At 43.9% G+C, this 119030-nt stretch overlaps 1 protein-coding gene across 5 annotated transcripts; it reads left to right on the top strand.

The window, feature by feature from the left end:
- The first annotated feature begins 1413 nt into the window (after positions 1-1413).
- On the top strand, positions 1414-113263 carry LOC143770429 (Fc receptor-like protein 3). 5 transcript variants are annotated; one of them, XM_077260054.1, is made up of 19 exons: positions 1414-1547; positions 2278-2598; positions 3687-3713; positions 13880-14197; positions 14546-19835; positions 21617-21637; positions 86737-87000; positions 89665-89895; positions 90093-90374; positions 91083-91358; positions 91484-91531; positions 107018-107299; positions 107809-108126; positions 108517-108648; positions 108737-108758; positions 109574-109644; positions 110642-110713; positions 110996-111021; positions 112810-113263. In XM_077260054.1, the coding sequence occupies exons 5-19, from the start codon at positions 19559-19561 to the stop codon at positions 112924-112926; spliced, it is 2439 nt and encodes an 812-aa protein (XP_077116169.1). In that variant the 5' UTR covers positions 1414-1547; positions 2278-2598; positions 3687-3713; positions 13880-14197; positions 14546-19558; the 3' UTR covers positions 112927-113263. The 5 variants fall into 5 exon arrangements, with proteins under 5 accessions (XP_077116169.1, XP_077116201.1, XP_077116177.1 ...); XM_077260062.1 differs by lacking the exon at positions 1414-1547 and adding an exon at positions 1592-1718; XM_077260069.1 differs by lacking the exon at positions 1414-1547 and adding an exon at positions 1974-2041.
- The last annotated feature ends 5767 nt before the right edge of the window (positions 113264-119030 follow it).

The following is a 119030-nucleotide window of genomic DNA, read 5'->3' as shown; positions in this document are numbered from 1 at the left end:
GCACAAAGTGTGAGATCTGGTTTGGCTGTGTGAGAGGCATCTGACCGAGATCCAAGAAGTATCAGTTCTCCTTGCGGAGAGTGACATAAGCATGCCGAGATGGAAACCCCAGTGTAAGCGTTCATCGCAGAGCGCAGCATAAATGTGCGCCGAGCCTTACTGCGATCTTCGGGAGGCAGAATGAAAAAATCAACAGCAAGGGAAGAATTGGTTTTATTTATTTTTTACAACGTTCTTTGTGCGGTATATGTAATTAGACAACTTTATTCTTTGGGTCGGTGCAATTACAGCAATACCAGATTTAAATCAGGTTTTTATGTTTGGCTGCTGTCACACACTAAAATGCGTTTTTTTCAAAAAGTAGTTTTTGCATCACCATATTCTGAGAGCTATAATTTTTCTATATTTTGGCTGACAGATTCACGTGAGTGCTTGTTTTTTGTGAGACGAGTTGACGTTTTTATTGGTACCATTTTCGGGTTCATGACGTTTTTAATCGCTTTCTATTCCGTTTTTTGGGACGCACAATAAGCAAAAATCAACAATGCAGGAATTTTTTTCTTTTATGCCGTTCCATGTGTGGTAAATTTGATAAGGCAGCTTCATTCAGTATGATTACAGAAATACCCTTTTAGAAAAAGTAATTGTTTTTGCATCTTTTTTTCTGAGAACTATATTTTTTTTATTTTTGGGCTGATGGCTTGTTTTTTGCTGGACAAGATGACATTTTCAGCTATACCATTTTTATTCATATTCCTTTTTTTATCGCGTTTTATTCCACATTTTGATCTAATTAACTTTGCAGTGCCTGGTGACCGGGATGTCATCATGATGACATCGGGTCACCATGGTAACAATCGGACCCCGATGATGACGTACCGAGGGCAGAGGGGCTTTTTTTCCTCTGCTCACTAAATCTCATCATCACAACTTCAAATTATGGGCTATTCTATAACTATGGAGCAGTCTTTTTGAAATTAGGGTACCTATGCTCTACTCCCCGAAGGTTTAGTTTCTGGTTTTGGGCTAAACAAAAGACAACACAGTAGCACATTGTCCATACTTGTCCAAAAACAACACAAATGGAAGTTACGGAAATATGTGAGACACTATTCATAGGTTTCTATCTCTTGTATGGCCATCTTTTTTATGAAGGTTGTGACTTTCTAAATTTTGATACATGGATATTTAGAAAGACAACCCTAGCAATCCACTGTGTCCGGTTGTAAAATCAGATCCCTGTACAGGTGTTAAAGGGTATTGTGCCAAGTCTGTCTGAGCCAGCTTTTGAACTGGTGGTCTCAGACAGACATTACACTTCCCTAATCGTTTACTAACAACATTTGGTTGGTTTACCTTAGCGACAGTGGGCGTTGAAACTGGATATACAGAAAAGGGGGATGTTGTGTTAGTGTTTAGTTGTGGAATATATGTAAGAGGGAAGTAAACCTTTCTCAATCGTTCCTGAAAGTCAGAGATGTCACATGAAAGATTAACGAGAGTCTTCTTGGTCTTCTGTTGGATTCCTTTTGTTTTTACACAGTTAAGTGAGTTTCCATTTGTTTAGTATTTACTTTTTTGTGTCTCATTTTGTTTCTCTGTGTTTAGTAGTCTCCACTGTGAAGTCTTTCACAGGTCAACCAAGGATTTGTAAGATTGGGCAATGTAAACAACCAGCTCCTTGAAATTTCAGCACATATGTTGTTTTAGAGAAAAAGGTTGGTGGTGTGACTTCCACATGTCACATGTATATTTGAGTAACATATTCTGGAAGTAAATTGGCACTTGTTTTTTTCATTTTGCACGCTGCTGCCCGCTTAACGTAATTATCTCCATTGAGTAATTAGTCTGGAAGTAGAAACATTAAAAGATTGTCTAATTTAGAAAACAAATTTGGAAACATTATGTTACGAAATCCTTACATTTACTAAAGAAAAATCCCTCTTTCATAACCCACAACTAATATAGCCATGAGCAAAGCATCTGAATCTGAAGGAATAGGCTAGTCCGTATATTAGACGAACATCGCATCACTCCAAAGGTACTTTGTGTTATGCTTTGTTTACCCTGGGTGGGGGGCACAACACTTGCCTGGTTTCGCCTCAGGTCACTGTTGCCCTTTGCTGGTTTCAGAGTGTCACTTTTAACAATAAGTGATTGTCCAAAGTGGACTACCCTTCTTACTATACATGTTTTAGAACAGAACTGTAGACTATTGGTGCAATTTCTGATAAATTTAAAGAGTACCCGTAGGTCTTATTACCTTTTTTATCCTAGATGTTACCTGTGATGGGCCTACAGAGTTGCTTACTTTTGATGAAGGGGAAGACGCCATACTACAAGTTAGTCGGAATCATGGTCAATTGTCTAATATCAATTGGAACTTTGAACAGCATATCATTGCGACCACAAGACCTGGACAACCATTAAAGCTGGAGAAGTATAGCTACAAATATGCTGGAAGACTCTCAAGCTCCAGTGAAGGCTCTTTAGTAATTTCAAGGTTGACAGCCACAGATAGACAGATCTACAGAGCTGAGATATTTGATGGGAACCAGAGGTATCTGTGCGTACAACTTTATGATGTCACAACTGATGGTAAGTTATAAATTTATATGACGTGACAATGTCTAATTGCTATGGGACAAAACAACATCTTTTCTGGAACATTTCCATAAGATGATGTGTATAAGGTGTGAATTTTGCATTGACTTGATCATGCATTAAATGGTCAGTCATTGACATCAATAAACATTCTGAATTATATAATATGACCCAATTGACAACTACCAAATGAATGTCAAAAGAAGGATGGACAGCCTGGGTATAAGGGTGCTTCATCATGTACCAATAATGAGCAAGGAAGAAAAAAAGGAAAGAAATACAATAGTGATATGCACACCTAGGAATGTATAATAAAAGTAATTTTATTAACACTGCATACTTAAAATCATTAAAACAAATACAAAATCTTAAACTCATAATAAAATGCAAAATATGGGTGACAGTTATGGTCACTATGGGTTACAGCATAAGCACATATATAACACAACTCTAATGATGGGCCACCAATACAATTATGCTTCAAGGTATAGAAAATGTAGACCTATAATGCGGCACCCAAATATAATATAATTGGCACCGGTGTCTGACACCATAAAGAATATCATGCAAAAGTAAATACAGTACAATATAGAAATATATTCAATAAGGCGCACATTGTTGTCAGTAGATAAAAAAGATGGAAAGCAATGATGCCACAAAATAGAGGTGTCACCGTAAACACTGGTGCCAAAATTGGGCCATAACAAAAAATTGCAGAATAGGAGTAAAAAGTAACCCTCAAAGGAAGTCAAATATCTGAAAATAGATAAAAATCAACCTTAAGAGAACATAATGTAGATCAGCCCAGACACCCCATGGGTATCGCGAACACAACTTCATCAGGAAAAGTGTTTGGAAACAGAGGTATCCGAAAAGTATATATACACAACTAATTAAGGAAAATTACCAGACCTCAGGTAATTTTTCAGGATAGTCTTGACAGGGTCTTATGGTAATGGGACAACTTTGAAAAATAAGGAAATTTAGTGTATGCTGATTCATCCAAACTTTTGTTATATATGATAAACACTTTTTGATTTCAGATCAAAAACAATTCTAACCTTTGTTTCTTCTGCTTCTAGCACCTGGTGGAAATTTTCCGAGTCTTGGTAAGTAATTATTTATTTATATCACCAACATCTACCAATGTGTAGAGATAGTCATCATGTCTGTCTCTGTCCCCAGTGGGACTCAAAATTTCATTTTCTGAAAACATGAACATATTTGGTCCCACTTATAGTTGTGTGAAAAAGTGCTTGCTCCCTTCCTGATTTCCTATTCTTTTGTATGTTTGTTACACTTAAATGTTTCAGATCACCAAACAAATTTAAATATTAGACAAAGATAACACAAGTAACCACCAAGTGCAGTTTATAAATGAAGGACTTTATTATTAAAGGAAAAAGAAATTCAAACCTACAGGTGAAAAAGTGATTGCCGCTTAAACCTAATAACTGGTTGGTCCACCCTTAGCAGCAACAACTGCAATAAAGCATTTCTGATAACTGGCAATGAGTCTTTTACAACGCACTGGAGGAATTTTAGCCACTTATGTTTGCAGAATTGTTGTAATTCAGCCACACTGGAGGGTTTCTGAGCATAAATTATCTTTGGGTCATACCACAGCATCTCAATTTTATTAAGGTCAGGACTTTGACTAGGCCACACCAAAGTCTAAATTTTGTTTTTCTTAAGCCATTTAGAGGTAGACTTGTTTTTGTGTTTAGGATCACTGTCCTGCTGCATATCCAAAGTGCGCTTCAGCTTGAAGTCATGAACAGATGGCCAGACATTCTTCTTCAGCATTTTTTAGAAGACAGCAGAATTCATGGTTCCATTTACCACTGCATGTCGTCCAGGACCTGAAGCAGCAAAACAGCCCCAGACCATCACACTAGAAACACCATATTTTACTGGTGGTATGATGTTCCTTTTTTGAAAGTCTGTGTTACTTCTACATCAGGTGCAATGGGACATGCACCTTCCAAAAAGTTCAACTTTTCTCTCGTTAGTCCAAAGAGTTTTCTCCCAAAAGTCTTGGTGATCATCAACATGTTTTCTGGCAAAACTGAGATGAGCCTTTACGTTCTTATTGCTCAGCAGTGGCTTTTGTCTTGGATTGCTCTCATGCAGGCCATTTTTACCCAGTCTCTTTCTTATGGTGGAGTCATGAATACTGATCTTAACTGAGGCCTGCACTTCTTTGGATGTTGTTGTGGGGTCTTTTGTGACCTCTTAGATGAGTCATCGTTGCTCTCTTGGAGTAACTTTGGTAGGCCGGCCACTCCTGGGAAGGTTCACCACTGTTTCTTGTTTTCACCATTTGTGGATAATAGCTCTCACTGTGGTTCGCTGGAGTCCCAAAGCTTTAGAAATGTCTTTATAATCATTTCCAGGCGATAGATCTCAATGACTTTGTCTCTCATTTGTTCCAGAATTTCTTTGGACTACAGCATGATGTCTAGCTTTTGAGGATCTTTTGGTCTACTTCATTTTGTAGTGCAGGTCCTATTTAAGTGATTTCTTGATTGAGAACAGGTGTGGCAGTACCAAGTCTGGGTGTGGCTAGAGAAATTGAACACAGTTTCCCATAAATGTGATAAACCACAGTTAATTTATGTTTTCAGGGGGGCAATCACTTTTTCACACAGGGTCCTGGAGGTTTGGATTTCTTTTTCTCTTAATATTAAAGACTCCTATTTAAAAACTGCATCTTGTGATTACTTGTATTTTTGTCTAATATTTAAATTTGTTTGGTGATCCGAAACATGAGAGTGACAAACATGCAAAAGAATAGGAATCAGGCAAACAATTTTTCACACAGTTGTACATGGAAGCTTAATATGTTTTCAGTATGTTTTTGAAATGGTGGAAAAAATGGAGGACATAGAAAAAAAACCAAAGATCATGGGAAGAATATGAAAACTCCATACAGGTCTTATTCTTGGTTAGTTTTGTGTCATGATCTCTGCAGGCAGAGATCATAGCAAGCCTATAGAGGGACAAGCTCTCGGAAGATGGAACTATACTGACCATGAACTAAGCCTGCCGCGCAACTAGAAATAGCCAGGTAGCATTTCCTATTTATAGCTAGATGCCCAGCTCTGGCCTAAGACCTAAATAGCTAGCAGAGGGAAATATAAGACCTGGCTCACCTCTAGAGAAATATTCCAAAGAAGACAGTAGCCCCCCACATATAATGACGGTGAGTTCAGATGAAACAACAAACGCAGCAGGAAAATAGTCTTAGCAAATTTGAGGTCCGCTTACTAGATAGCAGAAGACAGATAGTATACTTTCATGGTCAGCAGAAAAATACTAACAAAACACCATCCAGAGATTACCTTAAACTCTGGCATTAACTCATAACGCCAGAGTAGCAATCCCTGATCGACGAGAGCTTTCCAGACACAGTAACAAAACTTCAGCTGCGAACTGGAACAAATAGGCAAAACAAAACATGGACAAAAGTCCAACTTATCAGTAGTTGTCTAGAAGCAGGAACAAGCACTGAGAGGCATCAGATAACATTGTTGACCGGCAAGAAACCACCAGAGAAATGAGCTTAAATAGCGACACCCACTACTGATGGAATCAGGTGAAACAGGAAAGAGGATGACAAGTCCAATTCCACAAGCGGCCACCGGGGGAGCCCAGAATCCAAATTCACAACAGTACCCCCCCCTCAAGGAGGGGGCACCGAACCCTCACCAGATCCACCAGGGCGACCAGGATGAGCCCTATGGAAGGCACGAACAAGATCAGAAGCATGAACATCAGATGCATTGACCCAAGAATTATCCTCCTGGCCGTAACCCTTCCAGTTGACCAGATACTGGAGTTTCCGTCTGGAAACACGAGAGTCCAAAATTTTCTCCACAACGTACTCCAACTCACCCTCAACCAACACCGGAGCAGGAGGCTCAAGAGAAGGTACAACAGGTACCTCATACCTGCGCAATAACGACCGATGAAAAACGTTATGAATGGAAAAGGACGCAGGGAGGTCCAAACGGAAAGAAACAGGATTAAGAATCTCCAATATTCTATAAGGGCCGATGAACCGAGGTTTAAACTTAGGAGAAGAGACCCTCATAGGGACAAAACGAGAAGACAACCACACTAAATCTCCAACACAAAGCCGAGAACCAACACGACGATGACGGTTGGCAAAACGCTGAGTCTTCTCCTGTGACAACTTCAAATTGTCCATAACCTGCCCCCAGATGTGATGCAATCTCTCCACCACCGCATCCACTCCAGGACAATCCGAGGATTCCACCTGACCGGAGGAAAATCGAGGGTGAAACCCCGAATTACAGAAAAACGGGGACACCAAGGTGGAAGAACTGGCCCGATTATTGAGGGCGAACTCTGCCAATGGCAAAAAAGCAACCCAATCATCCTGGTCAGCAGAGACAAAACACCTCAGATATGTCTCAAGGGTCTGATTAGTCCGCTCGGTCTGGCCATTAGTCTGAGGGTGAAAAGCAGATGAAAAAGACAAATCTATGCCCATCCTAGCACAGAATGCCCGCCAAAATCTAGACACAAATTGGGTACCTCTGTCAGAAACAATATTCTCAGGAATACCGTGCAATCGGACAACATTCTGAAAAAACAGAGGAACCAACTCAGAAGAAGAAGGCAACTTGGGCAGAGGAACCAAATGGACCATTTTAGAGAAACGGTCACAGACCACCCAGATGACAGACATCTTCTGGGAAACAGGCAGATCTGAAATAAAATCCATCGAGATGTGTGTCCAAGGCCTCTTAGGAATAGGCAAGGGCAACAGCAGTCCGCTAGCCCGAGAACTACAAGACTTGGCCCGAGCACAAACGTCACATGACTGCACAAAGACTCGCACATCTCGTGACAGAGAAGGCCACCAGAAGGATCTTGCCACCAAATCCCTGGTACCAAAAATTCCGGGATGACCTGCCAATGCAGAAGAATGTACCTCAGAGATGACTCTGCTGGTCCAATCATCCGGAACAAACAGTCTATCAGGCGGACAACGATCCGGTCTATCCGCCTGAAACTCTTGCAAGGACCGCCGCAGATCAGGAGAAACGGCCGACAAAATTACTCCCTCCCTAAGGATACCTGTGGGTTCAGAATTACCAGGAGAGTCCGGGTCAAAACTCCTAGAAAGGGCATCTGCCTTAACATTCTTAGAACCCGGTAGGTATGACACCACAAAATTAAAGCGAGAAAAAAATAAAGACCAGCGCGCCTGTCTAGGATTCAGGCGTCTGGCAGTCTCAAGATAAATCAAATTTTTGTGGTCAGTCAATACCACCACCTGATGCCTAGCCCCCTCGAGCCAATGGCGCCACTCCTCAAACGCCCACTTCATGGCCAAAAGCTCCCGATTCCCAACATCATAATTCCGCTCTGCGGGCGAAAATTTGCGAGAAAAGAAGGCACAAGGCCTAATGACGGAGCAGTCGGAACCTTTCTGCGACAACACTGCCCCAGCTCCGATCTCCGAAGCGTCAACCTCAACCTGAAAAGGCAGATTCACATCAGGCTGACGCAACACAGGGGCAGAGGCAAAACGGCGCTTAAGCTCCTGAAAGGCCTCTACAGCATGAGGGGACCAATTAGCAACATCAGCGCCTTGTCTGGTCAAATCAGTCAGTGGTTTAACGACATCCGAAAAACCAGCAATAAATCGGCGGTAAAAGTTGGCAAAGCCCAAAAATCTCTGAAGACCCTTAAGAGAGGAGGGCTGAGTCCAGTCACAAATAGCTTGCACCTTGACGGGATCCATCTCAATGGAAGAGGGAGAAAAAATATACCCCAAAAAGGAAATTTTCTGGACCCCAAAAACGCACTTAGACCCCTTCACACATAAAGAATTAGACCGCAGAACCTGAAAAACTCTCCTGACCTGCTGGACATGAGAGTCCCAGTCATCAGAAAAAATCAGAATATCATCCAGATATATTATCATAAATTTATCCAGAAAATCGCGGAAAATATCATGCATAAAAGACTGGAAAACTGAAGGGGCATTAGAAAGACCAAAAGGCATGACCAAATACTCAAAGTGGCCCTCGGGCGTATTAAATGCGGTCTTCCACTCATCCCCCTGCCTGATCCGCACCAAATTATACGCCCCACGAAGATCAATTTTAGAGAACCACTTAGCACCCTCTATACGAGCAAACAAATCAGTAAGCAATGGCAATGGGTATTGATACTTAACAGTGATCTTATTCAGAAGCCGATAATCAATACATGGTCTCAAAGAGCCGTCTTTTTTTGAGACAAAGAAAAACCCAGCTCCCAAGGGAGAAGAAGATGGACGAATATGTCCCTTTTCCAAAGACTCCTTTATATATTCCCGCATAGCAGCATGTTCCGGCACAGACAAATTAAACAAACGACCCTTTGGATATTTACAACCCGGTATCAAATCTATGGCACAATCGCACTCACGGTGCGGAGGTAACGACCCAAGCTTGGGTTCGTCAAAGACGTCTTGATAATCAGAGAGGAACTCAGGGACTTCAGAGGGAATGGACGACGAAATAGAAACCAAAGGTACGTCCCCATGAATACCCTTACATCCCCAGCTCAACACAGACATAGCTCTCCAGTCCAAGACTGGGTTGTGAGACTGCAACCATGGCAATCCCAGTACCAAATCGTCATGTAAATTATACAGCACCAGGAAACGAATAATCTCCTGGTGATCCGGATTGATACGCATGGTTACTTGTGTCCAGTATTGTGGTTTATTATTAGCCAATGGGGTGGAGTCAATCCCCTTCAGAGGAATAAGAGTCTCCAAAGGCTCTAAATCAAAACCACAACGATTGGCAAAGGACCAATCCATAAGACTCAGAGCGGCGCCAGAGTCAATATAGGCGTCCGTGGCAATGGATGACAAAGAGCAAATCAGGGTTACAGACAAAATAAACTTAGACTGAATGGTGCCAATGGAAACAGACTTATCAAGCTTCTTTGTACGCCTAGAGCATGCCGATATAACATGAGTAGAATCCCCACAATAGAAACACAATCCATTCTTCCGTCTAAAACTCTGTCGCTCACTCCTGGACAGAATTCTATCACACTGCATACTTTCTGGCGTCTTTTCCATAGACACCGCCAGATGGTGCATCGGTTTGCGCTCCCGCAGACGCCTATCAATCTGAATAGCCATTGTCATGGACTCATTCAGACCTGCAGGCAAAGGGAACCCCACCATAACATCCTTAACGGCATCAGAGAGACCTTCTCTGAAAGTTGCCGCCAAGGCGCACTCATTCCACTGAGTAAGCACAGACCATTTACGGAATTTTTGGCAGAAAACTTCAGCTTCGTCTTGCCCCTGAGATAGTGCCATCAAAGTTTTTTCTGCCTGAAGTTCCAAATGAGGTTCCTCATAAAGCAAGCCCAAGGCCAGAAAAAACGCATCCACATCGCGTAACGCAGGATCCCCTGCTGGCAATGAGAAGGCCCAATCTTGAGGGTCACCCCTGAGCAAGGAAATCACAATCCTAACCTGCTGAGCAGGGTCTCCAGCTGAACGAGACTTCAGGGACAAATAAAGCTTACAATTATTTCGGAAATTCTGGAAGCTAGCTCTATTCCCTGTGAAGAACTCCGGCAAAGGAATTCTCGGCTCAGATACCGGAGCATGTACTACAAAATCTTGTAAATTTTGTACTTTCGTGATGAGATTATTCAAACCCGCAGTTACACTCTGGAGATCCATTATTGTCAGGTGCACACAGAGCATACAGAGATTAGGAGGAGAGAGAGAAAAAAGACTGCAGCAAGGCAGACTGGAGGAAAAAAAAAAAAAAAAAAAAAAAACATTCCAGCAGACTTCTTATAACTCTCCTTTCTCAACCTGGGTCTTTAACACTTTAGTGGCCGGTCAAACTGTCATGATCTCTGCAGGCAGAGATCATAGCAAGCCTATAGAGGGACAAGCTCTCGGAAGATGGAACTATACTGACCATGAACTAAGCCTGCCGCGCAACTAGAAATAGCCAGGTAGCATTTCCTATTTATAGCTAGATGCCCAGCTCTGGCCTAAGACCTAAATAGCTAGCAGAGGGAAATATAAGACCTGGCTCACCTCTAGAGAAATATTCCAAAGAAGACAGTAGCCCCCCACATATAATGACGGTGAGTTCAGATGAAACAACAAACGCAGCAGGAAAATAGTCTTAGCAAATTTGAGGTCCGCTTACTAGATAGCAGAAGACAGATAGTATACTTTCATGGTCAGCAGAAAAATACTAACAAAACACCATCCAGAGATTACCTTAAACTCTGGCATTAACTCATAACGCCAGAGTAGCAATCCCTGATCGACGAGAGCTTTCCAGACACAGTAACAAAACTTCAGCTGCGAACTGGAACAAATAGGCAAAACAAAACATGGACAAAAGTCCAACTTATCAGTAGTTGTCTAGAAGCAGGAACAAGCACTGAGAGGCATCAGATAACATTGTTGACCGGCAAGAAACCACCAGAGAAATGAGCTTAAATAGCGACACCCACTACTGATGGAATCAGGTGAAACAGGAAAGAGGATGACAAGTCCAATTCCACAAGCGGCCACCGGGGGAGCCCAGAATCCAAATTCACAACAGTTTTGACTTTAGGAGCTGCTGACTTGCACTTCACAAGCCACTGATGACTTTTGACCATTGAGTAGTTTTAAGAGAGTATGTGTCCTGGAGAAAAAAGTATGTTTCACATGTTTGTGGTTACCTTAAGTTAAAAAATAGTTGCACCGAGTTTCAGGCTGCAGTCTAGATTGCTTGCATTTTTTTGCGATAACCTAATAGACTTTTCTTATGTGGACAGATCCCAACCATTAAAACATGCTAAATGTGAGATTGATGCCTCCACAGCTCTCTCTGCTGCTGCCTTCACTTTCTCTCATGTCCTAACACGGCTTAATCTCTGTACCGTTTTCCTCAACTACTATCCACAAGGAATCTCTTTGTCTTTATATTGTCAGACACTGATGCCAAAAACACCCAGACACATCAGACTAAAGGTACCTTCACACTAGACGATCACACTAGACGATATCGCTAGCGATCCGTGACGTTGCAGCGTCCTGGCTAGCGATAACGTTTAGTTTGACACGCAGCAGCGATCAGGATCCTGCTGTGATATCGCTGGTCGCTAAAGAAAGTTCAGAACTTTATTTGGTCGTCAGACCGGCCTTTATCGTCAGGTTTGACACCAAAAGCAACGATACCAGCGATGTTTTACTCTGGTAACCAGGGTAAACATCGGGTTGCTAAGCGCAGGGCCGCGCTTAGTAACCCGATGTTTACCCTGGTTACCAGCGTAAAAGTAAAAAAAACAAACAGTACATACTCACCTGCGTGACGGCAGACGGCGCCTGGCGCCAAGAAGATTTGAGTGACGGCTGTGTGGCGTCTGCTGCAGGGGGGAAACGCCTGCCTCCTTGACTGAAGACAAGGTATTTCTGACAAATTAAAAAACGGATTATTTTTCTAGTTACAGCACCCAGAACTAAAAGAGCCACCTTGTCAGAATGCAGCATTACTGCTGCACAAGGTGGCTCTTTTAGTTTGAAACGACTGGAGGGGGGTGACAGGTTCCCTTTAACAAGCAGGTATGTCCCAGCAGTCTTTATATAGAGCTCTACAATTATGTGCAGGTGTTTGGGCATTCTCTGCGTATGTGTCTCATCCATCGCACCAGTGCGTCACACTCTGCAGCCCATGGTGGTGCGGGCCACGGGGAAGTCCCTGATGATATCATTGTTTTCTTCACTGTTTAAACCCCCTTTTTTTTACCTTTAGTGTCCATAATTGTATCTTAGCATAGAATCAACAGAGAAGTATAATACCCTTTTGTGTGCCCACACCTAATATGGCGTTTATGTAAGCAGCGGTGCCTCTGACAGGAAGTGGGAGGTGCGCATGTCTCCCATCTCCTGATGGCTGGAGCGTCGCACTCGGCGCCTGATAGTGACATGTGCGCGTCAATAACGTTTTCGGGGACTTCCCCGTGACCCGCACCACCATGGGCTGCAGAGTGTGATGCATCCCCAGTGCGACTGATGAGACACATGCGCCGAGAATGCCCAAACACCTGCACATAATTGTAGAGCTCTATATAAAGACTGATGGGACATACCTCAAACATGGCCCCCCAAAGAAGCCATCGCAAAACACGTGTTGGGCTACGTTTGTGGTGTCTTAAAGAAGTGGTATGGGTAAGAGCACTCTTGCATTTATGAGATAGGTAGTAGTAATTTAACATATCGGCACATGGCACTTTATGGATCCTGTTTGTTAAGGATTGCACATAACAAGTATTGAGCCATGTTGTTTACCTGATAATGCATTTGCCATCTTAGCACTAGCACTTTATATACTGTATGTTTTGATGAATGCTATACCCACCTCATTATATGTTCTTTGAGACCAACATTTTTTGTTATCGATCCTTCTCTCTATAAACTATTTTTGTCATGATACAATTTTGTAAATTCATGTGCCTTTTTGTGATGTAATAAAGATAAAACTTTTTTAGTACATTTTTTCTTTGGATTATTTACTCCAGGTTTTTCATATTGATGAGGAGTGTCCATATGGGTATTACCCAAGTCCCAATTATTCAGGCAAGCGACTATATATAAGATGTTATAGCAATGTATTCTGTTCTGATTCTCTTGTTTCCTATATCTACACTTTGCTAAACTTGTGTTATCTGCCCTCCATGAAGACTTGGGTGCTGTTGGCCCTCTCTGCTTTCTGTGATCAGCCATGCACAATTTCCTGCTCTTCCTTTCTGGTATATTTGACAGTTAGAGAAGAGACTGCGAGAGCTGATACAGACTGGAGTATTCTGCTGTCCAAAGCAACAGTACAGTCATCTAGGTGAAGGAGTTACACAGACTATACAGCAGCAAAAATGCAGGGAATTTCTAATCTATACTATTTAGAAAATTGCAAATGAACCATAAAAAATGTAAGTGTAATGGTGTCCATTGCTTTTTAATGCATTAGTACATATTATGAAGAGTCCTTAGGACTCCAGGTACCACTCACAATGTATGGTGAGAACTGATCCTAGGTCATTGGCTTGGAGGAATCACATGACATGCATGCATATTTGTGGAGTGTCATTATCATAACCAGCTGATTGACTGAAAGTTAGCTGTTGACTTTTGTTTAGAGCTGTGAATTTGCGTAAATGTTCTATGTAAAAAATTCAGAAAATAAACTGTCCTTTCATCTCAATATTTTCCTAGCTCTGTCGGAGGCCTGCAGTAACACTATACAAGTCTTTTATAGTGTTGGAGAAAATGTCACTCTGAAGCTTCCAAATAATTCCAGAATTGCAAGCGTATACTGGGACATTAATAACATTGATCATATAGCTACTACACAACCTGGTAGCATTATCTATCGCAAGAATTCCAGTTATAATGGTAAATTGTCTGTGACTACTGATGGATCGATAAAGATATTTAATCTGACCACCAAAGATCAGCATGTCTACAGAGCAGACCATTTCACCGGTGACTGGGTTCACCTATGTACCCAACATTATGACGTTAGGGTGAAAAGTAAGTAATCGAAAATCTACATTTTCCCTTATAATGACAACTGACAAGGTTTATCTGGGCTCTCAATGTCATGGGTGCATTACAGAGAATTCTTGTGTTTTGTGGTTATTTCCCAATGATATCTGTGTTGACATCCTAATGTACATTGTGTGGTTACCTTCCAGTGACCTGTGGGCCTCATGGTTATGGTGATTACTTATTTTCCTACTTTCCTTCATCTCAGATTAAAATTTCTTGTGGGAGACAAGAAAACTGACACCATTGGAGATATCCTTCAATATTCTGAATCATTATGATCAATAAACAAATCAACTAAGCACATTTTCATATTTTTTCTTTTTCCTTCAGAAATCTATGAAGAATTTTCCATTAGTTATGGATTTCAGAAACCACTCCGCCTGGCTCTGTCAGCCTGTATACTTATTGCTACATTCTCTATACTGATTTATCACATCAAAACAGAAAGTTGCAGGAAACCTCAGTGAATTCAGACTCAAGCAGTTCTTGGACAACCAACCTGCTATATGTGACGATAACCACAAAAGGATGAAAAGGATGTCAAGATGCAACTGAACATTGGGTTATATCGGTGACCGAACATTTCCTGTTCACTATTGGTGATAGTAAATATTATGTTTAGGGGTTATGGGTGTCACATAATTCAATGTATATACTGTAGGAAAAAAGTAATGGGGAACATGTCATAACTCATAATCATTAAATTCAGGTTTTTCATTCAGTCCCATTGCCCCTGGTGTATAATGTTCCGTCCTTTGCCATGAAATCTGCCTTTACTAACATGTGAGAATGGTTGGTGGTAAAGAGTTCTCTGATAAAGATGAGCGAACTTGTTCGGAAAACGTTTGCCAAATAGCACATTCAGGCTCGTGTTCGGTTTCACATGCATTTTTCCTCAAAGTTCTGTAAATCATTGTTTCCACTAATGCTTTTGTTATCACTTTGGCTAGGATAGTGGTGCTGTATTATTAGCGGAGGTGAGTGGAGGACGTGTTTGATGAAGGAAAGGGTGTGCCTAGGTCAGAGGAGCTGAGGAGTGTAATTTTTTTTATAATTATTAATCACTTAATGTGTGTACATTCCATCAGCCAATCAGGGTGCAGAAACCATCCACAACATAATGACACAAGGTCTTCTGTGATTGACTGCCAAAGTCACATGTCCCTGGCCATATAAAAAGTAGCAAGGCCTACAAGAAGCAAAATGAGCAAAAACCCTGCTGTAACTAAATAATTAAAAAGCAAAATGCATTTAAACAACACAGAGTTCTTAGTAATGCTGTTTTTGATCAAAAATAGCATAAAAGCCATCCTACCGCGACAAGATGACTCTGATTGTGAGGTCCTACACTATCTAATATTAAAAACTTTACCATGTGTCAAAGCTGACCTCAGTGTTTGCATAAGGGCAGACAAAAGGACCACTCAAAAATCATTAGGCCTAATATTGGGGTGCAGCCAGGAGGCCCAATTTGCTAATCCAAATCATTTGGGATAAAACTGTGTTGCAGTGAGGAATCAGAAGGCCACATTTCCTCTTAAAAATCGTCAGGTATAACAGTATTGTTCATGCACACTATCTAAGAAAATAAATAGTGATTGTTCATTTAGTGACAGGTGACTGACAAGTGTGGGCCTAAGGTTGTGAAACAGCAGGATACAAGAGCTTGTGCATAATGTGTTGTTTGTTTGCTCTCCGTGCTTTTTCTGGTCTATTTGATCCTCTCTGCTTCCCTGCTTTGGGTACCTCGTTTGTCCCCTGGTTATTGACCTCGGCATGTTTGACTACTCTCCAGCGCCGTTTGCCTCCTTTGTGCCTCGGTGCCTGGCTCTGCCCCTGGCCACTCCCCCTCTGTCACATGGTTCAGGTCCTGCTTGTTACCCACTGACTTCTCCACCATTCGGGTCTGGGCTCCCTTACTGCAGCGAGTATCCTCCCGGCAGTAGTTACACCCTGGAGCCTTGACACATGTCCAGTCTGAGTAATGTGTATGCATTGCCAGTCACTCACTTGTGAAATTGAGTTTTCCTCAGGTTGCTGCAAACCAGAGTTCTTCAGCACCACACAATGAAGGTACGAGTCCAAGCTAATTTTTAATAAAATAGCTTTACTGAGCTCGTCCAGTTTTTTCACAAACATGGCACCATAATCTTCATACTTCAAGGACATTTCCTTTCCTGAATTGTCCTTGGTCTTTCCTGCCATTTCTCATTCCCACACCATATCCTCTGGTACCGCAGCTCCGTGAGTAGCCTTGCTAGCTTCATCCTGATGCTCCCCATCCACTTTCCCCATCCTGGGCGAAACTAAAGGATGCCACTGCCAATCCTTTTCAGACTGTAGGTCTTGGACGTTCCGGGATTTATCATTAAGCCTAGCCGCTGACTCTCTCATGCTGCGCTGATCCTCTCCACCTCTTGTCTCATACTGCTCGTAGGGCCTGGACTTTTGAGCTTCTCTTCACAGACTTGTTCCTGATGGCTCTGCTCAACTCTTCTGAATACCTCAGGGAGACACTCTTCCTGCCACAACATGGCCCCGGCCCCTATCTCGACTGTCACTACTCTGACTGAAACCAGTTCTGAACCTAACTCAATCTGTTCTCCTACTCTACAGTTCCCCCAGTGTTCTAACTCCTAAATGACCCTTTATTAATACTAAGCCTTACTCTATCGTTATATCTCCCTATCTCTATCCCCAACCCATAAATATATATATAACTCACTCAGTACATATACATAAGTACGCTGTTTTACATGTTAATACACAATAAAACAATATCACATAGCACATCACTTTATATGTGAAATGTACCTGCTTCATCAGGAAAGTGTGAAAAGGCATGCAGGGCATAAGCTAGCCTTCCATACACCCCTTACAGCATAAGAAATTTCTATGAGTCGTGTGCCACATTTTTTAGACCAGCCCATGCACCAGCAGAACAGAGTAAAAGTCTGACACATTGTGAAAGACTGGAGAGGATGATGTAGGAGTATCTGGAGCTCAATATCAATGCCACCGGGGGGGGTGGTTTGAACCCTTTCACATTTTGGTCTTCAAAAATGGAAGAATAGCCTGACATTGCCTGTCAAGCCTTTGAGGTTTTGTCATGCTCGGCAGCCACCGTTCTCTCAGAACATGTCTTTAGCGCAGCTGGTGGTGTCCTAACAGATAAGTACATCCGGCTGTCCCCTGAATGACTTTTTTACCCAAGTCGCAGACTGGGCAGACTAGGTGATGTGTCAATTTTAGTGTCATTCATTGATCTCACGTTATTGAAGTCAAGTCTGTAACACTTTTGTTGTGGCTTCTGTGCCTGCTATTGCTACTGCTGCTGATGTTACAAACAATTTTTAGAAATGTAGACTCCAAGATGTGTCTCCATCTGGTAGGATGCCTGTGGTGGAAGGTGTGTCAGAGGCCTATTATAATATCTCTTCTCTATGGAAATTGATACCACTTTAGTGGTGTGTGACATTAATTTTTTGAAATGTGGAGACTCGAAGTTGGGACTCCATCTGATGGGTTGCCTGTAGTGGAAGATGTGTCAGAGGTCTATTATACTATTTCTACTCTGTGGAAATTTGTGCCACTTTAGTGGTATGCAGCAATAATTTTTTGAAATGTGGAGACTTCAAGTTGGGTTTCCATCTGGTGGGTTGCCTGTGTAGGTAGGGCTCCCAGACAGGCCAGCGTGCACTTACTTTCAGTCAACTATCTGTGTTAATTTCCTTATATTTTTCTACCAATAGTACTCTATTAAACTGATATTTCTGCCGTCTGAATGTGGCTGGAAAAAAAAAATTGGAGGTATTGCATGAGGTATCAGGTCTCCCAGCTAAGAAGGCTACACCGCTCCCTTAACCACCAGGTCCTCATTGAAACTTCAATTCAAAGCTCTAAATGCTTACCCAGACCCTGATACCTCGTGCATGGGCCATGGTTGACTGCTGCTGTGACATTATCAAATTTCTACTGTGGGTCAATTGATGCCACTTTTCATGGTGTCTGTCCCATATTTTAGCTGTTTGTGACGCTTTTTGTGACCCCTTAGGTTTTGTGTATATGTTTGATTTTGGCCTCCCATTGAATTTGATGGTATTCTGGTATGTTCGTCAAACTGTTTGGCGAAGGTCTAAACGTTCGGCAAATCGAACCAAACAGTACCTTCAAAGGTTCGCTCATCTCTACTCTTTGATACCAGTGCGGTTCTGTAATAGAAGCCACCAGTGTAACAAGTCCATCTATGACCTGTCTTCCCTCTTGAATCTGCCCTCATCACCTGTGATTGACATTATTGAAAAGTGGAAGGAACTGCAACACAGCCATGAAATAGAGATCCTGTAATGTTACATAGCGAGGTCACTAGTTGCTGAGGAGCAGTGGGCAAAAAGTCACCAACACTCTCCGGCTCCAAAACTGCCGTGTCCAAACCTCCTCTGGAATTAATATCAGCACAAAACCTGTTTCCTCACTGAGAGCTTCATGGCATGGGTTTTCATGATTACTCTTCTAGCAAAATACCAAGCATTGGATGGAGTGCGTAAAGCTGCCATTACTGGACCCTGGAGAAAACGTGTTCTATGGAGTGATGGATCACGATCTTACTATGGTTATATAATCAAATCATTAATTTCCCTAATCCATTATCCCATTTTAATTGTCTGCAACTCCCTTTTTTCTCCCAAACCTTTAATCCCAAACTCAACAACATTGTGACATGATTCCAGTCATATATATATTTTTTATATTTCATTATTTTTAAGTTGCTTCTTTACAACCACCATATCACTTTCTTTCTAGACAATGTGTTGAAAAACTTGTTTGCATGATATTGTTTCTGGTATATTGGGGCAGCACCCATCACATGCTGTTTCACTTCTCCTAGTAGTAATAGACTTCACTCATATTTCCTGTGCTATAATTGTTTTCATTTCCTTTTTTTATGTGAGGTGAAAAGTTTGATAAAGACCCAAATACTCACATTACACTAGCACCATGTATTAAAAGAACATAGAATGGCAATTTCAGTGATCAATAGGTAGAAGTTGGTTATGGATGTCCTGGTATCAGTAATCATGATGCTGTATCTTGCACATCAGGTCCCTTCTAGCTCCTGTATAGCACAAATTCTGTCCCTGAGATCTCTTGTTCTGGACTTTGCTGAAGATGATTGGCCCAAGACATTTCAACTGTTTTATTGGTGATTCTAAGCTCCATAAAACATGTAGTACCTTATTAAAAAATATATAATAGGGTCTCTTTCATGTGTATCATATTTGGGGTCAAGGGTGCTCATCAATGCTTAGACAGTCACCAGTCTACTAATTCATTGTGGGAAAAATGGTTGGTGGACATCGTCTGCTCCTCTTGACTAGGAAATATTTTTTTCAACTTCTTTCCACCCACTTGGAAAACCTGTGCTGGGCTCCCTCTGCATTTGTCCTTATGTCTGGATCTGGGTATTTCTCACCAGTGTTACAGACTTCTATGTTCATTGTTTATTATCGAAAAGGGGAAGTGGGACTAGTAATGTGCACATCATTTCATGCAACAATTCTCATTATGTCTACACCGTACGACAACATCATGTCAGCTCTGCTGTGGATGGTCTCCATCTGTAAGTACCAAAAATATTTTTATTTCACCAACATACTATGATTCTAAAGGACACATTTTTGTGGTGAGATCTTTGATGCTAAAGAAGCCTTTCATTTTACAGATGTCTATCGTTGGTTACATTCATAGTGGCTAGGCTTTCTTTCACAAAGGGCTATGATACGACTTGTTCCGTAGCCCACTACCCTAACCAATTCATAGTGTTTAGTTCATGCCCATGAGGCCACATCAGGCTCCCATCTTGATTACATGAATTTGTTTTAGCTAAATTTCTACATAACAAACACATTCTGAATTTTTCGGTGGGTGTGGTTGATTTTATAATAAAAAAAACAAGAAAAACTTGTCCTGTCCTTGATTTAAAAAAAAGCCAAACAAATTAATTAATCTAAAAAATCCTAATTTTAATTAAAAGTACTTTTAACTGAATCAATTTTATAATCATTGCAAAGTTTCATATATTTTATATATTTTGCTGCTGTGTTTTAGTTTGCATAAAAATATTATTGTCCCGTACTCTTTGAAACAAAAAAAAAATAAATTAATTAATAATAAAAAAAAATACTAATTTGGATTTAATTTTCTTTGAAATTAATCAGTTTTGGAATCAATGCAAGATTTTTATATTTTTTACATATTTTTTTTTACCTTACATGGCCTTCTTTGAATTTGCCTACAAATATTTGTCCCGTGCTCTGTTTGAAATAATCATTACAAAAAATCTAAAAAACATTCCTAATTTTGATTTGAACTTTCTTTTAAATTTATACATTTCATATTCAATGCAGGTTTTTTGTTTAAATATGGTTTTATATTTTTAAGTTGAAATTGATGTGGTTGAATTTAAAAAAAAAAATCTATTTTAAATAAAAAACGTAGATTAGTGTAAAAAAAATCCTAATTTGGTAGAAAATGTATTTTAAATGAATAAAGTTTTAAATTAGTTTTTATACTTTTAATTTTAAACTGGTGTTGTTGAATTTTTAGAAAAAATATTTTAAATAAAATTAGATTAATCTAAAAAATTCTTGATTTTCATTGAAATTTCTTTTCAATAAGTCAATTTTGCATTCCATTCAAGGTTTTTATATTTTTTTAATATATGTTTTTTATTTTATTTTACATGAGTGATGTTGAATTTTAAGAAAACATACAGTACATGTCTCTTCCTCTATTTAGAATTAAAAATAATTAGATGAATCTCAGAAAATCCTAATTATTAATGCAACTTTTTTTTTATTGATTTTGTAATCAGTGTAAGTTTTTCTATATTTTATTATTTTTAAATATTTATGCTTGAAGTTGTAAACAAATGTATTTGTCCTGTGCTCTATTTTGATTGAAAAGTTATTAATTAAAAAAAAAAAAAATCAAAATTTTGCTTGAAGTACTTATCATCATTATAGATGAATTGATGTTGTAATCAATGTGAAATTTTTAAATTTTACAAATTATTTCTATTTTTTCTGTTTCCTGAGTCCTTTAAGAGTCATCAAGAACCTAAATCTTTGACTTTTTCTTTATTTTATTTCTAATTTTTAAGATTTGATTTTCAAAAACACACAAAAAAGTAGGAAATGTTCAGGCTTCTAAAGTTACACTAGTCTAGCTAAATGCTTTTTCATGTTTCTCTTGTCCTCCTGGAGCAAGTAAGGATTGGCTTGGTTTACGTAACTTTCAGTCATGTTTGATTGTATGAGTTGGATTCACAAATCCAAGGTGGTAAAACTCTAAGAAAAAGCTGTTTGTTGCACATCTGATACGTTTTCTGATTTATTTCAGTTTTCCTTTTGGATCCCTCCAGTGAGTATTATAAAAAATGAAGTGTGTTGGATAAGTTTACAACGGTTGAGGGCGGCCGCTGTGTGTTTGTCGATTTTTGGTCATTAACGTATATAAAATATATGTAGGAGTCAGCAAAGCATTTTAACGGGTTGCATGTGGTACAAATGACCTACCCAGAGGATAGCACATTAATAATAGATCGGTGGGCTACGACAGTGCCCCCACCACCCAGCATGCTTATATCCTGCCTACAGTTTAATAGTGTCACATAATGTGCAGATATATAGTATCACATATAGTCAAGATAATGTCACACTCTGCCATATAGTATCACACCACATCCAGATATTACTCGCACAGGGTGGACATAAATAGTGTCAATCAGCATCCAAATAACTAGGTTTAGACAACATGCAGATAGTGTTACATATAGTAAAGATAGTGTCACATAATGGCCAGATATAGTGTCACAGAGTTGAGATAGTGTACCAGAACCCCTAGATAGTCAGTGTCATAAAGTATCCAGAAAATGTTACATAATTACTAGATAAATATGGTCAAACTACATCCAGATAAATAGTATTATACACTATTCAAATAAATAGTATTGCACACTGCATTCCATGGTGTCACAATGTGCCCAGATAAATAGTGTTACACAACATCCAGATAGTATAACATAGTGCTCATATACAGTGTCACAGAGAGCTGAGATAGTATTACAAAGAACCCAGATACAAAATGACACGCCCACCAGGGCGGTGGGTTACACGGAACAGGTTGGAAAGTTCCTTGGGGAAGTCAGGGGGATGTGACCCGAATCCGTGGCCCTGGCTGTGCCGTAAAATGAGGAATATGTATATGGGATTTAACGTGACGCCACATGTGGTGTTCGGCAACAGATGGCCGACGCTGCTAAAGGAGACCGCTGGGGCTGATGGTGACGCAGCTGGGTTTGTTCTGCTTCCCACAGGTGGAGTCGGGCCCCAGGGCTACCGGTTCTGTTTATGTCAGGCTTCGTGTACCTTGTAGTGCAGGACTCAGGACGCAATAGATCACTGAATGACACAAGAACTGTAGTTTTCTTTTCCTTTACTTGATGGTTGATAGTACAGACCAGGGCACTGGTAACAGATTGTGATGCAGAGCCGGACGGCCTGGAAGCAATTTTGGATACACCTGGCCAGGTAGGTACGGAGCCCTTCCTTCTGCGCTGTCCTCTCTTTTTTCTTGCTGCCTCATCGTTCGTCCTCCTGCAGCTAACTGTCACTCTCTGTTTTTAAAAACAAACTGTTGCCCGCATGGCTGGCAGCTTGAGTCTATCACAGGTGCCGCTCCTTTGTGTCGGCTCCAGGCTCTGGTATGCTGCTGTGCCGCCGGGTATTAGATCGGGCCAGGAGACCTGCAGTCCCCTGCCCTCCGGATTTAGCTGCTGGGACTTCAGTACCCACGCAACCATGGATTCCGGTATCCGGTTCTTAGCTCTCAACTCTGGGGCGAGTTTAATCACAGCTCCACTCTCCAGGTTCTCCTCTACTTCTTTCCTACTGACACCTGGTAAGGGGACCCCTCCTTGCTTCCAGGCATGACATTACTCAATGTGAGGGAGGCAATGCCACTGTGGCAACCGGACTCCTGGGGGTACCACAATAGTGTCACTCTAGGTATAGATAAATAGCATTATACAACATGCAGATAAAGAGTGCTGCACAGTGTCAGATGAATAGTGTCACACTGCATCCAGGCTTAACAACTGATGAGTTAGCGAAGAGTGTTTCTCAGAAAGAAAATCCTGCTAAAACATAACATTATCAATCAGCCGATGGTATTATCCCAAAATTATATCATAAACTCGTATCGGATAAAATATAACTTTTACTTATATATTTAAAAATAGAAAAACCACAAACTCACATATAAAGTGCAAGGTGCATATAACAGATAAACACACAAATACTGTGAACAGAAATTAGCGCTATAAATCCTTAAAACGCTATGTCACTATAACCCTTATATTAATCTTCCGAAATAGGGTACAATAGCGCTTCAAACCTCTATGATCTCTAAGATCCTTCAATATTAACATAGAATATCATTAATACAGCAATAGGGACCTTTCAATAATTGGCATCCCAAAGAGGTTTTTTAAACCCCAGTATCGCAGAGAACATATACATCTATACACGATGCGCATGGACTAGCAGCGTCGGCTGGGCAAAAACACTAGATTAACCCCGATGTTATCCCCTGAAGAGTTTTAAACGAAACGCGTCGGGACAATGGGGAAGAACATCCACCGCCATCAGCAATAATACAAAGCGGGTGAGATTGTTCCTATTTATTTCTGCACAAACCAGTCAAAACTAAATGGATTCTTTTTAGTAGGACCTAATAAGAGTGTTGAATGGTCCTGGACAGACTAAATATTGGTATGGTTCCGGTAAAATAAGAATCCAGACCTGTATTCCCCGATCTGCAGTGTATAGATGTATATGTTCTCTGCGATACTGGGGTTTAAAAAACCTCTTTGGGATGCCAATTATTGAAAGGTCCCTATTGCTGTATTAATGATATTCTATGTTAATATTGAAGGATCTTAGAGATCATAGAGGTTTGAAGCGCTATTGTACCCTATTTCGGAAGATTAATATAAGGGTTATAGTGACATAGCGTTTTAAGGATTTATAGCGCTAATTTCTGTTCACAGTATTTGTGTGTTTATCTGTTATATGCACCTTGCACTTTATATGTGAGTTTGTGGTTTTTCTATTTTTAAATATATAAGTAAAAGTTATATTTTATCCGATACGAGTTTATAAAACATAACATTAAAATAGTTAAAAGACGAATTTGGAGCACTAGACTGTAGAGGTCAAACTAATAATGTTTATAATATAAAACTATTTACTGAAGGAGAGAAATATAAAGAAATATAAGTGCTTCTCACTAAATCAGAATATCATCAAAAAATTAATTTATTTCAGTTCTTGAATACAAAAAGTAAAACTCATATATTATATAGAGTCATAATCATCAACATTAACAGAAATAAACACTTGAAATAGATCACTCTGTTTGTAATGACTGTATATAATATATAAGATTCACTTTTTGTATTGAAGAACTGAAATAAATTAACTTTTTGATGATATTCTAATTTAGTGAGAAGCACTTGCATTTCCTATCTCACCTTAGAAGTGACCTCAAGGATGTCCTTTCCAACTGTAGAAGTTGTCACACCAATTTTCGATGCAAAATTGGCAACCCCGCCCTAACAGTTCTTATTGATTCTGAATCCATGATTTTTTCCACCATTAACAACATTTGAACATCAAAAAATCTACTAACGTTGTGGTGAGTCAAAAGAAAAACAGATTAGTTAAGTGGCTTAGAGATATTGAAAGAGCGACAGCATGGGCGAAATAGTCACAAAAAATTCCATATACCATCCATTGTATCTCACAAAACACTTTAAATCAGGTCTCAAGAATATTATCAATTGATTTTAAGCCTAAGTCCAAAAAACGCAACCTCTGCAAATGTTGCCACAACAGATAATCGATAAGGTTATTAAATGCCCGGAAGAGCAGAATATTTGGCTTAGATTACGTGAACAAGTCCCTAGTAGGTGTCCCTACCTTGCTGTGGGTGTTGGCACCCTATCTTGGACGCAAAGTGATGCCCTCACTCACCGAAGGCTCTCCCTTAATCTTCCTATTATTTGTCCTATGCTCAGTTACTTATGGAAAATATTCAATGGCAACCAATGATTCTTCAAACCAAATACGCAGGAAAAATGTTGCAGCTCAACGATAGGTATATTCAGATATACAGAGGTTGATATAGTCTATCTCCAATATACTGCGAAAAATGAAAACTGTAGTACAAGCAGATAATATTCACCCAAATGAACAAGATATTCAGGGCCGTGGGGTATTCGGTACCGGGTCCGGTACTTAAAGGGATGTGTCATGACGGCAGTGACCCGGTCCGTGGCTCTGGGTGCCCATGTAAAAAGGACGGTCTTTAAATGGGTGTGTGAAATAATAAAAGTTTGTGACGTCACCTGTGGTACTCGGTCAGGGATGACCGACGCTGCTTAAAGGGGTTCACTGGGGTGATGTTATGGCAGCAGGGATGGTATGACTTCCCACAGGTGAAGCTGGGTCCCCAGGGCTCCTGGTGTAGTAGGGACAGGTGGTAAGTGGTGTAGAAGAAAGAAACGGAGTACACAGGGTTGCAGTCTCTTTACATCTTTACCATACAGTAAATATGTAAAGAGACTGCAACCCTGTGTACTCCGTTTCTTTCTTCTACACCACTTACCACCTGTCCCTACTACACCAGGAGCCCTGGGGACCCAGCTTCACCTGTGGGAAGTCATACCATCCCTGCTGCCATAACATCACCCCAGTGAACCCCTTTAAGCAGCGTCGGTCATTCAGGCAGCCACAGCCAGGGTAACGGATCACAGGTGCTGCTAGTGATCCGGCTGGCTTGGAAGCATCTCAGGAATCCCCCTAACCAAATGCAGTTGGAAGCCTTCCTTCTAGCGCTGTGTTGTTGTAGTCCCTTGTTGCTTTAGGCCTCACAAAAGGTCCTCACGTTCTCTCTCTGTCCCACTTTAGGTAGGACACTACCCGTACGACAGGTAACTCAAGCCTTTTTACAGGCTCTCTATCACGACCTGGGCTCTATCTGTTACTGTGTCCTCAGGTGTTAATGGTGGACAGGTAACTTGAAATGTAGCTGTCTGCCGGTTTCTGCCATGGGGCATGAAGTTACCCCCACTACCTCGGTCTTCCTGCTACCGGTATATGCGCTCAGCGTGGAGGAAGCTCTGTCGCAGCTTCTCTCCAGCTCTTCACTCTCCTTTGCTCCTTCTTCCTTTCAGTCTCTTTATAAGTTGCTCTGCTCTCTTTTTCCTCCCCAGGAGCTGCAGAATCACTCATCTGCATGGCCCCAGCTTTCCTTCCTCACCCCTCACTCTCCTCTCACCAACTGCCTAACTCTCCCCAACTGCATAGCAACTGCCTAGCAACTAACTCCTCCCGACCAGAGAGAGCAGCTCCCCTAAAGTCAGGTGTAGAGCTCTCCCTTCTGGCCTGGAGTCAGGACGGTATTGTATGTGCTGAATACCAGTTAAAGGGATCCTTACTCGCTTCCAAGCATGACATTACTCTCCCCGTGAGGAAAGCAATGCCACTGTAACAACCGGTTACCTGGGGTGTTACAGTACAACCTTCAGGGTAAAGTAAATATTCAGGGAAAACACACTGTGAGTGATCATTCATAGAACAACAGGACCATTGAGTGAACCATAAGTAATTGATATTATCAAAGGGGGCATCAGAATGCATATGCCATAAAATCGCAGTAAAAAACAGGTAGCATTCACCTGAATGCACAGAATATTACACCCCTAGCGGAAAATAATGCATCTACAACTAACACAAACCCTGTGAGTAATCATTCATGGATAGTGTTGAGCATTCCGATACTGCAAGTATCGGGTATCGGCCGATACTTGCTGTATCGGAATTCCGATACCGAGATCCGATATTTTTGTGATATCGGGTATCGGTATCGAAACAACATTAATGTAAAAATGTGTAAAAGAGAGAATTAAAATAAAAAATATTGCTATACTCACCTCTCCGACGCAGCCTGCACCTTACCGAGGGAAGCGGCAGCGTTCTTTGTTTAAAATTCGCGCTTTTCTTTCCTTTACGTGAGTCCCGGCTTGTGATTGGTTGCGTGCCGCCCATGTGACCGGGACGCAACCAATCACAGCAAGCCGTGACGTAATTTCAGGTCCTTCAGGATTTTAAAATTACGTTCCGGCGTTGTGATTGGTTGCGTCGCAGTCACATGGGCGACGCAACCAATCACAGCAAGCCGTGACGTAATTTCAGGTCCTTAAGGATTTTAAAATTACGTCCCGGCTTTGTGATTGGTTGCGTCGCAGTCACATGGGAGACGCAACCAATCACAAGCCATGACGTCACGGGAGGCTGGACACGCGCGCATTTTAAAATGGGCGCGTTTCCAGCCTCCCGTGACGTCCCGGCTTGTGATTGGTTGCGCCGCGATCAACCAATCACAAGCCGGGAGGCTGGACACGCGCGCATTTTAAAATTTTAAAATGCACGCGTGTCCAGCCTCCCGGCTTGTGATTGGTTGACCGCGGCGCAACCAATCACAAGCCGGGACGTCACGGGAGGCTGGACACGCGCCCATTTTAAAAAGCGCGCGTGTCCAGCCTCCCGTGACGTCACGGCTTGTGATTGGTTAATGGCGGCCATGTTGCCGGGACGCGGACCAATCACAGCAAGCCGTGACGTAATTTCGTCACGGCTTGCTGTGATTGGTCCGCGTCCCGGCAACATGGCGCCGTGACCAATCATAAGCCGGGACGTCACTGGAGGCTGGACACGCGCGCTTTTTAAAATGGGCGCGTGTCCAGCCTCCCGTGACGTCCCGGCTTGTGATTGGTTAATGGCGGCCATGTTGCCGGGACGCGGACCAATCACAGCAAGCCGTGACGTAATTTCATCACGGCTTGCTGTGATTGGTCCGCGTCCCGGCAACATGGCCGCCCTGACCAATCACAAGCTGGGACTTCACGTAACCAAGTAAAAGCGCGAATTTTAAACAAACAACGCTGCCAGTTCCCTCGCTGAGGTCCAGGCTGCGTCGGACAGGTGAGTATAGCGATATTTTTTATTTTAATTCTTTCTTTTACACATTTATATGGATCCCAGGGCCTGAAGGAGAGTTTCCTCTCCTTCAGACCCTGGGAACCATCAGGAATACCGTCCGATACTTGAGTCCCATTGACTTGTATTGGTATCGGGTATCGGTATCGGATTGGATCCGATACTTTGCCGGTATCGGCCGATACTTTCCGATACCGATACTTTCAAGTATCGGACGGTATCGCTCAACACTATTCATGGAACAATAGGACCATTGATTGAAAATCCCAGAGGTCAACTGCTGGTAGAACAGCCAAATAAGCAGAATCCCAAAGGCATTAATTCAAATAACAACAAACAAATGCAGTAGGGTATCAGAATGTACTGAACTTATCTGCAGCCTTTGCCAAGAAAACCACCTCAATGGGTTTCTCCTTGTTCATATAGTTCCTCAGGAGGCTCATGGAGTAGACAGTGCCTAGATGACCTGCAACCAGGCCACAACCTATTACAGATGTCATCTGGGCACTGTCTACTCCATGAGCCTCCTGAGGAACTATATGATGGAGGGGAATTCATGGAGGCGATTTTCGTGTCACATCGCATACAGACAGTGTGTCAAAGCCCATATTAATAGTGTTCTCAGCATCTAGAAAAAGTGTTATGCAGTATCAAAATTAATAATGACAATAATGACACCATTTCAAATAAAAAGAGTGTTATGGTATTAATATATTGTCTCAGAGCATCTAATGAACTAGCCTTGGACAATAACCAAATAAATATTGTTGCACAGTGTTCAGATGAACAGGTGGCGCTATAGAGTTTAAGTCCTCTTTTTCTCTGAAGAGGCAATTTGCATATTAAATTTCCCAGAGGAGCATTGCACGGAAAATAAGCCTCCTTACCTTGACAAGCCAGAGCTGGTATGTCACTTTCCATAAGGAGAAAAGTTACCCCTTAGACCCCAGTCCAGAGCCTCTCACCTAGCCAAATCAGTTCTCATGCTTCGCACTGACAACTGAACAGCCCGAAACACCGTGTCTGCGAATTGAGATACTGATTTGGCTTTATTCTAAGTCATATTGCAAGACTTGTTAAAGGGTTGATTGTGACTTGTAGGATTGCTACTTCCAACAGGTGGCGCTATAGAGTTAAGTCCTCTTTCTCTCTGAAGAGGCAATTTGCATATTAAATTTCCCAGAGGAGCATTGCACGGCGAATAAGCCTCCTTACCTTGACAAGCCAGAGCTGGTATGTCATGCTCCATAAGGAGAAAAGTTACCCCTTAGACCTCAGTCCAGAGCCTCTCACCTAGCCAAATTAGTTCTCATGCTTCGCACTGACGAGGGCCAACAGCCAGAAACACCGTGTCTGCGAATTGAGATACTGATTTGGCTTTTATCCTAAGTCATATTGCACGACTCGTTAAAGGGTTGATTGTGACTTGTAGGGTCGCTACTTCCAACAGGTGGCACTACAGAGTTTAAGTCCTCTTTTTCTCTGAAGAGGCAATTTGCATATTAAATTTCCCAGAGGAGCATTGCACAGTGAATAAGCCTCCTTACCTTGAGGCTATGTGCACACATTGCGTTTTTTACGCTGGGGATCTGCAGCAGTTTTCCATGCGTATAACAGTAGCATGTTAATGTTAACCTATGGAAAACCAAATCTGCTGTTCACATGCTGTGGAAAAAATGTGTGGGAATGCAGCGTTGTTTTTTCCGCAGCATGTCAATTCTTTGTGCGGATCTGCAGATGTAAAAAAAGATCTGCAGTTTAGCTGCGGGGAAACGCTGCAGATCGGGAGGAGGGAAGAGTGTTGGTGGAAACTTTGCGTGTATGTGTGTGTGGGCAGGGTCTTCAGACTGTCAGTGGGTCTGCGTGGGTCTGCCAGGGCATCTGCGGGTCTGTCAGGGGTCTGTGCGGGGCTGTCGGGGGTCTGCACAGGGCTTTTGGGGGTTTGCCGGGGCTGTCAGGGGTCTGTGTGGGGCTGTCAGGGGTCTGCAAGGGCTGTCGGGTGTCTGTGCGAGGCTGCCGGGGGTCTGCTGGGGCTGTTGTGGGTCTGCCGGGGCTGTTGGGAGTCTGTGCGGGCTGTCGGGGTCTGTGCAAGGCTGTCGGGGGTCTGTGCGGGGCTGTCGGGGGTCTGCGGGCTGTCCGGGGGTGTGCGGGGGGTCTTTGGGTATGTGTCTGTGTGTGTGCGTGCAGGCATCGTCCGATGGGACTACAAGTCCCATCGGGCTATGCTTGCTACAGTGACAGTGATTGACACATTAGCCAATGATGGGACAGTAGTAGTCCCATCATCCGGCTAATGTGTTGAATGTAAAAAAAAAAAAAACACGTACACACATACAGTACATACAACATATAACAAGTACATACAACATAACATACTACATACAACAAATGACATACAGAGCATACAACATACAGCAGTACATACAACATACAGTACATACTGTACATACAACATACAACAGAACATACAACATATGACATACAATACATACAACATACAACAGTACATACAACATATCACATACAGTACATACAACATACAGTACATACAATACAACATATAACAAGTACATACAACATATAACATACAGTACATACAACAAATACAGTACATACAACATATGACATACAGAACATACTACATACAACAGTACATACAACATACAGTACATACAACATATAACATACAGAACATACTACATACAACATATGACATACAGAACATACAACATACAACAGTACATACAACATACAGTACATACATACTTTACATACAACACATACATATAGAGATACAGTACATACATATAGACATACAGTACATACAACATAGAGTACATACTCACCATCACCTTGATCCCCGAAGCCATTGCTCACCTGTAAAAAATATTAAAATAATAATCAAACAATATACTCCCTGTGTCCGCAGCAGGGCCTTATTTAGAGCTTCTGCTGCCCTAGGCACTTTTAGTGCTGCCTCCCCCTTTGGTGAGTATGACACTATCGGCAGTGACATTGGCAAAAATCGCTGATGTGAAAGGAGCCTTTTGCAGCAGATCGGGCAGTTTTTCCGCATCTGCCGTGTAATGGATCACTTACGGCAACACTGCGTTCGGCCTCATTCATTCCCTATGGGACTTGCGGACATGTGCGGCACTTGCGGTTTTGCAGCAATCCGGCAAATGCGGTATTTGCAGCAATGGAAAAAAACGCTGCTAGCAGTGTTTTTTGTCTCACCGCAAGGGCAAAACCGCAAGTGTCGCACATGTCCGCAAGTAGCCATCACTACCTGTCCCTGCACCTTGCTAGCTCATCCCTAACCATCACTCTGACCTAAAACTACACTATAAAGCTTTACAAAAACAATGCATTAACTGACATTCCTACGATAATGAGGCTCCAGGCTACAGCTTAGACTGGGAAGGGCAGTCTCCGGGTCTCCATTCTCTCTCTCTGCACACCCTCAGTCCCTGCCTCACTGCCTGTGCACAGACATCCCTCCACCGGACCCGGTAATCGCCGCTCGCAGTAGTATACCGGCAGAGGTGTATCTAGGGTTTCTGGCACCCGGGGCAAGAATTCACCAAGGACATATGCGATTTTCACACAATGATCTCAATGATCAGTGAAAAACAGAGAAGCAAGAAGAGAAGCTCGTTGTCACAAGACCACAAGTATGAAACTCACATATGAGTGAATTGTCCATGTGACGACTACTGGAACCTACAGAGCTGAGTCCTGACATTGCAGGCTACTGAATCCTCACAACTAATGCACTGCACACTTTTAGGATTCTCCCTGGCCGGTGGACAGTCATGTCAGCACAAGCATGTGATTTATATACTTCTGACCACATTCCGACTAGACATGCCCGGCCTCACTCAGTTCATTTTCATTGAGTGAGGCCACACATGTCTAGTCAGCATGTGACCGCATGTATGTAGGTCGCAGCACGAGAGAATCCTGACAGCGTGCAGTGCACACTGTGAGAATACAGAAGTCTGCAGTCATATAGAATGACTGCAGACTCATTACAAACCTGGAAGCCCCCTTTAATGCTCCTAACATGAATAAAAACATGAGAGTTAGTCAGTATCACAAATAACATTTACATCCAGGTACCTTATAGATGACGTTGCCTCTGGATTCGTTCTCCTTCTTTTCTTCATCTTGTCCAGATCCCATGATGAGTTTTCTCATCCACAGGCATCTCTGCAGACTTCCAACTTCTCCATTCTTTTGCAGAAAATCTCCACATGACGCCCTTAAAGATACAAGTGTCATTATAATACTCCTGAATAAAAAATTGCCCCACACTATATTGTCTGCACAAAATATGACCCCCACATTGTTCCTCTTATGGTACATGCTCTTCACACTGACCTCTCCTTTCCATTCCGGCCCCCTCTTCACACTGTCCTCTCACAATGTGTTTTGCCTATAGGGCCCAGTATTTATACTGTACTCTCTCATCACACTACCCCTCCTTGGTATACTGCCCCCTCCTGGCTGTGCCCTTACACTGTCCCTCCATGCTACGCCCCCACTACTCAGTTTCTATTCTGTGCCCACTCAGTTTTTGCCCCCCCATACTGTCTCCTCACACTATTCCCCTCCCTCCTCATACTGTCTCCTCTCACATCCCCCTGTTCACCATACTGTCTCCTCATATATTTACCTCCTCACTTTCTATACTGCCTGCTCACCTGACTCCCCATACTGTGTCTGCACACATCCCATCACCCTCACTCCCATTACTCCGTCCACATCTGTCCACATACATTTTTCACATCGCTACTCATACTGTGTCCATATACATTCCCCTGTCGCTCCCCATAATATCTGCACCCATCCCCCACACTGTTTCCTCATACATGCCCCTCATTCCCCAGTACTGTTTCCTCATACATGCCCTCCATTCCCCAGTACTGTTTCCTCATACATGCCCCCAGTACTGTTTTCTCATACATGCCCCCCTTTCCCCAGTACTGTTTCCTCATACATGCCCCCCATTCCCTAGTACTGTTTCCTCATACATGCCCCCATTCCCCAGTACTGTTTCCTCATACATGCCCCCCATTCCCCAGTACTGTTTCCTCATACATGCCCCCCATTCCCCAGTACTGTTTCCTCATACATGCCCCCATTCCCCCGTACTGTTTCCTCATACATGCCCCCCATTCCCCAGTACTGTTTCCTCATACATGCCCCCATTCCCCAGTACTGTTTCCTCATACATGCCCCCTATTCCCCTGTACTGTTTCCCCATCTCCCCCTTTGCTATTCATTTTGTGTCCTCAAATCTCACCCCACACATTAAAACCCCCATCCCCACTCAAATTCTCCACACATAATAATTTCCCCATCCCCATGCACTTAATCTTCGGTGTCTTCAGCTCCACTGGGTAAGCTTATTGACTCGAGTATAAGCCGAGTATGCATTGTCCCCTCATTCCTATCCCGGTATGTGTGGTTCCACCCATCCTGTTCTGCTCTGTATGGCCTCCCCTGTTGTATGCATGGCTCCTCTGTCCCATCTTGTATGCATGGCTCCCCCCTCCCATCCTGTATGCATGGCTCTGCTCCCCCTCCTCCCATCCTTGTATGCGTGGCTCTGCTCCCCCCTCCTCCCATCTTTGTATGCATACCTCCCCCCTCCCATCCTGTATGCATGGCTCTGCTCCCCCTCCTCCCATCCTTGTATGCATGGCTCCCCCCTCCCGTCTTGTAGGCATGGCTCTACTCCCCCTCCTCCCATCTTTGTATGCGTGGCTCTGCTCCCCCTCCTCCCACCTTTGTATGCGTGGCTCTGCTCCCCCTCCTCCCATCTTTGTATGCGTGGCTCTGCTCCCCCTCCTCCCATCTTTGCATGCGTGGCTCTGCTCCCCCTCCTCCCATCTTTGCATGCGTGGCTCTGCTCCCCCTCCTCCCATCTTTGTATGCGTGGCTCTGCTCCCCCTCCTCCCATCTTTGTATGCGTGGCTCTGCTCCCCCTCCTCCCATATTTGTATGCGTGGCTCTGCTCCCCCTCCTCCCATCTTTGTATGTGTGGCTCTGCTACCTCTTCTCCCATCTTTGTATGCGTGGCTTTGCTACCCCCTCCTCACATCCTTGTATGCATGGCTCTGCTCCCCCCTCCTCACATCTTTGCATGCGTGGCTCTGCTCCCCCCTCAACCCATCCTTGTATGCATGGCTCTGCTCCCCCTCCTCCCATCCTTGTATGCATGGCTCCACCTCCCATCTTTGTATGCATGGCTCTGCTCCCCCCTCCCATCTTTGTATGCATGGCTCTGCTCCCCCTCCTCACATCTTTGTATGTGTGGCTCTGCTCCCCCCTCCTCCCATCATTGTATGCATGGCTCTGCTCCCCCCTCCCATCTTTGTATGAGTGGCTCTGCTCCCCCTCCTCCCATCTTTGTATGGGTGGCTATGCTCCCCCTCCTCCCATCTTTGCATGGGTGTCTCTGCTCCCCCTCCTCCCATCTTTGTATGTGTGGCTCTGCTCCCCCTCCTCCCATCTTTGTATGCGCAGCTCTGCTCCCCCTCCTCTCATCTTTGTATGCGTGGCTCGTCTACCCCCTCCCATCTTTGTATGCGTGGCTCTGCTTCCCCTCCTCCCATATTTGTATGCGTGACTCTGCTTCCCCCTCCTCCCATCTTTGTATGCGTGGCTCTGCTCCCTCTTCTCCCATCTTTGTATGCGTGGCTTTGCTACCCCCTCCTCACATCCTTGTATAAGTGGCTCTGCTCCCCCCTCCTCACATCTTTGCATGCGTGGCTCTGCTCCCCCCTCAACCCATCCTTGTATGCATGGCTCCACCTCCCATCTTTGTATGCGTGGCTCTGCTCGCCCTCCTCCCATCTTTGCATGCGTGGCTCTGCTCCCCCCTCCCATCTTTGTATGCATGGCTCTGCTCCCCCTCCTCACATCTTTGTATGTGTGGCTCTGCTCCCCCCTCCTCCCATCATTGTATGCATGGCTCTGCTCCCCCCTCCCATCTTTGTATGGGTGGCTCTGCTCCCCCTCCTCCCATATTTGTATGGGTGGCTATGCTCCCCCTCCTCCCATCTTTGCATGGGTGTCTCTGCTCCCCCTCCTCCCATCTTTGTATGTGTGGCTCTGCTCCCCCTCCTCCCATCTTTGTATGCGTGGCTCTGCTCCCCCTCCTCTCATCTTTGTATGCGTGGCTCTGCTCCCCCCTCCCATCTTTGTATGCGTGGCTCTGCTTCCCCTCCTCCCATCTTTGTATGCGTGACTCTGCTTCCCCCTCCTCCCATCCTTGTATGCGTGGCTCTGCTCCCCCCTCCTCCCATCTTTGTATGCGTGGCTCTGCTCCCCCTCCTCCCATCCTTGTATGCATGGCTCTGCTCCCCCTCCTCCCATCCTTGTATGCATGGCTCTGCTCCCCCTCCTCCCATCTTTGTTTCCGTGGCTCCGTTCCCTGTTAAGGTCCGGTGGTAGGATCTCAAAACTGACCTGACACATATGACCAGAATATAGGACAAGTTCTGGGGATGTGGAAGCTATACTGACCGCAATCCTGATCCTATCCACAAACACTAAAGGCAGCTGTGGAGCGTTCCTAAAATCCTAGACGCCTCGTTCACAGCCTGAGAAACTGACTACCCCTAGAGAGAAAGCAAAGACCTCACTTGCCTCAGAAAAATAACCCCAAAGTTATAGTCAGCCCCCCACAAATAATAACGGTGAGTTAAGGGGAAAAGACAAACGTAGAAATGAAACAGGTTCAGCAAATGAGGCCCGCTAACACTAGATAGACTGAAAATAGATAGGAGTCTGTGCGGTCAGTACAAAACTATCAAAAATAAACCACGCAGAGAATACAAGAACCACCACACCGACTCACGATGTGAGGGGCGCACTCTGCACCCCAGAACTAACCAGCAAGCGAAAAATCACATATAAGCAAGCTGGACTGAAGTCATCATATACAGAGAAACGTTTTCAAGGAAATAATGAGCAAAATGAACAAACAAACTTAACTTCTCCAGCAGGAGACTGGTCACAAGGAATATTCAGGAGCTCTCAGAAACAGGACTGAATACACCGACAGCAGGCAACAAATGAAGGTCCAGGTGAGTTAAATAGGCCCAGCATAGAAGGAAATGAAGCAGCTGAGCCCAGCCATATCGCTAAAGGCCACCAGAGGGAGCCCAAGAACAAACTCACACAGTACCACTCATAACCACAGGAGGAAGCCCGAGAACGGAATTCACAACAGTACCCCCCCTTGAGAAGGGGTCAACGAACCCTTACCAGAGCTCCCAGGCCGAGCCGAATGAAAGGCACGAACCAAATCGGCCGCATGGACATCGGAGTCGACAACCCAGGAATTATCCTCCTGACCATAGCCCTTCCATTTAACTAAGTACTGAAGCTTCCGTCTCGAAATACGAGAATCCAAGATCTTCTCCACCACATACTCCAACTCCCCCTCGACCAAGACCGGAGCAGGAGGATCAACAGAAGGGACCACAGGCACCACGTATCTCCGCAACAATGACCTATGGAACACATTATGAATGGCAAACGATGTTGGGAGGTCCAACCGAAATGACACAGGGTTGAGGATTTCCAAAATCTTATAAAGACCGATGAAACGAGGCTTGAACTTAGGAGAGGAAACCTTCATCGGGACATAACGAGAAGACAACCATGCCAAATCCCCCACACGAAGTCGGGGACCCACACAGCGACGGCGGTTAGAAAAGCGCTGAGCCTTCTCCTGGGACAACGTCAAATTGTCCACCACATGGTTCCAAATCTACTGCAACCTGTTATGACCCCAATGGCAGAGGGTCTCAGAAATAAATACCAAGTCTGCAAACACAAAAAACCAGCTCATAGGGCAGTGGTAACTGGGCTGACCGTATATCTAATCCTACCACCACAAATAGCAGCAGCCGGGGAACGTGCCTACGTTGGTTCTAGACGTCTCGCGCCAGCCGGAGAACTAACTAACCCTAGAAGGGAAAAGATAGACCTTTCTTGCCTCCAGAGAAAAGACCCCAAAAGTTGGATACAAGCCCCCAACAAATAATAACGGTGAGGTAAGAAGAAAAGACAAACGTAAGAATGAACTAGGTATTTAGCAAAGAGAGGCCCACTGACTAATAGCAGAATATAGTAAGATGACTTATACGGTCAGCAAAAAACCCTATCAAAATTTCCACGCTGGATATTCAAGAACCCCCGAACCGTCTAACGGCCCGGGGGGAGAATACCAGCCCCCTAGAGCTTCCAGCAAAATCAGGAATCACATTTAGTACAAGCTGGACAAAAAATAAGAGCAATGCAAATAACCAAAAAACAAGGAAGCAAGACTTAGCTTAATTTTGCAAGAACCCGGACCAGAAGACAGGAGCAAACAGAAAGGACTGATTACAACGATGCCAGGCACCAGACTAAGAATTCAGGAAGTTCATATAGCAACACCCCTGGACTAACGACCCAGGTGGGTGCCAAACTGAGGAAAGACAATCCCAGAGTCATATCACTAGTGACCACAAGAGGGAGCCAAAAAAGTCTAATTCACAACAGTACCCCCCCTTTAAGGAGGGGTCACCGAACCCTCACCAAGACCACCAGGGCGATCAGGATGAGCAGCGTGAAAGGCACGAACTAAATCGGCCGCATGCACATCAGAGGCAACCACCCAGGAATTATCCTCCTGACCATAGCCCTTCCACTTGACCAGATACTGAAGCCTCCGCCTGGAGAGACGAGAATCCAAGATCTTCTCCACCACGTACTCCAACTCGCCCTCAACCAACACCGGAGCAGGAGGCTCAACAGAAGGAACCACAGGTCAACGTACCGCCACAACAAAGACTTATGGAACACGTTGTGAATGGCAAACGACACCGGAAGATCCAAGCGAAAGGACACAGGATTAAGGATTTCCAATATCTTGTAAGGACCGATGAAGCGAGGCTTAAATTTAGGAGAGGAGACCTTCATAGGAACAAATCGAGAAGACAGCCATACCAAATCCCCAACACGAAGTCGGGGACCCACACCGCGGCGGCGGTTGGCAAAACGCTGAGCCTTCTCCTGTGACAACTTTAAGTTGTCCACCACATGATTCCAAATCTGCTGCAACCTATCCATCACAGAATCTACCCCAGGACAGTCAGAAGGCTCCACATGTCCCGAGGAAAAAACGAGGATGGAAACCAGAGTTGCAGAAAAATGGCGAAACCAAAGTAGCGGAACTAGCCCGATTATTAAGGGCAAACTCAGCCAACGGCAAGAAGGTCACCCAATCATCCTGATCTGCAGAAACAAAACACCTCAAATAAGCCTCCAGAGTCTGATTAGTTCGTTCCGTTTGTCCATTAGTCTGAGGATGAAAGGCAGACGAAAACGACAAATCAATGCCCATCTTAGCACAAAAGGATCGCCAGAACCTGGAAACAAACTGGGATCCTCTGTCAGACACGATATTCTCAGGAATGCCGTGTAAACGAACCACATTCTGAAAGAACAAAGGAACCAGATCGGAAGAGGAAGGCAGCTTAGGCAAAGATACCAAATGGACCATCTTGGAAAAGCGATCACATACCACCCAGATGACAGACATGCCCTGAGACACCGGAAGATCTGAAATGAAATCCATGGAAATGTGTGTCCAAGGCCTCTTCGGGACCGGCAAGGGAAAGAGCAACCCGCTGGCACGAGAACAGCAAGGCTTAGCTCGAGCACAAGTCCCACAGGACTGCACAAATGACCGCACATCCCGTGACAAGAAAGGCCACCAAAAGGACCTAGCCACCAAATCTCTGGTGCCAAAAATTCCCGGATGCCCTGCCAACACCGAGGAATGAACCTCGGAAATGACTCTGCTGGTCCACTTATCAGGAACAAACAGTCTGTCAGGTGGACAAGAGTCAGGTCTACCAGCCTGAAATCTCTGCAACACACGTCGCAAATCCGGAGAAATGGCTGACAAGATTACTCCCTCTTTAAGAATACCAACTGGTTCTGCGACTCCAGGAGAGTCAGGCACAAAGCTCCTTGAAAGAGCATCAGCCTTCACATTCTTTGAACCTGGTAAATACGAGACCACAAAGTCAAAACGGGAGAAAAACAATGACCAACGGGCCTGTCTAGGATTCAGGCGTTTAGCAGACTCGAGATACATCAGATTTTTGTGATCAGTCAAGACCACCACACGATGCTTAGCACCCTCGAGCCAATGACGCCACTCCTCAAATGCCCACTTCATGGCCAGCAACTCCCGATTGCCAACATCATAATTCCGCTCAGCAGGCGAAAACTTCCTAGAGAAAAAAGCACATGGTCTCAATACAGAGCAACCAGGGCCTCTCTGCGACAAAACGGCCCCTGCCCCAATCTCAGAAGCATCCACTTCGACCTGAAAGGGAAGTGAGACATCAGGCTGGCACAAAACAGGCGCTGAAGTAAACTGGCGCTTCAACTCTTGGAAAGCTTCCACGGCTGCAGGAGCCCAGTTAGCAACATCAGAACCTTTCTTGGTCATATCCGTCAAAGGTTTAACAACGCTAGAAAAATTTGCGATAAAACGACGGTAGAAGTTAGCAAAACCCAAGAACTTCTGAAGACTCTTAACTGACGTGGGTTGAGTCCAATCATGAATAGCTCGGACCTTGACTGGGTCCATCTCCACCGCAGAAGGGGAAAAAATAAAACCCAAAAAGGGAACCTTCTGTACTCCAAAGAGACACTTTGAGCCCTTAACAAACAAAGCATTCTCACGCAAGACCTGAAACACCATCCTGACCTGCTCTACATGCGAGTCCCAATCATCAGAAAAAAACAGAATATCATCCAGATAAACAATCATAAATTTATCCAGATACTTCCGGAAAATATCATGCATAAAGGACTGAAACACTGAAGGAGCATTAGAGAGCCCAAAAGGCATCACCAAGTACTCAAAATGACCTTCGGGCGTATTAAATGCAGTTTTCCATTCATCTCCCTGCTTAATGCGCACAAGGTTGTACGCACCCCGAAGATCTATCTTGGTGAACCACTTGGCACCTTTAATCCAGGCAAACAAGTCCGACAACAGAGGCAAAGGATACTGAAATTTAACAGTGATTTTATTCAGAAGCCGATAGTCAATACAAGGTCTCAAAGATCCGTCCTTCTTGGCCACAAAAAAGAATCCCGCACCAAGAGGGGAAGAGGATGGACGGATATGCCCCTTTTCCAGAGATTCCTTGATATATGAACGCATTGCGGTATGCTCAGGTACAGACAGATTAAATAGTCTTCCCTTAGGAAATTTACTACCTGGAATCAAATCTATAGCGCAGTCACAGTCCCTATGAGGAGGCAGAGCACTGGACCTGGACTCGCTGAATACATCCTGAAAATCAGACAAATACTCAGGAACTTCCGAAGGAGTAGAGGAAGCAATAGACACCGGCGGGGAATCACCATGAATTCCCTGACAGCCCCAACTTGACACAGACATTGCCTTCCAATCCAAGACTGGATTATGGGTCTGTAACCATGGTAGACCCAAAACGACCAAATCATGCATTTTATGCAGAACAAGAAAACGAATCACCTCCCGATGTTCAGGAGTCATACACATGGTTACCTGTGTCCAAAACTGCGGTTTATTTTCCGCCAATGGCGTAGCATCAATACCTCTGAGAGGGATAGGATTTACCAATGGCTCAAGAACAAAACCACAGCGCCTGGCAAATGACAGATCCATAAGACTCAGGGCAGCACCTGAATCCACAAACGCCATAACAGGGTAGGAAGACAATGAGCAAATTAAAGTCACAGACAAAATAAATTTAGGTTGCAAATTACCAATGGCGACAGGGCTAACAACCCTTGTTAGGCGTTTAGAGCATGCTGATATAACATGTGTAGAATCACCACAGTAAAAACACAACCCATTCTGACGTCTATGATTTTTCCGTTCATTTCTAGTCTGAATTCTATCACATTGCATTAAATCAGGTGTCTGTTCAGACAACACCACCAGAGGATTAGCAGTTTTGCGCTCCCGCAAACGCCGATCAATTTGAATAGCCAGCGCCATGGAATCATTCAGACTTGTAGGAATGGAGAAACCCACCATCACATTCTTAATGGCTTCAGAAAGGCCATTTCTGAAATTTGCGGCCAGAGCATACTCATTCCACTGAGTAAGCACGGACCATTTCCAAAATTTTTGGCAATACACTTCAGCTTCATCCTGGCCCTGAGAAATAGCCAGCAAGGCTTTTTCTGCCTGAATTTCAAGATTGGGTTCCTCGTAAAGCAATCCGAGCGCCAGAAAAAACGCATCAATATTCGCCAATGCCGGATCTCCTGGCGCTAGCGAGAAAGCTTAATCCTGAGGGTCGCCCCGCAAGAAAGAGATAACAATTTTAACTTGCTGAGCTGAGTCTCCAGACGAACGGGGTCTCAGAGATAGAAACAATTTACAGTTATTCCTGAAATTCCTAAACTTAAATCGGTCTCCAGAGAACAGTTCAGGAATAGGTATTTTAGGTTCAGACATTGGACTACTGGTAACAAAATCTTGTATGCTCTGCACACGAGCAGCAAGCTGATCCACACTTGTAATCAAAGTCTGGACATTCATGTCTGCAGCAAGCATAAGCCACTCAGAGGTAAAGGGGAGGAAGAAAGAGAGGAAAAAAAAAAAAATAAATAAATCAGAATTTCCTTTCTTATTATCCCACTTCTGCAATGCATTAAACATTCAATGTTGGCCTGGCATACTGATATGACCCCAATGGCAGAGGGTCTCAGAAATAAATACCAAGTCTGCAAACACAAAAAACCAGCTCATAGGGCAGTGGTAACTGGGCTGACCGTATATCTAATCCTAGCACCACAAATAGCAGCAGCCGGGGAACGTGCCTACGTTGGTTCTAGACGTCTCGCGCCAGCCGGAGAACTAACTAACCCTAGAAGGGAAAAGATAGACCTTTCTTGCCTCCAGAGAAAAGACCCCAAAAGTTGGATACAAGCCCCCAACAAATAATAACGGTGAGGTAAGAAGAAAAGACAAACGTAAGAATGAACTAGGTATTTAGCAAAGAGAGGCCCACTGACTAATAGCAGAATATAGTAAGATGACTTATACGGTCAGCAAAAAACCCTATCAAAATTTCCACGCTGGATATTCAAGAACCCCCGAACCGTCTAACGGCCCGGGGGGAGAATACCAGCCCCCTAGAGCTTCCAGCAAAATCAGGAATCACAGTTAGTACAAGCTGGACAAAAAATAAGAGCAATGCAAATAACCAAAAAACAAGGAAGCAAGACATAGCGTAATTTTGCAAGAACCCGGACCAGCAGACAGGAGCAAACAGAAAGGACTGATTACAACGATGCCAGGCACCAGACTGAGAATTCAGGAAGTTCATATAGCAACACCCCTGGACTAACGACCCAGGTGGGTGCCAAACTGAGGAAAGACAATCCCAGAGTCATATCATTAGTGACCACAAGAGGGAGCCAAAAAAGTCTAATTCACAACAGTAACCTATCCACCACAGAATCCACCCCAGGACAGTCAGAGGGCTCAACCTGACCCGAGGAAAAACGAGGATGAAACCCAGAATTGCAAAAGAACGGTGAAACCAAAGTAGCAGAACTAGCCCGATTATTGAGGGCGAACTCAGCCAATGGCAGAAAAGTCACCCAATCATCCTGATCAGCAGAAACATAACATCTCAAATAAGTTTCCAAGGTCTGATTAGTTCATTCGGTTTGGCCATTTGTCTGAGGATGGAAGGCCAATGAAAAAGACAATTCAATGCCCATCTTAGCACAAATGGACCGCCAAAATCTGGACACAAACTGGGATCCTCTGTCAGACACAATGTTCTCCGGAATACCATGTAAACGAACCACATTCTGAAAAAATAGTGGCACCAAATCGGAAGAGGAAGGCAGCTTAGGCAAGGGTACCAAATGGACCATCTTAGAAAAACGATCACAAACCACCCAGATGACAGACATCCTCTGAGAGACAGGAAGATCCGAAATAAAATCCATGGAAATATGCGTCCAAGGCCTCTTCGGGACAGGCAAAGGCAAAAGCAATCCACTGGCACGAGAACAGCAAGGCTTAGCCCGAGCACAAATCCCACAGAACTGCACAAAGGAACGCACATCCCGCGACAAGGAAGGCCACCAAAAGGACCTCGCCACCAAATCCCTGGTACCAAAAATCCCAGGATGACCCGCCAACACTGAAGAATGAACCTCGGAAATAACTCTACTGGTCCATCTGTCCGGGACAAACAGTCTCTCCGGAGGACACCGGTCAGGTCTATTGGCCTGAAACTCCTGCAACACCCGTCGCAGATCAGGAGAGATGGCAGACAAAATCACCCCCTCTTTGAGGACACCAGTCGGTTCAGAAACCTCCGGGGAGTCAGGTACAAAACTCCTAGAAAGGGCATCAGCCTTCACGTTTTTCGAACCCGGAAGATATGAAACCACGAAATCGAAACGAGAGAAAAACAGCGACCATCGAGCCTGTCTCGGATTCAACCGTTTGGCAGACTCGAGATAAGTCAAATTCTTGTGATCAGTTAAGACCACCACACGATGCTTGGCTCCCTCAAGCCAATGACGCCACTCCTCAAATGCCCACTTCATTGCCAACAACTCACGATTACCGACATCATAATTCCGCTCGGCAGGCAAAAACTTTCTTGAAAAGAAAGCACATGGTCTCATCACAGAGCCATCAGAGCTTCTGTGCGACAAGACAGCCCCTGCTCCAATCTCCGAAGCATCAACCTCGACCTGAAAGGGAAGAGAGACATCGGGCTGGCGCAAGACAGGAGCCGAAGAAAACCGACGTTTCAGCTCCTGAAAGGCCTCCACGGCCGCAGGAGACCAATTCGTCACATCAGAACCCTTCTTGGTCAAATCCGTCAAAGGCTTAACCACGCCAGAAAAATTATTGATGAAGCGACGGCAAAAATTAGCAAAACCCAAGAACTTCTGAAGACTCTTCACTAGGGTTGAGCGACTTTCATTTTTTTAAGGTCGAGTCGGGTTTTGTGAAACCCGACTTTGTCCAGAGTCGAGTCGAGTGCAGTCGGCCGATTATCGCTAAAAGTCGGGGATCGACCGAAACACGAAACCCAATGCAAGTCAATGGGGAAGCATAGTCGGCAGTGAGTGGAGGCCAGGAAAACACCTACAGTGCCCATTTTAATGCCAAAAACATCCACTCTTGTTTCTGAAGCTTGTCAATCTTAATTAACTTTATAATAATAGTTGGGCATTGGAACTTGGGGGTCATTTTGCAAAAGTTGTGGAGGGTAGGGCTGGTTCAAGCTTTTAGTGGGCCCAGGAAACGTGGACTACGTCACGGCGGTGGAGCAGTGAGAGGTAAGTATGTCAAGTTTGCAAGTGCTGTGACCCTAAGCAAGCAGGGAGGCCCCCTCATTGGCATTGGCACTGGCACAAGGCCCCTCAAAGTACAGCGGTGTGTTTGCACGGCGGGGGCGCCTCCCACCAGCAGCGACACTTTTGCGTACTCTGAGGGGCCCTGTGCCAGTGACGTCGCCAACGAGTATGCCCCCCCCACCCGATGAAGGAACCTGCACTTTCATCTGCACCTTCCTCTTTGTCCCTGTGTAAGGTGGTATAACATGCGGGAAGGGGAACCTTACTTTCAGCAGGGTCAGATTCTGGCTGTGTAGAGTGCAAGGGGAATGTAGTGGTCTAGGTCAATGTACCAGCAGACTCATCTAGCAGTGGCTGGGGAATGGGCAGGATGAGGAGGAAACAGATATAGGGCCAAAGAATAAAGTAGGCTAAATGCAGTTCAAAATTGGTAACAGGACTAAACAGGCGGCATTGCTTTGTTGAGTGGAGTAGCAAACCCAGGAGCAGCAGACACTGTTTTAAGTGCCCAAACACACTAATAGGCCAAATGCAGTTTAATATTTGCTACTGTAGGCCAAAAGCCAGAAGGTAGAAGCTCAGTTTTATTCAGTTGAGGACAACACCAGGCAGGGGCAGACACCGTTAGTAGGCCCATAACCACCTATTTTTAAAAACACAGCACTTAAAGAGAGCCAGAAGGTGGAAGCTCAGCTTTGTTCAGTTGAGGACAACACCAGGGAGGGGCAGACACCGTTAGTAGGCCGGAACCACCAATTTTTTAAAAAACAGCACTTAATGAGAGCCAGAAGGTAGAAGCTCAGCTTTATTCAGTTGAGGACAACACCAGGCAGGGGCAGACACCGTTGGTAGGCCGGAACCACCAATCTTTTAAAAAACAGCACTTAATGAGAGCCAGAAGGTAGAAGCTCAGCTTTATTCAGTTGAGGACAAACACCAGGGAGCAGCAAACAGAGGTATTAGGCCCCATCCAGCAATTTAAAAAAAATAAAATAAATTAATGAGAGCCAGAAGGTAGAAGCTCAGCTTTATTCAGTTGAGGACAACACCAGGCAGGGGCAGACACCGTTAGTAGGCCGGAACCACCAATCTTTTAAAAAACAGCACTTAATGAGAGCCAGAAGGTAGAAGCTCAGCTTTATTCAGTTGAGGACAACACCAGGCAGGGGCAGACACCGTTAGTAGGCCGGAACCACCAATCTTTTAAAAAACAGCACTTAATGAGAGCCAGAAGGTAGAAGCTCAGCTTTATTCAGTTGAGGACAACACCAGGCAGGGGCAGACACCGTTAGTAGGCCGGAACCACCAATCTTTTAAAAAACAGCACTTAATGAGAGCCAGAAGGTAGAAGCTCAGCTTTATTCAGTTGAGGACAACACCAGGCAGGGGCAGACACCGTTAGTAGGCCGGAACCACCAATCTTTTAAAAAACAGCACTTAATGAGAGCCAGAAGGTAGAAGCTCAGCTTTATTCAGTTGAGGACAAACCCCAGGGAGCAGCAAACAGAGGTATTAGGCCCCATCCAGCAATAAAAAAAAAAAAAAAAAAAAATTAATCAGAGCCAGAAGGTGGAAGCTCAGATTTATTCATTTGAGGACAACTTGAATTAGGGACTGCAGACAGACTTACCAGGCTGTCCCCTGTGTGGACCATGCATCCAATACATTAACCCATTGCGCCACAAAGGACACGTAACCTTCCGTGGCCATGCCTACCGCTCCATGTGTCTGTTGTCAGGTGTACCTTTGGACTCACAGATTGACAGAATGAAAGGACAATGTGGTCTTTAACATGCTGGTGGAGGGGTGGGATGGCTTTTCTCGCAAAAGAATTGTCAACTGGGTAGCTCATAGCGTGGTACAGCGTAGTCCATCATGGCTTTATTAATATTAAATAAAATAAAAAAATAGGCTCTATGCACTGTAAAATAGGTTCCAGGGGTACACAGGCAGCAGTGGTCAGGTCAGTGGAGGCCTAGTGGAAGGAGGGACCGCAGACAGGCTTCGAAGGCCTAACATAATAAAATGGGCTGGCTGTAGGCACTGTAAAATAGGTTCCAGGGGTACACGGGCAGCAGTGGTCTGGTCATTGGAGGCCTAGTGGAAGGAGGGACCGCAGACAGGCTTCGAAGGCCTAACATAATAAAATGGGCTGGCTGTAGGCACTTTATAATTGGTTCCAGGGGTACACGGGCAGCAGTGGTCAGGTCAGTGGAGGCCTAGTGGAAGGAGGGACCGCAGACAGGCTTCGAAGGCCTAACATAATAAAATGGGCTGGCTGTAGGCACTGTAAAATAGGTTCCAGGGGTACACGGGCAGCAGTGGTCTGGTCAACGGAGGCCGATTGTAATGAGTGTCTGCCAGTTAGTAGTCAAAAACAACAAATAAATGTGAATGTCTCGCATTAAAACAAAACAAAAACACTAAAGGGTGCAATCATTAGGTTCAGGGGTGGGATCCTCTGCGTTGTTTCAGACCTACTAATTTAGCGCAAAGTATTTACTGTGGTAAATAGAGGACACTGCCCCTGACTATGTTAAGTACCATCATACATGTCAACACAATGGTATTGTCAGTGGCAGGTATGGAAGGATGTCAGCGCATAGACTAAACATTGGTGGAAGTGTGAGAGATAACTGTGGAAGTGGTAGAGCAATGTTTGACCTGGGGGTGGGTGAACTCTCTTGTGGCCGGCGGTACAGGCCCAGGGCCCCTCATGTTACAACAGTGTGTCTGACGTTGGGTGCGCACCACCACCGCCAGAGACACTTTATTTACTATGAGGGACCCAGTAGCAATGCCGTCGACCAAAAGCGAGCACACCCACCTCTTCAGACAAACAGCAGTCTCACGGGTGCTTGCGCCAAGTCGCGATACCACGGCCCCGTGTGGGGAGTTTGGCCATTTAGGGAGGTGTAAACATGTCGTATGCTGGACAATCAGCTGCAGCAAATTAGACATTAGAAAAGTAATTCACAGTAGTCCACAGGCAAGAGCTTTTCATAGGAAAGCTAGGTGTCGGCCGGGCAAGGTGGGGCAAAAGATTTCGAAATCCAGTTGTGGTTCATTTTAATGAATGTTAGATCATCAACATTTTGGGTAGCCAGACGAGTCCTTTTTTCGGTTAATATTGAACCTGCAGCACTGAATACTCTTTCTGATAGGACACTTGCTGCCGGGCAAGCAAGCTCCTGCAATGCATATTCTGCCAATTCTGGCCAGGTGTCTAATTTTGATGCCCAGTAATCAAATGGGAATGACGGTTGAGGGAGAACATCGATAAGGGATGAAAAATAGTTAGTAACCATACTGGACAAATGTTGTCTCCTGTCACTTTCAATTGATGCAGCAGTACCTGTCCTGTCTGCGGTCATAGCAAAATCACTCCACAACCTGGTCAGAAAACCCCTCTGTCCAACGCCACTTCTGATGTGTGCACCCCTAACACTCCTAGTCTGCTGCCCCCTGGAGCTCGTGTGAGAACGATCACGTGCGCTGTGTGCTGGGAATGCCTGAAGCAAACGGTCAACAAGAGTTGATTGTTTGGTTGCTAATATTAGTTCCAAGTTCTCATGTGGCATAATATTTTGCAATTTGCCTTTATAGTGTGGATCAAGGAGGCAGGCCAACCAGTAATCGTCATCGTTCATCATTTTCGTAATGCGTGTGTCCCTTTTTAGAATACGTAAGGCATAATCCGCCATGTGGGCCAAAGTTCCAGTTGTCAAATCTCCGGTTGTGATTGCTTGAGGGGCAGTTTCAGGCAAATCTACGTCACTTGTGTCCCTCAAAAAACTAGAACCCGGCCTTGCCACGCAACCAATTTCCAGTGCCCCCGGGAAAGCTTCCGCATTCAAAATATACTCATCCCCATCATCCTCCTCGTCCTCCACCTCCTCTTCGCCCGCTACCTCGTCCTGTACACTGCCCTGACCAGACAATGGCTGACTGTCATCAAGGCTTTCCTCTTCCTCTGGTGCAGACGCCTGATCCTTTATGTGCGTCAAACTTTGCATCAGCAGACACATTAGGGGGATGGGATGCTCATGCTTATTATGGCGTTGTCTGCACTAACCAGCCGTGTGCATTCCTCAAAACACTGAAGGACTTGACACATGTCTTGTATCTTCGACCACTGCACACCTGACAACTCCATGTCTGCCATCCTACTGCCTGCCCGTGTATGTGTATCCTCCCACAAAAACATAACAGCCCGCCTCTGTTGGCACAGTCTCTGAAGCATGTGCAGTGTTGAGTTCCACCTTGTTGCAACGTCTATGATTAGGCGATGCTGGGGAAGGTTCAAAGACCGCTGATAGGTCTGCATACGGCTGGAGTGTACAGGCGAACGTCGGATATGTGAGCAAAGTCCACGCACTTTGAGGAGCAGGTCAGAGAACCCAGGATAAGTTTTCAATAAGCACTGCACCACCAGGTTTAAGGTGTGAGCCAGGCAAGGAATGTGTTTCAGTTGGGAAAGGGAGATGGCAGCCATGAAATTCCTTCCGTTATCACTCACTACCTTGCCTGCCTCAAGATCTACTGTGCCCAGCCACGACTGCGTTTCTTGTTGCAAGAACTCGGACAGAACTTCCGCGGTGTGTCTGTTGTCGCCCAAACACTTCATAGCCAATACAGCCTGCTGACGCTTGCCAGTAGCTGGCCCATAATGGGACAACTGGTGTGCAACAGTGTCATCTGCCGATGGAGTGGTTGGCCGACTGCGGTCTGTGGAAGAGCTGTAGCTTCTGCAGGAGGACGAGGAGGAGGAGGAGGGGGTGCGAACGCCTACAGCCAACTGTTTCCTAGACCGTGGGCTAGGCACAACTGTCCCGAAATTGATGTCCCCTGTGGACCCTGCATCCACCACATTCACCCAGTGTGCCGTGATGGACACATAACGTCCCTGGCCATGCCTACTGGTCCATGCATCTGTAGTCAGGTGCACCTTTGTACTCACAGATTGCCTGAGTGCATGGACGATGCGCTGTTTAACATGCCGGTGCAGGGCTGGGATGGCTTTTCTGGAAAAAAAGTGTCGACTGGGTAGCTCGTATCGTGGTTCAGCGTACTCCATCAGGGCTTTGAAAGCTTCGCTTTCAACTAACCGGTAGGGCATCATCTCTAACGAGATTAGTCTAGCTATGTGGGCGTTAAAACCCTGTGTACGCGGATGCGAGGATAAGTACTTCCTTTTTCTAACCAGAATCTCATGTAGTGTGAGCTGGACTGGAGAGCTGGAGATCGTGGAACTTTCGGGTGTGCCGGTGGACATGGCAGACTGAGAGACGGTTGGAGACGGTATTGTTTCCGCCGGTGCCCTATATGCAATATTTCCTCCTACAAAACTGGTGATTCCCTGACCCTGACTGCTTTTGGCTGGCAAAGAAACCTGCACAGATACTGCCGGTGGTGCGGAAAATGGTGGCCTTACAGTGACGGAAGGGATGTTGCGTTGCTGACTAGCTTCATTGGCCGAGGGTGCTACAACCTTAAGGGACGTTTGGTAGTTAGTCCAGGCTTGAAAATGCATGGTGGTTAAGTGTCTATGCATGCAACTAGTATTGAGACTTTTCAGATTCTGACCTCTGCTTAAGCTAGTTGAACATTTTTGACAGATGACTTTGCGCTGATCAATTGGATGTTGTTTAAAAAAATGCCAGACTGCACTCTTCCTAGCATCGGATCCCTTTTCAGGGATTGCAGACTGAGCTTTAACCGGGTGGCCACGCTGTCCTCCAACAGGTTTTGGCTTTGACACGCGTTTTGGGCCAGATACGGGCCCGGCAGATGGAACCTGTTGCGATGTTGATGACTGCTGCGGCCCCTCCTCCACCTCCGCTTCTGAACTACTGCCGCCTGCACCCTGTTCCCCCAATGGCTGCCAATCGGGGTCAACAACTGGGTCATCTATTACCTCCTCTTCGAGCTCATGTGCAACTTCGTCTGTGTCACCGTGTCGGTCGGTGGTATAGCGTTCGTGGCGGGGCAACATAGTCTCATCAGGGTCTGATTGTGGATCAGTACCCTGAGAGGGCAATGTTGTGGTCTGAGTCAAAGGAGCAGCATAGTACTCTGGCTGTGGCTGTGCATCAGTGCACTCCATGTCAGAATCTACTTGTAATGGGCATGGCCTGTTAAGTGTTTCACTTTCTAAGCCAGGGACGGTATGTGTAAAGAGCTCCATGGAGTAACCCGTTGTGTCGCCTGCTGCATCCTTCTCTCTTGTTGTAGTTTTTGCTGAAGAGGACAAGGAAGCGACTTGTCCCTGACCGTGAACATCCACAAGCGACATGCTGCTTTTACATTTACCAGTTTCAGAAGACGAGGCAAAAGAGCTAGAGGCTGAGTCTGCAATGTAAGCCAAAACTTGCTGTTGCTGCTCCGGCTTTAAAAGCGGTTTTCCTACTCCCAGAAAAGAGAGCGTTCGAGGCCTTGTGTAGCCACACGACGAAACTGGCTCCACAGCTCCAGACTTAGGTGGAATATTTTTATCCCCACGACCACCTGATGCTCCACTACCACTATTACCAGCTGACAATGAACGCCCACGGCCACGACCTCTTGCACCAGACTTCCTCATTGTTTTAAAAACTTAACCAAAGTAACTTTATTTGTTGCTGTCAAACAACTTACACGGTGAGCTATAACTTCAGTATGATTTCAATATCCCTTAACAGGTTGGTGAGACCACAAGGAAAATCAGGCACAATGTTACACACTCTGTTTTCTGTGGCACCAAATCACAGAGATGCCACACACGCAGGACTGTCACTCAAGCACAAATGTCAATATTAATCTCCCACCTACTTTTTTTTTTTTTTTTTTCCTCAGGGAGACTTTAGAAACCGAATAAGATAAAATGATTTTTTCAGGGACAATTTAGAAACCAATTAATAAAAAAAAAAAGGCTTTCTATGGCCCACTGAGTGAGAGATGGCACACACAGGAGTCAGGAGTGGCACACAAGCCCTGAGGCCAATATTTTTCTCCCACTGATTGATGTAGTGATTTTTTTTCAGGTAGATTTTAGAACCCAAATCAAGCAAAAAAATTAATAGGCTTTCTATGGCCCACAATTTGAGAGAGAGAGAGGGCACACCCAGGAGTCAAGACTGGCACACAAGCAGAAAGGGCAATATTAATCTCCCACTGTTTTATTTTATTTTTATTTTTCAGGGAGACTTTAGAAACCAAATAATAATAAAAAAAAAGGCTTTCTATGGCCCACTGAGTGAGAGATGGCACACACAGGAGTCAGGAGTGGCACACAAGCCCTGAGGCCAATATTTTTCTCCCACTGATTGATGTAGTGATTTTTTTTCAGGTACCGTATATACTCGAGTATAAGCCGACCCGAGTATAAGCCGACCCCCCTAATTTTGCCACAAAAAACTGGGAAAACTTATTGACTCGAGTATAAGCCTAGGGTGGAAAATGCAGCAGCTACCGGTGAATTTCAAAATTAGAAATAGATACTCCATACCATTCATTATGGCCCCATAGATGCTCCACATAAAGCTGTGCCATATATAATGCTCTGCACCGTTCATTATGGCCCCATAGATGCTCCACATAAAGCTGTGCCATATATACAATGCTCTGCACCGTTGCCCCATAGATAGCTGTGCCATATATATAATGCTCTGCACCGTTGCCCCATAGCTGTGCCATATAGTGCTCTGCACCATTGCCCCATAGCTGTGCCATATAGTGCTCTGCACCGTTGCCCCATAGCTCTGCCATATAGTGCTCTGCACAGTTGCCTCATAGCTGTGCCATATAGTGCTCTGCACCGTTGCCCCATAGCTGTGCCATATAGTGCTCTGCACCGTTGCCCCATAGCTCTGCCATATAGTGCTCTGCACCGTTGCCCCATAGCTGTGCCATATAGTGCTCTGCACCGTTGCCCCATAGCTGTGCCATATAGTGCTCTGCACCGTTGCCCCATAGCTGTGCCATATAGTGCTCTGCACCGTCGCCCCATAGCTCTGCCATATAGTGCTCTGCACCGTCGCCCCATAGCTCTGCCATATAGTGCTCTGCACCGTCGCCCCATAACTCTGCCATATAGTGCTCTGCACCGTTGCTCCATAGCTCTGCCATATAGTGCTCTGCACCGTTGCCCCATAGCTCTGCCATATAGTGCTCTGCACCGTTGCCCCATAGCTCTGCCATATAGTGCTCTGCACCGGTGCCCCATAGCTGTGCCATATAGTGCTCTGCACCGTTGCCCCATAGCTCTGCCATATAATGCTCTGCACCATTGCCCCATAGATGCTCCACATAAATCTGTGCTGCTGCTACTGCAATAAAAAAAACAAACAAACACATACTCACCTGTCTTGCTTGCAGCTCCTCGGCGCCATCTTCCCGGCATCTCTCTGCACTGACTGATCAGGCAGAGGGCGGCGCGCACACTATATGCGTCATCGCGCCCTCTGACCTGCACAGTCAGTGCGGAGAGACGCCGGGAAGATGGCGCGACGCCCGGCGTGTGGAACGAGGACAGGTGAATATGCGATACTTACCTGCTCCCGGCGTCCCGCTCCTTCCCCCGGACAGCTGGTCTTCGGTGCCGCAGCCTCTTCCTCTATCAGCGGTCACCGGCACCGCTTCATTAGAGAAATGAATAGGCGGCTCCGCCCCTATGGGAGGTGGAGCAGCCTATTCATTTCTCTAATGAGCGGTCCCACGTGACCGCTCAGGGGAAGAGGCTGCGGCACCCGGAGACAGTGGGACGTGCAGGGGGAGCGCCAGGAACGCCGGAACTAGGTGAGTATATGACAGTGCTCACCCGCCGACCCCACCACCGAACATGACTCGAGTATAAGCCGAGGGGGCACTTTCAGCCCAAAAATTTGGGCTGAAAATCTCGGCTTATACTCGAGTATATACGGTAGATTTTAGAACCCAAATCAAGCAAAAAAAAAAAAGGCTTTCTATGGCCCACTGAGTGAGAGATGGCACACACAGGAGTCAGGAGTGGCACACAAGCCCTGAGGCCAATATTTTTCTCCCACTGATTGATGTAGTGATTTTTTTTCAGGTAGATTTTAGAACCCAAATCAAGCAAAAAAATAAATAGGCTTTCTATGGCCCACTGAGTGAGAGATGGCACACACAGGAGTCAGGAGTGGCACACAAGCCCTGAGGCCAATATTTTTCTCCCACTGATTGATGTAGTGATTTTTTTTTCAGGTAGATTTTAGAACCCAAATCAAGCAAAAAAATAAATAGGCTTTCTATGGCCCACTGAGTGAGAGATGGCACACACAGGAGTCAGGAGTGGCACACAAGCCCTGAGACCAATATTTTTCTCCCACTGATTGATGTAGTGATTTTTTTTCAGGTAGATTTTAGAACCCAAATCAAGCAAAAAAATTAATAGGCTTTCTATGGCCCACTGAGTGAGAGATGGCACACACAGGAGTCAGGAGTGGCACACAAGCCCTGAGGCCAATATTTTTCTCCCACTGATTGATGTAGTGATTTTTTTTCAGGTAGATTTTAGAACCCAAATCAAGCAAAAAAATAAATAGGCTTTCTATGGCCCACTGAGTGAGAGATGGCACACACAGGAGTCAGGAGTGGCACACAAGCCCTGAGGCCAATATTTTTCTCCCACTGATTGATGTAGTGATTTTTTTTCAGGTAGATTTTAGAACCCAAATCAAGCAAAAAAATAAATAGGCTTTCTATGGCCCACAATTTGAGAGAGAGAGAGAGGGCACACCCAGGAGTCAAGACTGGCACACAAGCAAAAAGGGCAATATTAATCTCCCACTGTTTTATTTTTTTTTTCTTTTTCAGGGAGACTTTAGAAACCAAATAATAAAAAAAAGGCTTTTTATGGCCCACTGAGTGAGAGATGGCACACACAGGAGTCAGGAGTGGCACACAAGCCCTGAGGCCAATATTTTTCTCCCACTGATTGATGTAGTGATTTTTTTTAAGGTAGATTTTAGAACCCAAATCAAGCAAAAAAATAAATAGGCTTTCTATGGCCCACTGAGTGAGAGATGACACACACAGGAGTCAGGAGTGGCACACAAGCCCTGAGGCCAATATTTTTCTCCCACTGATTGATGTAGTGATTTTTTTTCAGGTAGATTTTAGAACCCAAATCAAGCAAAAAAAAAAAAGGCTTTCTATGGCCCACTGAGTGAGAGATGGCACACACAGGAGTCAGAAGTGGCACACAAGCCCTGAGGCCAATATTTTTCTCCCACTGATTGATGTAGTGATTTTTTTTCAGGTAGATTTTAGAACCCAAATCAAGCAATAAAATAAATAGGCTTTCTATGGCCCACTGAGTGAGAGATGGCACACACAGGAGTCAGGAGTGGCACACAAGCCCTGAGGCCAATATTTTTCACCCACTGATTGATGTAGTGATTTTTTTTCAGGTAGATTTTAGAACCCAAATCAAGCAAAAAAATAAATAGGCTTTCTATGGCCCACTGAGTGAGAGATGGCACACACAGGAGTCAGGAGTGGCACACAAGCCCTGAGACCAATATTTTTCTCCCACTGATTGATGTAGTGATTTTTTTTCAGGTAGATTTTAGAACCCAAATCAAGCAAAAAAATTAATAGGCTTTCTATGGCCCACTGAGTGAGAGATGGCACACACAGGAGTCAGGAGTGGCACACAAGCCCTGAGGCCAATATTTTTCTCCCACTGATTGATGTAGTGATTTTTTTTCAGGTAGATTTTAGAACCCAAATCAAGCAAAAAAATAAATAGGCTTTCTATGGCCCACTGAGTGAGAGATGGCACACACAGGAGTCAGGAGTGGCACACAAGCCCTGAGGCCAATATTTTTCTCCCACTGATTGATGTAGTGATTTTTTTTCAGGTAGATTTTAGAACCCAAATCAAGCAAAAAAATAAATAGGCTTTCTATGGCCCACTGAGTGAGAGATGGCACACACAGGAGTCAGGAGTGGCACACAAGCCCTGAGGCCAATATTTTTCTCCCACTGATTGATGTAGTGATTTTTTTTCAGGTAGATTTTAGAACCCAAATCAAGCAAAAAAAAAAAAGGCTTTCTATGGCCCACTGAGTGAGAGATGGCACACACAGGAGTCAGAAGTGGCACACAAGCCCTGAGGCCAATATTTTTCTCCCACTGATTGATGTAGTGATTTTTTTTCAGGTAGATTTTAGAACCCAAATCAAGCAAAAAAATAAATAGGCTTTCTATGGCCCACTGAGTGAGAGATGGCACACACAGGAGTCAGGAGTGGCACACAAGCCCTGAGGCCAATATTTTTCTCCCACTGATGGATGTAGTGATTTTTTTTCAGGTAGATTTTAGAACCCAAATCAAGCAAAAAAATAAATAGGCTTTCTATGGCCCACTGAGTGAGAGATGGCACACACAGGAGTCAGGAGTGGCACACAAGCCCTGAGACCAATATTTTTCTCCCATTGATTGATGTAGTGATTTTTTTTCAGGTAGATTTTAGAACCCAAATCAAGCAAAAAAATTAATAGGCTTTCTATGGCCCACTGAGTAAGAGATGGCACACACAGGAGTCAGGAGTGGCACACAAGCACTGAGGCCATTATTTTTCGCCCACTGATTGATGTAGTGATTTTTTTTCAGGTAGATTTTAGAACCCAAATCAAGCAAAAAAATAAATAGGCTTTCTATGGCCCACTGAGTGAGAGATGGCACACACAGGAGTCAGGAGTGGCACACAAGCCCTGAGGCCAATATTTTTCTCCCACTGATTGATGTAGTGATTTTTTTTCAGGTAGATTTTAGAACCCAAATCAAGCAAAAAAATAAATAGGCTTTCTATGGCCCACAATTTGAGAGAGAGAGAGGGCACACCCAGGAGTCAAGACTGGCACACAAGCAAAAAGGGCAATATTAATCTCCCACTGTTTTATTTTTTTTTTCTTTTTCAGGGAGACTTTAGAAACCAAATAATAAAAAAAGGCTTTTTATGGCCCACTGAGTGAGAGATGGCACACACAGGAGTCAGGAGTGGCACACAAGCCCTGAGGCCAATATTTTTCTCCCACTGATTGATGTAGTGATTTTTTTTCAGGTAGATTTTAGAACCCAAATCAAGCAAAAAAATAAATAGGCTTTCTATGGCCCACTGAGTGAGAGATGGCACACACAGGAGTCAGGAGTGGCACACAAGCCCTGAGGCCAATATTTTTCTCCCACTGATTGATGTAGTGATTTTTTTTCAGGTAGATTTTAGAACCCAAATCAAGCAAAAAAAAAAAGTCTTTCTATGGCCCACTGAGTGAGAGATGGCACACACAGGAGTCAGAAGTGGCACACAAGCCCTGAGGCCAATATTTTTCTCCCACTGATTGATGTAGTGATTTTTTTTCAGGTAGATTTTAGAACCCAAATCAAGCAAAAAAATAAATAGGCTTTCTATGGCCCACTGAGTGAGAGATGGCACACACAGGAGTCAGGAGTGGCACACAAGCCCTGAGACCAATATTTTTCTCCCACTGATTGATGTAGTGATTTTTTTTCAGGTAGATTTTAGAACCCAAATCAAGCAAAAAAATTAATAGGCTTTCTATGGCCCACTGAGTGAGAGATGGCACACACAGGAGTCAGGAGTGGCACACAAGCCCTGAGGCCAATATTTTTCTCCTACTGATTGATGTAGTGATTTTTTTTCAGGTAGATTTTAGAACCCAAATCAAGCAAAAAAATAAATAGGCTTTCTATGGCCCACTGAGTGAGAGATGGCACACACAGGAGTCAGGAGTGGCACACAAGCCCTGAGGCCAATATTTTTCTCCCACTGATTGATGTAGTGATTTTTTTTCAGGTAGATTTTAGAACCCAAATCAAGCAAAAAAATAAATAGGCTTTCTATGGCCCACAATTTGAGAGAGAGAGAGGGCACACCCAGGAGTCAAGACTGGCACACAAGCAAAAAGGGCAATATTAATCTCCCACTGTTTTATTTTTTTTTTCTTTTTCAGGGAGACTTTAGAAACCAAATAATAAAAAAAGGCTTTTTATGGCCCACTGAGTGAGAGATGGCACACACAGGAGTCAGGAGTGGCACACAAGCCCTGAGGCCAATATTTTTCTCCCACTGATTGATGTAGTGATTTTTTTTCAGGTAGATTTTAGAACCCAAATCAAGCAAAAAAATAAATAGGCTTTCTATGGCCCACTGAGTGAGAGATGGCACACACAGGAGTCAGGAGTGGCACACAAGCCCTGAGGCCAATATTTTTCTCCCACTTATTGATGTAGTGATTTTTTTTCAGGTAGATTTTAGAACCCAAATCAAGCAAAAAAAAAAAGTCTTTCTATGGCCCACTGAGTGAGAGATGGCACACACAGGAGTCAGAAGTGGCACACAAGCCCTGAGGCCAATATTTTTCTCCCACTGATTGATGTAGTGATTTTTTTTCAGGTAGATTTTAGAACCCAAATCAAGCAAAAAAATAAATAGGCTTTCTATGGCCCACTGAGTGAGAGATGGCACACACAGGAGTCAGGAGTGGCACACAAGCCCTGAGACCAATATTTTTCTCCCACTGATTGATGTAGTGATTTTTTTTCAGGTAGATTTTAGAACCCAAATCAAGCAAAAAAATTAATAGGCTTTCTATGGCCCACTGAGTGAGAGATGGCACACACAGGAGTCAGGAGTGGCACACAAGCCCTGAGGCCAATATTTTTCTCCTACTGATTGATGTAGTGATTTTTTTTCAGGTAGATTTTAGAACCCAAATCAAGCAAAAAAATAAATAGGCTTTCTATGGCCCACTGAGTGAGAGATGGCACACACAGGAGTCAGGAGTGGCACACAAGCCCTGAGGCCAATATTTTTCTCCCACTGATTGATGTAGTGATTTTTTTTCAGGTAGATTTTAGAACCCAAATCAAGCAAAAAAATAAATAGGCTTTCTATGGCCCACAATTTGAGAGAGAGAGAGAGGGCACACCCAGGAGTCAAGACTGGCACACAAGCAAAAAGGGCAATATTAATCTCCCACTGTTTTCTTTTTTTTTTCTTTTTCAGGGAGACTTTAGAAACCAAATAATAAAAAAAAGGCTTTTTATGGCCCACTGAGTGAGAGATGGCACACACAGGAGTCAGGAGTGGCACACAAGCCCTGAGGCCAATATTTTTCTCCCACTGATTGATGTGATTTTTTTTCAGGTAGATTTTAGAACCCAAATCAAGCAAAAAAATAAATAGGCTTTCTATGGCCCACTGAGTGAGAGATGACACACACAGGAGTCAGGAGTGGCACACAAGCCCTGAGGCCAATATTTTTCTCCCACTGATTGATGTAGTGATTTTTTTTCAGGTAGATTTTAGAACCCAAATCAAGCAAAAAAAAAAAAGGCTTTCTATGGCCCACTGAGTGAGAGATGGCACACACAGGAGTCAGAAGTGGCACACAAGCCCTGAGGCCAATATTTTTCTCCCACTGATTGATGTAGTGATTTTTTTTCAGGTAGATTTTAGAACCCAAATCAAGCAATAAAATAAATAGGCTTTCTATGGCCCACTGAGTGAGAGATGGCACACACAGGAGTCAGGAGTGGCACACAAGCCCTGAGGCCAATATTTTTCTCCCACTGATTGATGTAGTGATTTTTTTTCAGGTAGATTTTAGAACCCAAATCAAGCAAAAAAATAAATAGGCTTTCTATGGCCCACTGAGTGAGAGATGGCACACACAGGAGTCAGGAGTGGCACACAAGCCCTGAGACCAATATTTTTCTCCCACTGATTGATGTAGTGATTTTTTTTCAGGTAGATTTTAGAACCCAAATCAAGCAAAAAAATTAATAGGCTTTCTATGGCCCACTGAGTGAGAGATGGCACACACAGGAGTCAGGAGTGGCACACAAGCCCTGAGGCCAATATTTTTCTCCCACTGATTGATGTAGTGATTTTTTTTCAGGTAGATTTTAGAACCCAAATCAAGCAAAAAAATAAATAGGCTTTCTATGGCCCACTGAGTGAGAGATGGCACACACAGGAGTCAGGAGTGGCACACAAGCCCTGAGGCCAATATTTATCTCCCACTGATTGATGTAGTGATTTTTTTTCAGGTAGATTTTAGAACCCAAATCAAGCAAAAAAATAAATAGGCTTTCTATGGCCCACTGAGTGAGAGATGGCACACACAGGAGTCAGGAGTGGCACACAAGCCCTGAGGCCAATATTTTTCTCCCACTGATTGATGTAGTGATTTTTTTTCAGGTAGATTTTAGAACCCAAATCAAGCAAAAAAATTAATAGGCTTTCTATGGCCCACAATTTGAGAGAGAGAGAGGGCACACCCAGGAGTCAAGACTGGCACACAAGCAGAAAGGGCAATATTAATCTCCCACTGTTTTCTTTTTTTTTTCTTTTTCAGGGAGACTTTAGAAACCAAATAATAAAAAAAGGCTTTCTATGGCCCACTGAGTGAGAGATGGCACACACAGGAGTCAGGAGTGGCACACAAGCCCTGAGGCCAATATGTTTCTCCCACTGATTGATGTAGTGATTTTTTTTCAGGTAGATTTTAGAACCCAAATCAAGCAAAAAAAAAAAGGCTTTCTATGGCCCACTGAGTGAGAGATGGCACACACAGGAGTCAGAAGTGGCACACAAGCCCTGAGGCCAATATTTTTCTCCCACTGATTGATGTAGTGATTTTTTTTCAGGTAGATTTTAGAACCCAAATCAAGCAAAAAAATAAATAGGCTTTCTATGGCCCACTGAGTGAGAGATGGCACACACAGGAGTCAGGAGTGGCACACAAGCCCTGAGGCCAATATTTTTCTCCCACTGATGGATGTAGTGATTTTTTTTCAGGTAGATTTTAGAACCCAAATCAAGCAAAAAAATAAATAGGCTTTCTATGGCCCACTGAGTGAGAGATGGCACACACAGGAGTCAGGAGTGGCACACAAGCCCTGAGACCAATATTTTTCTCCCATTGATTGATGTAGTGATTTTTTTTCAGGTAGATTTTAGAACCCAAATCAAGCAAAAAAATTAATAGGCTTTCTATGGCCCACTGAGTAAGAGATGGCACACACAGGAGTCAGGAGTGGCACACAAGCCCTGAGGCCAATATTTTTCTCCCACTGATTGATGTAGTGATTTTTTTTCAGGTAGATTTTAGAACCCAAATCAAGCAAAAAAATAAATAGGCTTTCTATGGCCCACTGAGTGAGAGATGGCACACACAGGAGTCAGGAGTGGCACACAAGCCCTGAGGCCAATATTTTTCTCCCACTGATTGATGTAGTGATTTTTTTTCAGGTAGATTTTAGAACCCAAATCAAGCAAAAAAATAAATAGGCTTTCTATGGCCCACAATTTGAGAGAGAGAGAGGGCACACCCAGGAGTCAAGACTGGCACACAAGCAAAAAGTGCAATATTAATCTCCCACTGTTTTCTTTTTTTTTTCTTTTTCAGGGAGACTTTAGAAACCAAATAATAAAAAAAAGGCTTTTTATGGCCCACTGAGTGAGAGATGGCACACACAGGAGTCAGGAGTGGCACACAAGCCCTGAGGCCAATATTTTTCTCCCACTGATTGATGTAGTGATTTTTTTTCAGGTAGATTTTAGAACCCAAATCAAGCAAAAAAATAAATAGGCTTTCTATGGCCCACTGAGTGAGAGATGACACACACAGGAGTCAGGAGTGGCACACAAGCCCTGAGGCCAATATTTTTCTCCCACTGATTGATGTAGTGATTTTTTTTCAGGTAGATTTTAGAACCCAAATCAAGCAAAAAAAAAAAAGGCTTTCTATGGCCCACTGAGTGAGAGATGGCACACACAGGAGTCAGAAGTGGCACACAAGCCCTGAGGCCAATATTTTTCTCCCACTGATTGATGTAGTGATTTTTTTTCAGGTAGATTTTAGAACCCAAATCAAGCAATAAAATAAATAGGCTTTCTATGGCCCACTGAGTGAGAGATGGCACACACAGGAGTCAGGAGTGGCACACAAGCCCTGAGGCCAATATTTTTCTCCCACTGATTGATGTAGTGATTTTTTTTCAGGTAGATTTTAGAACCCAAATCAAGCAAAAAAATAAATAGGCTTTCTATGGCCCACTGAGTGAGAGATGGCACACACAGGAGTCAGGAGTGGCACACAAGCCCTGAGACCAATATTTTTCTCCCACTGATTGATGTAGTGATTTTTTTTCAGGTAGATTTTAGAACCCAAATCAAGCAAAAAAATTAATAGGCTTTCTATGGCCCACTGAGTGAGAGATGGCACACACAGGAGTCAGGAGTGGCACACAAGCCCTGAGGCCAATATTTTTCTCCCACTGATTGATGTAGTGATTTTTTTTCAGGTAGATTTTAGAACCCAAATCAAGCAAAAAAATAAATAGGCTTTCTATGGCCCACTGAGTGAGAGATGGCACACACAGGAGTCAGGAGTGGCACACAAGCCCTGAGGCCAATATTTTTCTCCCACTGATTGATGTAGTGATTTTTTTTCAGGTAGATTTTAGAACCCAAATCAAGCAAAAAAATAAATAGGCTTTCTATGGCCCACTGAGTAAGAGATGGCACACACAGGAGTCAGGAGTGGCACACAAGCCCTGAGGCCAATATTTTTCTCCCACTGATTGATGTAGTGATTTTTTTTCAGGTAGATTTTAGAACCCAAATCAAGAAAAAAATTAATAGGCTTTCTATGGCCCACTGAGTGAGAGATGGCACACACAGGAGTCAGGAGTGGCACACAAGCCCTGAGGCCAATATTTTTCTCCCACTGATTGATGTAGTGATTTTTTTTCAGGTAGATTTTAGAACCCAAATCAAGCAAAAAAATAAATAGGCTTTCTATGGCCCACAATTTGAGAGAGAGAGAGGGCACACCCAGGAGTCAAGACTGGCACACAAGCAAAAAGGGCAATATTAATCTCCCACTGTTTTATTTATTTTTTCTTTTTCAGGGAGACTTTAGAAACCAAATAATAAAAAAAGGCTTTTTATGGCCCACTGAGTGAGAGATGGCACACACAGGAGTCAGGAGTGGCACACAAGCCCTGAGGCCAATATTTTTCTCCCACTGATTGATGTAGTGATTTTTTTTCAGGTAGATTTTAGAACCCAAATCAAGCAAAAAAATAAATAGGCTTTCTATGGCCCACTGAGTGAGAGATGGCACACACAGGAGTCAGGAGTGGCACACAAGCCCTGAAGCCAATATTTTTCTCCCACTGATTGATGTAGTGATTTTTTTTCAGGTAGATTTTAGAACCCAAATCAAGCAAAAAAATAAATAGGCTTTCTATGGCCCACTGAGTGAGAGATGGCACACACAGGAGTCAGGAGTGGCACACAAGCCCTGAGGCCAATATTTTTCTCCCACTGATTGATGTAGTGATTTTTTTTCAGGTAGATTTTAGAACCCAAATCAAGCAAAAAAATAAATAGGCTTTCTATGGCCCACAATTTGAGAGAGAGAGAGAGGGCACACCCAGGAGTCAAGACTGGCACACAAGCAAAAAGGGCAATATTAATCTCCCACTGTTTTATTTTTTTTTTCTTTTTCAGGGAGACTTTAGAAACCAAATAATAAAAAAAAGGCTTTTTATGGCCCACTGAGTGAGAGATGGCACACACAGGAGTCAGGAGTGGCACACAAGCCCTGAGGCCAATATTTTTCTCCCACTGATTGATGTAGTGATTTTTTTTCAGGTAGATTTTAGAACCCAAATCAAGCAAAAAAATAAATAGGCTTTCTATGGCCCACTGAGTGAGAGATGGCACACACAGGAGTCAGGAGTGGCACACAAGCCCTGAGGCCAATATTTTTCTCCCACTGATTGATGTAGTGATTTTTTTTCAGGTAGATTTTAGAACCCAAATCAAGCAAAAAAATAAATAGGCTTTCTATGGCCCACAATTTGAGAGAGAGAGAGGGCACACCCAGGAGTCAAGACTGGCACACAAGCAAAAAGGGCAATATTAATCTCCCACTGTTTTATTTTTTTTTTCTTTTTCAGGGAGACTTTAGAAACCAAATAATAAAAAAAGGCTTTTTATGGCCCACTGAGTGAGAGATGGCACACACAGGAGTCAGGAGTGGCACACAAGCCCTGAGGCCAATATTTTTCTCCCACTGATTGATGTAGTGATTTTTTTTTCAGGTAGATTTTAGAACCCAAATCAAGCAAAAAAATAAATAGGCTTTCTATGGCCCACTGAGTAAGAGATGGCACACACAGGAGTCAGGAGTGGCACACAAGCCCTGAGGCCAATATTTTTCTCCCACTGATTGATGTAGTGATTTTTTTTCAGGTAGATTTTAGAACCCAAATCAAGAAAAAAATTAATAGGCTTTCTATGGCCCACTGAGTGAGAGATGGCACACACAGGAGTCAGGAGTGGCACACAAGCCCTGAGGCCAATATTTTTCTCCCACTGATTGATGTAGTGATTTTTTTTCAGGTAGATTTTAGAACCCAAATCAAGCAAAAAAATAAATAGGCTTTCTATGGCCCACAATTTGAGAGAGAGAGAGGGCACACCCAGGAGTCAAGACTGGCACACAAGCAAAAAGGGCAATATTAATCTCCCACTGTTTTATTTATTTTTTCTTTTTCAGGGAGACTTTAGAAACCAAATAATAAAAAAAGGCTTTTTATGGCCCACTGAGTGAGAGATGGCACACACAGGAGTCAGGAGTGGCACACAAGCCCTGAGGCCAATATTTTTCTCCCACTGATTGATGTAGTGATTTTTTTTCAGGTAGATTTTAGAACCCAAATCAAGCAAAAAAATAAATAGGCTTTCTATGGCCCACTGAGTGAGAGATGGCACACACAGGAGTCAGGAGTGGCACACAAGCCCTGAAGCCAATATTTTTCTCCCACTGATTGATGTAGTGATTTTTTTTCAGGTAGATTTTAGAACCCAAATCAAGCAAAAAAATAAATAGGCTTTCTATGGCCCACTGAGTGAGAGATGGCACACACAGGAGTCAGGAGTGGCACACAAGCCCTGAGGCCAATATTTTTCTCCCACTGATTGATGTAGTGATTTTTTTTCAGGTAGATTTTAGAACCCAAATCAAGCAAAAAAATAAATAGGCTTTCTATGGCCCACAATTTGAGAGAGAGAGAGAGGGCACACCCAGGAGTCAAGACTGGCACACAAGCAAAAAGGGCAATATTAATCTCCCACTGTTTTATTTTTTTTTTCTTTTTCAGGGAGACTTTAGAAACCAAATAATAAAAAAAAGGCTTTTTATGGCCCACTGAGTGAGAGATGGCACACACAGGAGTCAGGAGTGGCACACAAGCCCTGAGGCCAATATTTTTCTCCCACTGATTGATGTAGTGATTTTTTTTCAGGTAGATTTTAGAACCCAAATCAAGCAAAAAAATAAATAGGCTTTCTATGGCCCACTGAGTGAGAGATGGCACACACAGGAGTCAGGAGTGGCACACAAGCCCTGAGGCCAATATTTTTCTCCCACTGATTGATGTAGTGATTTTTTTTCAGGTAGATTTTAGAACCCAAATCAAGCAAAAAAATAAATAGGCTTTCTATGGCCCACAATTTGAGAGAGAGAGAGGGCACACCCAGGAGTCAAGACTGGCACACAAGCAAAAAGGGCAATATTAATCTCCCACTGTTTTATTTTTTTTTTCTTTTTCAGGGAGACTTTAGAAACCAAATAATAAAAAAAGGCTTTTTATGGCCCACTGAGTGAGAGATGGCACACACAGGAGTCAGGAGTGGCACACAAGCCCTGAGGCCAATATTTTTCTCCCACTGATTGATGTAGTGATTTTTTTTCAGGTAGATTTTAGAACCCAAATCAAGCAAAAAAATAAATAGGCTTTCTATGGCCCCCTGAGTGAGAGATGGCACACACAGGAGTCAGGAGTGGCACACAAGCCCTGAGGCCAATATTTTTCTCCCACTGATTGATGTAGTGATTTTTTTTCAGGTAGATTTTAGAACCCAAATCAAGCAAAAAAAAAAAGGCTTTCTATGGCCCACTGAGTGAGAGATGGCACACACAGGAGTCAGAAGTGGCACACAAGCCCTGAGGCCAATATTTTTCTCCCACTGATTGATGTAGTGATTTTTTTTCAGGTAGATTTTAGAACCCAAATCAAGCAAAAAAATAAATAGGCTTTCTATGGCCCACTGAGTGAGAGATGGCACACACAGGAGTCAGGAGTGGCACACAAGCCCTGAGGCCAATATTTTTCTCCCACTGATTGATGTAGTGATTTTTTTCAGGTAGATTTTAGAACCCAAATCAAGCAAAAAAATAAATAGGCTTTCTATGGCCCACTGAGTGAGAGATGGCACACACAGGAGTCAGGAGTGGCACACAAGCCCTGAGACCAATATTTTTCTCCCACTGATTGATGTAGTGATTTTTTTTCAGGTAGATTTTAGAACCCAAATCAAGCAAAAAAATTAATAGGCTTTCTATGGCCCACTGAGTGAGAGATGGCACACACAGGAGTCAGGAGTGGCACACAAGCCCTGAGGCCAATATTTTTCTCCCACTGATTGATGTAGTGATTTTTTTCAGGTAGATTTTAGAACCCAAATCAAGCAAAAAAATAAATAGGCTTTCTATGGCCCACTGAGTGAGAGATGGCACACACAGGAGTCAGGAGTGGCACACAAGCCCTGAGGCCAATATTTTTCTCCCACTGATTGATGTAGTGATTTTTTTTCAGGTAGATTTTAGAACCCAAATCAAGCAAAAAAATAAATAGGCTTTCTATGGCCCACTGAGTGAGAGATGGGACACACAGGAGTCAGGAGTGGCACACAAGCCCTGAAGCCAATATTTTTCTCCCACTGATTGATGTAGTGATTTTTTTTCAGGTAGATTTTAGAACCCAAATCAAGCAAAAAAATAAATAGGCTTTCTATGGCCCACAATTTGAGAGAGAGAGTGGGCACACCCAGGAGTCAAGACTGGCACACAAGCAGAAAGGGCAATATTAATCTCCCACTGTTTTATTTTTTTTTCTTTTTCAGGGAGACTTTAGAAACCAAATAATAAAAAAAAAAGGCTTTCTATGGCCCACTGAGTGAGAGATGGCACACACAGGAGTCAGGAGTGGCACACAAGCCCTGAGGCCAATATTTTTCTCCCACTGATTGACGTAGTGATTTTTTTTCAGGTAGATTTTAGAACCCAAATCAAGCAAAAAAATAAATAGGCTTTCTATGGCCCACTGAGTGAGAGATGGCACACACAGGAGTCAGGAGTGGCACACAAGCCCTTAGGCCAATATTTTTCTCCCACTGATTGACGTAGTGATTTTTTTTCAGGTAGATTTTAGAACCCAAATCAAGCAAAAAAATTAATAGGCTTTCTATGGCCCACTGAGTGAGAGATGGCACACACAGGAGTCAGGAGTGGCACACAAGCCCTGAGGCCAATATTTTTCTCCCACTGATTGATGTAGTGATTTTTTTTTTTCTCAGGGAGACTTTAGAAACCGAATAAGATAAAATGATTTTTTCAGGGACAATTTAGAAACCAATTAATAAAAAAAAAGGCTTTCTATGGCCCACTGAGTGAGAGATGGCACACACAGGAGTCAGGAGTGGCACACAAGCCCTGAGGCCAATATTTTTCTCCCACTGATTGATGTAGTGATTTTTTTTCAGGTAGATTTTAGAACCCAAATCAAGCAAAAAAAATAAATAGGCTTTCTATGGCCCACTGAGTGAGAGATGGCACACACAGGAGTCAGGAGTGGCACACAAGCCCTGAGGCCAATATTTTTCTCCCACTGATTGATGTAGTGATTTTTTTTCAGGTAGATTTTAGAACTCAAATCAAGCAAAAAAATAAATAGGCTTTCTATGGCCCACAATTTGAGAGAGAGAGAGGGCACACCAAGGAGTCAAGACTGGCACACAAGCAGAAAGGGCAATATTAATCTCCCACTGTTTTAATTTTTTTTTTTTTTTTTCAGGGAGACTTTAGAAACCAAATAAGATAAAATGATTTTTTTCAGGGACAATTTAGAAACCAAATAATAATAAAAAAAAAGGCTTTCTATGGCCCACTGAGTGAGAGATGGCACACACAGGAGTCAGGAGTGGCACACAAGCCCTGAGGCCAATATTTTTCTCCCACTGATTGATGTAGTGATTTTTTTTCAGGTAGATTTTAGAACCCAAATCAAGCAAAAAAATTAATAGGCTTTCTATGGCCCACTGAGTGAGAGATGGCACACACAGGGATGGCACTCTAGCAGAAATGCCAATCTTAATCTCCCACAAAAAACAAAACAAAACAGGGACTGTCCTACAATTACTATCTCCCTGCAGTAATCTTAGCCAGGTATGGCTAGCCAGGTATGGCAGGCAGCAATAAGGAGTGGACTGATGCACAAATTAAATAAAAAGTGTGGACAAACAAAAAAGATAGCTGTGCAGAAAGGAAGGAACAAGAGGATTTGTGCTTTGAAAAAAGCAGTTGGTTTGCACAGTGGCGTACACACAGCAACGCAGCTATCAGGGAGCCTTCTAGGGCAGCCCAATGAGCTACAGCGCTGAGGAAAAAAAAAAAAATGTAGCTTCCACTGTCCCTGCACACCGAAGGTGGTGTTGGACAGTGGAAATTGCTACAGCACAAGCGGTTTGGTGGTTAATGGACCCTGCCTAACGCTATCCCTGCTTCTGACGAAGCGGCAGCAACCTCTCCCTAAGCTCAGATCAGCAGCAGTGAGATGGCGGTTGGCGGGAACGCCCCTTTATAGCCCCTGTGACGCCGCAGACAGCAAGCCAATCACTGCAATGCCCTTCTCTAAGATGGTGGGGACCAGGACCTATGTCATCACGCTGCCCACACTCTGCGTTCACCTTCATTGGCTGAGAAATGGCGCTTTTCGCGTCATTGAAACGCGACTTTGGCGCGAAAGTAGCGTACCGCATGGCCGACCCCGCACAGGGGTCGGATCGGGTTTCATGAAACCCGACTTTGCCAAAACTCGGCGACTTTTGAAAATGAACGACCCGTTTCGCTCAACCCTACTCTTCACAGATGTAGGTTGAGTCCAGTCATGAATAGCCTGGACCTTAACTGGATCCATCTCAATAGTAGAAGGAGAAAAAATAAAGCCCAAAAAGGAAATTTTCTGGACTCTGAAGAGACATTTAGAGCCATTCACAAACAAGGCATTGGCACGCAGGACCTGAAATACCATCCTGACCTGCTTCACATGAGACTCCCAATCATCAGAAAAGACCAAAATATCAGCCAGGTACACAATCATAAATCTATCCAGATACTCTCGGAAGATGTCGTGCATGAAGGACTGAAACACAGAGGGGGCATTAGAAAGCCCAAAAGGCATCACCAAGTACTCAAAATGGCCTTCGGGCGTATTAAATGCTGTTTTCCATTCATCGCCCTGCTTTATGCGCACAAGATTATATGCTCCTCGAAGATCTATCTTGGTGAACCAACTGGCCCCCCTAATCCGGGCAAACAGATCGGACAACAGTGGCAAGGGGTACTGAAATTTGACCGTGATGTTATTTAGAAGGCGATAATCTATACAGGGTCTCAGAGAACCATCCTTCTTGGCCACAAAAAAGAACCCCGCACCTAAAGGGGACGAGGACGGGCGAATATGCCCCTTCTCCAAGGACTCCTTTATATAACTCCGCATAGCGGCATGTTCTGGTACAGATAAATTAAAAAGTCGTCCCTTAGGGAACTTACTACCAGGAATCAGATTTATAGCACAATCACAATCCCTATGAGGAGGTAGGGCACTGGATTTGGGCTCATCAAATACATCCTGGTAGTCCGACAAAAATTCAGGGACTTCAGAAGGAGTAGAAGAAGCAATTGACACCAAAGGAGCATCGCCATGAATTCCCTGGCAACCCCAACTTGACGCAGACATTACTTTCCAATCCAAGACTGGATTATGAGCCTGCAGCCATGGCAGACCCAACACGACAACATCATGCAAATTATGTAGCACAAGAAAGCGAATCACCTCCTGATGTGCAGGAGCCATGCACATGGTCACTTGGGTCCAGTACTGAGGTTTATTCTTGGCCAATGGCGTAGCATCAATTCCCTTTAGTGGGATAGGAAACTGTAAAGGCTCCAAGATAAACCCACAGCGCCTGGCAAATGACAAATCCATCAAATTCAGGGCGGCACCTGAATCCACAAAAGCCATAACTGAGTAGGATGACAGAGAGCAAATCAAAGTAACAGACAAAATGAATTTAGGTTGTACAGTACCAATGGTGACAGACTTGGCGAACCTCTTCGTGCTCTTAGAACACTCTGAGATAACATGAGTAGAATCACCACAGTAAAAGCACAACCCATTCTGACGTCTGTGGTTTTGCCGTTTAACTCTGGTCAGAATCCTGTCGCATTGCATAGGCTCAGGTTTCTGCTCAGAAAATACCGCCAGATGGTGCACAGGTTTGCGCTCCCGCAGACGCCGATCTATCTGAATGGCCAAAGACATAGACTCATTCAGACCCACAGGCGTGGGGAACCCCACCATAACATCTTTAAGGGCTTCCGAAAGACCCTTTCTGAAAATCGCCGCCAGGGCGCACTCATTCCATTGAGTGAGCACAGACCACTTCCTAAACTTCTGACAGTAAACCTCTGCTTCATCTTGACCCTGAGAGAGAGCCAGCAAAACCTTCTCTGCTTGGTCTACCACATTAGGTTCCTCATAAAGCACTCCAAGCGCCAGAAAAAACACATCCACATTTAGCAATGCAGGATCTCCTGGCGCCAGAGAGAATGCCCAATCTTGAGGGTCACCGCGTAACAAAGAAATAACAATTTTAACTTGCTGAACAGAATCACCAGAGGAGCGAGGTCTCAGAGAAAGGAATAACTTACAATTATTCTTAAAGTTCAAAAACCTAGATCTATCTCCGGAAAACGGAATTGGTATTTTAGGCTCTGACATAGGACTGCGGACTACATAATCCTGAATGCCCTGTACCCTTGCAGTGAGATGATCCACACTAGAAGACAGACTCTGAATGTCCATATCTGCAGCTGAGTTCAGAACCACCCAGAGATTAAGGGGAGGAGAGAAACTAAACACAGTGCAGAGGGAAAAAAAAAAATGACTTCAGGATTTCTCTTCTCCCTCTTCTGCTGCATTAACACTTTCGGGCCTGCTGTACTGTTAAGGTCCGGTGGTAGGATCTCAAAACTGACCTGACACATATGACCAGAATATAGGACAAGTTCTGGGGATGTGGAAGCTATACTGACCGCAATCCTGATCCTATCCACAAACACTAAAGGCAGCTGTGGAGCGTTCCTAAAATCCTAGACGCCTCGTTCACAGCCTGAGAAACTGACTACCCCTAGAGAGAAAGCAAAGACCTCACTAGCCTCAGAAAAATAACCCCAAAGTTATAGTCAGCCCCCCACAAATAATAACGGTGAGTTAAGGGGAAAAGACAAACGTAGAAATGAAACAGGTTCAGCAAATGAGGCCCGCTAACACTAGATAGACTGAAAATAGATAAGAGTCTGTGCGGTCAGTACAAAACTATCAAAAATAAACCACGCAGAGAATAAAAGAACCCCCACACCGATTCACGATGTGAGGGGCGCACTCTGCACCCCAGAACTAACCAGCAAGCGAAAAATCACATATAAGCAAGCTGGACTGAACTCATCATATACAGAGAAACGTTTTCAAGGAAATAATGAGCAAAATGAACAAACAAACTTAACTTCTCCAGCAGGAGACTGGTCACAAGGAATATTCAGGAGCTCTCAGAAACAGGACTGAATACACCGACAGCAGGCAACAAATGAAGGTCCAGGTGAGTTAAATAGGCCCAGCATAGAAGGAAATGAAGCAGCTGAGCCCAGCCATATCACTAAAGGCCACCAGAGGGAGCCCAAGAACAAACTCACACAGTACCACTCATAACCACAGGAGGAAGCCTGAGAACGGAATTCACAACAGTTCCCCCCTCCTCTCATCCTTCTATGCGTGACTCTGTTCCCCCCCTCCTCCCATCCTTGTATGCGTGGCTCCATTCCCCCCTCCCATCCTTGTATGCGTGGCTCCACTTCCCCCTCCCATCCTTATATGCGTGGCTCCATTCCCCCCTCCCATCCTTGTATGCGTGGCTCCATTCCCCCCTCCCATCCTTGTATGCGTGGCTCCGTCCCCCCTCCTCCCATCCTTGCATGCGTGGCTCCGTCCCCCCCTCCTCCCATCCTTGTATGCTTGGCTCCGTTTCCCCCCTCCTCCCATCCTTGTATGCGTGGCTCCATCCCCCCTCCTCCCATCCTTGCATGCGTGGTTCCGTCCCCCCTCCTCCCATCCTTGTATGCTTGGCTCCGTTTCCCCCCCTCCTCCCATCTTTGTATGCGTGGCTCTACTTCCCCTCCTCCCATCCTTGTATGCGTGGCTCTACTCCCCCTCCTCCCATCTTTGTATGCATGGCTCTGCTCCCCTCCTCCCATCTTTGTTTCCGTGTCTCCGTTGTCCCCCTCCTCTCATCCTTCTATGCGTGGCTCCATTCCCCCCCTCCTCCCATCCTTCTATGCGTGGCTCTGCTCCCCCTCCTCCCATCCTTGTATGCGTGGCTCTGCTCCCCCTCCTCCCATCTTTGTATGCATGGCTCTGCTCCCCCTCCTCCCATCTTTGTTTCCGTGGCTCCGTTCCCCCCCTCCTCTCATCCTTCTATGCGTGGCTCCGTTCCCCCCTCCTCCCATCCTTCTGTGCGTGACTCTTTTCCCCCCTCCTCCCATCCTTGTGTGCGTGGCTCCATTCCCCCCTCCCATCCTTGTATGCGTGGCTCCACTTCCCCCTCTCATCCTTATATGCGTGGCTACATTCCCCCCTCCCATCCTTGTATGCGTGGCTCCATTCCCCCCTCCCATCCTTGTATGCGTAGCTCCTTTTCCCTCTCCTCTCATCCTTGTATGCGTGGCTCCGTTCCCCCTCCCATCCTTGTATGCGTGGCTCCGTTCCCCCCTCCTCCCATCCTTGTATGCGTGGCTCCGTTCCCCCCTCCTCCCATCCTTGTATGTGTGGTTCCATTCCCCCCCTCCCATCCTTGTATGCGTGGCTCCATTCTACCCTCCCATCCTTGTATGCTTGGCTCCGTTTCCCCCCTCCTCCCATCCTTGTATGCGTGGCTCAATCCCCCCTCCTCCCATCCTTGCATGTGTGGTTCCGTCCCCCCTCCTCCCATCCTTGTATGCTTGGCTCCGTTTCCCCCCCTCCTCCCATCTTTGTATGCGTGGCTCTACTCCCCCTCCTCCCATCCTTGTATGCGTGGCTCTGCTCCCCATCCTCCCATCTTTGTATGCATGGCTCTGCTCCCCCTCCTCCCATCTTTGTTTCCGTGGCTCCGTTCTCCCCCTCCTCTCATCCTTGTATGCGTGGCTCCATTCCTCCCCTCCCATCCTTGTATGCGTGGCTCCGTTCCCCCCCTCCTCCCATCCTTCTATGCGTGGCTCTGGTCCCCCCTCCTCCCATCCTTGTATGCGTGGCTTCATTCCCCCTTCCCATCCTTGTATGCGTGGCTCCATTCCCCCCTCCCATCCTTGTATGCGTAGCTCCGTTCCCCCCTCCTCTCATCCTTGTATGCGTGGCTCCATTCCCCCCTCCCATCCTTGTATGCGTAGCTCCGTTCCCCCCTCCTCTCATCCTTGCATGCGTGGCTCCGTCCCCCCTCCTCCCATCCTTGTATGCGTGGCTCTGTTCTCCCCCTCCCATCCTTGTATGCGTGGCTCCATTCCCCTCCCATCCTTGTATGCATGACTCCATTCCCCCCATCCTTGTGTGTGTGGTTCCGTTTCCCCCATCCTCCCATCCTTGTTTGCGTGGCTCCATTCCCCCCCATCTTGTATACGTGGCTCCCCCGTCCTCCTTCTCCTCCCCCATCGTCCTTCCCCTCCCCCACCCGTGATACTCACTCTCCTCACAGCGTGCTGAACGGACTCTTCCTCCTGCACCTCTGTCCCGACTCCCGGCGCCGAAGCTTCTTCCTGTGTGAGCGGTCACATGGTGCCTCTCATTAAGGTCATGAATATGCATCCATATTCATCACCTTAATGAGCGGTACCATGTGACCGCTGTGAGCACAGGACTTGCTGCCGGCGCTGAGACCAGGCACCGCTGGAGGAGGGTGAGTATATCGTCTTCAAGGAGGTGGTCTATCTATCTCATTCCTTCTATCTATTTTCTAACTATATTTATATATATCTATCTATCTATCTATCTGTCTATCTTTATAGCTACACTGTGTGCAGAATTATTAGGCAAGTTGTATTTTAGAGGATTATTTTTATTATTGATCAACAACTATGTTCTCAAATTCTCAATCAACCCAAAAGACTCATAAATATCAAAGCTTTATATTTTTGGAAGTTGGAGTGGGTTTTTTTAGATTTGGCTATCTTAGGAGGATATCTGTTTGTGCAGGTAAGGCTGGTTTCACACTTGCGTTTTGATCTGCAGCGTTTTTACCGAAAAAAACGCATGCATTTTTTTCCCTATGTTTAACATTAAAAACGCATGCGTTTTTTTGTACGCATTTTTCCGCGTTTAACGATGCATGCGGTTTTTTGCTGCATGCGTTCTTTTGCAGAAATGCAACATGTAGTAATTTTCAGAGGCGTTTTTTTGCCGCAAAAAAACGCATGCGTTCATTTGCGTTTGATTTGCGGCAAAAAATACATTGATGTCTATGGAAACGCATGCGTTTTTGCATACATGCGTTTGCTTGCGTTTTAAACGCATGCGTTTTTATAGAAAAAAACAAGAATACACCCTGATAAGCCACCCCCCACCATCAGGGTGATAAAGGGATCCTAACCCTAACCCTAACCCTACCCCTAACCCTAGGGATCCAAACCCTAACCCTAACCTTAACCCTACCCCTAACCCTAACCCTAACCCTAACAATATGACAGTGAATACTCTCCGAGTTTATATTTTTAGTACTCTATAGCAATACCGTATATCTTGGGGTGTCCACATTGAACAAAGCTTTTTATTAGAAGAATGTCCTGGTCTCCAGGTCAACATAATAGCCAATCCCTATGGATCCCTAGGATCCCTAGGGTTAGGGTTAGGGGTAGGGTTAGGGTTAGGGTTTGGATCCCTAGGGTTAGGGGTAGGGTTAGGGGTAGGTTTAGGGTTAGGAGTAGGGTTAGGGGTATGGTTAGGGTCAGGGCCGGACTGAGCATCGGGCACTTCTGGCAAATGCCAGAAGGGCCGGTGCCTATGTGGGCCGCTCGATCCGCCCAGGATCGCTAGTCTGCTAGATTGCTAGTCTGCCACCTCTTGCAGGGCGCCAGCCCATTTTCCAGCTGCTGGCCCCGTTACTTTTTCAGGCACCTAGTGGTGAAGTATAACGAGGGAGGGGGCGGGACGAGCAGTGTGCACATGTAGCTGGAGCCATGGCCGGCCTCAGCGATGTGCATGCAGTGGTGAGAGGGCAGCTCCTGGCACACAACTAATACAAGAGGAGGAGGGTGCATTACTTAAGGCCCCGTCTCACTTAGCGATTTACCAACGATCACGACCAGCGATATGACCTGGCCGTGATCGTTGGTAAGTCGCTGTGTGGTCGCTGGGGAGCTGTCACACAGACAGATCTCTCCAGCGACCAACGATCAGGGGAACGACTTCGGCATCGTTGAAACTGTCTTCAACGATGCCGAAGTCCCCCTGCAGCACCCGGGTAACCAGGGTAAACATCGGGTTACTAAGCGCAGGGCCGCGCTTAGTAACCCGATGTTTACCCTGGTTACCAAAAAAAACAAACAGTACATACTCGCCTTTCGGTGTCCAGGTCCCTTGCCGTCTGCTTCCTGCTCTGACTGACTGAGCCGCCGTACACTGAGAGCAGAGTGCAGCGGTGACGTCACTGCTGTGCTCTCACTTCTCACTGTACGGCCGGGAGTCAGTGAGAGCAGGAAGCAGACGGCAAGGGACCTGACGGACATCAGAAGGCGAGTATGTATTGTTTGTTTTTTTTGGTAACCAGGGTAAACATCGGGTTACTAAGCGCGGCCCTGCGCTTAGTAACCCGATGTTTACCCTGGTTACCAGTGAAGACATCGCTGGATCGGTGTCACACACACCGATTCAGCAATGTCAGCGGGGCCTCAACGACCAAAAAAAGGTCCAGGCCATTCCGACACGACCAGCGATCTCGCAGCAGGGGCCTGATCGCTGGTACGTGTCACACATAGCGAGATCGCTATGGAGGTCGCTGTTGCGTCACAAAACTTGTGACTCAGCAGCGATCTCGCTAGCGATCTCGCTATGTGAGACGGGGCCTTTACACAGATCTCCAAATCTGACCGATCTGCCAGGACCTGGAGGGGGAGGAGCATCAGCGTGCAGAGCTGCAGCACAGCAGGACAAGATGAGAGAAATGCAGGTTACAGTATGTGTGTATTCCTATGTATGTGAGCTTGCTTTTGTGTGCATCTTTTGCAGTGTGTGTGTGAACATGCATGCATGTATGTGTGAGTGTGCTTGTGTGTGTATTTTCCAATGTGTGTGTGTCTTTTGCAGTGTGTGTGAGTGTGTAGGTATGTCTTGCAATGTGTGTGAACATGCATGTGTGTATTTTCCAATGTGTGCTTGTATTTTGCAGTGTGGGTGAACGTGCATGTATGTTTTCATATATATGTGTATGTGTAGGCAACTCATAATTTCACTTTCAATTATCACATATGTAACATATATATATCTGCCCCAGCATATCCTGTGTGGCGGATACATGTCGGCCCTGGCGTGTCCCGTGTGGCTGATTCTCGTCAGCCCCAGTGTGTCCCATGTGACAGATACGCGTTGGTCCTGGTGTGTCCCATGTGGCGGGTACTCATCGGCGTGTCCCGTGTGGTGTGTAAATGTCGGCCCTGGTGTGTCCCGTCTGGTGGGTATTCATCGACCCCAGCATGTCCCGTGTGGTGGGTACATGTCCGCCTCAGCGTGTCCCGTGTGGTGTGTACATATCCGCCTCGCCGTGACCCGTGTGGTGTGTACATGTCGGCCCCAGTGTGTCCCGTGTGGTGGATACACGTCGCCCCGGCGTGTCCTGTATGATGTAAACAGTATAATTGAAAGAAACCTGTCAGCAGGATTGTGCCGAGTAACCTACACACACAGTGTCAGATCGGTGCCGATGGTAGCCCCCACCCTGCAGTCTGATCGCATATGTGATGTGTATATAATTCATTTTTTTTAAGGTTATCCTGAAATTCCTAAAAAAAAGAAAAAAAATCCGTTTGAAAATGGCTCCGGCTGTGCCTGTGCAGTAGCAGCTATTGGTGATCCGACAGCTGCTACTGTGCAGGTGGCGCCATCTTTGTAGAGAAAAAAAAATTCCTCCTCCAAATGGTGCCGCCGGTGCCTGCGCAGTAGCAGTTATTTGATCACCTCTATATAGACTAATAGCTGGTACGGTGCGCGGGCGCCATTTTCAAACAATTATTTTTTAATGAATTTCAGGATTACATCAAACAAATTAAATAGCAAGCACAAAATCGATACCTTAACCCCAGGTATCATTGTAATTATTATAGCGGCGCCGACCTGACAGTGTGTAGGTTACCGTGCACAATCCTGCTGACAGGTTTCCTTTAAGTATATAGCGAGGACTTGTGTATATAGCATATAGTAAGGTGCTGTGTATATTTACCTGCGGATCCGCAACATTTTTGACGCTGCGGATCTGCATCAGTTTTCCATGCGTTTTACAGTAGCATGTTAACCTATGGAAAACCAAATCCGCAGTGCACATGCTGCAGGAAAAAAAAACGCTCAGAAACGCAGCGGTGTATTTTCCACAGCATGTAAATTCTTTTTGTGGATCTGCAGCATTTCTGAACCCATTGACTTGCATTGAGTCAGGCACATCCGCTGCAAAACCGCAGATATAAAAAAAGATCTGTGGTTTAGCTGCGGATGAAACGCAGATTGAGAGGAGGGAAGTGTGTGGGCAGTGACTGTGGGTGGGGTCTGCGGGCTGTCCGGGGATCTGCGGGGCTGTACAGCGCTGTCCGGGGGGGGTCTGCGGGGGGTTGTGTGTGTGTGTGTGTGTGTGTGTAGGCATCATCCGATGGGACTACAAGTCCCATCCGGCTATGCCTGTGACAGTGATTGACACATTAGCCAATAATGGGACATTGATGGGACATATTGTTCATTAATAAACATCGGCGTTGCTATTATATATCTATCCATATATCTATCTACATCATTCCATAGATTTATATATCCATAGAAATATGAAGATACTAGCTGTACTACCCGGCTTCGCCCGGGTTAATGACTGCTGTTAGCAAAATAGAATGTGTTAACAAAAATTTATTCTGCACACAAAAACCACAAAACAAATAGATAGAAATGTAATTATTAAAAGGCAAAAACTAAGCAAATAGAAGCATTTCACAACATATATTAGCTTTGTTATACTGAGAATGTCTTTGTTGCCTATATTAACCAATCAGAGCTCAGGTTAATTAACTGTAGCAAAATAGAAGCTGAGCTGTGATTGGTTGCTATTGGCAGCCTGATAAATCCCCAGCCAACAGGAAGCCCTCCCCCCTGGCAGTATATATTAGCTCACACATACACATAATAGACAGGTCATGTGACTGACAGCTGCCGTATTTCCTATATGGTACATTTGTTGCTCTTGTAGTTTGCTTATTAATCAGATTTTTATTTTTGAAGGACAATACCAGACTTGTGTGTGTTTTAGGGCGAGTTTTATGTGTCAAGTTGTGTGTGTTGAGTTGCGTGTGGCGACATGCATGTAGCGACTTTTGTGAGATGAGTTTTGTGTGGCGACATGCGTGTAGCAACATTTTGTGTGTTGAGTTGCATGTGACAGGTTAGTGTAGCAAGTTGTGTGCAGCAAGATTTGTGCATGGCGAGTTTTGCGCGTGGCGAGTTTTATGTGTGGTGCATTTTGAGTATGTGCAAGTTTTGTGTGAGGCAACTTTTGCATGTGGTGCAACTTTTGTACATGTGGCAATTTTTCTGTGTGTGCAAGTTTTGCATGAGGTGAGTTTTCCATGAGGTGAGTTTTGCACGTGTGGCGAGTTTTGCGTGAGCCTAGTTTTGCATATGGCGAGTTTTGCATGTAGCGAGTTTTGAGTGGTGACTTTTGTGTTTCGACTTTTATGTGGCGAGGTTGGTGTGTGTGTGTGGTGAAATGTGTGCTGAGGGTGGTATATATGTTCAAGCACGTGGTAGTGTGTGGCGCATTTTGTGTTTGTGTTCATATCCCCGTGTGTGGTGAGTATCCCATGTCGGGGCCCCACCTTAGCAACTGTACGGTATATACTCTTTGTCGCCATCGCTCTCATTCTTTAAGTCCTCATTGTTCACATCTGGCAGCTGTCAATTTTCCTCCAACACTTTTCCCTTCACTTTTTCCCCATTATGTAGATAGGAGCAAAATTGTTTGGTGAATTGGAACGCGCGGGGTTAAAATTTCACCTCACAACATAGCCTATGACGCTCTCGGGGTCCAGACGTGTGACTGTGCAAAATTTTGTGGCTGTAGCTGCGACGGTACAGATGCCAATCCCGGACATACACACATACATACATACACACATTCAGCTTTATATATTAGATATACCTGTATGTAATCTCCTGTATATAGTATATACCTGTGTGTCATCTCACCTATATATAGTATATATCTGTGTGTCATCTCCTGTATATAGTATATACCTGTATGTCATCTCCTCCTATACATAGCATATACCTGTGTCATCTCCTCCTGTATATACTATATACCTGTAGGTAATCTGCTCCTGTATATAGTATATACCTGTGTGTCATCTCCTCCTGTATATAGTATATACCTGTATGTCATCTCCTCCTGTATGTAGTATGTACCTGTATGTCATCTCCTCCTCTATATAGTATATACCTGTGTGTCATCTCTCCTGTATATAGTATATATCTGTGTGTCATCTCCTCCTGTATATAGTATATACCTGTGTGTCATCTCCCCTGTAAATAGTATATACCTGTGTGTCATCTCCTGTATATAGTATATAGCTGTATGCCATCTCCTCCTGTATTAGCCCTCGTTCACACGTTATTTGGTCAGTATTTTTACCTCAGTATTTGTAAGCTAAAATGGCAGCCTGATAAATCCCCAGCCAACAGTAAGCCCACCCCCTGGCAGTATATATTAGCTCACACATACACATAATAGACTGGTCATGTGACTGACAGCTGCCGGATTCCTATATGGTACATTTGTTGCTCTTGTAGTTTGTCTGCTTATTAATCAGATTTTTATTTTTGAAGGATACCAGACTTGTGTGTGTTTTAGGGCGAGTTTCGTGTGTCAAGTTGTGTGTGTTGAGTTGCGTGTGGCGACATGCATGTAGGGACTTTTGTGAGATGAGTTTTGTGTGGCGACATGCGTGTAGCAACTTTTTGTGTGTCGAGTTGCATGTGACAGGTTAGTGTAGCAAGTTGTGTGCAGCAAGTTTTGCGCATGGCGAGTTTTGCGCGTGGCGAGTTTTATGTGTGGTGCCTTTTGAGTATGTGCAAGTTTTGTGTGAGGCAACTTTTGCATGGGTTGCAACTTTTGTGCATGTGGCAATTTTTCTGCGTGTGGCAATTTTTCTGCGTGTGCAAGTTTTGCGTGTGGCGAGTTTTGCACGTGTGGCGAGTTTTGCATGTGGAGAGTTTTGCGCGTGGCGAGTTTTGAGCGGCGACTTTTGTGTTTCTACTTTTATGTGGCGAGGTTGGTGTATGTGTGGTGAAATGTGCACTGAGGGTGGTATATGTGTTCGAGCACGTGGTAGTGTGTGGCGCATTTTGTGTGTGTGTTCATATCCCCGTGGTGGTGTGATTATCCCATGTTGGGGCCCCACCTTAGCAACTGTACAGTATATACTCTTTGGTGCCATCGCTGTCATTCTTTAAGTCCCCCTTGTTCACATCTGGCAGCTGTTAATTTGCCTCCAACACTTTTCCTTTCATTTTTTCCCCATTATGTAGATAGGGGCAAAATTGTTTGGTGACTTGGAAAGCGCGGGGTTAAAATTTCACCTCACAATATAGCTTTGACGCTCTCAGGGTCCAGACGTGTGACTGTGCAAAATTTTGTGCCTGTAGCTGCGACGCCTCCAACACTTTTCCTTTCACTTTTTCCCCATTATGTAGATAGGGGCAAAATTGTTTGGTGAATTGGAAAGCGCGGGGTTAAAATTTCACCTCACAACATAGCCTATGACGCTCTCGGGGTCCAGACGTGTGACTGTGCAAAATTTTGTGGCTGTAGCTGCTACGGTTCAGATGCCAATCCCGGACATACATACATACATACATACATACACACACACACACATTCAGCTTTATATATTAGATATCTATGTATCTATAGATCTATCTCTAATTACTTCTATCTATCTCTTTCCTTCTATCTATTATCTAACTATCCCATGTCTATCTATCTATCTATCTATCTATCTATCTATCTATCTATCTATCTATCTATCTATCTATCTATCTATCATGGAGTGTGGGTTGGACAAGAAATGACATCACAAATCTTTTTTGTTCAGTAATAGATCTTTATTTAGCTTTCAAAAACGCATCAAATCCGCACCTGCATTTTCTGCCAAGAGATGTAGATTCAGTGCGGAAAAATCCGCAATGTGTGCACATACCCTTATAGTGTAGATACGTGTATTTTATACAGTGCTGTGTGTATTAGATGGTGTGGACTCTATACTATATACACAGTCACATCTCTACACTACACCACTCCATACCAGGCTTTATGACACAGCATATAGTGTGGAGCTCTGTATATAGTGTGGACTCCCCTTTACAAAATATATACACAGGCGCAGTGCCCACTAAATAATCACAGCTCCACAGGACATACTACAATATAGTCCACGTATCGGTACAGTACACATGTAGTAAATAGTGTGGCACCACTATACACCCACACACATACACACTCTGCACAGTGCCACTTCTCCTGTCCTGAATACTGGGTGTAAGGCCGGGGTCACACTTGCGAGTGCAATGCGAGAAACTCGCATCAATCCCCGGCACTGCCGCTGGCACTTTGACCCCAGTGTACGGCTGCATGTATTTCTATGCAGCTCAACGCTCCGGTCCGAGTGCCGGTGGCAGTGCCGGGTATTGATGCGACACTCGTGCGAGTTTATCACAAGTGTGACCCCGACCTAACGCAGATTTTGTGTGTATGTGTCTTTATTTAACTCTTTATGTACCATAGTATTATGTTTATTACTAAACATCGGCCTTTGGTATTATCTATCTGTCTATAGATATATCTATCTATATCTCTATCTCTATCATGTATCTATAGATCTAAATATCTATCATCTATCTATTATCTATCTATAGATCTATCTATCTGTGTGTAAAAATTCTACAATGGAGTATGTAAATGAAGAGGTTGGACAAGAAATTACATCACAATTCTTTTTTTTTTGTGTTCATTAAGGTTATGTGTCCACGTTCAGGATTGCATCAGGATTTGGTCAGGATTTTTCATCAGTATTTGTAAGCCAAAACCAGGAGTGGAACAATAAGAGGAAAAGTATAACAGAAACATATGCTCCACTTCTGCATTTATCACCCACTCCTGGTTTTGGCTACAAATACTGATGAAAAATCCTGACCAAATCCTGATGCAATCCTGAACGTGGACACATTCCCTAATAGATCTTTATTTAGCTTTCAAAAATGCTTACAAATCTGCATGAAAAAATGCATCAAACGCACTCGGATTTTTACCTGCGTTTTCTGCCAAGACAGGAAGAATCTGCACGAAAAATTCCACAGGCAAATCCACAACGTGTGCACATACGCTAATGGTTTATAGGGTTGATGTCAGCTGCCATCAATCCCTGGTGTAAGTAATGGTGTAAGTAACTACTAACCCAGACCTGGTGAGATCCAGCGACTCTGAAGAGCGGTGACGGTAGTAACAATAACGCTCTTCACAGTCGTCGAGCTCAGCGTAAGACCCGGAATATCTGAAGAGCGGTGACGTTACTGATGTCACCGCTCTTCAGAGTCACCGGGTCTCGTGCTGCGCAGCCGAACCAAAAGTGGCTGTAGGCAACGTGTATGGAGCATCAGAATGAGGTTCCACAATCCCTTCATTATCTACGAGATCCAGTTATGTAGGTAAGTAGCGGCTTTTCTTGGTAGTGCAACTAAAAGCAATAAATAGGACTGAGCTGTGATGCTGGATACAGCTGTGATTATATGTTATATAGTCGTGTTACACTCCATTTACTTCTTGTAACCTACACGTGTACAAAGATATTATACAGTCACCATGTGACCAGTGGGCCTGTGTGACTTCAAATGCCAGGGCTGAATTTTAGTCCCAGTCCGGCCCTGGTTAGGGTTAGGGTTAGGGTTTGGATCCCTAGGGTTAGGGGTAGGGTTAGGGTTAGGGTTTGGATCCCTTTATCACCTTGATGGTGGGGGGTGGCTTATCAGTGACCTGGTGACCAGGACATTCTTCTAAAAAAAAGCTACCCCTAACCCTAGGGATCCAAACCCTAACCCTACCCCTAACACTAACCCTAACCCTACCCCTAACCCTAAACCTAACCCTAGGGATCCTAACCCTAACCCTATCCCTAACCCTAACCTTAGCTAATTCTATTAATAGTGGGTTTTCTAGTTGATTTTGATGATTGGCAGCTGTCACACACTTCTCAGCATGCGTTTCAAAAACGCAAACGCAGGAAAAAACGCATGTAAACGCGTCAAAACGCCGCATTTTTTTACTGCATGCAAAAACGCATGCGTCTAAAAAACGCATGCGTCTAAAAAACGCAGCGTTTGCACGCGTTTACATGCGTTTTTTCACCACCTGCGTTTTTTTTTACAAACGCTGCAGATCAAAACGCAAGTGTGAAACCAGCCTTACTATTACTGTGCAGAATTATTAGGCAACTTCATAAAAAACAAATATATTCCCATCTCACTTGTTTATTTTCACCAGGTAAACCAATATAACTGCACAAAATTTAGAAATAAACATTTCTGACATGCAAAAACAAACCCCCAAAAAATTAGTGACCAATATAGCCACCTTTCTTTATGATGACACTCAGCAGCCTTCCATCCATAGATTCTGTCAGTTGCTTGATCTGTTTACGATCAACATTGCGTGCAGCAGCCACCACAGCCTCCAGACACTGTTCCGAGAGGTGTACTGTTTTCCCTCCCTGTAGATCTCACATTTTATGAGGGACCACAGGTTCTCTATGGGGTTCAGATCAGGTGAACAAGGGGGCCATGTCATTATTTTTTCTTCTTTGAGACCTTTACTGGCCAGCCACGCTGTGGAGTAGTTGGAGGCATGTGATGGAGCATTGTCCTGCATGAAAATCATGTTTTCCTTGAACGATACCGACTTCTTCCTGTACCAATGCTTGAAGAAGTTGTCTTCCAGAAACTGGCAGTAGGTCTGGGGGTTGAGCTTCACTCCATACTCAACCCGAAATGGTCCCACAAGTTCATCTTTGATGATACCAGCCCATACCAGTACCCCACCTCCACCTTGCTGGCGTCTGTCAGAGTGGAGCTCTCTGCCCTTTACTGATCCAGCCTCTGGCCCATCCATTTGGCCCATCAAGAGTCACTCTCATTTCATCAGTCCATAAAACCGTTGAAAAGTCAGTCTTAAGATATTTCTTGGCCCAGTCTTCATGTTTCATCTTATGTTTCTTGTTCAAAGGTGGTCGTTTTTCAGCCTTCCTTACCTTGGCCATGTCCCTGAGTATCGCACACCTTGTGCTTTTTGTTACTCCAGTAACGTTGCACCGGGGCGGATTATAATAAGGTCAATCTGGGCAGTAGCCCAGGGCACAGTGGTGTGGGGGGGCCCTGGGCTGCCGCTCAGATTGCCCGCCGCCATCAGGGCATTACTGCCCTGAATGGCGTAGTATGGGCCTAGGTGGGCAGAGGGGGCCCGCATCGGGCCCCATCTCATCTGCTCACTGGGCCCCTACCGGCACTGCGGCAGTTAAATGCTATTGATGTGTGAATGGGTGGCAATCCGGGGGGCCCGGGCCAGTATGCTGGACACTGGGGGCAGAGATGCTGGACACTCTGGGGGCAATATACTGGACAGACTGGGGGCAGAGATGCTGGACACACTGGGGGCAATATGCTGGACACACTGGGGGCAGGATGCTGGACACACTGGGTTCAATATGATGGAGACACTGGGACAGAATGCTGGACACACTGGGGGCAATATGCTGGACACACTGGGGGCAGATTGCTGGACACACTGGGGGCAATATGCTGGACACACTGGAGGCTGAATGCTGGACACACTGTGGCAGAATGCTGGACACACTGGGGCAATATGCTGGACACACTAGGGGCAATATGCTGGACACACTGGGGTCAATATGCTGGACACACTGGGGCAGAAATGCTGGACACACTGGGGACAATATGCTGCACATACTGGGGGCAATATGCTGGACACACTGGGGGCAATATGCTGGACACACTGGGGGCAATATGCTGGAGGCACTGGGGGCAGCATAAAGCATAAAAAAACACACCAAAAATGTGCAAAAACGCTTCAAAAACACACCTGCGTTTTTTGCCAAGAGAAGCAGATTCAGTGCAGAAAAATCCACAGGCAAATCTGCAAAGTGTGCACATACCCTGACAAGCCAGAGCTGATATGTCACTCTCCATAAGGAGAAACGCTACCCCTTAGTCCCCAGTCCAGAGCCTCTCACCTAGCCAAATTAGTTCTCATGCTCGCACTGACGAGGGCCAACAGCTCGAAACACCGTGTCTGCGAATTGAGATACTGATTTGGCTTTTATCTTAAGTCATATTGCATGACTCATTAAAGGGTTGATTGTTTCTTGTAGGATCGCTACTTCCAGCATGTGGCGCGATAAAGTTTAAGTCCTCTTTTTCTCTGAAGAGGCTATTTGCATATCAGATGAATAGTGTCATACAGTGTCCATATAGTGTCACACTGAGGGCTCAGAGAAATTGTGTAAGGTGGTATTCAGATAGTGTAGCACGGCATTTGTCTAACTACTACTGTATAGTGTACCAATAAGGTGTTGCACAGTGTCAAGATATCTGTGTCACACAGAAACCAGATAAATGATGTTACACGGAATTTAGATATACAGTAGTATCGTGCACTGCATCCAGATAAATAGTGTCACTCAGCATCAAGATATACAGTATTATGGTGCACAGCATCCAGATAAATAGTGTCACTCAGCATCCAGATATACAGTATTGTGGTGCACAGCATCCAGATAAATAGTGTTAGTCAGCATCAAGACATACAGTATTGTGCTGCACAGCATCCAGATAAATAGTGTCACAGAGCATCCAGATATACCGTATTGTGGGGCACAGCATCCAGATAAATAGTGTCACTCAGCATCCAGATATACAGTAATGTGGTGCACAGCATCCAGATAAATAGTTATTCAGAATCAAGATATACAGTAATGTGGTGCACAGCATCCAGATAAATAGTATCACTCAGCATCCAGATATACAGTAATATGGTGCACAGCATCCACATAAATAGTGTTAGTCAGCATCAAGATATACAGTATTGTGCTGCACAGCATCCAGATAAATAGTGTCACACAGCATCCAGATATACCGTATTGTGGTGCACAGCATCCAGATAGTGTCACTCAGCATCAAGATATACAGTATTGTGCTGCACAGCATCCAGATAAATTGTGTCACACAGCATCCAGATATACCGTAGTGTAGTGCACAGCATCCAGATAAATAGTGTCACACAGCATCCAGATATACCATAGTGTGGTGCACAGCATCCAGATAAATAGTAACAGACAGCTACACATTTAAATATAATTTGATTGAGACATTTCACAGATATTTCTGTATTCTCTTCCTCTCAGCTGTTCTATTTTGTTTCAGAGGCAGAAGTACTGACCTATGTGACATTGGATCCAGACTGGAGAATAATATTCAGAGGAGAAAAAATGTCTTTTACGTGTAATGTTGTTCATTCTACTAGAAAGACATATCAACATTTTTACTGGTACAAAGATAACCAACAAATTAAAGTTAACGAGCAGACATTTCAGATTGAAAGTGCCAAAATAAAAAATAGTGGAAATTATCAGTGCAAAACTATGGCCAGTAAAAAAAGCGAGCCAGTCAGTTTGGCGGTAAGCGAAGGTAAGACCATAGATTCATGAGTTATATGCGGTATGCTATTGCAGTATGTTCCTCAAGGTCAATTTATCACCTTCATATAGTTCTCAGGCAACAATAGTTTATGAGCCCTTTCTTCAGATAACTGCAATATCTAATGCAATTATTAGTATAAAATGACCACTGGTGGATTACCAACAATTGTGAGCTAAAGTTTTATTTATTAAACTGGAAAATGTCAGTCATAACCAGTGGTCATATTCATTTACTGGTCCTACTGTGTCAGCATAAATAGTGTCAGATAGCATCCATAGGGCTCATACTTGCGAGAAAAACGGACGAGTGCAATCCGATAATTTTTTTTTTATTGGCTATTCTGCTATGCTATCTATCTCTATGAATATAAAGATATACTGTATATATATGTGTGTCACTGACATATATATACACACCTATACTATGTGTATATTTCTGTTCTATATATTCTATTCTAACCTATTCTATTCTATACTGTAAGCGGCATCTGCCGGCTTTTAATCTGTCTATCTATCTATCTATCTATCTATCTATCTATCTATCTATTATATATATATATATATATATATATATATATATATATGTTTTGAAAAAAAAAATTAGAAAAAACAGCACAGTTAAGAGGTAGGGTGCAGACACCTCACAGGTACATACCAGTCCTAGTAAATACTTATCCAAAGAGTTGAGGCAGAATACCAAATTCAAAATTATAAAGTGCTTTCTAATAGCCCATGTGGCGACGTTTCGGTCCTGGCTTGAGAAAGGTCTGTACCCAGGACCGAAACGTCGCCACATGGGCTATTAAAAAGCACTTTATAATTTTGGATTTGGTGTGCTGCCTCAACTTTTTTGGATATGTATATGCTTTGAAGATTATTTGGTTTTAAAACCTCATGTTAAAATCGCATTGCATACGGATTGCATGCACATGTCATACGGATGTTCCATGGAAAAATCGCATGGAAATTGCATTACACTCGTCTGTTTTTTCAGTCCGGACATCGGACCAGTTTTTTTCTCGCAAATGGGTATGAGCCGATATAAATAGTATCACACCTCATCCAGGTAATGTCTCACAAAATTCCCATATAAATAGTTTGACATAGCATCCAGATAATGGCACAAAATGTAAAAATCAAAATGAGAAATTTTGCAATTTTCATACTGGCTACTGGGGGATTTTTCGACTCTAGCTTCCTGTTGTTTCAGATTTTATCCAGATTTTCACAAAATGCCTAGATAACACATGTGAGATAGCGTTACCTGAGTGGGTTGGGGGACACTCACTTGGCAACGGGATTAAAGCAGTCAGGCATGTCTTCTCACAACAGTCTATCTGGTTTATTAAGCATCATAAACCACACCACAAACAGTTCATTATTTACATCAACGGAACATCATAAGCACTGACAGTCTGTTCCAATGGCAGATACTTCTCTGCCCGTAACCCCCTTTATCTCTAGTTACCTTACAGGAGCTCCTCCTCCATCCACTGACTCCTCTCAGTCCTGGTTCCCAGGGAAGCTGCCAAACTGGGATCACCGTACTTGTGACCAAGGCACTTCAGATAGTCCAGACCCGCAGACGGAACTGTAGCTTCCCCAACACATTAGCCATCACAGGCTCTGCTTATACGGCCTCTCCGTGCGCTATTCAGGAAGTCCAGTCCCAGGCACTTCCAACACTCAGGCCTTCAGTCCATGGCCTCACCATGTGCTTCCAGGAATCCAGTCTACTCCAGGACATTCCAACACAGACCATTTAGGACTTTGCACACTGACCATTCTGGTCCATACACTCTGAACCATGTGACCAAACCCTGGTCACATTATGTAGCTGTAACCACCCCCGTAGGTGGGATGTGTGTGTGGAAAGCCAGTCCCGCCCAGCTCTCCAACTAACCCTGCAAGCCTCCCTTTTAAACTATGCAAATACTTGTGGGACTACAGGTCCCAGAACAACATTACTGGCTTACAGCGCAGACTCCCTCTGCGACACATACCGGCCATTTACAATCATGCCGGACACTGTTTCATTATCACCATTACAGATATGCCTTCATGCGTATCCTGAAGAGCACATACAGCGCCCCCTGGCTGTAACATGGGTTACTGCATCACACACCATCCAGGTAATGTTTTACAAAATACCCATATAAATTGTGGGAAATAGTATCCAGATAATGTAGCAAAATGTAAAATTTAAAATGAGAAATCTTGCAATTTTCACACTGGCCACTGGGGCATTTTTCAACTTGAGCTACACACAGTGCTCAGATAAATGGTGTCAAATATCATCAAAAGATTGTCTGTGTTCAGATAAATAGTGTCACACATCCAGAGATTGTCTGTGTTCAGATAAATAGTGTCACACATCATCCAGAGATTGTCTGTGTTCAGATAAATACTGTGACACATCATCCAGAGATTGTCTGTGTTCAGATAAATACTGTGACACATCATCCAGAGATTGTCTGTGCTCAGATAAATACTGTCACACATCATCCAGAGATTGTCTGTGCTCAGATAAATACTGTCACATAGCTTATAGATAATGTTGATGACCATTTTAATTTTTGCCATATAGAATCGAGGTAATGAGACACAATGTCCAGATAAAACCGGAATGAATATTGATATTTTTGTCTTTCAGACTGGGTGATTCTTCAAGTGCCTTCATACATTTACGAAGGAGACAGGTTGACTACAAATTGTCATGGTTGGGATATACTTTTTTCAAATGAAGTGAGAACTTACATGGATGGTCATATCATAGAGAACATGGGTTATTATATGGACAAGACAGGAACCAGAGAGTACACATGTAAAAGGAAGCGACTTCTGATCGCTTATACATCGAAACCAATTTCTGTCCTTATCCATGGTAATTTGAAAGATGCCATTAAAATCCAACCAAACTGGATATGGTACACATCAAATTTGGAGATATGATGGTGACGATTGATTTTTTGTACTCTATCACCCCATTTTAGCAATGGAAATATATACTCGTAATAAATATAGATATTTTTTAAAAAGCATCTGTCTATTCTATCTAATGCACATCATTTATTTTTTCAGAACTGTTCACAGTCCCAATTTTACAACTGACCAGTTCATTGATAAGAGAAGGTGATGAGATGACATTGACTTGTGTCACAACTCTCGCTTTTCAAAGGAGGACCAAACAACTGCAGTTTGCTTTTTATAGAAATGAACAAAAAATACAGGATTTCAGTGTAAATGACAAATGTAGCTTTTCGTCTGCACAGCTGGAGCATTCTGGGAAATATTCATGTGAAGTGACAACATTACTTGGTACTGTGAGAAAAATGAGTGAAAGCTCAACCATCCAAGTTCAAGGTAAATATAGGTCAGCGTAAGGGGGGGGCCGTGCATATTGCTTTTGAAAATATCTACATGTCACCTCGTTGCCCTCCAGAGGCCACAGTGTGTGACCTTATTTTATGCTTTATAGTCTTGCTCATTTATTGGGAATGTGTCATCAGAAAATAACCCATATTTTACATTTTTGTGCTAAACATATATATATATATATATATATATATATATATATATATATATATATATATATATATATTTTTGCAATTTTTCCCTTCATATCACAATTTTTGTTTAGATTAAAAATTAGAAATCTTGCAATTCTCACTGTGGACACTGGGGCATTTCAACTCTAACTCGCTTTTGTTTCAGAAAATTCGCATGTACATTAGCCACAATGACCCTATCTTTTGTATTGAAGTGTCTAATGAGCGTGTGCAAAGGTCAATGTGAAGTAAGAGGTAGCAGGGTCAGCTCTGTTATAGCCTATTGGTGGATACTGTGTTATCTGTCATTGTAATCTGATAAAGAGAATTCCAGACAGGAAGGATGTGTCTAAAATATCCCTAGTGGCCAGTGAGATAATTGTATCATTACTAATTTTTTTTTGTTTAATAAAGATCATTGTATTAAAAAATGCATTTTTCTTCTTAAAATACATATAACAGACAGATACATCAGAGATCCATTCATTTTACAATTGTTATTCTCATTATTAAAATAACCTAGAGTTGTTCAAGACCCCAGTGATGGAGGTTGTCCCATCCACCACTGTAATGAAAGGAGAGAAGGTGGCACTGCAGTGTGTGGTCACACCTCCGACTGGAAGCCCTCTGCTCTACAGCTTCTTCAGAGGATCACAGGCTATACAGGATTATACTTTGGAAAATACTTATATAATCCCTCAAGCGTGGGAAGAAAACAGCGGAAATTATAAGTGTTCCAGCAAGCCTGCAAATAATAAGGTTCTTAAATACAGCGAGGACCTCAGCATTGTCGTAACAAGTGAGTAGTCATGTCATAAAAAATAACTTCTAACTATAGTAGTATGGCTAATAACACAGCATTCCGGTTGGACCCAGTACATATACTGTAAATAGTGACATTATATCTCCACCATAATACTCTAGGTACCTTTGATAATGGAGCCATTGGAAAAGAGGACTCAGACAGGAGTGGTGAGTAAATATTCACTATTTTACTATACTTACTAAATCTCTCCTATAAGCTACATGGCTAAATGTGTGAGAGAAAGAGAAGCACTTTCATGAGCGTATCAAATGAGTATTAATGTGACCATTAACCGCTTAATGGCCAATGACGTACATAGCATTTCATGAGCAGGTTCCGCATCTAGACGTGCTATGTACATGATGGATTAAAATTGTCTCTGTGTGAAAATACACAGTGACCGCTCCATGCTCAAGGCAGTCACTGACAGCTGACCAGAATGACCAGAGACACGGGGACCCATGTCAATGGCACCCACTTTATGATCAGTGAAATCGGTCAGTAAATCTGACTGCCCAATCATAGCATGATCATGTGGGAGGTGCAGAAATATCAGCACTTCCCTGTACGATCACCGCCGGAGCTCGGCTCAGCTGACAGTCGAGCTCCTGCAGTAACAGCCAGGGACGGTGCCAGCACTGTACCTGGCTGATTAACACTTCAGATGCCACAATCAAGAGCGATTGTGATATTTAGAAAGTTGTGAAGAGATGAGATTTCATTGGGACCAAAGAAGTCTCTGATCGCTCTAATATATCCAGTGGTTGAAAACAGCAGCTCAGGTCTGATTCTCCTCACTCTGTCAGTGACTGTATTGGAGATTGGAGCTGTGCTGCTGTCAGAAGAGTGCTATACTAAATTCTAAATCACCCATTTCTCCTACTGTCACCCCAGTCTTCTTGTCCCTCCTTCCATTCCCTGTGTCATTTTCTTTTTATATATTATTTTTCCAATATCTTAATTTTTATTTTTCAATGTAATTTTGTCCTGTTCATCCTTCATTCGATAGCATAAGTTAGGTGTAGGGCAGAAGATAGGGGGGAAATGTTTTAGAAATAGCTAGGGCTAGCGTTGGGGTACAGGACTTAGTGTTAGGTACAGGTTTAAGTATTTTGTGTTTTAAAAAAAAATATTTAAAAAGTAAAAAAAAAAATAGAGGAAATTAAAAAACTTTGTAATCTATCTATCTATCTATCTATCTATCTATCTATCTATCTATCTATCTATCTATCTATCTATCTACTGCAATGGCTGCATGTGTGTATACAGCAGATGACACCATTATCTGTTAAGATACAGACAGCGCAAGTGAGACAGATGAGCAGTTTTTACTGATGTCGTCCTCATCCATAGTACTAGCGATGATGAGTCTCATTACCAGCGCCGCGGGCAAGAACTTGTTTAGTCTAGCGCTAGTGCCACTGAAAATGATCGGGTGCCCATGGATTCATACACTCCTTGCGTGCCAGAATTTGCTTTTGTCACAGGCGCCCATGTTAAGACTACACAGTTTAGGGTGGTTGTGCTTTATTAAAATTTTCCTCTGTGAATAATTACTAAATTAGTGGCTGAGCAGACCAATTTGTATGCTGCCAAATTCATTGGCGACAATCCCACATCCTACTACTCCAAATGTAGTAACTGGAAACTTGGAGATATTTTAAAATTTTTTGGTATGCTTCTCAACATGGGTCTGATAAAAAAAACACTAAAAAAAAATCAGATTTTATTGGTCATCTGACATCCAGCATGACACCCCTATGTACAGGCAACAATTTTAGAGTATTCTGCAATTCCTATAGTACACAGAAAACTCAAATTGCACCTCTCCCAATGACCCCAACCATGTCCAACTTTACAAAGTCAGGCCAAAAATAAATTATTTTAGTGATATATTTTCCCACACATACCGTGGGGGAAAAAAGTATTTAGTCAGCCACCAATTGTGCAAGTTCTCCCACTTAAAAAGATGAGAGAGGACTGTAATTTACATCATAGGTAGACCAACTGTGAGTCAAAATGGCAAAACAAATCCAGAAAATCACCTTGTCTGATTTTGCAAGATTTATTTTGCAAATTATGGTTGAAAATAAGTATTTGGTCACCTAACAACATGCAAGATTTCTGGCTCTCACAGACCTGTAACTTCTTTAAGAGGCTCCTCTGTCCTCCACTCATTACCTGTAGTAATGGCACCTGTTTGAACTTGTTATCAGTATAAAAGTATAAAAGACACCTGTCCACAACCTCAGTCACACTCCAAACTGCACTATGGTGAAGGCCAAAGAGCTGTCGAAGGACACCAGAAACAAAGGATATATAACAAAATATTGAGATGAACTTTTGTTAATGACCAAATACTTATTTTCCACCATAATTTGCAAAATAAATCTTGCCAAATCATACAAAGTGATTTTCTGGATTTGTTTCCTCAATTTTGACTCTCATAGTTGTGTTCTACCAATGATGTCAATTACAGGCCTCTCTCATCTTTTTAAGTGGGAGAACTTGCACAATTGGTGGCTGACAAAATACTTTTTTCCCCACTGTATATACCCCCCCCAAAAAATAATTGTTTCTCCCTAATTAGTGGTGAGCGAATATACTCGTTACTCGAGATTTCCTGAGCATGCTCTAGCAACCAGGCAACCCCCACATGTACTTATGCTGTCTAACAGATGTAAATCATTCAGCTAAGGTGAGGAAAACTAAATCTCCGAGCACTAAAAATTACTTGGAGGACACCCGAGCGTGCTCGGGAGATCTCGAGTAACGAGTATTTTCGCTCATCACTATCCCTAATGCCTCCCCTCATTGAAGATAGCTGGGAAAATTGTCTGGGACCTGGTGCATCCCCTTTTAGAAAGGGATACAACTTGTATATAGATAATTAATATACGAGTTTGGTGCGCCCGCTAGAGCCATGGGGTACTCGGGCTGGGTCAGACGGTTCTTAAAGGTCTGTGGCCCTGGGCATCCAATAAAAGTGAATGAAATGAATGAAGGGGAAATAAAGTGTTTAGCGGATTTGTTTGTGATGCCACCCGTGGTGCTCAGCAATAGGAAAATGGCCAACGCTGTGGTTCAGGTCCTCTGGGGCAGATGATGACGCAGCAGACATGTTTCAGCTCTCCACGGATAGAGCTAGGTCTCAGGGCAGTAAAAGTGTTAAAGTCAATGTTGGTGAAAGTTGTGATGCAGGGCAGGTGACCAGTAGTAATGCAGAAGACACAGCAGGTTGCAGTTTCCACACTTTTACTCACAGTTCTTAAATGCAGTCCCAGCCAGGTTCTGTGTCCTCCGGGTCTGTGGTCCAGCCAGCTCTCAGTTAATTTGGGGTCCTTTTTGCCAGAACCCCCTTCTAATGTCCTTCCCTGGTGATCTCACTGCGCTGGCTCCCGCCTCTCCTGCCCTGCGCCTTCACACACAGTGTCCCAAGCCATAAGCCTTGGATTCTGTCGGGCGACGTCCTCCTTTTCCCCTTGATTCTATGTGGCTGCCTTTTCAGCGAGTGTGTGTGGTTGTGGCATGTACAAATACCACAGCCTCCGGCTGGATAGTTTAGCCTTGTAGTTCTACACTAGTCTGGGGGCCAGTTCCCCCACTGCGACCTGGTCTCTCCACCCAACTACAATCAGCGTGGATATGGGCCCCACGGGTAGATTCCTCACTACTCGTGCCCCTAGGACACCTTCTCTCTCTTCTTTCTGTCAGGAGTTTCTCTCTATCCTCCTTGTTCTCTCTCTCTGTCCTCTGGTGCTGGGACGAGCTCCTCACTGCTCAAGTCCCCAGCTCCAACTCTCTCTGACACTCACTGTTCACAACTCCCTTGACTCCACTGACTCCTCCCCACTTTACTTCCTCCACCCACACCCTCTACCTAGTTCCCTTCAGGCCTATAGCGGTCTATTGTTGGGTGCTAGTGTGTGGGTACTGGGTACTGTCCCCTTCTTACCCGAGAGCGGAGTACCACACCTCAGGCTGAGATGCAGTACCTTTGTGGCGACTGAACCTTCAGGGGCACCACAAGTGTACCCCTGTTCAGGTGCTTGTCTGCCAAGTAACAGTGGCCTGTGGAACCATATGCCAGAATCACAGAGCAGTGCCCAAAACACATGTCACCCAGAAATTAAAGGCAGGCAAAATTATGTAATGAGGATATGCTTCTTGTCAAATTTCATGACGAAAAGGATTTCCTCATTTTAACATATTAACGTCCAAAAGTCTGTCTGTTTACAGGATTACAATGAGTTTATGGGTGGCGTGGACCTTGCGGACCAGATGCTGCAGACCTATAGAGTCTCATGTATGATATAAAAAGACTGGCAGCACACCTAATCCAAGTGGCCCTATATAATTCTTTTGCACACTACCAAAAAACTGGACACCAAGGATCTTACCTTGAGTTCCAAGAAAATATTTTAAAAATCTGATATTTGGAGACCAAGGGAGTGTGGGGGAGAATTATCTAGTGAGGCAGCAGAATTGTCTGCGGTCAGCATTTTCCTTCACAAGTGACACTTACAATCAAAAAAGGCCGACCCCAAAAGAGAGGCAGGGTATGCTACAAAGATGGAGTTAGGAGGGAAACCAGTTACCAGTGTGACCTATGTCCTGATAAACCTGGCCTCTGCATTAGGGAAAGTTTCCGTCATTACCACACATTCCTAGAATATCTGGATCTATCTTTTGTTTTTACCCTTGCCTCATTATGCTATTTATCTTTATTCACTTTTCATTTCGTCATCTCCCACTTATAAATTGGAATATAAAACAAAAGCAAAGTGAAAAAGTTAATTCTTATTATACCCCTAGATGAATATTGTGAGGGTTATTTTCTGAAATGGCATACATTTTATTTTTCTTTCTGGCAGTTAATGACTATGCCATGCCATCTGAAGCAGTCATTCTGATTCTTTCTCCTCTTTGGTGTTATAGACAAAATGGTTTTTTATGGAGAATACGTAGTACATGAGTCGCTCCTGATCTACATAGAATAGGCTTTCTTATTGCTTTATTCAAATATTATAAAACCCTTTATAGCTGCTAAAATTGTCCATGTGTACTGTGGCATACTGCCTCCTTATATATTCAGAAAAAGAAAGGAAGGGACCTGTTATAGTGCCAGCGTAACACGGCACATCCAACCCTCATATAGGGATTGTGCTATAGAGGCATTGTGCAACTAGTCCCTTTAAAAGTAAAAGAAAGAGTGGCAGCAGCCATGGATGTTCTTTTATCCTGTGAGCGTGCTCAGCTTTGAAACATTGTAGTTGTATTCCTTCATTTTAAAACATGTTGCCTTTCATTTCAATGCATTTTTTCCAGCTCTTATAAAATAACAGTGGCATGCTTTGTCAGCACGGTATAGTCATATTTACTGGCAAATGTGATGCTGGGGACCATGTACCTCATATAGTAGAGAATACTGTATAGGAATTTATGAACTAAAAAGCCACACAGTGCTCCATCCCTTTTGGGCCCGATCGTTCATTTAAACTATACTAATAAAATTACTTCTCAGCACAGGAGGAATAGTTCTAACATTTTGTGGTCCATTTCCTAACCTCTCACTACTATGTATGAAAGCTTGTCCTAAAAATGACACTTGTGTGAAAAAAAATTGTTTTTCCACACTCATTTTGAACTACATCCATTAATAAAATGTGGGCTCAAAGACTCATCATTACACCCATAAATGAATTATTTAGGGGGGTGCAGTTTACAAAATAGGGTCAGCTGTGGGGGTTTCTGCTGTTTTGGCATGTCAAGAACTCTGCAAATGTGACATAGAGCTCAATCTATTTCAGTCAAATATGTATTTCAAAATACAAATATTGATCCTTCCCTTCCAAGCTCGGCCGTTTGTCCAAACAGAATGTTTTGACTACATGTGGGTGTGGCACCCCAGGAGTTTGGGTACCACAGTAGTGCTGTCTTCCTCACGGGGAGGATAGTGCTATAACTGGAGACAAGTGAGGTTTCCTTTGGTAGGTGTACACACACACAACACCTTCCACTTCCAGGCCAGGAGGGGGGAGCTCCAAGCCCTGTTTTAGGGCAGCTTCCCTCAATAAAGACCCTGGTTTGGAGGCGGAGAGAGCTCAGTTTGTAGCAGAAGTCTGTGTGCGAGGACAGACAGAAGTGGAGCACAGAGGAGAGTGGAAGCTCCAAGAGGCCACAAGCAGGCCTCTGAAGAGTATCAGCGCAAGAATCCGGGTACGGGAGCCTGAGGCTTTTGTGGAATATAAAACACAGAGCAGAACCGGAGGGTATTGTTCTACAAGGACTTTGCCCATAGTTACCTGTGGCACAGCAGCACCTACAAGCCTGGAGTAACCGAGAACAGACCCCAGTTCACACGGCCCGAGCTGCCTGCCATACAGGTATCTCTCCTAGGACAGCAGAACGATTAAAGACCTTGTTGAGACACTTAGTGGCAGCAGGGACTTAGAGACAGAAAGCGCAGAGTGGTAGGCTCCCATCTGACTTACTCAGGGGAACTTGCTTGTCTCTGGACTGCCCGGACTTCTCTGCCTGCCCTGTGGTCTGGTGCCCTGGACTGTGGATGCTGCGGTCTTCAGTAAAGGTATAGAGACTGCAACCTTGTGTCCTCGTTCTTCTCTGCACCTCTCAGTATACCACCATCTACACACCGGGAGCCCTGGGGTTATACTTCACCTGTGGGAAGATATACCATCTAGCCGCCATAACATCACCCCAATGGACCCCTTAAAGCAGCGTCGTTCCCCACTGACCGAATACCACAGGTGGCGTCACGAACATAAACTTTATCCCTTTAAAGACCTTTCCCTTTTACATGGGCGCCCAGGGCCATGGACCAGGTCACGGCCACAGTGACATCCCCCTGTGAACACCGGACCTGGTACCAAGTGACCCCTAGCCCGCGGGGCGACTCATCTTGGCGTCACGAACAGGATCTACTGACCCTGAAAATTGAGTCATGTGCGCCTAAAGGACTGTGCCTAACTGTTTTGTGCCAGAGACTGTGTATTGTGAATTGCCACCAATTTCTGTTACAGCAGGTGGCCAAAACAGCTTGTTGCAGTGAACAGAGAGTCCTACAGAAAGGAATCAGGGCTCTGGTACAAAGACAACAGGTAGAACTGTCTGGTGGAGAAATTGGCAGAGTCACAGTGAGAGATCCAATCCCCATTGCAATACCCCCCAGAAGTGAAATGTTGATATGGTGTCGGGCATCAATAGGTATCAGAGGTAAAGACTACCAGGCACTAGTAGAACCTATGTATTCTGATAGTAGGTCTACGATCCTGACAGCCAGAGGGGTGGTTGAAATCCGCAAAGGGAGAGTACCAGTACGTGTTCTCAACTGTGGAGAGAAAGAAGTTCACCTGACCAGATATGCCACAATTGCCAAACTGTTTACTGTTGATAATTATGTGATACAGGCGGCAGAACCCTTGGTCCCGTCCACCCAGGCGGAGGACAATGGCTCTGCAGGTCGAATGGAAGATTGGTGTCAAAAATTGCCCGTGAGCACTGACTCTACACCTGTACACCAGAAACAAGGGGCTTACAGGGTGGTTCAAGAGTATGAACGAGCCTTCAGTAAACACCCACTAGACTTCGGGCAGGTAAAAGGGGTACAACATCACATCCCCACGGGTAGTCATCCACCCATCAAGGAGAGATACATGCCTGTACCTCCAGCTCATTACCAATGTGCCAAAAGTATGTTGCGAGAGATGAAGGAGGCTGGGGTAATCAGAGATAGTTGTAGCCCCCGGGCAGCTCCATTAGTCCTCGTCAGAAAGAAAGCCGGCACCATGAGGATGTGTGTAGATTATAGGCAGATAAACTGCATTACACACAAGGATGCATACCCATTGCCCAGAATAGAAGAGTCCTTAGCTGCTTTAAAATCTGCTAACTACTTCTCTACCTTGGATCCCACCAGTGGGTACTGGCAGGTTCCCGTTGCAGAGGCGGACAAGGAGAAGACAGCCTTCACAACATCGATGGGTCTCTCCGAGTTCAATTACATGCCGTTTGGACTGTGCAACGCCCCAGGAACGTTTCAGAGGATGATGGAATGCTGTCTCAGACACAAGAACTTCGAAACAGTCTTGTTGTACCTGAACGACATCATTGTATTCTCCAAGATGTATGAGGATCATCTGAAGCACCTGGCCGAGGTGTTTGAAGCCCTGTCCAACTTTGGTTTGAAGGTAAAACCCTCAAAATGTCATCTGTTGAAATCCAAAGTGCAATACCTGGGCCATGTGGTGAGCTCAGAAGGAGTGGCCCCAGATCCAGACAAGGTCACCATCATCAAGAACTGGCCAAAACCCAGTAACCTCCATGAAGTCCGACAGTTCCTCGGGTTGGTAGGCTATTACCGAAGATTTGTGAAAGACTTCACTAAGATAGCACCACTGCAAGACCTGTTAGTGGGCTAATCCAAGAAAACCAAGGGTAAGAATACCTAATTTGACTGGGACGACGGGCTGGAGAGATCATTCACTTGATTGAAGTTGGCTCTCTGTTATGATCCTGGTGGTAAGGACCACAAAACTGACCTGATAGGTAAACCAGAAAATAAGACAAGCTCTGGGAATGTGGGAACTATAGTGACCGCAACTCTGAACCTATCCACACACACTAAAGGCAGCCGTGGAGCGTACCTGAAAACCTAGACGCCTCTTCACAGCCTGAGAAACTAGCTACCCCTAGAGAGAAATACAGCCTCACTTGCCTCAGAGAAATTACCCCAAAGTTTTAGACAGCCCCCCACAAATAATAACGGTGAGTTAAGGGGAAAACACAAACGTAGGAGTGAAAATAGGTTTTAGCAAATGAGGCCCGCTAACTAAAAATAGACGAAGATAGCAAGGAGTCTGTGCGGTCAGTATAAAATACTATCAAAATTATCCACGCAGAGAATACAAAAAAAACCCACACCGACTCACGATGTGAGGGCGCAACTCCGCACCCAGAGCTTCCAGCGAGCGAGGAAATCACATATAAGCAAGCTGGACTGAACTCATAATATACTGAGAAACATTTTCAAGGAAATAATGAACAAACATGAACTAGCAAACTTAGCTTCTCCAGAAGGAGACAGGTCACAAGGGAAGTCCAAGAGAGATCTGAACCAGTACTGAAAACAACGACAGCAGGCAACCAGTAAAGGTCCAGATGGAGTTAAATAGGAGCCAGACTAGCAGAAAATGAGGCAGCTGAGCCCAGCTAGACACCAGCCGTATAGCTCAAAGCCACCAGAGGGAGCCCAAGAACAGAACTCACACAGTACCACTCATGACCACAGGAGGGAGCCCGAGAACGGAATTCACAACAGCTCTCACGGGAGAAGAAGTACTGGCCTACCCAAAATACGACCAACCGTTTGTGCTGTACACGGATGCCAGCAACGTGGGATTGGGAGCAGTACTGTCCCAAGTACAAAAAGGCAAAGAGAGAGTAATCGCGTATGCCAGCGGTAAGCTACGCCCCACAGAAAGGAACCCCGAAAATTACAGCTCCTTTAAGCTGGAATTCCTCGCCATCGTCTGGGCAGTGACAGAGAGATTCAAACATTATCTAGCCTCTGCAAAATTTAAAGTCTACACGAATAACAACCCGCTGACCCACTTAGAGACTGCAAAACTCGGTGCTTTGGAGCAGCGATGGATGGCTTGGTTGTCCAATTACGACTTCACCATCAAATACCGTGCAGGGCACAAGAATGCCAACGCAGATGCGTTGTCCAGAATGCCAAACCTTCCAGATGTGGAAGAGGATCCAGGAGAACTAGAAGAAGTAGAGCTGCCAGCATTCAATCGCCCTGGAGTGACTCAGTAATCTCATTACGTGAGAAACTGGTGAAAAAACAAATGCAGAACCATGCTGAATCCGTTGCCCCAACATGGATGGGCAGAAACGCAGGATAGCGACCCCGCAATCAATCTGGTGAAAGAACTGCTGACACAAGCAGACTCACACCCTGGTCCAAATGATCCACAAGAAACACAGCGACTTTGGAAGGAAAAAGTCGCAGCACGGTGCAGCACGGTGCAGCACGGGCAGCACGGTGGCGCAGTGGATAGCACAGCAGCCTTGCAGCACTGGAGTCCTGGGTTCTAATCCCACCTTGGACAACATCTGCAAAGAGTTTGTATGTTCTCTCCGTGTTTGCGTGGGTTTCCTCCGGGCACTCCGGTTTCCTCCCACATTCCAAAGACATACTGATAGGGAATTTAGATTGTGAGCCCCATTGGGGACAGTGATTATAATGTGTGCAAACTGTAAAGCGCTGCGTAATATGTTAGCGCTATATAAAAATAAAGATTATTATTATTATTATTATTAAAAAGGAAAACTATTCATCTACGATGGTAAACTGTGCAGAAGAAACATTGATTCATGCACACATGAGCTAGTCTGGCAGATAGTGGTCCCACGACGAGATGCACCCATGGTTCTAGAAGCGTACCACGATGGAGGAGGACACTTTGGATGGAAGAAATTGTAGATCCTGTTACATCGAAGATTCTACTGGCCTGGCATGAGGAAAACCATCGAAAAGTGGTGCCGTGAGTGTGGCCCATGTAGTCTGCGCAGAAAAGACCGTCACAGCCAAAGGGCTCCCCTACAGCTCATAGTCACCAAAAAGCCACTTGAATTGGTGGCCTTAGACCATGTGAAGCTAACCCCAAGCTGGTCATGCTATGTCTACGCTTTGACTATTGTGGATCACTACTCCAGATTTCTGGTGGTTGTACCTGTCAAGGATCAGACAGCCAAGACAGCAGCCCAAGCCTTCCAACAGTACTTCTGTAGACCCCATGGATACCCTGAGAAGGTGCTCACTGACCAAGGTCCAGCCTTTGAAGCGGAGGTATTCCAGGAATTCTGCCACCTGTAAGGATGTAAAAAGATCAGAACAACTCCGTATCACCTACAAACAAATGGAATGTGTGAGAAAATGAATCAGATAGTGATTGATCTCCTGAAGACATTGCCTGCACACGAAAGGAACTTATGGCCAGAAAAGTTACCAGACTTGGTAGACTTATACAACCATGTCCCAGTAAATTCCACCAACTGTACGCCAGCATACTTAATGAGGGGAAGGTCCAGTCAACTACCTGTCGATCTATAGGAATAAACGCGTGCACAGCCGTTAGAGAGGTGCCAGAGTAGGTTCCAATACCATGAATAATAGCAAAAAACTCGGCACTCAGACTTAACTTAATCAGATAAAGTGATTTAATAGTGTCCACGGTAAGTAACAGAAGAAACCCGAAAGAGTGTGGGTTTTCATAAAAGTCATAGATATAGATGGACACAGCCAGTGTCTCAGGGGGATGGCCGAATCCGGCGGTATTGCCATATATGGAGTGGAGCCTGCGTGTCCTGGTCAGTGGAGGACGCGGTATCCACCGCAAGTCCTTGTGACCTCACACACACAATCTTTCGGGTCCACTAGCTTCTGTTCATGATCAAATATTGTGACTGATGAAGGTCCGGCTATAGGACCGAAACGTTTCTTCTGTTACTTACCGTGGACACCATTCAATCACTTTATCTGATTAAGTTAAGTGTGAGTTTTTTGCTACCTGTCGATCTAGACATGGGAGTCTTAACGCCAGAAGATACTTCACCAGATACAGATTGGGAAACTGAGAGAAAAGAAAAGTACCGCCAAGTGCAAGAATACTTGGAGAGAAGTTTAGCACAAGCCAGACAAAAGCAAGAAAGGGACTTTAACCAACATGCTCCTGCAAGTCCCTTGTCACCAGGTGAACAAGTGCTCAAGCGTAAAAGGAGATTACACAAACTTGATGACCAATGGGAAGCAGAACCTTACACGATCCTACCTTCAAACTTTGACAACACGAAAGTCTGCCTTATCAGTAAAGATGGAGGAGAAACTTTGACGGCAGTATCCAGAGATCATCTCAAGATATGCCCTGATAAATTGAGGAACAGAGAAACAGACCCAGGAACATCTCCACCTATGGAAACAGAGGAAAAGAAAATTCGCACTGTTCTTAGAGATTTTCCCCAGTCTTGGACTCAAGTACATCAGGCCATAGTGATACCTGTCTTAACATTTCCCCAGCCAGAAACACAGACAGAAGTGACTCAGAACCATCCAGAACCTGAAGAGACTACGCACCAACAGGTTCAAGCAGCCAGCATCACCCCAGCAGTGGAACCAGAAAATCCACCCTCTGCTATTGGTGAATCTGCCATGCCTACAGTAAGTAGAAGTAGTCCCAGAAGGTCCAGTATACCAGTGCTACGTAGACTCACCAGAAGTGTAGCCATAAGGGAGAGCACTACACCAGTAGTAGCGAGAACAGTGAACCCCGTTAGGTCACTAGCAATCCCTGTACTTCATAGGTCTATCCGTGTTTGAATTATTTGTTTATATCTGTTACAGGTTTAAAATGGACATTGAGGTAATGGACAATGCTTACCCAAAACTTTCATTGTAAATAGTTTGGCACCCACATGGTGCACACTGGTTCTGCCCATTTGTGGCATGGGTAGAGCCTTTGTTTGTTTCATCTGACCAAAGACAATACCAGAGGAACTTTTATAGACTTGTTTTTGCAACCTTCAAGTGTCCTCACCTCCCATAAAGGGAAGCCAAAGTTTTTTATTGTTTAAATGTTTGTCAAATTGTTTGCATTATTTAACTTGTATTTTGTTATTCTTTTTTCCCAGTCCAGGAGTACTGGATTTAAAGGGGGGGAATGTGGCACCCCAGGAGTTCGTCGGGTACCACAGTAGTGCTGTCTTCCTCACGGGGAGGATAGTGCTATGTCTGGAGACAAGTGAGGTTTCCGTTGGCAGTTTTACACACACACAACACCTTCCACTTCCAGGCCAGGAGGGGGAGCTCCAAGCCCTGTTTTAGGGCAGCTTCCCTCAATAAAGACCCTGGTTTGGAGGCGGAGAGAGCTCAGTTTGTAGCAGAAGTCTGTGTGCGAGGACAGACAGGAGTGGAGCACAGAAGAGAGTGAAAGCTCCAAGAGGCCACAAGCAGGCCTCTGAAGAGTACCAGCGCAAGAATCCGGGTATGGGAGCCCGATACTTTTGTGGAATATAAAACACAGAGCAGAATCGGAGGGTATTGTTCTACAAGGACTTTGCCCATAATTACCTGTGACACAGCAGCACCTAGGAGCCTGGAGTCACCGAGAACAGACCCCAGTTCACACGGCCCGAGCTGCCTGCCATACAGGTATCTGTCCTAGGACAGCAGAACAATTAAAGACCTTGTTGAGACACTTAGTGGCAGCAGGGACTTAGAGACAGAAAGCGCAGAGTGGTAGGCTCCCACCTGACTTACCCAGGGGAACTTGCTTGTCTCTGGACTGCCCTGCCCTGTGGTCTGGTGCCCTGGACTGTGGATGCTGAGGTCTTCAGTAAAGGTAAAGAGACTGCAACCTTGTGTCCTCGTTCTACTGTGCACCTCCAGTATACCACCATCTGCACACCAGGAGCCCTGGGGATATACTTCACCTGTGGGAAGATATACCATCTAGCTGCCATAACATCACCCCAGCGGACCCCTTAAAGCAGCATCGGTCCCCACTGACCGAATACCACAGGTGGCATCACGAACATAAACTTTATCCCTTTAAAGACCTTTCCCTTTTACATGGGCGCCCAGGGCCACGGACCGAGTCACAGCCACCGTGACATCCCCCTGTGAACACCGGACCCAGTACTGAGTGACCCCTAGCCCATGGGGCGACTCATGGGGAATTGCCATGCTCAGAAGAAAGTGGGTAACAATCTGAGCGGTCCATTTTTCATTGTTACCTCTTTCAAAAGTGACAAAATTGGGGCTAAAACCACATTTTTGTGAAAATTTTTTAATATTTCTATATGACAACCTAATGTTATCAAATTCTGTGTTACCTGTAAATTCAAAATTGTCACTATGGCCCTGAAGAAAATTTTTAAGGAGTGTAGTTTCCAAAATGTGGTCAGTTATAGGGGGTTTCTGCTGCTTAAGAACTTAAGTGACCCTGCAAATGCGAAATGGTGTCCACAATCTCTTTCAGCCAAATTTGTGTTGCAAAATTCAAATAGTGTTCCATCCCTTCTGAGCCATGTCGTTTGTCCAAACAGAGGTTTCTGACTAAATGTGGGGTATCAACGCACTCATAAAAAAACTGGGTAGCAAATTGAGAGGTCCATTTTCTCGTGATATCCCTTGTAAAATTAAAAAAAAAGTTTGGGGTTAAACAACATTTTAGAGGAAACATTAATTTTTTTTTTCATTCCACTTGCCATTAATTTATGGGTAACATCTGAAGGGTTAAAACATTTCCTGACAGTAGTTTTGAAGTATTTGAGGGGTACAGATTTTAAAATGGTATCACTTGTGGGAAGATTCCATTATATAAGCCCTTCAAAGTCCATTTAAATTTGAATAGGTCTCCAAAGAAACAGGTTTTGTGAATTTCTTGAAAAAATGAGAAATTGCTGCTAAACTTTTAACCCTTATAACATTCTAACAAACAAAGAAACAAAAAAAAAATGATGCAGATGTAAAGTAGACATATGATAAATGTTATTAACTATTTTGTGTGATTTAACTATCTAGTTTAATGGCATACAAAATCAAAGTGTGAAAATTGCAAAATTTTCACATTTTTTGTCAAATTTTCAATATTTTCATAAATAAACGCAAATCATATTGACCTAAAATTACTACTAACATGAAGTACAATATGTCACAAAAAAATAATCTCAGAATCACTGGCATCTGTTGAAGCCTTCCAGAGTTATTACCCCATAAAGTGACACCACTGACACTGCTCAGATTTTGGAAAATGAGGCTTTGTCATTAATGTACAAGGTGGCTAGGTCCTTGAGGGGTTGAAAGAAAAACCCTCACCTTCTGAGTTTGTGGTGGTAGTGGAACAACTCCATAAACCTTGTGAACAATTGTGGAAGGGTGCAGCCGTCCTGGCTGCTGTGGAAAAGTCTTCCAATAATAGGTCCTACAAAATGTAATAAGATGAAAAATCCAGGTAACTGGCACTCCCAGAGGCAAGAAATGGATCATTCACTGGCATTCACAATGATATAAATTTATTAAAAACACATTTTTCAACGGTACCTAGCCTACCTCAGGTGTCCTAAATACGAATGCCTGCAGCCTTAGGACAAGCTCTCGCCATATATATAGCCAGAAGAGACGATCACCGGGCTTCACCCATGTTCATATTCAGGCACCTGATGAAGTTTGAGTACAGACGAAATACTTTATGCTTTCAATACATTTTTATTTTTGTGAATTCTGGTGAACAATCAATTTTTCTGCCTTTGTCTCCATGTAAACTCTCCTATAAATGGAGAGCCCTCAGAGATTGGTAGGAGAGCTGGTACTGCCACTACATGCCATTTAAGTGAATGGAGAATGTAGTAGTATTAATCAGTGACATATCACGATGTATTGAGCTGTACCAGTTCTCAGCACCTTCATCTAGCTGATTTGTGGGAGTACTGGGAGATGGATCCTTACTGATTAGATGTTGATGACCCATCCTCACAGTAGGTCATCAATAATGAAGATCTAAACAACTATTTTTTATATTCCGTGGTGCTATCCATTATTATTTATGGTTATTTCATCCTCCTAGTTGGAGTGCACCAGCCTCAGTTGAAGATCTTGCCGGAAAAAGTGGTGGTTGATGATGAGGTCACTCTTCGCTGTGAGTCTTCCAGGAGTTTCTACCCTATGCATTATAGGTTCTATCACAATGGTACAATATTAGGAAATGTTACAACTTACCAAAAGGGATTCGCAGAAATGAGACATATCATCAAGTCAGTGACCATGATTGGACCCTATTACTGTGACTCTCAAAATGCTATTTCATCGAGAATTCAAAGAAGTGGAACAGTAAATGTGTTCATTATGGGTGAGTATTTCTAAAATTTTAGGTGGCTAGTGAAAAATGTCTGGAAAATACAAATTAAAGAGTAAAAATACTATAATCAAACTAAAGGGGCTGTCTGGTGGGAACAAGCTATCACCTATCCATAGGTCCGCTGGGACCTGCAAAAATGGAACTGGTTACTTTTATCCCCATTATTCTCTCTGTGGCTGCCGAGTGCTGTGCTTGGCTTTTTCCAGCAACCCCATAGGGAATGAATGGAGCAGAGGTCAAGTATCCAACCTACCCCTTCATTTAGAAATGGAGATAAAAGTTCCTCCTTAGGAAAAAATAAAACTCCCTGTACTGCGAATCAGTTAAGGTCCCAGTGGTCGGATACCTACAAAGTTATTACCTACTCTGGCTTTTCCCATGGCTTTGCTTTGTGTGGACATTTCATATAGTAATAGTAGTAACACACCAAAACATATTTTTACAGTAGACAGCCACAATAAATTAGTTACCATAATATTTTGTATTTTTGGTTTACACAGACCCAGTGGCAAATGTTTCAATAACAATGGACAAAGTTTATGAGGATTTCACGTTGGGCGAGACTGTGACTTTAACCTGCTCCATTCTGCGTGGAAATTCTCCTTCATTTCATTGGTTCCACAATGAAAAATTAATAGAACAATGGTCAATGTTCTACCAACTTATAGACAACCAGGAACGGTTATATATAGATTCTCTTCAGATTCACCATAGTGGGGCTTATCGATGTAATGCCAGCAATAAACTACCACCTAACAGAACCTTCTCTGTCCTGAGTGCCCCCAGATACATAAATGTTTTGGAGCCAAGCCCAGCTGGTGAGATTTCTTTAATCAAATCTTTTAAAGCTGACTGGGTATATCTGGTTTGTGTTTGACATTGTGCTGGGACTCTCTGTTGCAAGAGGGGATAGAGAGAGCAGCCTTATTTATATACTTTCTCATAAAAGTCTAGACCCATTTTATAAGGTTATCACCAAGAATAAAGTAAATAGGCAATGAAAGTTTTATATATTTTGATGAAGTCACATTTAAAGAAGTATTTTAATATTTATCAACTTCCTTCCATATTTTAATGTATGGCTTCAATTACCTGTTGAGGTTAGCAATCTTCTTTTCCAGTGAAGATATACAATTTTAATCCTAATTTATAATTAAAGACTTTAATGAACCTTATTATTGATATTTTTAAAAAATATATTTTTCTAGCGGAAAACCATGGACCATTTATTGCACTGGGCATTGTGCTGTTGGCTATACTCACTGCCGCCCTTGGCTTTATATATAGACAGAAAATGACTTCATTTTTCAGAAACTGTACCTTGCAACAACTCAAGACAGGTAATTCTGAATAATTCTGATGTACAGCACATTTATCTTTAATTTTTTTAGTTATTATTTCAAATTTCATGTTTTATGTTTCCTATAGAGAAAACTAATGGCAAAGCTAGGTAAGTAGGCTTTGTGTAGTTCCTATAGGATGCAGTAGATGAATTAAAGTAGTTTGTGATATGGATTATGATGCAGATCAGTTGTCTTAAAAACTCACATCAAACCTGCTTTGGATAATGTAACATCTGTGACAGTTATTGTTCCTTTTGTTCCCACTTCAGCTGCTCGGTGGTGGCGTGACAGCATCGGTCCTGTTTAATTCCTGGAACTTTTGGTGCCTTTAGATCAGGGAGCAATGGGGTTAATAGTCTATTTTTGAATAGTCCTTACTGAGAGCCTAGGCTAGGTCTGTCTGCTGTTTAAACCCCTGGGTCTCTGATTTCCACTGCCATTCAATTAGATTTGCTATCTGACTTGTGCTCCATTCCTTGATTCTGCTAGTTTTCTGATTCCTCATGTTTTCTCACCTTCCTCTTGTCTTACAATTCTGTTCCTGACAAGGCCTCTTGGCTCTGACCCCTGTTTGGTGACCCTTCCTTCCTTTGGTTCACTCATTCAGACAGCAGCCCACCCATAGAAGCAATCCACTCAACCCCATTGTAAGACTAGATCACTGTAAATGGTGAAGGTTGACATACGTCTGATATCTGCTAGATGGAGGGGCTTGTGTCAATTCTGTCCAAGGCAGCCTTTTTGAGAATGTGGCCTCTTACAGTCATGACTGCTGCTCTTCAAATACTCTTTAATTTCAGATTTAAAGCAGATCCACTTCAAAATCTACTTTAAAAACTCCACATGAATATACCCTTAATATGACTTTTGACATGGAGTTCATGATTTGATTGTATAACTTTTTTATTGTTGTGTTATTAAGAACTATACATGACCCAACAAATGACATCAGAGCAAGTTCATCCGACAGTGGCCGGGAAGTCTACAGTAACAGTAAGAATCCCTTACATATTTGGTCCTGTTTTTCCTGTCTTTACATTTATAGACTCAATGGAGAAGTAGAACCTTATGTGTCTTAACCTAAAGCTGGGCACAGAGTCTGGAGAACCCTTTTTGTAAATCACCCTAATCCCTCTCGTAGGGTTATGAACCTTTCTGGTCAGATCTCCAAGTGGCACCAAGCATAGTTACAGACTAATGGCAGTTGCGCTGCCATCATGGAGAACATATTATTAGGTTCAGAGGTGAGACAAATGAAGCCAAGCAAAAATAGCATTGGAAATCCAGAGGTGAACCATGTCCAAGACCGGGAACATAGTCAGAAGGTTCAAAGGTGTCAAGCCAAGTGCTGAGGCAGATGAAAAGTCAGATCATGCACTGAGTCAGTCAAAACTAAATACAGTGATGTAAACCAAAGCTTAGGAACAGTCAATGAGGCTAGGGAAGCTTTGGATATACTACATTGGGAACACAAATTGGCATGGCAGTGCAACATGGCCAAGTGCAAAAAGTAATAGAGTTGTAGAAAGGAATCATGGCTTCTGAACAGGATAAGAGGAGTACAAAAGTCAGATGAAGTAATGAGTCTCAGGTCAGAAGAAGATGACCTGTGCTTAATTGTGGTAAACTAAGTAACAGTCTTATAGTAACAAGGGAGACTCATTTATCTCCATTCCAGAATTTGTTGCATTTTTGCTCACCGCAGATTGCCTATGCACTATGCAGCTTAGGTCAACAAGTATCTAAGAAGACACCAAATAGATAACAGCTAAGTATTACCCAAAAGGGCTGACTGCAGAATAATTTTTAGCTCACAAATAAATGTAGCGTTATTGGTGTACTTTTTCCGATGTGATCCGTTCTACTGTTTTGTGTCCCCTTTGCAGGTTCCACCGGACACTGAGATGCTAACTTGTCTTTTTCCTCTTAGTTTTCTTGTATATTCCAGTCAATATGTGCAATAGGTTACTACATTTTCCCTTTTTTTTAGTTCCTTCCATGGAACATGTTGTCTGTGAAGACATATGTTACGCCCATATTGATATTAATAAGTTACCAGAAGGTGAGTCACACGTTTTACTTTTTGTTAAATATCCAATTTGCATAACACGAAGAGTTAAAAATCCTTCCTGACCTCACGCCAGTCTCGGACAATCCCCTGACGCTATACATTGCTCTGATACTTTGAAAAGGTTTTAATTGTTTACATTACGAAATGTATAGTGCTTTTCATGTACCAGAACTTTGTTGATTTCATAGTCTTACTGTTGTAATTGAAGAATCTTTCTACTACTGTTGATAATTTTTACATTGACATTGTCCTATCTTTGTTTTTTTCATTCAGTGTCTCCGAACCCAAACCCATGCAAAGTGAGTATTTACAGGACTTATGATTTTCAGAAAATTTTAAGACCCCAGAAATTAAAAATATAGAGAAAGAGGAAATGTCTATTTCTCTCATTACATTCACCAGATCTGTTAAGGCTTTTATGCCAGTTTTTTTTTAATGAACAATAAACCCATATCTGCTGTGAAATGGATTGGCGACACCACTAAGGGACCATTAAGGAAGCTAGTAGTATCAATGAACCAACCAAGTTATCACTTCCTTGTACTCACCTAGTAAGGGTGGTCTAGGCCAGGTGATGGCTGCTTTTATCACCCGCCAATCTAGTTGTTTCAAAAATCATTACCTTCTAGATTTGATTATTTCACTTAGGGTACGTGTCCACTTTCAGGAAACGCTGCGTGTGTGACGCTGCGCAGAGCCGCAGCGTCAAACACGCAGCGTCCAGATGTTACAGCATAGTGGAGGGTATTTTATCAAATCCCGTCTCCACTATGCGTGGTAACACGCATCCAGCAGCCCTGCGATTATGGACATGCGGCGCGTCTTTTAAGATCGCAGCATGTCCGTGTACCTTGCGGCGACGCTGCGCCGCCGCAAGGTAAATCACAGGGCCCTATGTGTGGGGTGCGATGATGCCGGATGTGTGCAATAAACACATCCGGAATCATCGCGTCACAGAAGGGGGTGGGGCTTAGGGCGGAGCAGGTTTGCCTCTCCGTCCAAACCGCCGGCCATCCTGAAGGTGGACACATACCCTAAGTCATGTTCACTGACCTTCCCACCAATCAATTTCTTAATAAGATTCACCTCTAATGAACCTGTCCAATGTATTTCAAGGATTATTCCCAGAATTGAAAGTTCACCTCTATTCATAGGATAAAGAATAAGTTACTGATTGATGGATAGCTGACAACTGGAACCTCTAATGATCCTAATTATAGGTCTCTGGAACCACAAGAATGGGTCCTCCATCATGAACAGATTTAAAATTGTGGATGCTCGACCTATGCTCCATTCGTTGTCTATGGTACTGTTAGTAATAGCTGAGAAATATTCTACAGAGACCCATTCTCGCGGGTTCTGAGGCCCGGTCTGAGGATTGCTAGTCAAAATCCCAGTAATGCGTAAGTTACTTCCTATCTTATGGGTGTTTCAATTCTGAGAATAACCCTTAGGCTATGTGCAAACGTTCAGGATTTCTTGCAGAAAATTCCTGAGAAAAACCTGAAATTTTCCGCAAGAAATCTGTGTTTTTTGCGCATTTTTGCAGCGTTTTTGGTGCGTTTTTGAGGCATTTTTTTCCCAGACATTTCCCAATGCATTTTATAGTGGGAAATCCGCAAAAAAACCCGCAAAATTAATGAACATGCTGCTGCGGAAAAAAACGCATCATGTGCACAAAACATGCGGAATTCATTCTAAATGATGGGATGCATATTGTATGCTGTTTTTTTGCAGTTTTATATCGTTTTTATTGCGAAAAAACGCAAAAAAAAAACGCAAAAAATCAGCAACGTATGCACACAGCCTTAAAGAAACACCTCACTTTATTTATTCAGGATGACATCTTTTTGTATTTGTCCAGACAAAGTTGGCCATATTTCACTTTGGTATTTAACCAATTGGCTATGGTTTTGTCAAACCTCTTCCAAACTTTAATAATTGGTGAACTTTTCTGGGTCCTACTACATGATGATCATATAATTTTCCTGCATCTGGTGCCATGATAATAAATTCTCCATAAATGGTATTTATGGGTCATCCAAAACAAGTAGATTAACATTTGAATCTGTTTTTTTCACCCATAGGAAGAATTTTCAGTGACGTATTCTGCCATCAAAACGATGACTGATACTGGAACAACCCAAAGGACACCTAACTGTACCGACCTCTACCAGAATTTTAGTAATAACAGATTTGGGTGATGGGCGCCATTTGTAAATTTGTATTGTGACATGTATAATAGATTTGGAAAATAATCGATAAGGCTTGACAAACCAATTTGTAACAGAGACCCCAATTTATTTTGGTCTTGCACAATTTTTGGAGGACACTAGAAGAGTACATGTGTGGCAGCCATGATGTGATGTTTGATAAAGAATGGTGTCTACAAGTGGGGACAATTTCTATCAAATTGGTCCTATTTTTCTCAATAAAAGCAATATTAAATATCAATTTTTCTATTCCACCGGTAAATCTGCCCACATTTGTAAAAAAAAAAATTATATGTATAGTACTGCATAGTCAAAATATTTGTAAATTTTCCTCGTCATATTGAATTATGGTATGAAATAAATTTTTATTTTGTGGTTCAATAGATTATTATTATTGCGTTATTTTACTACATATTTGCAGTTTCTTCCAACTTGTTAGACAGCCACTAGTCCTAATAGATAGCACAATATTGTAAAAAAATCAGAAAAAGATTTCCAAACTCAACATTGCTTTGACAACTGGGCCAAAGATTCAACCCAATTCTTTGATTTGTAACCCAGCCAAAAAATGTCAAAGTTATGATGAGGACTGTTGAGTTCTTTTCCTTCTTCTTTTATGTTCCATTCTTGGGTTGAGTTGGGACATCATTTTTGTAAGTGATTCCTACCACGATTGCGTGATTACAGCCTTTCTTTGCACTAGAGTTGTAGAATCGATTTGCACATCCAATTCGATTGGCTGCGGATGCCCGGTACATGGCGGTCCAGACCACTATGGAATGGGAATTAATTCACGCCAACTCTACTTGACAAACCATTATCCAATACTAGGGCTATACAGGACACTTCTATTAAATTCTGACATCACTGGGGTGTTCAGGAACATTGTTTTGACATGATATATCAGCATGGAGAGCGTAATGGGTATACGTACTGATAGGGCCAGGTGAATGAGATTCTGGAGTCCATTATTACTGGATAATTCTTGTATTTCTGGAAGAAAAGGAAAATTTCTGAAAATCATAACAGATATTGTGACTATGTCAGATTTGTGTTTTCTTTCTTTGTCCAGTTTAAATGTATTTTTGATGCTCCTCTTGTCTCTTAAAAGAAATATAATCCCTTCCTAAAAAGGAGGACATTTTTTTTTTCCTCACCAACTTTTTTTATTTTTCCGTCATCATAGCGGTATGAGTCGTTTATTTGCAGAATGAGCTGTTGTTTTGTATAACACCATTCACTTTACCATATTATGAACTAAAATATAAGAAAAAAGTATACCAAATGCAAGGGAAGGGGAGGAAAAAAGAAATTCCGACATTGTTTTTGTTTGGATTTGCTTTTATGGCAATTATTGTGCAATAAAAGTGTCCTGGCAACACAATTCTCCAGATCAGGACTAAAACAAAATGTATAGGATAGGTTTTAAATAATTCTAAACTTTGTAAAAAAAATTACTTTACATTTTACTTTTTGTGAGACACATAACTTTTTTATTGTTTGATTAATGGAGCGCTAATTGGGTAATTTTCTTGTGTGGCGGATTGCTTTTATTGGTATAAATTGGGGGTATTTATAATAATTTTGATTACACTTTTGGAGAGCTGTGGTAACAAAAACTTGGCAATTTTTTTTTTCTTTATGATATTTTTTGCATGACTTAAATTATGTTACTTTTTCACAGATCAAATTTTTACAAATGTAGTCGTCACCAAGCTTCGTAATTTATTTGACTCTCTTGTTTTTGTTGTAAGAAAAGAGGGGTGATTGGAATTTTGAGGCTTATTTATTGATTTATTTTTATTTAATCCATTAATGTAAAGGGAAAAAGTTCTCCTTGTTGAAGAGAATGCCAAGTCATAGAAAGAAGAGTTATAAGCCAGATAATGGAAAAAGGTCTGCAAATTGCCACGGGCAAGAAGAATGACCTTTTCCTGTTGATCGATATGCATCAATGGACAGCATTCTTTTTGGATGCGGTACATTGACAACATTTTTTTGAGCTGGCAGGAGTCCATTGAAAATCTTCATACCTTTATGGCTACACTTAACCATGATACATATAACAATCATCTTACATATCAATTTGACAGGGACTCTGCAGAGTTCCTAGATGTTAGGATTAAAAATAAGTGAATTTGCTCAGGTCCCTTCTTGTTCGGCAAGCTATAGCTCTTACTGAATAAACTGCAGTGGGAACCCGACTTCCTGGATCGCTCTGGCTGATCAGCTTTCCGGCGCCGCAGCTACATGTGTCCGCGGCTCTGTGACAGTGCCCGCACATGCATGGAGAGCCCAACAAACAGGCTCTCCATGCATGTGTTGTGAAAGTGAAACAGCTGCGACACATGCAGCTATGGCCCCAGACAGCTGATTATCGGAAGCGATCCAGGAAGTCGGGTTCCCTCTGCAGCTTATTCTGCAGCAGATATAGCTTGCCAAATAAGAGAGAACCAAATCAAATTCACTCATCTCTAGTTAGGATTACAAGAGACTCTCATGACTGTTTTCAAATGGATTTATTTAGCAAAACTACGGTGGTAAATTCTTTTTTGCCCTGTATGTTAGGTTCTACAGTTGCATACAATTTGCTCAGAATAAACTGACTTTGATGGCCAAGCTCAAGAGTTAAAGATGAGAATTTTAGATAGGGGTTATAGTCGACGCTCTATAAAAATAGTGTACAATAGAGCGAGACATACATCACGTCATCAGGCACTTTAGTTAAGCAGATCAAATACTCAAGTTAATAAGGTCAGATTTATTACTTAATTTCATGGTTAAATGGACTCGATTTCTCTAGAGATCGTGACCGATGTTGCCTACTGACCCTATACTCTACAAATATCTTGGCAACAAACCATACTATTAAGTGTATCATGAAAGTGGTAATTTATTACACCACGTGTCCATGCTCTCAAATGTATGTCGGTCTTACGACGCATCAATTGAAAGTACGTGTGAGGGAGCCCGTTAGTTGTATTGTTGCTGCAAAAGAGATTGATGATGTTGCGACACTAGCTACAATCCCCAAGCACTGTAAACTACATCACAAGTGGGATCCATCATTACTCAAAGTCACAGGGATAGATATGATCAGACCCAATATTAGAGGTGACAACATCAGTACCTCCCTGGCCAGACTAGAGGCTAAATTAATGTGGTAATTAAATACTGTGTTTCCACTAGGTCTTAATGAGAATATTTACTTTGCTCCATTTTTTAACTCTTATTTGTTGTCTAGGGCTTCTCTCTTTTTATGGTCTTGCTTTTTATGTTTTTAATGGTTTTGCATTTTTACTTGTTTTTAAAGTTACTGACCTTCTGACAGCATTGGGATTTCTGATGTCCTTTCCGATTTCCTGTCATCTGATTCCCACAGGTCCTGGATTGATACCGCTTAGGAAGCCTACAAGAATTTCATGGCTTTAATTATGTTTTTCTCCCCTTTCTTCTCTTTCCTCTCCCCTTTATCCCCATTCTCCCTCCCTTTATCCCCTTATGATCTAGTGTGGACACTAATACATGTTTGTGTAACAAGGTTAATGATATCAATATTATTGTAAGGATTCCGGACTTCCCTTGTTCCTGTTCACCCTGATCTAAGATGGAGTCTTGGATCTCACCCTGTCATGGAACTTCCTGTCTGTCTTGATTATTTAAGTCTGAGTCATGTGATGTTCTGCGCCTGAGTATTTTGTGCTGCTGGCTCCTAAGCTTCTGCCAGTGGTCTGGGGAACTCCCTGCTTCAGCTACTCATTACTCGGTGGTCTGCCTCGCCCCTTTCAGCTGCATCTCTCCTCTGGAACTGCTGTGACTGGCAGCGCACCTGTGGAAGGATTTCCCTTGTTTGCTAAACTTTTCCCAGTGTTGTGCCTCTTTGCACAGCCACACCAGGTGAGCAAGATTCTAGTCTTACTTTTCTCACCAAGAGAGTTTTTACTCATTTACTACGCTTAGATAGCGCTCTCCCTCTTTTTCCCTTCATCCTCTTTCACCAGGACTTCATGCTCAATGCACCACCTGCATATTATTGAACTTCCACAAATAAGTGCTGTGCGCACGGATGATCAAGTTTTGCTGGACTCCTTCGTTTAAATACTGTGTGCACTTCTACTTCACTTCTGCCGGATTCCCAAGTTTAAGTACTGTGTGCATTTCCTCTAATAACCTACTGGACTTCCTTGTCCAGTGTCTTGTTTGCCCCCTCGTCATACCCTTGCTGGACTGGTTCATATAAGCATACCTCCCAACTTTTGAAGATGGGAAAGAGGGACAAAGTTGCGGCGCGCACCGCGGCAAATTTTAGGGCACGCCTCTGACCACACCCATTCATAATTAGTCACACCCATATCCACGTCCCAACCACACCCATTTAGCACTGCTGATCACACTGTTTCATATACAATAATTAAACAAAAAAATATGGCCACACAGTGCTCCATACCGTATAATGGCCACACAAGATGCTCAATACTGTATAATGGCCACACATGATGCTCAATACTGTATAATGGCCACACAGTGCTCCATACTGTATAATGACCGCACATGATGCTCCATACTGTATAATGGCCACACATGATGCTCCATACTGTATAATAACCGCACATGATGCTCCATACTGTATAATGACCGCACATGATGCTCCATACTGTATAATGACTGCACATGATGCTCCATATTGTATAATGACCACACATGATGCTCCATACTGTATAATGGCCACACATGATGCTCCATACTGTATAATGACCGCACATGATGCTCCATATTGTATAATGACCACACATGATGCTCCATACTGTATAATGTCCACACATGATGCTCCATACTGTATAACGACCACACATGATGCTCAATACTGTATAATGGCCACACACAGTTCTCCATACTGTATAATGATCCCACATGATGCTCAATACTGTATAATGACCCCCCCTCCTGTATGCATGGCTCATCTCCCTCCCATCCCATATACATGGCTCATATCCCCCCCTCCTGTATGCATGGCTCATATTCCCCCCTGTATGCATGGCTCATATTCCCCCCTGTATACATGGCTCATATTCCCCCCCTGTATGCATGGCTCATATTCCCCCCCGTATGCATGGCTCATATTCCCCCCTGTATGCATGGCTCATATTCCCCCCCTGTATGCATGGCTCATATTCCCCCCCTGTATGCATGGCTCATATTCCCCCCCTGTATGCATGGCTTATATCCCCCCGTATGCATGGCTCATATTCCCCCCTGTATGCATGGCTCATATCCCCCCCTGTATGCATGGCTCATATTCCCCCCTGTATGCATGGCTCATATTCCCCCCCCCCCGTATGCATGGCTCATATCTCCCCCCTGTATGCATGGCTCATATTCCCCCCCCTGAATGCATGGCTCATATTATTTCCCCCCCCCCCGAATGCATAGCTTATATTCCCCCCCCCCTGAATGCATGGCTCATATTCCCCCCCCTGAATGCATGGCTCATATTCCACCCAGGATGCATGGCTCATATTCCCCCCTGAATGCATGGCTTATCTCGCCACCCCCACGCCCTCGCTCCCGCTCCCGCTCCCATCTTGCATGGCGTGCCGGCTTATGTCCTCCTTCATCCCCCCGTCTCCCCGTCCCGCCGTCCCCCCGTCCCATACTCACCTGTGCCACACTGCACAGCTGCGCCCACATCCCTCTCGCTCTGTCCCAACTCCTGGCGCAGCACCTTCTTCCTGCGTGAGCGGTCACGTGATACCGCTCATTAAGGTCATGAATATGAGCATATTTATGACCTTAATGAGCGGTACCACGTGACCGCTCATTCAGGACGAGCTGTGTACGCCGAGACCAGGCATCGCTGGAGCAAGGTGAGCATCGTCTTCAAGGAGGGCAGGTGGGAGGGAGGGAGGTGGGATCGGGCGGCCGGGGGGGGGGTGGGGGGGGGGTTGGTCAGTCGGGAGGTGACCCAGGACTTGGCTTATCACAGGGGCGTGGCTTAACACAAGGGGGCGTGTCGGTTCGCTTTTCCGGCTGTCTGCGGGATCAGAGCGTCCCGTGCGGGACTGTGGGGCAAAGCATCAAATCCGGGACAGTTCCGC

This window comes from Ranitomeya variabilis, chromosome 1, assembly GCF_051348905.1.
Source record: "Ranitomeya variabilis isolate aRanVar5 chromosome 1, aRanVar5.hap1, whole genome shotgun sequence".
NCBI lineage: Eukaryota > Metazoa > Chordata > Amphibia > Anura > Dendrobatidae > Ranitomeya > Ranitomeya variabilis.
This window is presented reverse-complemented; position numbering and strand designations above follow the sequence as displayed.

Bases quoted from the DNA above. Each gene is read 5' to 3' on its own strand.
- LOC143770429 (XM_077260054.1), top strand. From the start codon at position 19,559: ATGGTTGGTGGACATCGTCTGCTCCTCTTGACTAGGAAATATTTTTTT. The intron at 108,127-108,516 runs GTGAGATTTCTT...ATATTTTTCTAG, and splicing joins TTTGGAGCCAAGCCCAGCTG to CGGAAAACCATGGACCATTT. The intron at 108,649-108,736 runs GTAATTCTGAAT...TGTTTCCTATAG, and splicing joins CTTGCAACAACTCAAGACAG to AGAAAACTAATGGCAAAGCT.